The sequence below is a fragment of the Amblyomma maculatum genome, chromosome 1 (genome assembly GCF_055883805.1).
Source record: "Amblyomma maculatum isolate TAMU_Amacu chromosome 1, ASM5588380v1, whole genome shotgun sequence".
Lineage (NCBI taxonomy): Eukaryota > Metazoa > Arthropoda > Arachnida > Ixodida > Ixodidae > Amblyomma > Amblyomma maculatum.
Window position 1 is genome coordinate 127491896 of NC_139344.1, and position 144179 is coordinate 127636074.

The 144179-nt window shown below is 45.9% G+C and overlaps 1 pseudogene; it reads right to left on the bottom strand.

The window, feature by feature from the left end:
* Positions 1–102785: 102785 nt before the first annotated feature.
* Positions 102786–104299, bottom strand: LOC146203889 (uncharacterized; annotated as a pseudogene).
* Positions 104300–144179: the final 39880 nt, after the last annotated feature.

The following is a 144179-nucleotide window of genomic DNA, read 5'->3' on the forward strand; positions in this document are numbered from 1 at the left end:
TGGTAGTTGCAGTATGTCCGCTCTGTCATGCCTTGCACCCTGATGGCTTGCAGGAACTTAAAAACTGAAGCTACACCGCACCCAGAGAACAAGATGCCTGCAGCCAGGAGGAAATTACCTGCTGTCGTTCCTTCAACTAGCGGTTGGTTTTTCCAGTGGAAAGAATGCTGTAGTGAAGAGTTCTTTTTGGCCGGCACATTGCGCAGGTCTGAAGAAGCTCTCGCAGACAACCCTCGAACATTAAAAATGTTCGCTCCTTGTAGAGGGCTTCCACAATCGCTGACTGGCTTGCTTCATCTTGATGGTCGGTGATAAAGAAGTCCAATAATATCAGCGATTGGTTCCATGTGATTGTTAATATTGTCACGCACTTCCCGCGGTCCTCATTGAAGGAAGATGAGGTTTGGTGGAATAAGCAGAAGAGGACGAGGAAGCTGGGTCTGTCCGCTGTGGTGTGCTAATCTCCAGCGTATCCTACCATCTGTGTAAATAAACGTCGTAACAAGTGTGGTGGAGTTTGCGGGCTACAGATCACCACGGAACCTCTCCTACTTCGCCGGAGCAGATGAATTGCTGGGCTACCCCCCCTTCGGACGGAGATGGCGCAAGCAGATGGTTCAACGCAGCCCACACCAGCAGCTCCTCCGACCACCGCACAGCCTTATCGGGAACCCCGGCACTTTTATGGCAAGCCCGGGGAAGACGTGGATGACTGGCTCACCCACTACAATCGGGTGAGCAAATACAACCGCTGGGATGCGACTACCAAGTTGGCGAATGCGGTATTTTTTCTTGAAGAAACTGCGCTAACATGGTTTGACAATCATGAAGCATCTCTTACCACCTGGGATTGCTTCATGGAAGAAATGAGAGCGGGATTTGGTGATGCCGATGCTCGAAAAAAGAGCGCCGAACAGACTCTGGCTCAGCGAGCGCAAGTACCGGGGGAGACCTGCACAACTTACATAGAAGAAGTCCTCAAGCTGTGCAGAATAGTCGATGCTCGGATGACTGAGGAAGACAGAGTGGGTCATCTCCTGAAAGGAATAGCGCAAGACGTGTACAACTTTCTTATCTGCAGGGACGATTTGAATACCACCGCTGATGTAATACGACACTGCCGCACGTTTGAATCTTTGAAGTGACGCCGTATCATTCCGAAGTTTGGTCGGCTGCCTAATGTGACAACTGTCGCTAGTGTGGATGTGTCTGAAACGACAAGCCTGGCAGATACAATCCGCCAGATCGTCCGCGAAGAGCTTCGGAGGCATCAAGATATTGGGGGCCACGTCAGACCCGTCTACAGTGCACCTCTTCGTCAGACAGTAGCCCACCTTCTACCTGTTGTGCTCCCTCTGTTACGTCTCCTTCGGACACCCAATACTCTGCTGCTCATCGCCCGAACATCCAACCTCTTACCATCAACGCCTACAACAGCGAGCACTCTCGTTTTCCCCGTCGACCACATCCACAGCATGAAACGTTTAATACAAGCGATGATGAGCCTTATTCATCGAACGAACGTGAGCCGCAAGTGTGTTATGCCTGCGGAATGATCGGCCACATTTCCCGCTTTTGCCGCAACCGTCGTCCGTACCAGCAGTATCGCCGAGAGTGGGTGAACTCCCGTACAAGGCTTCCTGCTGACAATGATGATTCATATAGAACACCTGGCCGGAATGAGTACAGTGCAACAGCTAGCCGACAAGAACGCAGAATGGTGCTGAACCGAAACGAATCACCGGCCTCTGACCGTAGCCTGACACCACCATCTCGGCGCCTACGACGCTCCCTTTCTCCCCGACGAAGGTCGCCACCTCCGGGAAACTAGTGAGTGCGGCCGATGGAGGTGAGGTCGCAAATGATTCTAGCTTACCCATGCCTCTGCCCATTTCGATGTTAAAAAACCGAATTGAAGTGTTTGTGGACGGTGTACGTGCTATGGCGTTGTTGGACACAGGTGCAACTATTTCTATTATAAGTCTCGCTTTTAGAAACTGCCTTGGTAGTAAAATTATGTTTGCTTGGGATAGTGCGACAACATTATGTGGTGTTGGTGGCGAACCGCTTAACCCACTTGGAGTCTGTTCGGTGAAGCTTGTTATCGCCGGCCACACATTCCGAACTGAATTCGCAGTACTTACTCGATCAACGCATGACGTAATTCTTGGACTCGATTTTCTGGAGCAATGTGGGGCCACTCTCAACTTTCGCAATGGCGACATTTCTGTGAGCACTCGAATTGAATCTGCTTTGCGTGAAAATTCGCGGACCCATCCTAGCACGCTTTCGGTTTCGGAAGACATAGTCATTCCTGCAATGTCAGCAGAGTTTATACGAGTTGTTAGTTCCAGCTGTGCCAGTGATGCGTTCGACGCTGTGGTTGAACCACTTCCCCTCAACTGCGCGAAGAAAAGTATTCTGATTCCCCGCTGCATCATCTCAGTCATGAATGGCCATTCTTCTTTGTGGACGACTAACTGCTCTAACGAACCTGTTGTATTACCACGTGGTCTAAAACTTGCCAACTTTGACGAAGACACTTTTAAATCAGTGGCCGTGCTCAGCACAGACAATTCCCAGCCTACCGCATGCTCAGAAGAAGATGAGACAAACTTTCTTGCCATGATTAACAAATCCCTGCCAACAAGTGACCGTTACAGTTTAGTGGAAGTTCTGGCGAAACATACTGCGGCTTTCGATTTCTCTCGAGACTCGCCACCACGGATTCCCATTTCCCATACTCAGCACCGAATCAATACAGGAACTGCTGATCCAATCCGCCAGAAGCCTTATCGTGTATCCCCATCAGAGCGCCAAACAATCGAAGAACAAGTTCGTGACATGCTGCATGAGGGCATCATTCAGGAATCGTCCAGTCCGTGGGCTGCCCCTGTGATTCTAGTCAAAAAGAAAGATGGCACATGGCGATTTTGTGTTGATTATCGACGTCTGAATACTGTTACCAAGAAGGACGTGTATCCCCTGCCACGTATTGATGACGCCATTGATTGCTTACATTCCGCCTCCTATTTTTCCTCAGTCGACCTACGGTCAGGCTATTGGCAGATCCCCATGCACCCGGAAGATAAAGAAAAGACGGCATTCATCACCCCAGACGGGCTGTATGAATTTAATGTGATGCCGTTTGGATTATGTAACGCTCCAGCCACGTTCGAAAGATTCATGGATACAATTTTGCGCGGGCTGAAGTGGCACATTTGTATGTGTTATTTGGACGATGTAGTGATATTCGGGACAACTTTTCATGAACACAACAGTCGATCAGAGATTGTCTTGGAGTTATTGAGAAAGCTGGTCTGGTACTCAATTCCAAGAAATGTCGTTTTGGGGAACGCCAGACTGTGGTACTTGGACATCTGATAGACAAGGATGGAATCAGGCCTGATCCGAAAAAGATCGAAGCTGTCACTTGTTTTAAACCGCCGAAATCGTTAAAACAGCTCAGGAGTTTTTTGGGGCTTTGCTCCTATTTTCGACGTTTTGTTCCGAAGTTTGCTGATCTAGCATATCCCCTTACTTGTCTTCTGCAAAAAGATGTGCCTTTCAAGTGGACTGCCGATTGTGACTCCGCCTTTCGTCAGTTAAAGTTTATTTTGACATCAGGACCAGTACTACGCCACTTCTGTCCATCAGCTCCAACAGAACTTCACACTGACGCCAGCGCAGTTGGAATTGGTGCTGTGCTCATACAGCGCCACAATGGCGATGAACATGTCGTTGCATATGCAAGCCGTTCTTTGAGCAAGGCTGAGCGTAATTACACTGTAACTGAACAGGAATGCTTAGCTGTTGTATTCGGTGTGCAACGGTTTAGGTCATATCTTTATGGATGTGCATTTAAAATTGTGACGGCCCATCATTCCTTATGTTGGCTTGTAAACCTTCGTGACCCCTGTGGACGCCTTGCGCGGTGGGCTTTGCGCCTTCAAGAATTCAATTTTACTGTGTCTTTTAAGAGTGGTCGTAAGCACGGTGATGCTGACTGCTTGTCACGGTTGCCACTTGAAACTACTGATTGCGACAATGAGGTCCTGGATGAATATATAGCTGCTATCTCTACAAGTTTCCCTGATGTTGGCGAATTCAAGATTGCGCAGCGGCACGACAACCAGTTGGCGCCGCTTTTTGAGGCAGCAAGTTCCCGGAACCCTAAGACCTCATTCTGCATTCGTGACGGTGTACTATACAGGAAGAACTATTCGTCAGTAGGTGCGCGGCTTCTTCTGGTAGTTCCTACAAGTCTTAGGTGTCAGGTTCTTCGGGTAATGCACGACGATGCCACAGCTGGACACTTGGGTTTCGCGAGGACATTGCACAGGACTAAGGAACGTTTTTATTGGCCGAAGATGCGTCAAACTACTCAACGTTATGTGGCCAGCTGCCTCCAGTGCCAGCGTTTCAAGCACCCAACCTGCTCACCGCCGGGTCATCTTCAGCCTATAACGCCACCACGAACCCCATTCGAACAGGCAGGAATTGATCTTCTAGGACCGTTTCCCCGTTCCTCCAACGGAAACCGCTGGGTCATAGTGTGCGTAGACTACCTTACTCGGTACTGTGAAACTGCTGCTATACCGTCAGCCACTGCTTCTGATGTCTCGGCGTTCCTACTACGGTCCATCATTCTTCGACATGGGCCTCCTCGTGTGTTAATAAGCGATCGTGGCCGACAGTTTACGGCAGAAGTTGTAGAAGAACTTCTTCGCCTCTGCTCATCCCGATTTCGCCATTCAACTCCTTACCACCCACAAACAAATGGTCTTACCGAATGCACCAATCGGACGCTTAGCAATATGCTCGCACTGTATGTCGACTCCCGCCACAAAAACTGGGATGAAGTCCTTCCGTTTATAACATACGCATTTAACACTGCTAAGCACGAAACGACAGGCTACAGTCCGTTTTTTCTTCTCTATGCACGACCTCCACGAAGCACTTTGGACACGTTTCTGCCTTTCTCACTCCCTGCTGAAACTTCACTAGCGCATACTCTCTCTTTGGCTGAAGAAGCTCGTCGACTCGCTAGACTTCGCACTCTAGCCTCCCAGGAACGCTACAAGCAACGCTACGACAAGCGTCATCAAGATGTTAATTATGTCCCTGGTGACTTGGTGTGGCTTTGGATGCCGTTGCGTAAGCGCGGCTTGTGCCAGAAACTGTTGCACCACTATACTGGCCCTTTTGTTGTATTGGAACGCATCAGCGGAGTAAACTTTGTAGTCTCTCGCGTGACCACCCAAGGGCGTTGTTCTCGGAAGACTCATGTAGTCCACGTGGCCCGCATGAAGCCCTTCTATCAACGTGATGAACCTTGACTCGCCCGGCGGGCATCGTCTGCGAAGGGGGCAGTGTCACGCACTTCCCGCGGTCCTTATTGAAGGAAGATGAGGTTTGGTGGAATAAGCAGAAGAGGACGAGGAAGCTGGGTCTGTCCGCTGTGGTGTGCTAATCTCCAGCGTATTCTACCATCTGTGTAAATAAACGTCGTAACAATATTAATAACTAATATGTGGGCTCTTCACTGCCCATCCCCGACAAGAGGGAATCCCTGATACGAGTGACATGTACACCGACGCTTCGATTACAAGCGAATTTGCATCTGTGGGCTGGATATGCGATGACAACCCTTCAGGCGCTTATGCTTGCCACCTACCTGTAAGGTACCCCTCTTCACGCTGAATTCCTCACGATTTAGGGAGCCTTGCCAGGAGTGCCTTGCACCAGAACTCATTCAATACGTGTTCTTACGGATTCCTATGAAGCTTACAACGAAATCGCTACTCCGGGTTCGCCTGATGCAACTGCTACGACCAGAGAGCGCCTCCTTGAGCACCACCAACCTGAGACCAGAACTGTCATTATTCAGTGAACCCCTGGTTACTCGAACGAATCAGGGGGCAATGCGGCGGCACATGTCACGGATGTCCACATTTACTTCCCCACCTCCCTTGCTTCATCCTTACTCGACCTTGGACGGGCAACACACCCCTTCTCTTGCCCTTATGCACTATACACGGACAAGTCTTCGTAGCCTCAGTCAGCATCGCATGCAGGTGGCCACACCAGACTCACATTTTAAGCGAAAAACCCACCTCACCCGAAGTCAGGAAGTCTTCTTGAATAAGCTTGTTGCCCATGCGGCTTACACACCACGTATTGTGGCCCGTTGGCGTCAGTGTACAGAGAAAATGACTACGTGCCCCCACTCTACGATCCTAATGCGCGGCGGCATATCTCATTTTCTCTGTTATTGCCCTGCTTTTTCTACCGGAAGCTTCAAGATCGAACCCTACCGTACACTTCTAGAAACTGATGCCAATACACAGATGATATTTGCCAAGTATGGCTCTCTTAGTGGTCTGGTCAGACCAATATGATTTGAGTGACGACCTGTGCAAACAATGAAGATTGTGCCTATTACCCTTTACCTCCATTCATGGCCTTGAGCCTTACTATTCAATAAAGGATGGTCAATCAATGTGGCCGCCGTGGGTGTTCATCTCAGAATGTGTTGGCTGTAGAATGTGCTAAATAAAGCTGCTGTTAAAGTTCAAAGTAGGTATGCGTTTTTTTCTGTTCGTTCTATCATCAGGATAAAAAAGTACCATGGCAAATTAGGTAGAATTTAGGGCTAGAGAACTTATATTTTTTTTCAAAACAGATTCAAATATTTGCTCAGATGTGATTTGCTCAAATGTTTGTGCAAAATGAAACAGCAAAGTGCAAGTGATGGCTCCATGTTAGCTCTGAAGACAGCACTATGTACACTAGGCAGACACAACTTGACCCTATTATGTAAGGAAAAATTGCCCTTTTGCTACCTGAATCAACTGTGCATATCCTAACACCACGTCCAAGATGAGTGGTGTGCAAGGTATGTATGAGCCATGGCCTCTAAAGACTCATGAAGGCAATATTTATCGACCCATTGCGAGCATTACCACATCCCTAATAATGTCAAGTCATGCATGATAGTTATGGATGCTGTCACCTGAATGAACTGTGTCTTGGAGAGGGTACTTTTGCAGGTTGTGAACGAGTAAACATGGGACACATCGGTGATGTAGCATATATGTCGCGTCTATGTATCTTGTCGTTCTTTTTTCTCTTTTTGCCCAATCAACACAGTTGTAATTTTAAATTGCCTTGCCTGGCATAGCCAGCAAATGCACAAACGTGGCTGAAAGAAGTTTTGTTCTAACGTGTGGGCAGTGACAGCAGGAAATACCAGACCACAGGATAGTGTACCGAGCCCTTCCCAATGAAGCTACCATAGCCCGGTATAGGCTCCTTTCTAATCAAGCTCCCAGCTTCGCATTTTGTTCGCTTATTTAGATGATGAGTGTGTAATGGAATAATTCAGATGTATTTCAACTCCCTCTTCTGCTTCTTGGCCCTACCAATAACGTCCCGCTCACTACAGAGAAGCAGACTTTATGGCTCCTTCTGCCATCTCGCATTTGTTCTTCGCATCCCAACATGCACACTCCCAAGAACCGGGAAGGAGGCTATGATAGAGATGCTACGTCACCACCGTGTTATGTGCTTATTTGTTCACAACGTGCAAAACTACATTTCCCATATTGCGGCCGAGCCCTCCATTCCATCCACTGTGGGTCATTGCAGTCTTGACCCTGTCTTTGAAACACTCCAAGAAGGTAGCTAGCGAGGGTTTTAGATGAGCTTTGTAACTTTATTTCTGCAATTGCTTGATATTTTAAAGCTTAAGTCTGCATCTGATTTGGCTGAAATAATTGTGAACATGCACTACTTGACCCTGTTGCAGTAGATAGAAAGTTGGGTGACATCCATTTCAAAGGAGAAACAACACAGACGGACAAGTTAGTTGAAATAAACACTGAAACTGTACTATGCTTCTCTTGATTCGTTTGAGAGCTGCTTTTATACTGTTTTGCATTAAACATGAACTAAACTAGGAAATTTTGAATACTTGTATGCTCCCGGGCCACTAGACATACTATTTGGTACGTCATTGAGCTAGCTTGAATAAGTGCAACCTATCTACTTTTTCACTGTAATACACAATATCATGGCTTTCCGTAGCTGGGGCTTTTGGTTTTAAAAAATGGACTCTGGTGAAGCGCTACCTACAGAAGCTGGCATCACACAGCAGCACATAACTGATGTCCCTATCTGCAGTTAGCAGCTTGTAGCCGTCTTCAGTGCACAGAGAGTCATCCACTTCCATTTGGATGGGTGGTACCACGAGGAGGTGTAAAGTGCCGTGGTGCAGGTGGTTGCGGATCAAGTACCGCTGCAGCTAGGTTAATTTTTCCTAGCTGTACAGGCTCCCTGGTCGGCCTCTGTTCGTTACTCAATGAACTTAGGGAGAACTTTACATCAACAACAACATAACCTTTAATAGCCCAAACTACACTCATTATGACACTGGTCGGAGAGCGTCTCAATGAACAATGGCACTGCTCCGGAAACGCTGTCTCTATCTTCCACTTGAAGGGAGCACGAGCACGAGTGTCCTTCTAGCGCGCCACCCACCGACCGCACACCATAAACGCACGCACACAGCCGTACCCCGCGGGGAAGAATGGGCGATTCCAGTCCATATCGTCCATCCCCTATGTCAGTGGGATGGCCCAGATGTCGTGCCGTGAAGACTGCAGTAGCGGAGGCGGCATACGGAATATTCAACAGCCACTACCCTGGCTTTTTTGGTGGCAGGCTTCTCTGAACCTTCGTGCTGACAAAAGATTTCAGTCCAATAGACACCTGTGTACCTGGAAAAATTTCATACATATAGAATTGTTGGAAAGTAACCCATGTACGTTTAATGTAATCAATCACATAGCTCTCTTTATTGCATTTTCGCAACACTACCACAGCTTTATCAATAATGACTTACCAACCGAACAGTGCTCCTACCTTGTCTGTGTTGCCACAGTATGCGTGCGAGTAGCTGAAGGCCGCGCTTGCGATGATTCCTACAGACAGATATTTAAATATATTGATAATTAGAGATTTCACATTTATCATGCTTACATTTTCTGGTGCAGTATAGAGTGAACTGCCCGTAACAAAATGCAAACATTATAAACCTGCTACACACGCACAAATGTTCTCAAAGTGGAGAAATGATATATTTAAAAATTTGCACAAAATATTTGCTGAGATTCAAGATAACAGCAAAATTTCTAGGCGCATTAGCAGCACAAACATAAAGACACAATGCAGGGTAGTAGACTACTACACTGTTTCATGAACCAATCCAGCCGCTCACTATTTTTGAACGTCGGGTCGCCCATGTTAATCCAGTTAATATTCGTGCTCGAGTTTCTTTTCTTAGTGCGCCAGTGTACACCAAAGCCTTGCATCATCCACTGAACAAAATGAACAATTTGAACTCAAAAATAATCTCACCTCTGCAGGAAGAGCCACAACATTTGAATTTCTTCCAGAAGGTTCTTCAAGTGATGGTTGAACATGTGCATGGAAGCACATGAAGACGTAAGAGTTGTACTAATTTGCATAGCTTACGTATTCGGGCAATAGAGCCATCATATGCAATATAATGCAAAGCTGTTTCGTACAGTTGAACATTTAACATGTACATACTCGTATGTGAAAAGACTTGCATCATCAGAATGAACCATCCAAAATATTCTCACCTCTACAGGGAGACCTGTGGTATTTGGATCACTTCCAGTAGGTGCCTCAAGCGATAGTGAACACATAAGTGCATGAAAGCACAAAGGCGTAGCTACAGTTGTACTAGTCTATATCGCTTTAAGCAATAGATCTATCTGATATGTGTGCAACATGTTGCAAAGCTATATATTCAGCCCAAATTTAGGTGTATGCATGTGTTAATAATTTTGCGATCACAGTGCTAACCTGTCCAGTGGAAACTTGTATAGTGCTGAGGCCTTTCAGGCTTCCTGGCAAAGGAAAGAAAGGAAACTTGTGCGTAATCAACACAGCGTTAATGCAGTTTCATTATTCTGCACATGAATGAGAATAAAACGAGCCAACAGGCTGCAAGTCCAAGGTAAATATAGGGGATATATATATTTTTTTTAAATCTGTGTACCGCATGTTATTTTTCCTTCTACTTTGTATTGCAGGTGAATCCTCTGCCCGAGGAAGAAGACGCACACACAGCGGGCCTTCGAAGAAAAATCTTTTATGTCACAATATTGGTCCGTCCATGCCAAGGCAGGAGGTCTGGGTGTCCTGGCCGGGAGGGCAGCCAGGCAGTGGCCAGCGGGAGATCCAGGATTCAAGAGAGAGAGACGACGGCGTGCGCCGCTCTTTATATATGGTCTGAGCGGGGACTGGTTTCCCCCGTAGGTGGGAGAGGAGAGGGGCAAAAAGGCAGCGCACAAGAACTGCTTGGATGTGGTGCGGCCTTCAGGAGCGGTTGGTGCGCCCTCAGTATTTAATTATCTTTCTCCCTAAAATCATTACAGGACTACTTTTGATCAATATACACAACAAAAGTGAAAAAGAAAAACTATATACCTTGGACTCCCGAGTTTTGGCTCCTTTCATTGTATCATAACGATTCCCTCATTTACTAAGTGTGCTGTATTATTTTTTATTACAAGCCCAGTTTGGTTCATGGAGTTCAAGGCCCCAAATTCGACTCAGGCGAGACGCAGCTCAGCACTGACTAGCATCGCACAGCACATGCAGTACGCGGGCGCCTCGCTTGCGGTTCCGTCGAAACGCGGCCGCTGTGCCTTGGGAACCGCAGTCCAAGTCGACAGTGGGTTACATTACACCACCCAAACAGATTATATAATGCGATAGTTCTGATCGCCGACGTTAGTGTATGTAATTCGCCGTTGAATGTGTGCAGCGCTATCATCTTATTTTTCTATCGTTATGCGCTATCAGAATTAACGCGCCAAAAAGCAAGAACTAGAGCTGACGACTGCGCACAGAAGTGGAAAATCCGCGCTCGTACCGCGCGCAGGACACGAGCTCCCTTTCATGCATTTTCAGCTCTTTAACTTGTAGTTGTGGTCCTCCCGCAAGCGCGGCCGAAATCTCATCCTATAGGCTACAATGTTTTTCCCGCATAAAACGCGGAAGGTATCTGCGCCTGGAAAACTTGCGTTAGGCTTCATGCACTTCCATGCGAGACTCCGAGCCGTGTAATGCGTGTTTTCTCAATAACTCGCAACCAGAAAACATAACACTCCAGGGAGAAACTGCGTCGGCAAAGCGTCGGATTTCAGGCGTTGACGTCTCACTTTGAGGCAAGTTAGCTTCGTCGAAATGGAATTGTACTCGTATGCGTCAAGGGAAAAGTGGCGGCCACAAACTCTGAGCTCCCGGCGCTTGCCCGAAGATGACAGCCCGATGCGTTGTAGCCAGATTTCCAGCTTGGCACCTTGTTTTGTTGGGACAAGATGTCGCATTTCGAACTCTTTTCTGTCCTTGGCTTAAAGCGAACTACACAGCAACGGTGGTCCATTCAGAACCAGAAACAAAGCAGCACCAGTTGGTATCCCGAGATTTCAAAACGGACAACCGGACAACACGTGCTTTGGCGAGCTGACGGATCTCTCTCGGCCAAGAGTGTTTTGTTTATATCAAGATGAGCGCAGAATTCTTACCATTTTTTTTATTATATAATAATAACCAACGAATAAAATATTACTTCAAGAAGCAATAGTGCGCATTTTAAAATCTATAATTACAAAAATTGGAATTGACGCCATACGGCCATGGCCAATGATAACGCCGGCCCCAATGACGTCGCATGGGCTGGGCGGCTGAAAACTAACGGTGGTGAGTCGCTCTAGTCAGCTGCGAGAGGCAATTTTCAAAACTTATTTGTAAATTATAGCTAACACGTAGAGCGTTTCCAATATCATCTCAATGCTCACTAAGACCCCCTCTAAACACCTGTAGTATCCACATACGACCGTAAATGGCGTTTCAGGGCCCTTTAAACTTAGGCAAATCTGCGAACCCAAACGCAAGCTGCGCTGCGTTCCAAAGCCAGGTCTGTATTCTCACAGTGGTTGTCAAATATATGCAGCCAAAGTGATTTGCTTCTATAGAAGTAAACATATAATCCAACGGAGCTGGTTGGGCATCTCCAGCGTTCGCTGTCTCGAAGATTACGAGTTCTCCTGCTTCTCGAGCTAAGGTAATCTTTTAACGCTTGTACTGGCGCCCTTAGAATGCTTCGAAGCACATTCATTAGGCTTCATATTATTGAGACATTTTATCCCTCAGTGCATCGTTACCTAAAGGCGTTCTGTGCTCTTTTTTTGTGGCGCTTCCTTTTTCATCCCATTCTGAAGTTTTGTTTGTGTATTTTACGTGAAGCGTATGCATAAACGGTTCCTTTGTCCGAAAAGTCGTGTCGCCGTTGCCGTATCCGAAACTGAGAAGAGCGCTGTCGGAGAAAATGCGCGCGTAATTTCACACTAAAATTGTGACGCAACCGTCCATTGCGCAGCTTTCAAGGTGGTTTCATATCATTCTGATTACTATTTAGTATCCGCCTTCTGGTCAAGCTGGAGGTTAATTTGGGATTGGGATTCGAACCGACGACATTTGCAAATCTGAGAAGTGTCCACTGAGAAGTGAAAAACTGCGCCTTCCGTTCCCCAAAAAGTCAACTTAAGCAAAACAGAAATAAAAGTATTGGCGGAACGAAAATTCTTACCTCTGAGCTGTGGAGTTCGTTTTGTCCTTGTTTCTTGTCTCATCATTCGGGAGGATTGCATTTCTTCCTTCGATGTATCTGACTGGAGAATCAAATGAAGAGGCGACAGGAGAAGCTGAGCACGCACAGCGATACACAAAGCCTACGTGCGATACTTGGCTGCAGTCTCAATGTGGACATTGCACGCGGGAAACTGCTCCAGCCTCACAGTCCATGCGGAAATGCCGGTGTGGTCATGTTATATATAGGGGTTAGAGATTTTCAAAAACACCTTTCGGGTTTCTTCGGTTAATATTAGTTTATTTGGTGAGATAACAGGCACACGTGTACAGTTAAAAGTGACGTAGTGTTCATTTTGGCTTTTTTTCTTGCATGTTGTTTTAAGCAGTTTTATTTATTGTACAGTTGGCCATATATACAGCTAGGCTCGTGGAAGAAAATGCTTTTGCCATGCTGAAAATTAGCGTTATGACAAAAAGTATATGTAAAATATAAAATCCCGCGTTAGAGAAAGGAGTAACTGAAATATTATTTATTACGATCAAATTTTTGCAAAAGCAAATCCCTTTAAAAAATAATGTGTTTCTCTGGCCTAATATCTGGGAAGTGTCAAGTGGCAAAATGCTGGCGGGCTTTAGTCTTCGCGATCTCCTGGAAGCACTTGCGCTGCAAATGCTCTGGTCGGTCCTTCGCCCATCGAAGTGGCTGCCTTGTCGCAGGTACAGCTCCTCTGACTCTTGACAGTGTTATGAGGGTTGGGAACCACGGCTGCCAATCTTTACCCATTCGTGAGGCCATGAACAATCACTCAAAACCTTCAACCGCTGGACTTAAACCAACGATCCCTCTGCCTCACAATATGTCGATAGATTGAACACTTGTAATTTTCTCCTGCCATTGAGAGTTCGCGGTGTGCATGAAATGTACTGAGCTTTTTCGGTTTAAACCAAACCTTTTAAAATGCTTTCTCCGTGACTTCAAAGGTGTTGTTGGGTTTAAACCAAAACATCCACCCCTAGGTAGATATAACGTGTTTTCTGCCCACTCCTGAGACATCATCCAAGCACGAGGGTTCGCCCGCGTTTTGTGTGGTATACGACTGTCGGTAAATATTTGCACATGCGTCTTCCAGCGGCGCTTCCACACATTGAAATGAAGCCATGTAGGACGCAACTTCGCACTGGCAGTTCAACGCAGTCTTCTTGTTCTCATCTGTATCTCCGCCACAATATTTGCGCCTTGAATTAAAGTTGCAACTAGAAACCGCCTACGCCTACCCGCTACTCCTTTCTCTAAAACAAAATATAGCAAATGAGACCTCACATGACATTTTTAATAGCTGTTTAGTTCTATCTATTAAAGATGCTCTAAGCCAGTGTATAAGTCATACGCACTCGTGTGATGTGTATACATAAGTTTTTAGTTTATTTTTTTATGAGTTTTGATGTTACTTTTATTGGTCTTTTTGCAAACGCTTAGACGGAGCTTGACACGAAAACAGGAATTTGTGCGAAACGTTAACAGGGCAGAGACACAGAGTCAATAGTCGCAGCTAGAAGATGACATGCACGATTGTAACTTCTTCGTCGCTCAGCGCCTCCTGAAGGCATTGCGTACGTGACATCAGTGTTCTACTGCATGCGTTTTGAATCCTCCTTTTTATTTTGGCTTTTCATAGTTTACGTACATTCTCTTTTCTCTAAGACTCATTATTTAATTTATTTTTGTGAAGTACTTATACATTTCCAAAACAAATATCTCCCCACCCCAATTTTTGGCCGATCCCCCTCTGCGGGAATGTGCCATCAGTTTAGAGGAGAACAAGGACAACAACGTATGTGACGCCTCTTTTCAACGAGGTTTCCCGCAGCCTTCGGACGTACCACTTAAGAGTATGTTTGGAAATGAGTGCGCGCCAAAGGCGACTAATAACATGGCCTCAACCCTGCAATCATCTTACACCTTGGCCTGCTTCAAGCAGACCAACTCTTCGTGCCCGACGGAATACAAGCGGCCCCTTCTGGAGCTGGTTCGCTGTAAGTACAGCCTTCTCCTCTGCGCCGTTGGGTTTGTTCTCGGAGCCGAGTCTGAGCGCATAGCGGAAGCCTTCGAGTTAGTCTCATGGCAACCACAGCTTCCGGCGACAGTCGAGAGCTTCGGGTCCTTGAGCAAAGTAGAAGCTGAGAAGATTGCTGAAGACTCGCGCCTCGTTCGGGACAAGCTCTGGAAGCTTGCGGGAATTGTGAAGGGTGAACGTGTCTGCAACGAACTACCGACAGACGATAATGATGAAGCCAGTGGCAGTAAGTTGGTACAGCTTTACCAACTTGGTGCCTACCCATTGACATACATACGCTCGTTCCTCAAGATCAGCGATATTTTGGACAAGAAAGCTGACTTGAGCGACCTGGATGACGAAGACAGCGAGGAGCTGCTAACCTCGGAGGACGAAGCCAGTGGGGAGCTGCTACCTTTGGACGATGCATGCAGGAGAGAGCTCTCTACTTCGGATGCCGAACACAATGAAGAGACGACCTTGGGCGAAGAAGAAATTGAAGAGCTAATTGTCTATGAAGAAGACACGCACGTGTGTGTAACTTTTCCGCCGCTTGGCCTTTCATGTTTCCCATCGACTTATCTTATTACATTTTAACAGGTGGTTGTCTATGCATTCTTATGGCTGTTTCCATTGGACACATTATTCGCCCTTGGGCATGGGCGTAATCACTCTTTGCACATAAGTCCACCTGCAGCAACAAAAGCAATAAAAGCCAGAGAAAAGGGATGAATCGTGATGTCACAAGAATCAACCGATTTCGCTTTCTGGAGGGCCTCCATTGAAGCGTGTTCACCGCTACTTGCTTGAGTAGTATTTGGTTAAAGCATGCCTTAAATCTTTTTCCACTCTTAGCTGTTAAGAAGACGAAATGCATGAATGGTAAGTGTCAAAAATTCACCTTGCCGATTTGCTTACACCCCACAAATCCACTAGATAGCCGTGAAATAATCAATGACAGAAGCAAGATTATGCTTTAATGTAGCCTGCCCCTCGAGTGCTAATCCTGCCATTTCATGCCGACGCGTTTTTGCTCTTTTATATATTTATAGAGATAAAGGTTGTGGCCGCACAACTTCCCTTGCGTCGCGGGTCTCGGATGCTGAAAAATGGAAAGAGTGCGCAAGCAAGAGCGGCCAGTCGGTCATAACTAAAAAATGGAGCAGAAAATGCCTCTCAGAAATATTCCTTCTGCTATTACGTCATCAGAATTAACTGCCTTTCACGTGGTAGTATTTCTTCCTTAATCGGCAGCGGTAATCAGGAACCAAAAATAAACCAATCAGTGCTGTTTACTTGTGTGCAGATAAACCTTAAATTTGAAAGATGACAAAAATAATTTTTTGCCTTTATGTGCAATCATATATAGAGGGGGCTAAATAAACGCGCGCTTTACAATATTGAGGCACAAGTGGAGATACATTCATACTGTAAGGTAAGCCAATTAGAAAACGTACCGCTTCAAATGAGCTATAATGCAAGATATTGAACTAACCTGACTAACATCACGGCACACTGACACATCATGAGAACAGCACTTCCTAGGAAAAACAATTTAGCCTGCAATTTCTTTTTTTTATTATTATTATTTCTGTTTCCTGAACATACTTGATACTAAGTTCGCTATGCCTAAGACTTCTGCTCAGCCAAAAGCCTTTGTCAGTCAACAGTTAGTTGGTTTTGTGCAGTATCTCTTACCTTGACAGAAATAAAAACATTACTTCAACGATTGCGCCATGGGCTGGTTTCCGTCCTACAGTGGCGCAAACATTGGCTTTGCTGGCCAGTGCACTGGAAAACTACCGCATAATAGCATATTTTTAAAAGCGGTATTCAAGGAATGGTGCATGTCCATGATTTATTTAGATGGCTTTCAGTGGGTGCTATTCAAGTCATCACAATACGACCGAACATCACCAGACTGTCACTCCCCCGCAGTGCACTAGCTCAAGCGCAGTTTTTATTTTCTAACACTGCAAGAGACCTCCACTCATGGTACAGAAATGTAGCTGTGAGGGCATTTATTAGCCTCTTTATCCGCATAAGATTAGCTCTCAAGATTCTTCGATCGGCGACAAAAAGAGGAGCTCGGGGCTGACTGATCTTGAAGGGGTCGGTCTGCACAATGGTTGCTCGCCGTTCGCGATTGGGAGCTGCACTCTTCGCAGCAGCGTCGAATGTCCCCAAAAGTCCCCATTGTGGCATGCCTGCTATGAACGACTCCCCTGCTGTGGCGCAGCCAAGAGTGATGCAATTTCCTATTCAAAAGCTGTTGCCTGCCATAACCTCAGCCTGTCACTAAAAAACCGCCATTCACGACCACAGAAGGGGCTTGGCCAGTTGCGGGAACCCTGAATTTGTGCCGTGGGAAGAGCGTGGGAGTCATAAGGTATTCGTTCAAATTGTACAAAAACTCCACGACAGATCGCGGGATGACCTTGCAGTACCCAGACAGGTCCTGCATTTGTGTTTGACCCTTGGACCCAGCCTGATGCCGAGTTACTAAAGCAGTTCCAAATTTGCTTTTGAATCTGCGGCCTTCCAGTTTAATTAGATCAGCCGTCTTCATCTTCTGCTTCCCCACTGGTGCTAGCAGCTTCATTTTATAGTTTGTTGAAGTTCTGTAGCATTTTAGAGATGTACCACTGGACTTGAAGTTCTGGAACCGAATGGCCGATGAGTCCGTTCGCCCTGGCTTCCGCCTCATACTTCACATTAGCTACACATATCTGCGTCTGCTAAAGCCCCTGGAATGAAGAGGGATTCGTAGCAACTTTGCTCAGGGATGACAGGAAATCCTTCCTTTCTGCCTTAGCAATTCTGCGAAGAACATTACTAGAAAAATAAAAACAACAATACTATGCAACCCTCCTGCTATCGATGAATGAAGTTAATGAAATTCATTGTTCGAATAGGGGGCGCTCTCCACGCTCGCTCTCCTCCCCTCTCTCCACCCTTCCCAAGAATGGCCCATGATATCACCCCTGCCAATGACTTCTGGGTATTTTTGAGCATACCGAAATATCTCTTCTCAGGTAGCTTTCCTTCCTTCAAGAATCCAGCTCTCCTACCGATTGTTACTGGCGTCTACCAGAGAAACCATCAGGCTACCTTCGCGATCTCTAAACCGTAGTACCACTGAAAAATGATTCTTTTCGTCATCGATTTATGGATGGATAATATTTCAGTCAAATTTAAAAAAATAAGACACAGTCGTACCACTACAGACCTTCTACATCCATCGAACGTGTTACACATTGCACATTCTTGATAATTCTTGCATTTTTATCTGCGTCGATCCTCTAGAGCACCCTGATCGCGATTCAATTGCATGGTAAACGTTTCTGGAATCAACATAACGTGGTTGAAAAGGGCTGTTTGTTCACACAGTTGGTGCGTGATGTCAAGTCGCGGTAGCAGCTTTAAAGACAACAGAGGTAGAGGCGCTGATGTTGTGTATACTCTCGTTACGTCGATGTATTTAGGGTTGTAACCTTCCTATAACACAAAGCGTTTTCTTTATCCTTCCCTTCTGGGCTTTTAATATAGGTATATAGCCAGCTTGTTTCTCACATAAATACCCCATTAACATCATCAGTTTCGTTTACCGCGTGTCAATGGCTCTTTATTGTCGAGTTATCATTATCTTTACGCTTACTGGTTAGTTTTCAGTCGTTCCACCGAATTGCATACCTCAAGCTCCATTCTCTGCCAGTCAACGCTCTTTCTGTGCTAGTATTTAGATACCTTAACCGTTGGTATTGGATTCCATGCAACATTGTAGAGCGGTTATCATCCAAGTTTTTTCTTAACGCTTGAAACGATGTCCCCAACCGTCTCCTTCATAATATTCCCTCGTTTTCGATTTTGCCATGAGCACCTTGTTATGATCTTCCAACGGCTTTTTGGTTGGCAGTATATAGCTCCAATCTCACTTCAACCTTAGGGGGAAATTTGCTAACCCAAAAGTAAGCTCCGCTTCATTCCAAAGCCAGGTTTTATCCTCACTGTGGTCTTCAAATATATGAAACCAGAGTGCTTTGCTTCTATAAGTAAACATATAATCCAGCGTTCGCTGTCTCGCAGATTACGAGTTCTCCTTCTTCTCGAGCTAAGGTATTCCCTTAACGCTTCTATTGGCGCCCTTTGAGTGCATTGAAGCGTATTCATTGGGCTGCATATTTTTCAGGAGCTTTATCCCTCAGTGCTTCGTTACCAAAAGGAACTCCGTGTTCTATTTTTGTGGCGCTCCTTTCTCATCCCATTTTAATCCATTTCTATATTTTACGTGAAGCGTATAAATAAAAAGCTCCTTCTTCCGAAAAGCCGTGTAACCATTCCCTTATCGCAAATTGATAAAATTGTCGCAGATAATGCGCGCGTAATTTCACACCAAAATTTTGACGCAAGCGTCCATTGTGCAGCTTTCAAGTCGGTATCATACCATTTCAATTAACATTCTGAGGTAGGTGTCCACAGAGAAGTGAGTGCGAATTCCGTTCCTCAAAAACCAGCGTAAGCAAAACAGAAATAAAAGCCTTCGCGGAATGAAAATTCGGTGTTAAAAGGCGCTGAGACTGACACTGCTACTTCCATTTCCCAACAGCCAACTTAAACAATAACTATAAAAGTAATCGCAGATTTAATAGGTGGTGTTAAAGGCATTTACCGTAAGGGCGAAGCTTCAGCGCGCACCTAAATTTTTGCCTCTATTTTGCATTCATCTCTATATTGCGAATGTTAGTTATCTAGACTTCTCATATGCGGTAGCCTCGTCTCCCGAGTGCCTGACCGTTATCGTGGTTGAGTGCTGTCAACGTCGTCTATTTTCGCAAAACGCAATGCCTATGAAGGACCTTCATTGTCTCGACAAATATTTTCAGTGTCATTCCAAAACAGCCAGTACGGCAGGCACTCTAGAAGTGAGCTCGACATTCTGAGGCGTAAGCCCGAGACTCAAAGCTCGAGTGCAGTCCCGAAATCGCGGCGTCACCGGTCTACAGATTGCAGGTCCCCGTTTCTCACGGTAACAATAATTAAGTCCGCAGAATTTCCATGGACAGGCTACTTACTTTTTCTTTTGTAATTAGTTTTAAATACGCACTCTTTTTGATTTCTGTCGTTAATGAACACCTTATGACCTCCACGCAGTTTCCACGGCACAAATTCAGGGTTCCCGCTACCGGCCAAGCCGCTTCCACGGTCGAGAAGGGCGTCTTTTTACTGACAGGCGAGGGTACCGTAGGTAACAGCTTTTTAATAGTAAGTGGCATCATTCTTGGCTCTGCCATAGCAGGGGAGTCATTCATAGCAGGCATGCCACAAAAGGGACTTTCAGGGACATTCGACGCTGCTGCGACGACTGCAGCTCGCATGCGCCGGTGTGAGCAACCATTGTTCAGAGCGACCCCCTCAAGAAGATCACTTAGCCCCGAGCTCCTCTGTGTGTCGCCGATCGAGGAAATTTGAGAGGTTGACAGCTAAATTTATGCGGATGAAGAGGCTAATATATGCCCTCACAGCTGCATTTCTGTACCACGAGTGGAGATCTTTTGCAGTGTTAAAAAATAAAAACTGCGGCCTGAGTAGTGCACTGCGCGAGAGTGACAGTTAAACTCGCGTGGTGCTCGGTCGTATTGTGATGACTTGAACAGCACCCAGTGAAAGCTCTCTAAATAAATCACACGCATAGACCATTCTTTAAATACATAATTAAAAATGTGCTGTTATAACGTAGTTCTACAATGCAGCGGCGAGCAAAGCCAATCTGTTCGCGCCACTGTAGGATGCAAGGCTTCCCGTGGAAGAGCACCGGAAGCGATATTCGGAGGTCGTGGGTACAGTCCCCATAATCGGCACGTTGTTTTTAAATTGTACTTTGTGTTTAATTATTTTTCCCCTAAACAGATTAGATTACTAGTTTGTGTGATTACCGAAGTAAAACTAAAACAAAAGACAAAGTACAATCCCCAATGCTTTTCTTGGCCTCGCCGAATGTTGGCTTCTTTCCTTCATGTATTATAACGAGCACCCCCATTCCCCTTCATTTACCTTCTAATCGCGGAACTAGTTATTTTAGTTTTGAAACGTTCAGAGAGACCGCACAAACCGACTGACTGTTGAGTGAAGAGGCTGTTTGGTTAAGCGGGAGACTTAGACATACAGAATGTACTATCAGTAGGTTCAGGAAACATAAAAAAAAAATAGGAAGGCGAAATTATTTTTCACAGTAAGGGCTGTTCTCAGGATGTGTCCTTCTGTGGTGACCTTAATGAAGTTTGTTTCATATATTGAATTATAGCTGATTTGAACCAATGTGTTTTCTAATGGGCTTACCTGGTAGTATGAATGTATATCGACTTGTGTCTCATTATTATAATGCATGTGTCAGGTGACTAGTGGATTTAGCCGCCTCTGTAAATATTTGCTCTTAAAAGCGAAAAATTATTTTTGTCATTTACATATATGGAAGGTGGGTCCGCAGAACTTTAAACAGCGATAATTCATTTATTATTTGTTGTTAATTATTGCTGGTGACAAAGGTATAAATAATGACACGTGAAAGGCAGTTGATTCCGACGAAAAAAGAATATGAAAAGGAATATTTCTAAAAGGCATTTTTCGCTCCATTATTAAGTTATGTCCGAATGACCGCTGTTGCTTGCACTATCTTCCAATTTTTCAGCACCCGAGTCCCGCGACTAAAGGGATGTTGTGCGGCCACAACCTTTATCTCTATAGGTATATATAAGAGCAAAAAACGCGTCGGCACGAAATGGCAGTATTATCTTTCGAAGCGCCTGCGGCAAATAATACGGATGTTGCTTCCCTCATTGATTCTTTCACGGCTGTCTTAATGGATTAATTCGGTCAAAGCACATCGGCAGGGTGAATTTTGGACACTTGCTTTTTCATGCATATCGTCTTTATAACAGTTCAGAGTGGAAAACAATTGAAGGGATGCATTAGCCAGATACTACTCAAGAAATTAGCGGCAAAGACCCCTCAGTGGAGGCCCTCCAGAAAGCGGCGTCGGTTGATTGTTGTGACATTATGGTTGATCCAATTTCCATCATTTTCTTTTGCTCTCGATGCTGCAGGTAGAAATAAGTGCAAGTACAGCTAACGCCCATGACAAAGAGCGAGTAATGTGTCCATTTGAGACAAGCACAAGACTGTGTGGGCTACCACCTGATAAAATTTAAGTAATTACAAAAATGAATGAGAAACATGCAAAACTTTTTATTTTGCCCCCTAGTAGTTTATATAGCGCCGAGCGATGGAGAAGTTAGACACACTCGGTCGTGCCTTAATAGAAAATTGGCTCTTCAATTTCTTCTTAGTCCGATGTCGTCTCTTCATTGTGTTCATCTTCCGAAGTAGTTAGCTCTCCACTCCACAGTCTTCATCGTCCGAGAGTAGCGGCGCCCAACTCCCTTCCTCGTCCAGGTCGCTCAAGTCATCTTCCTAACCCAAAATATCACTGATCTTGAGGAACAAGCGTATATATGCCAGCGGGAAGGCACCAAGTTGATCAAGCTGTATAGACCTGCTGCCACTGGCTTCATCATGATCGTCTCTCAGTAGTTTGTTGAACAAAAGTTTATCGTTCACAATTCCCGAAAGCGGCCAGAGCTTGTCCCGAATGAGGCGCGAGGCTTCAGCAATCTTCTTCCCAGCTTCTACTTTGCTCAAGGACCCGATGCTCTCGACTGTCGCCGGAAGCTGCGGATGCCACGAGACAAACTCGGAGGCTGCCGCCATGAGCTTGGACTCGGCTCTGAGAATGAACCCGGTGGCGCAGTGGAGAAGGCTGTACTTACGGCGAACCAGCTCGAGAAGGGGCAGCTCGAAATCTACCGGGCACGAAGAGTTGGTCTGCTTGAAGCACGTCAACGTGTAAGATTTTTGCAGGGATTAAGCCATGTTATTAATCCCCTCTTTGTGCGCGCACATTTCTAAACATACACTGAACAGGTACGTAGACGGCTACCGGCAACCCAGTTCTTCTTGTTCTTCTTCTTCTTCTGCCTTGATATGTCGCACTTGCCCACGAAGGGGGATTGGCCAGGGTTCAGGGTGGACTGCCAAATGTCCTACATAAACTGACTTAGTGCAATAAAGTATTTGTCAACTAAACGAAATCAGAAGATTTAAGATACAAAAATAATTGAAAGAAAAAATACGAAGCAAAAATTTGAAAGTTTGTAATTCTGGAATACAACTCAGTTAAAAAGAAGCGTCACATAAGTTGTGTTTGCTCTGCTCTAAATTGATGACACATTAGCACACAGGGGGATCGGCCGAGAATTTGGGTGCAGAGATATTTGTTTTTGAAATGTATAATTACTTCACAAAAAAAAAAAAAATTAACGAGCGCTAGGGAAAAGAGAAGGGACGCAAAATATGAAAAGATAAAATAAAATGAGAATTCATAAGGCATGCAGTAGAACACTGATGTTATGTACGTGGTGGTTTCAGTTGGCGCTGAGCGACGAAGAACTTACTCTCGTGCGTGTCTTCTATCTGAGACTCTTGACTCTGTGTCTCTGCCCTATTATCGTTTCATATAAATTCCTGTTTTCGTGTCATAAGCAGTCTAAGCGCTTGTGAAGGACTAATAAAAAGAACTTCAAAACTAATAAAAATATTAGCTAGAAAGGTATGACTAGATATGACACACGAGTGCGAGGGACCTATACATTGCTTTGAGCATTCTGAATAGGTAGAGCTAAATAGCTAATAAATAATTTCATGTGAGGCCTCATTTGCTATTTCCCATATTTTGTTTAGGGAAAGGAGAAGGGGGAGGCGGTTTCTAGTTGCAACTTTAATTCTATGTGCAAATATTGTTGCGGAGATGCAGAAAAGAACATGAAAACAGTGTTCAACGGCCAGTTGAAATCAGCGTCCAACCTGGTTTCATTTCAATATGTGCAAATATTTACCGACCACTCTTGCTGCAATAACTTTCACCGTACACGGGCACACGGCCTGAGTCGCCTCCAAACTAACCGATGTTGTCCCGAACCTAGAGAAGGCAGAAGTGCTCGTCCCATAAGGCTTAGTAGCAGCTGGACGACACTAGACCAGTGTAGAGAAAGCCAAGAGCACAACTCAAAAGTTTATGATGACCACGACAGCATACCTATGCGCCAACGTTTTGCTATCGTAGACAGTGAACCTGTACCCGCCACCATAGGTAGACATAATCTCCTTTTATTTCGTCTCTATTTATAACCATGGTGTTAAAGATGGTGTTAAAGGGTGTTAAAGATTCGTGGGCTTTGGAGCGAGGGCTTGCAAAGTTCAACTCGTACAGCGTCTCATAATCTGACCGGCACTGGCTTACGCAAGTGCAAGACATCGATCAACGCTTCAGCATGTTGAATGCAAAGGAACGTAGCCAGGTGACGCCCACTCACGTACTCGATGACTCTCCTGACGCGGCCGTTCAGCGTTTCTATCGTTATGCCCATTTCCCTCAATACAGCGGCAGTAGCAACGCAGACCATAAGTCCCGCTGACCGTACCGAGGCTATGAATTAGTGCCGCGTTCTCAGCAGCGAAGTCTCGATGCAATTTTCACAGGATATCTATATGGTGACTCTCCGGTGTTTTTTTTTTTTTTTTTTTTATCCCGCGAAACAGTCGCAATGCGGGGCAGGTGGGAGCTTTAAGGCTTTTATCTCACAAAACAACTATTCAGGCCCTTTCATTTTTTTTATTTGGCTTCCAGCGCAATGACGTTTGCATCATCACTTCTTTCACAAAATTACATTCGCCGACGACTGGCCACCAGAAAAGGAAGCTATTAATCAGCGACAAAGAATTGCCGTTGCGTCCATTATTTTGCGATATAAAGCACTTAATGACCTAGCCCTCTACATTGTTTCTGCAAAGTTGTATTTCAGAATACCTTAGTATTTCTTGAATAGTTCACTTTAAAATTGCATTACGAAGGTATTGAAATGGCGGAAATAGAAAGAAAGAGCCTGCCTATGCCCTTCAGTGGAAACTCAATAACCAACCGTTTCGACCGGTTGTGATGATGTCGTGCTTAATACCGTCACTCAAGCTAGCGCGGTACTGTGAGCAGTTCAGTTAAAAAGCTGTTAGTCAAAGGTTGTGCGACTTAACCAAGACGACACCACAACCTCCCGACGGCATTGTTTGGTGGGTCCCCCCTAAGTGGCATTTGCCGCTTTGTGATTGAGCTCTGTCTGAATACAGGAAATTATCGAAACTATAATCGTATGGTAGCTCAAGAACAAACGCTCGAACGACCCTGTAAGGGTACCCTATAGTAAAAAAAAAAAAAAAAAAAAAAAAAAAAAGCTAATATATAAAAAACAATAAAATTGCGGCAAGAAATGATTACGACGAAGAAAAGTGAGAAATATGCGAAGGCCCAACCGTGAATGATCGCACTACAGGAAGACAAGTGGCGTTATTCGCAGCATCGTTTTGTTCCGCTACCAGTGGCGGTGGAAGCACCTGCTTGCGCCCGGTTCGCTTGAATAGGGTGATAACAGTCTGCGGGAGAGAAAAACCGAAATCAGCGTCTCATTTAACGTAGTAAATGTGAACACAGCTGAGCTGTGGAGTTCGTTCTGTCCTTGTTTCTTGTCTCAAAATTCGGGCTGATTCCATTTCTTCCTTCTATGTATCTTACTGGAGAAGGAAATAAAGAGGTGACAGAAGACTCCGAGAACCGATACGCAAAGCTATCCTGCGATACGTGGCCGCAGTCTCGATGTGGACAGTACATGCGGGGAACAGCTCCGGCCTCATTATCCACGCGAGAATGCCGGTGTGAACGTGCTATATATAGGGGTTAGAGTTTTCGGTTTTTATTTCCTGAGAATTCGGCTGCCTTTTTTTCGGTGTTTATTTTCAAATACAACTTTCGATTCTTGTCGGTTAATAATAGTTTCTTCTGGAGAAATATCGTTTTTATTTCCGGTGAGAAAGCAGGCATGCGCGTACAGTTGAAAGTGACGTAAGTAAAGCCTTCTCCTCTGCGCCGTTGTGTTTATTCTCGGAGCCGAGTCCGAGAGCATGGCTGTAGCCTTCGAGATGGTCTCATTGCATCCACAGCTTCCTGCGACAGTCGAGAGCATCGGGTCCTTGAGTAAAGTAGAAGTTGAGAAGAAGATTGCTGACGCCTCGCGCCTCGTTGGGACAAGTACTGGCAGCTGGCGGGAATTGTGAAGGGTGAACTTGTCTGCAACGGACTACCAACAGATGATAACGATGAAGCCAGTGGCAGTAGGTTGTTACAGATTTATCAACTTGGTGCCTTTGGGCAAGAAAGATGACTTGAGCGACCTGGATGACGAAGAGAGTGGGGAGCTGCTTACCTCGGACGACGAAGGCAGTGGGGAGCTGCTACCTTTGGACGATGTAGACAGAGGAGAGCTCTCTACTTCGGACGGCGAACACAATGAAGAGGCAACCTTGGACGAAAAACAAATTGAAGAGCTAATTGTCTATGAAGAAGACACGCACGAGTATGTAACTTTTCCGTTGCTTGGCGCTTCGTGAAACTATCAAGGGGAAAGTAAAACGTTTTTTACGTTTCCCATCGACTTATCTAATTATTTACCTTTTAACAGGTGGTTGCCTATGCATTCTTATGGATTTTTCTATCGGACACATTATTCGCCGTTGGACATGGGCGTAAGCAGTCTTTGTACATAAGTGCATCTGCAGCAACAAAAGCAATAAAAAACGAAAGAAAAGGGATGAACCGTGATGTCACAAGAATCAACCGATTCAGCTTTCGGGAGGGTCTCCAAAAAGGGGTGTTCACCGCTACTTGTTTGAGTAGTATTTGGTTAAAGCATGCCTTAAATCGTTTTACACTTTTAGCTGTTATGAAGACGAAATGCATGAATGGCAAGTGTCCAAAATTCACCTTGCCGATATGCTTACACCCCACAAATCCACTAGACAGCCGTGAAATACTCAATGACAGAATCAAGATTATCCTTTATTGTAGCATGCACCTCGAGTGCTAATCCTGCTATTTCGTGCCGATGCGTTTTTGCTCCTATATATATTTATAGAGACAAAGGTTGTGGCCGCACAACTTCCATTTAGTCGCGGATCTCGGATGCTAAAAAATGGAAAGAGGGCACAAGCAAGAGCGGCCAGTCGGTCATAACTAAAAAAATGGAGTAGAAAATGCTTCTCAGAAATATTCCTTCTGCTATTATGTCATCGGAATTAACTTCCTTTCACGTCCTAGTATTTCTTCCTTAATCGGCTACAGTAATCAGGAACCAATAATAAACCAATCAGTACTGTTTACTGGTGTGCAGATGAATCTTAAATTTGATAGATAACAAAAATAATTTATCGCCTTTAAGTCCAATCGTATATAGAGTAGGCTAAATAAACGCGCGCATTACAATATTGAGGCACCAAGTGGAGATACATTCATACTATAAGGTAAGCCAATTAGAGAACGTATCGCTTCAAATTAGCTATAATGCAAGATATTGAACTAACCTGACTAACATCACGGCACACTGACACATCATGAGAACAACACTTCCTGGGAAAAACAGTTTAGCCTTCCAATTTCTTTCTTTATCGGAAACTATCGAAACTATAATTGGATGCAGCTCAAGAACAAAGCCTCGAACGGCTCTGTAAGGTTACCCTCTAATATAAAAAAGATAATATATACGAAAAGGAAGAAAATTGCGGCAAGAAATGATTACGAGGAAGAAAAGTGAGAAATATGCGAAGGCCCAACCGTGAGTGTTCGCACTACAGGAAGACGAGTGGCGTTATTTGCAGCAGCGTTTTGCTCCGTTACTAGCGGCGGTGGAAGCGTCTGCTTGCGACCTGGTTGGCTTGAATAGGGTGACAACAGTCTGCGGGAGAGAAAAACCGAAATCAGCGTCTTATTTAACGTAGTAAATGCGAACACAGCTGAGCTGTGGAGTTCGTTCTGTCCTTGTTTCTTGTCTCAAAATTCGGGCTGATTCCATTTCTTCCTTCTATGTATATCTTACTGGAGAAGGAAATAAAGAGGTGACAGAAGACTCCGAGAACCGATACGCAAAGCTATCCTGCGATACGTGGCCACAGTCTCGATGTGGACAGTGCATGCGGGGAACAGCTCCGGCCTCATTATCCACGCGAGAATGCCGGTGTGAACGTGCTATATATAGGGGTTAGAGTTTTCGCTTTTTATTTCCTGAGAATTCGGCTGCCTTTTTTACGCGTTTATTTTCAAAGACAACTCTCGATTCTTGTCGGTTAATAATAGTTTCTTCTGGAGAAATATCGTTTTTATTTCCGGTGAGAAAGCAGGCATGCGCGTACAGTTAAAAGTGCCGTAGTGTTCATTCTGGCTTTTTTTCTTGCATGTTGTTTTACGCAATATTATTTAATGTACATGTGGTCAGATATACAGCTACGCTCCTTGAAAAAATGCTATTGCTATGATGAAAATTAGCGTTGTGACAAAACCCATATGTATAACATAAATTCACGCGTTAGACAAAGGAGTAACTGAAATATTGTTTATTACAATCAAGATTTTGCATAAACCAAATCCCTTTGAAAATAATGCGCATCTAGGGGCTTATGTCTGGGAAGTTTCAAGTGGCAAGAAGCTGGCGGGCTTTGGTACCTTCGTGATCTCCTGGAAGCACATGCGCAGCAAATGCTGTGGTCTATCCTTCGCCCATTGAAGTGGCTGCCTTGTCGCAGGCGCCCCTCCTCTGACTCTTGACATGTTTATGAAGGTTGCCAACCACGGCTGCCATTCTTTCCCCATTCGTGAGGCCATGAGCAATCGCTCAAAACCTTCAATCGCGGTACTTAAACCAAAGATCTCTCTGTCTCACATTATGTCGATAGATTGAACACTTGTAATTTTCTCCCGTCATCGAGAGTTCGGGGTGTGCATGAAATGTACGGACCTTTTTCGGTTTAAACCAAACCTTTTAAAATACTTTCGGCGTGACTTCAAAGGTCTTGTTCTGTTTAAACCAGAAAATCCACCCCTAGGTAGATATAACGCGTCTTCTGACTATTCCTAAGACATCATCCAAGCACGAGGGTTCGCCCGCGTTTTTTGTGGTATAGGGTTGTCCGTAAATATTGGCACATACGTCGTCCGGCGGCGCTTGCACACGTTGAAATGAAGCCATGTAGGACGCAACGTCGCACTTGCAGTTCAACGCAGTCTTCTTGTTCTTTTCTGAATCTCCGCCACAATATTTACGCCTTGAATTAAAGTTTCTACTAGAAACCGCAGCCCGCTTCTCCTTTCTCTAAATACAAAATATAGCAAATGAGGCCTCACAACAAATTTTTAATAGGTATTTCGTTCTACTTTTTCAGGAAGCTCTAAGCGAGTGTATAAGTCATACGCACTCGTGTGATGTGTATTCATAAGCTTCTAGTTTATATTTTTGTGAGTTTTGACGTTCCTTTTATTCGTCTTTTTGCAAACGTTGAGACGGATCTTGACACGAAAAAAAGAATCTATGTGAAATAGTAACAGGGCAGAGACACAGAGTCAAGAGCCCCAGCTAGAAGAAGACACGCACGGGAGTAACTTCTTCGTCGCTCAGCGCCACCTGAAGGCAATGCGTACGTGACATCAGTGTTGTATGCATGCGTTTTGAATTCCCTTTTTTATTATGGCTTTTCATATTTTACGCCCCTTCTCTTTTCCCTAGCACTCATTAATTTATTTATTTTTGTGAAGTAATTATACATTTCCAAAACAAGTATCTCTCCACCCCAATTCTCGGCCGATCCCCCTGTGCGGGAATATGCCATCAGCTTAGAGGAGAACAAGGACGGCAACGTATGTGACGCTTCTTTTCAACTAGGTTTCCCGCAGCCGTCAGACGTACCACTAAAGTGTATGTTTGGAAATGTGCCCGCTCCAAAGGCGCATAATAACATGGCCTCAACCCTGCAATCATCTTACACGTTGGCCTGCTTCAAGCAGACCAACTCTTCGTGCCCGATGGAATACAAGCTGCCCCTTCTGGAGCTTGTTCGCTGTAAGTACAGCCTTCTCCTCTGCGCCGTTGGGTTTATTTATTCGAGTTCGAGGGCATGGCTGCAATCTTCGAGTTGATCTCGTGGCATCCATAGCTTCCGGCGACAGTCGAGCGCTTCGGGTCCTTGATCATAATAGAAGCTGAGAAGAAGATTGCTGAAGCCTCGCGCCTCTTTCGGGACACGTTCTGGCCGCTTGTGGGAATTGTGAAGGATGAAAGTTTGTGCAACGATCTACCGACAGACGATCATGATGAAGACAGTGACAGTAGGTCGATACAGCTTGATCAACTTGGTGCCTACCCTGTGGCATATATACGCTCGTTCCTCAAAATCAGTGATATTTTGGATGAGGAAGATGACTTGAGCACCTGGATGACGAAGACAGTGGGAAGCTGCTAACCTCAGACGACGAAGCCTGTGGAGGGCTGCTACCCTTGGACGATGTAGACAGAGGAGAGCTCTCTATTTCGCACAGCGAACGCAACGAAGAGACGACCTTGGACGAAGAAGAAATTGAAGAGCTATCTATCTATGAAGAAGACACGCACGAGTATGTCTAACTTTTCCGCCGCTTGGCGCTACGTGAATCTACCAAAGGGGCAAAATAAAATGCTTTTTATGTTTCCCATCTACTTATCTAATTGCTTACATTTTAACACGGTGTTGCCTACGCAGTCTTATGGATGTTTCCATTGGACACATTATTCGCCCTTGGGCATGAGCGTAAGCAGTCTTTGTACATAGTTCCACCTGCAGCATCAAAAGCAATAAAATACAAAACAAAATGGAATCCCACCGGGATGTCACAAAAATGAACCGATTCCGCTTTCGGGTGGGCCTCCATTGAGGGGTGTTCACAAAATAATGACAGAACCAAGATTGTACTTTAATGTAGCATGCACCTCGAGTGCTAATCCTGCCATTCGTGCCGACGCGTTTTTGCTCTTATATATATTTATAGAGATAAAGGCTGTGGCCGTACAACTTTCCTTTAGTCGCGGGTCTCGGATGCTGAAAAATGGAAAGAGGGCGCAAGCAAGAGCGACCAGTTGGTCATAACTCAAAAATGGAGTAGAAAATGCCACTCAAAAATATTCCCTCTGCTATTATGTCGTCAGAATTACCTGCCTTTCACATCCTAGTATTTCTTCCACGCTAGCGGTCGCATTCTACATGCGTTCCGCGTTCTTCCAGCAATTTCGCCCGTTTTTTGCCACCGACTACCCCCGAATTAGCGCCAGACCCTTCGCTACCTATCCGGCGTGCACTGTGCAAATTTCAACGACTTTAGGTGAGATTTGTTGTCTCTACGATCAATGTCCTGCGGCCAAACCTGACCAAGGGAGGTAGGCCTAATGGCTGCGCACGCTTACGGCGTGCCCGCTCCCAGCTGTGGCGGCTGCGGCCGCCTCACTTCGACTCGCCTCCACACCCTCAAGCTCAGAGATGCCGTATTTCGTCACCGGCACGGACATTTCGCCTGCGGACCTAGCCGACGGCACATGGACCGCGCTTGAAATGCAACACCGATACCGCCGACCGACACCAGCGGATACGCCGCCGGCCAACGCTCCAGCGTCTGATGCCACTACAGCTCACTCAAGCCAGCGTCTCCGCAGCCGCCCACGGCCGCCTGCGAAGAAACGACCACTCCCTCGCCTGCCGACGGATGAGTACAAAATCGTCCTTCGCCCCTCAAGGTACATATATATATATATATATATATATATATATATATATATATATATATATATATATATATATATATATATATATATATAATATGGTGAGGCAACCAAAAAGAGAATAAAATAATATGCCTCTGCCCGTGCCACTCTAGGTATAACAGGCTCAATCCAATCGAATATAAAAGAATTGGTCCCGAAGGACAAGCTTGGTCTGTGTTTGCACCCGTAGGCGAAAGAACCCGAAGGTTCCAAAAAAATGCGGGAATCTCTACGCAGCGGCCCACAGCCGGGAGCGGGCCCGGGGAGATCCCCCGTGATCTCCCCTGGGACATAGAGGGAAGGGATGGGACAAAGGAAAGGGAAATGGGATATAGGGAAAGGGTTATGGGACTATAGGAGGGAACGGGGCAGCTTGGGGAATTTCTCAAATGATCCTGATTTGATTCGAGCTCCAATTCCTTGGCCTCAGTTGAGGGTGAGCACTCGCTTTAGCCAATGCACGGCCTTCGGCCTTCAAGCGCATTCACATCCACATCACGTTAGCCGGGTCTCCGCCACATGAGACAGGCTGCTGGGCCACATTGGGGTTCCCCGTCCCCCAAGCCAGGCTCCCTCGCCCCGACTGTGCTAGGGCTACTGGAGGGGCGCATTTCGCCGTACTAAGATTCTTTCAGCCCTACTCCAAGGTACTAAGAGAGGTGCCCAGAATCACCTGTTGTAGACAACCCTCCATTCACCATTTTCTCTCCAACATAGTATGTTGACGGCTAGTTTCTGGTTGGCAAATCCAGGTTCACCGTCTGATAGTGTCCGCAAAGATACTCGTGCACGCACCTACAGAGGTACGGCACTGAGGGGTCCCACTCCCCTTTTTGGCCCTGAGTCAGCGAGCCGCGGTTCCCTTAGTACTTCGCGAGCAGCGCCACCGGGCCCTTGGCAGCGGGCTGGGCTTTCCCTCGGCCAGCACTACCGCCCAGGACCAAGGGGTCTCGAACCCCCTGCTTCTTCCGCGGTTAGCAAGCCGCGGTTCCTTGCGTACTACGCGGGCAAAGCCACCTTTAGGTGGCCGGCTGGGCTTATCCATGGCCCGCCTACTAACCTCGGTTCTGCGGGGCGTTGCCCCCTGGAGGAGGTCCATGTCAGCGAGCCGCGGTTCCTCTCGTACTACGCGAGCAGCGCCATTGTTCCCTTGATGGCCGGCTGAGCTTTCCCTCGGTCAGTCGTACCGACTCGGTTCCTCGCAAGGGGTCTTTACTTCCCCTTGAATGCAAGCATATGAACCAGCCAGCCGCGGTTCCTCTCGTACTACGCGGCTGAGCCATTGTTCCCTTAACAGCCGGCTGGGCTTTCCCTCGGCCAGCCAACTGACTCATATCATTGCGGGGTCTGGCTCCCCTGAGTAGTTCTGCGTGTTCGTTGAAGATACTGACAGTGAGGGACACATGTGCTTTAGCACATTGTGCGACCACCCTCTTTTCCCAAGTTTCTTGCTTACTCGAAACCATGTAGGCTACTTTGACACCGTCTTTTTCGCCTTTTCGAGCCTAAAGGCAAGTTCCCCAGAACCTGGACTTGGTTCGCCCCAGCCGCGGCCCCGCGAGGACCCGCTCTCCCTGGCAGCGGAAACCAACGGTCTGCGGCTGGGAGATGCGCTCTCTCGCACCGAGGGGTAATTTTGATCCAACATACGGAGTCAGCTAACTGCATTTCCTTTAGTACTCTGCAGCTACGCCACCGTTCCCTAGGCGGCGGGTGGGGCTTTCCCTCGGCCTACCGACCGCCCCGTACATTGGAAATTATGTTCTGCTTTTAAAACATACGGAGTCAGCTAACTGCATTTCCTTTAGTACTCTGCAGCTACGCCACCGTTCCCTAGGCGGCGGGTGGGGCTTTCCCTCGGCCTACCGACCACCCCGTACATTGTAAATTTTGTTCTGCTTTTAACCGGATTCCACGTGCCCAGTCCGAACCCCTTCAGACTCGCCCCCGTGTTAGGCATCGGGCTACGTGGGCGCGGTACGCTCACAATGCCGCAGGGAGTAAGCTGACAACCTCCCCGGGGATTCGCAACCCCTCAGTATGGGTTCCGGCTGCACCCATACTGACCGCTGGCCGTTGCAACTGGACAAAGCCTAGCAGCCTTAACCGCTCTGGCCCATCCAGCTGGCGGGGGGGACCACGTGCAAGTCGCCAGATCGGATTCGCCCCCCCCCCCTCAAGGTACAGTCGACCTGAACGCCGTCGGCCCCGCCAAACTGGCCATATCTGTTTATGACGCTGCTCAGATCGACGGCCGCGTGGCCATCACCGCCGACCAAGTCAGGATCCACCCGAGCAACAACACCGTCACGGTCAGTACTCCGGCCAAGGATCGCGCTCTCTACGCCAAGGTCCAAACAATCACCCTAGACAAGGTCGCCATCCCGGTCGCCACGTACGCCCCAGCCCCCGACAACTCGGTAAAGGGGATAATCTACAGAGCCCACAGCCACGAGACCGACGCAGAGATTCAGGCTGAGCTCAAAGCCATAAACCCGGACCTCACAGTTGTAGCCACGCGCGCATGGGCCGCACACGCCACTTCGTGATCACAATCGCCGGTGCCAAGTTACCTCGATACATGCGGTACCTTGGCTTTACTTTCGAAAATTTTCCGTACAAAAGCCGCCCGGAGGCGTGCTTTAACTGCCGAAAGCTGGGCCACAGAGCGGATGTATGCCCCCATCCAAGAAAGCCAATCTGCCGCCGCTGCGGCACTGCGCACGATCCTCCCCCGGACGGCCAACCACCGACATGCCAGGCATCATGTATTGTCTGTAAGGGAGGCCACCCTACAGGCAGCAGAAGCAGTAAATACCGCTTCATACAAACCACTCCAGCCAAGTCCTCTTCACCAACCACCGACACTGACAGCGACGCGGACGAGACAAACCCTGGACGCCAGTCTTGGCCCCGCAACCGTACCCAGAGTCGCCACCAGCCTCCTCGGGATCAATCCTTCCCCCCCACTCGGCAGCAGTGACAGCCGTTCCAGCCGGAGCCATTCCGTCTCCGACTCAGGAAGCCCCCGGACCAGACTCCATACTGAACAGGCCAAGACAGCGAAGCAGGTCGCCTGGAAACCCCCCACACAACTCACCGCCACGTCTCCCGACTCGCAGGTAAGGGAGCTGGCAGACATGGTAAAGAAACTACAACTCCAACTAGCTCAAGCGAATGCGAAAATTCAAACATTAGAATCTGCGCAAATGAACCCTAAGTTGCAACCGCAGCAGGTGGCTCGCGCTCCTACTTCTGACGCAGTCAGTGATCCAAACATGGATACCAACAAACCTAAGCGCCCAAAACGTAAAGCTTCTCTCCCCTCTTCATTAGCAGACATCGACGCCAATTTTGCGGCCTCCGCTGTGCGTATGTCCAAATTTGAGGACACCCTACTGCAACTCACTCCCATGATCGACCGGCTCGCAGAGAGCTACGCTACAATGGCAGCAAATATTCAAGCCCTTACGGCCCGCCTCGATGCCATCACCAGCCCACTACAGCCCACCACCCCTCCGAAATCTGCAATCCCTCCAAATCCCGCTACCTATCCACCATCCGTTATAGTCGCCACGTCGGAAAGTGCAGCCTCGTGCACCAGTGCAGGAGGTATTTTAAAATCACCTATGGCGCTCTCGCAGCGCCCCGAACCATACTCCAAACGCGATGGCTAATTCTCCCATCATAGTCTGGCAATGGAACTGCAGGAGCTTCAAGGCAAAGCGGCGGGCCTGGGAGCACTCCCTGCAGGCCCAGCCGCGTACCCCTCACATAGTAGCACTCCAAGAAACATACACAGACACTAAACTTGTCAGTTACGCCGCATACAACCAACAAAAAAAACCGAAGCCAAAGACCCAACACCGCGATACTGGTCCATAGAAATCTAACCGCTAATCAACTGGATTTGAAATACGCTGAAGCCCCGCACACCTTCATACAGGTCCTCCGAATACCCGATCACAAGCCCCTATTCATATCCTAAATGTCTACAGCACCCGCAGCGACAAGACCACACGAGTAGCCACCCTTATCCACAAGGCCTGCATGGTCGCAAGCACAGGACGGCTCCCATACTTGGTGACTTTAACGCGCCGCACGAGCAGTGGGGCTGTCCCCACAGAACATGCGGCCGAAAGGGAACTAAAGTATGGGAAACCGCCCAGACCTTGGGACTTACACTACTCACCGACCCCGACAGACCCACCCGCATAGGTAACAGCATCACACGGGACAGCTGTCCTGACCTCACTTTTGCTCGAAACATCACAGATGCGCGATGGGAAAATCTCGGCATGAACATAGGCAGCGACCATTATGTTCTCAGCACGACATTCACAGCCACACACAGCAAAGCCCCTCGCCGCACAGTCAAGCACACCAACTGGGACGCGCTCAGATACGTACGTACTAAACGTGCACCCATCCCCATTGAGGACGTGGACACCTGGACAGCGCCACTACTCCTGGATGCCGAAAATACCACCTCCACGACTGCACAAGAGGAGGATGGCCCCAACCCTGATGCCAAACTCATCCACATGTGGGAAGCACAGCGTAGCCTTCATGCTCGCTGGCTCCGACGCAAACATAACCGCCCTCTCAAACTTCGCTTCGCACGCCTTGAGCGAGAAATCGAAACTTACGCCACCAAGCTTAGCCGGGAACAATGGCATCAAACATGCGACCGCCTGAATGGACAGCTAGGCTGTAAAAACTCATGGTATCTGCTTAGACATCTCCTTGGTCCGACCCACACTAAGGCCACATCCCACAAGAACCTCGCCCAAGTAATACACGCTTTTCAGGGCACAAATGAGGAACTGCCCGACGCTCTGACAGACAAGTACATTAACGCCTCGAAAGAAATCCCCATCCCCGCGGCATACACGGGACTTCCAAACACCGAAATGGACAGGGACATCACAACAGCCGAAGTTCATGCAGCCCTCAATCCCATCAAGACCACCGACGCCGCAGGTAACGATCATATAACTAACAAAACGCTCCGTAACCTCGATGACCAGTCCATCGAAGCACTCACGGAACTTTTCACAACCAGTTGGCATGATGGTCGCCTTCCGGATACCTGGAAGCATGCCAAAGTGATCTTGATACCTAAACCGGGCAAAAAAAAACTTGAGCTGGGCAATCTCCGACCTATTTCCCTTACATCTTGTCCCGGTAAGGTGACGGAACACGTTATCCTTAACAGGCCTACAAACCACACAGACAAAGAAGATCTCCTTCCGCCTACTATGATTGTGTTCAGAGCCGGACTCTCCACTCAAGACATCATGTGACAAATACAACATGACATACTCGACCTAGGTCCCATCCGGGCCACACGGACGATTCTCGGCCTCGATATTAGCAAGGCGTTTGACAACGTATCACACGCCTCCATTTTGACAAATCTCGCTCAGATGAACGTAGGCACCCGTACCTACAATTACATCGCAAACTTCCTACACAACCGCACCGCAGAACTCCACATTGGCGAAATCATCAGTGGCAAGATTACCCGGGCACCAGAGGAACCCCACAAGTGCAGTCCTCTCACTTTTCCTCTTTAATGTCACCATGAGGGGCCTTCCCCCAATTTTAAACGCCATACCTCACGTAAAACTCTCCCTATACGCCGACGATATCACCCTCTGGACCAACTCTGGTTCAGACGGGGACATCCAGAGTTCCCTCCAGACAGCCGTTGACACTGTCCACACCTATGTACAGGCGAACGGCCTCACATGCTCCCCAACAAAATCGGAGCTGCTCATCCGCGACAGGAGAGTGCGCAGACCCTGCTCCCGCAGTGCTTGAGCTCATCACGCTCCACATCGACACACACCCTATACCTTCCGTCCAGACCATTCGTGTCCTGGGCATGATAATACAGAACAATACACAGAACTCCGAAGCAATACAACGCCTCCGCACTACAGCTCACCAAATAATAGGCCTTATTCGCCGCATTTCCACACGTGGTAGAGGCATGATGGAGGATGACCTCTGCCGGCTAACACAGGCATTCCTCGTAAGAAGGATAGTATACTCCTATCCCTACTATCACCTTCGCCGAAAAGATGAGGCAGTTAACAGCATCATACGCTCGGTGTACAAGGCTGCCCTAGGGTTGCCATAATACGCTAGCACACGACACCTCCTCCAAATGGGGATTTACAACACTCTTTCCGAACTTATAGAGGCACACAAGACAGCCCAAATTCATCGCCTCTCCAGGACAAATCACGGCCGTCTCATCCTTGACCGGTTAAACGTCAACGCAATAGGCGATCCCCATCCCACAGCCCCCCTCCCGACATGTGTACACAGCCGCCTCGTTGTCAAACCACTACCAAAAAACATGCTCCCTGGCCGACATGACGAGCGCCGTCAACACAAAGCCAGGGCACTCGATGAAACCTACCATACCGACGAACACGCAACATACGGGGACGCGACAAGGCAAGATGAAACAACATATGTGGCCTGTGCTACCACGCCGCAATCTACACTTATCTCCGCCGCCACGGTGCGTGCCTCCTTCCCCACCGCAGCGGAAGAAACAGCTATAGCGCTGGCCATCGCTGACCCGCGTACGCGTACAGTCCTTAGTGACTCAAAAAGAGCAATTCTAAATTTCTCGGCAGGCTACATCTGCCTTCCTGCTGCACGCATGCTGCGCGGCTGCACTCCCGACCACAAAATTAATCTAGTCTGGGTACCCGCCCACGCGGGCAACTCTGGAAACGATGGGGCCAACCAACTTGCCCGAGGATTAACAATCCGGCCGGTCGGTCTCACGCATCTAGACGCACTCGCTGAAGCACCCCAGACTTTCGCCGAAATTACCAATTTACACAAAGAGACGCAACGCCTTTTCCCGCCTCCCCACGCCGACCTCGATTGAGCACAAGCCATCCTGCTGCGCAGATTACAGACACACTCATTTCTTAGTCACTCCAGGCTATCACTAATTATTAACGGGGAATACGACCCCGCATGTCCAAATTGTCCAAAATGTCCAAACCCGCCACTCAGGCGCACATCCTCTGGGGATGCGTAAATAACCCGCCCCCAAGGGCCCTCCTGCCAGCTCCTTCTGCGGAAAGCTGGCACCAACTCCTTACCAAGCCAGACAGGAACACACAACTTTCACTCATGTCATGGGCCCAGGATGTCCCCCCACCTGGGGGCCACACAGGACCCATCTGCCCTAATTCACGACATTTGGGGCAAATAAAGTTGTTTCTCTCTCTCTCTCTCCTTAATCGGCTGCAGCAATCAGCAACGATTAATAAACCAATCAGTACTGTTTACTGGTGCGCAGATAAACCTTAAATTTGAAAGATGACAAAAATAATTTATCTCCTTTAAGTGCAATCATATAGAAAGGGGGCTAAATAAACGCGTGCATTACAATATTGAGGCATCAAGTGGAGATGCATTCATACTATAAGGTAAGCCAATTAGAAAACGTATCGCTTCAAATGAGCTATAATGCAAGATATTGAACAAACCTGACTAACATCACGGCACACTGACACATTATGAGAACAGCACTTTCTGGGAAAAACAATTTAGCCTTCCGACTTCTTTTTTTTTTTTCATGTCTGTTTCTTGAGCATACTTAATACTATGTTCGCTATACCTAACGCTTCTACTCAGCCAAAAGCCTTTGTCAGTCAACAGTCAGTCGGTTTTTTGCAGTATCTCTTACCTTGACAGAAATAAAATATTACTTCCGCGATTGCGCCATGGGTTGGTTTCCGTCCTACAGTGGCGCGAACAGATTAGCTTTGCTGGCCACTGCAGTAGAAAACAACCGCATAGCAGCATAATTTTCAACACGGTAAGATGGTCCATGTGCGTGATTTATTTAGATAGATTTCAGTGGGCGCTGTTCAAGTCATCACAATAGGACCGAACACCACCCAAGTTTAACTGTTATCTACCGCAGCGCACTAACTCAAGCGCAGTTTTTATTTTATAACACTGAAAGGGACCTCCACTCATGGTATAGAAATGTAGCTGTGAGGGCATTTATTAGCGTCTTTATCCGCATAAGATTAGCTCTCAAACTTCCTCGATCGGCGACCAAAAGACGAGCTCGAGCCTGACTGATATTGAAGGGGTTGCTCTTCACAATGGTTGCTCGCCGTTGGCGCATTGGAGCTGCAGTCTTCGCAGCAGCGTCGTATGTCCCCGAAAATCCCCATTGTGGCATGCCTGCTATGAACGACTCCCCTGCTGTGGCGCAGCCAAGAGTGATGCAATTTCGTATTCAAAAGCTGTTGCCTGCCATAGCGTCGCCTGCCAGTAAAAAGCCGCCATTCACGAGCATAGAAGGGACTTGGCCAGGTGCGGGAACCCTACATTTGTGCCGTGGGAACTGCGTGTGAGTAATAAGGTATTCGTTCAGGCTTTACAAAAACCCCACGGCAGATCCCGGGATGACCTTGCAGTGCCCAGACAGGTCCTGCGTTTGCGTTTAACCCTTGGACGCAGCCTGATTCCGAGTTACTAAAGCAGTTCTTGATTTGTTTTTGAATCTGCGGCCCTCCAGTTTAATTAGGTCAGCCATCTTCATCTTCTGCTGACCCACTGGTGCTGGCAGCCTCATTTTATAGTTTGTTATAGTCCTGTAAGATTTTAGAGATGTACCACTGGACTTGAAGTTCTGGAACCGAATGGCCGATGAGTCCGCTCGCTCTGGCTTCCGCGGTTACTCTTCTGAGTGCTTACTCCAGGCTTATGTGCTACACATGTTGTGCCTTCCTCAACAATGATGTCGGTCAGTATATTCGCAGCGCATACTGACTGGAACGAGGAAACCTGTGCAGCGGCACTTGAAACAATGATCAAGTATCTGGAGAGGTTACTTCACATTAGCTACACATATCTGCGTCTGCTAAAGCCCCTGGAATGAAGAGGGATTAGTAGCAACTTTGCTCAGGGATGACAGGAAATCCGTCCTGCCTTCCTTAGCAACTCTGCGGAGAACATTACTAGAAAAATAAAAACAACATGACTATGCGACCCTCCTGCTGCCGATGAATGAAGTTAAAGAAATTCATTGTTCAAATAGGGGTACGCTCTCCACGCTCGCTCTCCTCCCCCTCTCTCCACCCTTTCTAAGAATGGCCCATGAATTCACTCCTGTCAATGACTTCTGGGTATCTTTGAGCATACCGAAATATCTCCTCTCAGGTAGCTTTCCTTTCACCAAGAATCCAGCTCTACAGGCGTTGTTACTGGTGTATAGCAGAGAAACCATCAGGCTACCTTCGTGATCTCTAAACCGTAGTATGACTGAAAAATGATTCTTTTCATCATCGATTTATGGTTGGATATTATTTCAATCAGATTTACCAAATTAGACTCAGGGGTACCACTACAGACATTCTACATCCGTCGAACGTATTACATATTGCACATTCTTGATCATTCTTGCATTTTTATCTGCGTCGATCCTCTGGAGGACCCTGACCGTGATACAATTGCCAGGTAAAATCTTCTGGAATCAACACAACGTGGTTGAAAAGGGCAGTTTGTTCACACAGTTGGTGCGTGATGTCAAGTCGCGGTAGCAGCTTTAAAGACAACAGAGGTAGAGGCACTGATGTTGTGTATACTCTCGTTACGTCGATGTATTTAGGGTTGTAACCTTCCTATAACACAAAGCGTTTTCTTTATCGTTCCCTTCTGGGCTTTTAATATAAGTATATAGCCAGCTTGTTTCTCACATAAATACCCCATTAACATCATCAGTTTCGTTTACCGCGTGTCAATGGCTCTTTATTGTCCTGTTATCATTATCTTTACGCTTACTGGTTAGTTTTCAGTCGTTCCGCCGAATTGCATACCTCAAGCTCCATTCTCTACGAGTCAACGTTCTTTCTGTGCTAGTATTTAGATACCTTAACCATTGTTATTTTATTCCATGCAAAGTTGTAGAGCGGTTATTATCCAAGGTTTTTCTTAACGCTTGAAACGATGTCCCCAACCGCCCCCTTAATAATATTCCTCATTTTCGATTTGCCGTGAGGACCTTGTTCTGATCTTCCAACGGCGTTTTGGCTAGCAGTATATAGCTCCGATCTCACTTTAACCTTAGAGGGAAATCTGCTAACCCAAAAGTAAGCTCCGCTTCGTTCCAAAGCCAGGTCTGTATCCTCACTGTGGTCGTCAAATATATGGAGCCAGGGTGCTTTGCTTTTATAGAAGTAAACATATAATCCAACGGAGCTGGTTGGGCATCTCTAGCGTTCGCTGTCTCGAAGATTACGAGATCTCCTGCTTCTTGAGATACGGATTTTTGAGGAGCTTTCTCCCTCAGAACTGCGTTACCAAAAGGCATTCCGTGCTCTGTTTTTGTGGCGCTCCTTTCTCATCCCATTTTCATTCCATTTCTGTATTTTACATGAAGCGTATAAATGAAAAGCTCCCTCTTTCGAAAAGCCGTGTCGCCATTCCCTTATCTCAAATTGATAAAAATACAAGAGTTGCAGAAAATGCGCGCGTAATTTCACACCAAAACTGTGACGCAGCCGTCCATTGTGCAGCTTTCAAGGCGGTATCATACCATTTCAATTAACATTCTGAGAAATGTAGGTGTCCACAGAGAAGTGAGTGCGAATTCCGTTCCTCAAAAGCCAGCTTAAGCAAAACAGAAATAAAAGCATTCGAGGAATTAAAATTCGGTGTTAAAAGGCGCTGAGACTGATACTCCTACTTCCATTGCCCAACAGCCCACTTAAACAATAACTATAAAAGTAATCGCAGATTTCATAGGTGGTGGTAAAGGCATTTAACCTAAGGGCGAAGCTTCAGCGTGCTCCTAATTTTTCGCCTCTATCTTGCACTCATCTCTACATTGTGCAGTGTTAGTTATCTACACTTCTCACATGTGGTAGCCTCGTCTCCTGAGTGCTGACCGTTAGCGTCGTTGTGCGCTGTCAACGTCATCTATTTTCGCAAAACGCAATGCCTATGAAGGACCTTCATTGTCTCGACAAATATTTTCAGTGTCATTCCAAAACAGCCAGTACGGCAGGCACTCTAGAAGTGAGCTCGACATTCTGAAGTGAGCTCGACATTCTGAGGCGCAAGCCCGAGACTCAAAGCTCGAGTGCAGTCCCGAAATCGCGGCGTCACCTGTCTACAGATTGCAGGCCCCCGTTTTTCACGGTAACAATAATTAAGTCCGCAGAATTTCCATGGACAGGCTACTTACTTTTTCTTTTGTTATTAGTTTTAAATACGCACTTTTTTAGATTTCTGTCGTGAACGAAAACCTTATGACCTCCACGCGGTTTCCACGGCACAAATTCAGGGTTCCCGCAACCGGCCAAGCCGCTTCCATGGTCGTGAAGGGCGTCTTTTTGCTGACAGGCGAGGGTACGGCATGCAACAGCTTTTGAATAGGAAGTGGCATCATTCTTGGCTCCGCCATAGCAGGGGAGTCACTCATAGCAGGCATGCCACAAAAGGGACTTTCGGGGACATTCGACGCTGCTGCGACGACTGTAGCTTCCATGCGCCAGTGGCGAGCAACCATTGTACAGAGCGACCCCCTCAAGAAGATCAGTTAGCCCCGAGCTCTTCTGTGTGTCGCCGATCGAGGCAATTTGAGAGCTTGACAGCTAACTTTATACGGATGAAGAGAATAATATATATCCTCACAGCTGCATTACTGTACCACGAGGGGAGGTCTTTTGCAGTGTTATAAAATAAAAACTGCGGCCTCAGTAGTGAACTGCGCGAGAGTGACAGTTAAACTCGCTTGGTGCTCGGTCGTATTGTGATGACTTGAATAGCACCCAGTGAAAGCTCTCTGAATAAATCACACGCATAGACCATTCTTTTAATACCATGATTAAAAATGTGCTGTTATAGAGTAGTTCTACAATGTAGCGGCGAGCAAAGCCAATCTGTTCGCGCCACTGTAGGATGCAAGGCTTTCCGTGGAAGAGCACCGGAAGCGATGTTTGGAAGTCGTGGGTTCAGTTCTCACCATCGGCATGTTGTTTCTCCTTCTACTTTGTGTTTAATTATCTTTCTCCTAAACAGATTACATTACTAATGTATGTGAATACCAAAGCAAAACGTAAAAAAAAAGGCATAAAGTACAATCCCCAATGCTTTCCTTGGCCTTGCCGACTGTTCGCTTGTTTTCTTCATGTATTATAACGAGCACCCTCATTCCCCTTCATTTACCTGCTAATCGCGGAACTAGTTATTTTATTTTTTTCAAGATCGGAGAGACCGCACAAACCGACGGACTGTTGAGTGAAAAGGCTGTTTGGTTAAGCGGGAGACTCAGACATGCAGAACGCAGTATCAGTAGGTTCAGAAAAAAAAAAAGAAAATAAGAAGGCAAAATTATTTTTCACAGTAAGGGCTGTTCTCAGGATGTGTCCTTCTGCGGTGACCTTAATGAAGTTTGTTTCATATCTTGAATAATAGCTAATTTGAAACAATGAGTTTTCTAATGGGCTTACCTGGTAGTATGAATGCATATCTACTTGTCTCATTATTATAATGCATGTGTCAGGTGACTAGTTGGTTTAGCAGCCTCTGTAAATATTTGCTCTTAAAGGTGAAAAATTATTTTTGTCATTTTACATATATGGAAAGTGGGTCTGCACAACTTTAAACAGCAATTATTCGTTTATTTTTTGATGTTGTTTACAGAAGGTGACGAAGGTATATATATTAGCACGTGAAAACCTGTTGATTGCGACGGCAAGAGAATATCACAAGGAATATTTCTAAGAGTCGTTATTCACTCCATTATTAAGTTATGTCCGACTGGCCGCTGTTGCTTGCACCCTCTTTCCATTTTTCAGCACCCGAGTCCCGCGACTAAAGGGAAGTTGTGCGGCCACAACCTTTATCTCTATAAATATATTTAAGAGAAAAACACGTCGGCATGCGGCATGCGGCATCATGCGACATCAAATACGTATGTTGGTTCTATCATTGATTCTTTCACGGCTGTCTTAATGGATTAGTGCGGTCAAAGCGCATCGGCTGGGTGAATTTTGGACACTTGCCTTTTCATGCATATCGTCTTTATAACAGCTCAGAGTGAGAAACAATTGAAGGGATGCTTTAACCAGATACTACTCAAGAAATCAGCGGCAAACACCCCTCAATGGAGTCCCTCCACAAAGCGGAGTCGGTTGATTGTTGTGACATTATGGTTGAACCAATTTCCTTCATTTTTTATTGCTCTCGTTGCTGCAGGTAGAAATAAGTGCAAGCACAGCTAACGCCCATGACAAAGGGCGAGTAATGTGCCAATTGAGAGAAGCACAAGACTGTGTAGGCTACCACCTGATAAAACGTAATTACATAAGTAGATGAGAAACATAAAAAAACGTTTTATTTTTCCCCCTAGTATTTTCGCATAGCGGCGAGTGATGGAGAAGTTCGACACACTCGGTCGTGCCTTCATAGAAAATTGGCTCTTCAGTTTCTTCTTCGTCCGTGGTCGTCACTTCATTGTGTTCTTCTTCCGAAGTAGTTAGCTCTCCAATGTCTTCATCGTCCGAGAGAAGCGGCGCGAACTGTCTTCTTCGTCCAGGTCGCTCAAGTCATCTTCCTCATCCAAAATATCACTGATCTTGAGGAACGAGCGTATATATGCCATCGGGTAGGCACCATGTTTATCAAGCTGTATCGACCTACTGCCACTTTCTTCATCATGATCGTCTGTCGGTAGTTCGTTGCAAAAAAGTTGATCCTTCACAATTCCCGCAAGCGACCAGAACTTGTCCCGAACGAGGCGCGAGGCTTCAGCAATCTTCTTCTGAGCTTCTACTTTGCTCAAGGCCCCGAAGCTCTCGACTGTCGCCGGAAGCTGTGGATGCCACGAGACAAACTCGGAGGCTGCCGCCATGAGCTTGGACTCGGCTCTGAGAATGAACCCGGTGGCGCAGTGGAGAAGGCTGTACTTACGGTGAACCAGCTCGAGAAGGGGCAGCTCGAAATCTACCGGGCACGAAGAGTTGGTCTGCTTGAAGCACGTCAACGTGTAAAACGTTTGCAGGGTTTAAGCCATTCTAATTATCACCTCCCGGGGCGCGCACATTTCTAAACATACACTGAACTGGTACGTCCGACGGCTACCGGCAACCCAGTTCTTCTTCTCCTTCTTCTGCCTTGATATATGGCACATACCCACGAAGGGGGATTAGCCAGGGTTCAGGGTGGACTGCCAAATGTCCTACACAAACTGACATTGTGCATCAAAGTAATTTTCAACTAAACAAAACTATAAAATTTAAGATCAGAAAAATGATTTAAATAAAATACGAAGCAAAGATTTACAAGTTTGTAAATTTGGAATACAACCAGTTGAAAAGAAGCATCACATACGTTGTTCTCGTTCTCCTTCAAATTGATTACACATTCCCACACATGGGGGGGGGGGGGGATCGGCCCAGAGTTTGGGTGCAGAGATATTTGTTTTTGAAATATATAACTACTTCACAAAAAAATTTATTTGTTCTGGGGAAAAGAGAAGGGACCCAAATTATGAAAAGATAAAATAAAATGAGAATTCATAAGGCAGAACACTGATGTACGGTGGCTAACTGATGTCATGTACGTGGTGGTTTCAGGTGGCGCTGAGCGACGAAGAACTTACTCTCGTGCGTGTCTTCTTCTAGCAGAGATTCTTACTCTGTGTCTCTGCCCTATTACCGTTTCATATAAATTCCTGTTTTCGTGTCATAAGCAGTCTAAGTGTTTAGGAAGGACCAATAAAAAGAACATCAAAACTAATAAAAATATAGCTAGAATGTTATGATTAGATATGACACACGAGTGCGAGGGACTTATACACTGCTTAGAGCACCCTGAATAGGTAGAGCTAAGTAGCTAATAAATAATTTCAATCGATGCCTCATTTGATATTTCCCATATTTTGTTTAGGGAAAGGAGAAGCGGGGAGGCGGTTTCTATCTACAACTTTAATTCTAGGTAAAAATATTGTTGCGGAGATGCAGAAAAGAACATGAAAACAGTGTTGAACGGCCACAAGAAAGCAGCGTACAACCCGGTTTCATTTCAATATGTGCGAGCACCGCGGGACAAAGTATGTGCAAATATTTACCTACCACTGTTGCTGCAATAACTTTCACCGTACACGGCCACACGGCCTGACTCGCATCCCAACTGACTGATGTTGTCCCGAACCTAGAGAAGGCAGAAGTGCTGGTCCCATAAGGCGTAGTAGCAGCTGGACGACACTGCACCAGTGTAGAGAAAGCCACGAGCACCAACTCTAAAGTTTATGATGACCACGACAGTATACCTATGCGCTGACGTTTTGCTATCGTAGACAGTGAACCTGTACCCTCCACCATAGGTAGACACAATCTCCTTGTATTTCGTCTCTATTTAAAACCGTGGTGTTAAAGATGGTGTTGAAGGGGTGTTAAAGATCCGTTGGCTTTGGAGCGAGGGCTTGAAAAGTTCAACTCATAATTAGATCGGCACTGGCTTACGGAAGTGCAAGCTTACGGAAGTGCAAGACATCGATCGGTGGTTCAGCATGTTGAATGCCCAGGAACGTAGCCATGTGAAGCCCACTCACGTACGCGATGACTCTCCTGACGCGGCCGTTGAGCGTTTCTGTCGTTATGTCCATTTCCTTCAATGCAGCGGCAGTAGCAATGCAGACCATAAGTCCTGCTGACCGTACCGAGGCCGTAAGTGAGTGCCGCGCTCTCAGCAGCAAAGTGTGATGAAATTTTCACCGGATGTCTATATGGTGACTCTCCGGTGTTTTCTTTATCCCGCGAAACAGTCGTAATGCGGGGCAGGTGGGAGCTTGACAGCTTTTATGTCAAAAAAGTACTATTCAGGCCCTTTCAACTTTTTGTTTGGCTTCCAGGGCATTGATGTTTGCGTCATTACTTCATCAACAAAATTACATTCGCCGACGACTGGCCACCAGAAACGTAAGTTATAATGATAATGTTTTTTACACCCAATGTGTACATAGGATGAGGGAGCACAGCAGAAAAAGTTGTCGTAATGACAACTTGACAAGGCCGCAGGCCCCCAAAACAATAACAATGACAGCTTCACATCGGCAGTGCAAAAAAGATACAATCACAAAGTATACACACTAAAATTAACATAACGTTGCAACAGACAACATTCTTCACACGATGGGGGGGGGGGGGGATGGAATGAGAGAAAAAAAAACTAATACAACACTAGTGCAGACTTCTAGCATAGGAAAACAATAATGCACACCTCTAAACGGACAAAAAATGTTTTCTAAGCTCTTTATAAGTGACATTCTTATAAGTGATTATAAGTTATTAATCAGTGACAAAGAATTCCCGTTGTCGCCATTATTTTGCGATAAAAAGCACTTAATGACCTAGCCCTCTACACAGTTTCTGCAAAGTTTGTTCAAAATACCTGAGCATTTCTTTAATAGTTCTCCTTAGAATTTAATTAGGAAGGTATTGAAATGGCGGAAATAGAAAGAAAGAGCCTGCCTATGTCCTTCAGTGGAAACTCAATAACCAATCGTTTCGACCGGTTGTGATGACGTCGTGCTTAACATCGTCACTCAAGCTAGCGCGATACTGTGAGAAGTTCAGTTAAAAAGGTGTTAGCCACTCGTTGTGCGAATTAACCAAGACTTCACGAAAACCTCCCGACGGCATTGTTTGGCGAGTCACCCCTAAGTGGCATTTGTCGCTTTGTGATTGAGCTCTGTCTGTGTTGTAGCCGCGGCGAGCGAAGCAGAGGCAGAGCGACTAGGCAACATGTTTATTCGGCATGCTGGGCCGTACAGATTAAGAGACCCGCACGAGCGATCTGCGCGCTCACTTCTTAACAAGTCCCCGCTCCCCCTCTCGGCGTTGCCATTCACACACGTCACAGCATCACGTGACACTACATACCAATCGCGCACAATGCGATCACATGATACTTCATTCCCTTTCCCCCTAACTGTTTTACACCAGCTCTATGGGGTATACCGATCAGGAGGCTTCCGAGAACGAGCACTGCGCCGAAGAGGTGGCGTGTCCGGAGGTGGCGCCTGCTCCCGGAGCGGTGGTGCAGGCAGCGTGGACCTTGCAGGCGAACTGGCGTTCTGTCCCCGCAACGTAGATGCTTGGGCAGGCTGTGATGCTGAGGAATCCTGTGGCTCAGACGTATCTAAGGAAGGGGTCTTAGTAGACGACTCTTCCGGTACAGAATCAGGCATTGAACTAGGCACAGAAGGATACACAGTTGGCCCGGATTCCACACTTTGAAACGAACACGGACGTAGGTTGTCAGCATGCACAAACCTCTGTTCCTGCCCTATTCTAACATTGTAGGTGGATGCACTGCACCGCTGTTCTATAACGCCTCGCAACCACTTCGATTCCCCAGGACGTAGTCATTGGACGAGCACATGGTCGCCTTCCTCAAATGATCTCCATGACCGCCCTCTCTCGTTAGCCTTCTCTTTCGTCTGGTAGAACCTGTCGTTCATACGTTTTTCCAAGTTCGGTTGGAGAAAGGTCAGGCGTGTGCGCGGCTTCCATGACAGAAACAATTCCGCGGGTGTCAGCCCCGTGGTTGCGGTTGGTGTGTTTTGGTACGTGAACAGAAATTGGTCAACCCGATGTTGCAAGGTTTTCTTGATCCCAGTTCTTCTCTCGTCGAGAACCTGTCGCAAAAGGTCCCGCTTAAAGGTCTGTACGTACCGCTCTGCGCTTCCATTTGATGCGGGGTGGTACGGTGGCGTCCTGGTATGCCGCACCCCATTCCTGCGGAGAAAGTCTGCGAAATTCTTGGCACAGAACTGTGGACCATTGTCCGTAACTACTTCTTCTGGCAGGCCGTAGGACGCAAAGACACTCCGCAGCTTTTCAATGGTCTTCTCGGTAGAGGAGGATGGCATGACAACACTTCTGTCCACTTGGAATGCACATCCACTAGGACTATGAGCCACTGGTTATCGGTAAAAGCAAAGTCCAGATGGATTCTTTGCCATCTGCGAGTTGGCCAACCCCAAGTTATCAGTGGAATACGCGGCGGAGCATTTTGTGTTAACTGACACGTGTCACAGCTTTTCACAATCTGCTCAATGTCCTCCGTGAGCTGAGGCCACCACACAAAGCTACGGGCTAGCATTTTCATGCGCGTCATCCCGGGGTGTCCTTCGTGCAAGAGATGCAACACCCGTTTGCGCAACCCACGAGGTATAATCACTCGATTTCCCCATGTAACACACCGCTGATCTATAGATAGCTCATGTCGACGAATTAAATAAGGCATTAACTCATCATCTTTAACATGCGGCGGCCAACCACTCATAGTATAACACAGCACTTTCGACAATACTCTGTCAGTTCGAGTGCACTTCTGAATTTCAACAGCAGAGAATGGCACTTCATCAACAACTGAAAAGAAATGTGCCTAATCCGAGACATCATTGCGATTTGCAAGTGGTAACCTTGAAAAACCGTCAGCATTTCCAACCTCTCGACCTTTGCGGTAAACCCAACGATAATCGTACGCTGCAAGCAGTAAAGCCCAGCGCTGCATGCGGGCTGCTGTCATCACTGGTACGGGCTTACCATGAGCGAGCAAGCCTACCAATGGCTGATGGTCGGAGTAAATCTCAAAGCGATGCCCGAACAGATATTTGTGGAACTTTTTCAGCCCAAAAACAACAGCCAAGGCTTCTTTTTCGATGTGAGCATACCCCTGCTCTGCTTTACTTAACGTTCTGGAAGCATAGGCAATTGGCCTTTCGTCGCTTCCAATCTTATGAAAAAGAATGGCTCCTACGCCGTAAGCCGAAGCGTCGCACACTAGTCCTATCGGCTTTTTCTGGTCGTAGTATGTCAGCACATTGCTTTGTGTCAACCAGCTCTTACTTTCTTGAAACGCTTGCTCAGCTTCCTGTGACCACTGAAATCCCTTTTCTTTTTTTAGAGCATTATACAGAGGCTTAAGCTTAGCTGACATGTTCGGTACAAACTTCCCGTAGAAGTTAATCAAGCCCAGGTAAGCTCGCAACTGTGCCGCATCTTTTGGACTTGGTGCCTCTTTTATCGCTTTCACCTTTTCATCTGATGGCCGAACGCCCTTGTCGTCCAGAATGTGGCCTAGGTAAGAGACAGATGTCTGAAAGAATTTACACTTTTCCTTTTGCAATCGCATGCCTCTTTCTAGAAAACGTGCCAACACCCTTTCCACTCGATGAAAACATTCGTCAAATGTTGAACCGGCGATAAGCACATCATCCAAGTTGCCGCTTACCCGCTCAAGCCCTTTTAACACATCATCCATGACAGACTGGAAAATAGCAGGTGCACTTGTGATGCCATAGGGCAAGCGCGTGTACTTGAAAAGCAACAGGTGTGTATTGACAACCACCATTGATTGTGCCTCCGGATGCAGTTCCAGCTGTTGGTACGCTGTCGACAAATCAAGCACTGCGACATACTTGCATCCTGACAACTTTGCAAACAAATCTTCCATCACGGGAAGTGGATAATGGTCAGTTCGCAGGCACGGATTCAATGTAACCTTGAAGTCCCCACACACTCTGACTTTGTTGTTCGCCTTAGGCACAACAACTAGGGGCGTCGCCCAGTCGCTTTTCTGTACAGGGACTAACACTCCCCTGTTCACAAGAGACTGCAATTCAAGCGACACGGTTTCCCTCAAAGAAAATGGCACCTGTCGCGCTTTGCAAAATACGGGGTTGCTCCCCTCCTTCAAAACCAGCCTGACTTGACTACCTTTGATCAGCCCCAGAGTGGGCTCGAACACCTTTGCGTACTTCTCAAGTAGCGCCGCAACTTTGTCTAAACACACGCCATGCACACTTGACCAGTCTAGCTTAAGAGCCTCCAGCCAGTCACGCCCTAGCAACGCAATGTCGCTATTGTTGTCGGTTTTAACGACAATGAGCGGAAGTTGCTTGCACTGACCATTATGTTCGACTGGAACCGTCAACTTCCCTGTGACTGTTAGCGGCGACCCACCGTATGTCCTCAGCTTTATGTGGCAAGGCTCTTTAGGTAGACTGGGCCACAATTTCCTGTATAGCGTTTCTGGCACAATGGAAACAGACGCACCCGTGTCTATTTGCATGTTAACATCCTTCTTGGCTACCTTGAGACAGATTTCATAATGCCCTGGGCGTTCTGCACAAGAATAGACATTGTACAACAACACTTGGTCACAATCCGCGTCCTCCACAGCTACCGAATTAGCCGCGTCTCTAGACTTGAACGTGCACATTTTCGCCAAGTGTCCGTAACGCTTGCATCCACGACAACGATACTTGCGAAATTTTCAGTTCGATGCTTCGTGCGCTGAGCCACACCGAAAACAGACCGGCGATTCAGACACTCGGTCCCTTGCTAGTCCTGCACCGGTTGAACGCTGCTGCTGGCGTTTCCCACCGCCTGGCTTATGACGTACGGCGTCGACTGTACCTTGCGTCCCGGTCGGTTGAAATTCCCGACTTTCCTTCCGCGCTAGCTCGATGCTTTTCGCAACGTCGCAGGCGTCCGAAAACGTCAACTTGCTTCTCTTCAGCAACTCTGCTTGCGTTGCGCTGTCGCAGAGGCCCACTACAAAACGGTCTCGAAGAGCCTCATCGAGGAACTCCCCGAATTCGCATGAAGCTGCCAAACGCCTCAACTCCACTGCATATGCTGCTATGGACTCTCCCTGATGCTGGTACCGCCGATTAAACTTGAATCGTTCTGCGATGACCATGGGCTTTGGGGTGAAATGACTTCCCAGCACTTCTACGAGTTCCGCATAAGTCTTGTCCTCTGGCGTTTTAGGCTCTAGCAAAGTCTTCAGCGTCTTGTAAGCCCTCTTGCCTATTGCCGTAATAAACATCGAGACCTTGAGGTCGTCGCTCACCTGGGAGGCCTTCAGGAAGTGCTCGAACCTTTCCACGTAGGACCCAAAATCCTCGTCTCCGTCCTCGACGAACTGGTCGAAACTTCCAAGCGTTGCCATCCCTGTGCCTCGCCCACACGCTCTCCACGAACGCCGGTGCTTCCACGCACGCAGCGATGAGTTTCACGCAGTACAGCAGGATCACGAACGCCGCGATGCGTTTTACGTAGTCCAGCGGGATCACGAACGCCGCGATGCGTTTTACGTAGTCCAGCGGGATCACGAACGCCGCGATACGTTTTACGTATTCCAGCGGGATCCCATCCTCGTCGCCAATTATGTTGTAGCCGCGGCGAGCGAAGCAGAGGCAGAGCGACTAAGCAACATGTTTATTCGGCATGCTGGGCCGTACAGATTAAGAGACCCGCACGAGCGATCTGCGCGCTCACTTCTAACAAGTCCCCGCTCCCCCTCTCGGCGTTGCTATTCACACACGTCACAGCATCACGTGACACTACATACCAATCGCGCACAATGCGATCACATGATACTTCAGTCTGAGTATAGGAAAGTATCGAAACTATAATAGTATGGTAGCTCAAGAACAGATGCTCGAAAGACCCTGTAAGGTTACCCTATAGTAAGAAAGCTAATATATAAAAAAACAATAAAATTGCGGCAAGAAATGATTACGACGAAGAAAAGTGAGAAATATGCGAAGGCCCAACCGTGAGTGTTCGCACTACAGGAAGACGAGTGGCGTTATTCGCAGCAGCGTATTGCCCCGGTACCAGCGGCGGTGGAAGCGTCTGCTTGCGACCCGGTTGGCTTGAATAAGGTGATAACAGTCCGTGGGAGAGAAAAACCGAAAACACCGTCTCATTTAACGTAGAAAATGCGAACACATCTGAGCTGTGGAGTTCGTTCTGTACTTGTTTCTTGTCTCAAAATTCGGGCTGATTCCATTTCTTCCTTCTATGTATCTTACTGGAGAAGGAAATAAAGAGGTGACAGAAGACTCCGAGAACCGATACGCAAAGCTATCCTGCGATACGTGGCCGCAGTCTCGATGTGGACTGTGCATGCGAGGAACAGCTCCGGCCTCATTATCCACGCTAGAATGCCGGTGTGAACGTGTTATATATAGGGGTTAGAGTTTTCGGTTTTTATTTCCTGAGAATTCGGCTGCCTTTTTTCCGCGTTTATTTTCAAAGACAACTTTGGATTTTTTTCAGTTAATATTAGTTTCTTCTGGAGAAATATCGTTTTTATTTCCGGTGAGGTAAGAGCCATGCGTGTACAGTTGAAAGTGACGTAGTGTTCATTCTGCACAAGAATGCTAAATTGGGCGAGTTGGTGCATTCGCATTTTAGGAAAACGTAGCGCAAAGAAGACAAGGACAAAAAGAGAAGGAAACACACACGAGCGCTCGTGTGTGTTTCCTTCTCTTTTTGTCCTTGTCTTCTTTGCGCTACGTTTTCCTAAAATGTTCATTCTGGCTTTTTTTCTTGCATGTTGTTTTACGCAGTTTTTTTTAATTTACAGGTGGTCAGATATACAGCTACGCTCCTTGAAAAAAAAAATGCTATTGCCATCATGAAAATTAGCGTTATTTCAAAACGCATATCTATAACATAAATTCACGCGTTAGACAAAGGTGTAACTGAAATATTATTTATTACGATCACCATTTTCCATAAACGAAAGCAAGTGTTTATCATCGCATTCTTTACTAATTTGGAATGTCCTGAATTGGAGCCTAGCAACGGCTTCATCGATCTCGAATGAGAATGGGATGATAAACACTTGCTTATTAAATGCGTTGACGAAATCTTGTTACCACGGCATGGGCAAGAGTTTTGAAAGACAAGTGAAGAGAATTGCAAAGGCAGGTTATCGGGAGTCAATCATTATTGAGGCCAGTTGCCGGATACTGAAGAACCTTAAAAGAACGCACAGACTGAAATCCCTGCCCAGCATGGGTGAGAGGAAGAGGAAGGTTGCCGTGGTACCGTATGTGCACAGGATTTCGCATGGCCTCAAAAATGTAGGCAAGAGGTATAATGAGGACGTCGCACTGACCGCCCCGCTCAAGATGAAGAGGATCTGCGCGGCTGTTCAAAGGGAAGAGAAAAGAAGAAGCAAGAATGTGGGGTGAAACATAGAAACCCCTATGTTGGATGCAAAACAGGTGTTGTGTATGGGCTTCCACTCTCTTGTGGAGCCAGTTATATAGGACAAACCGGACGGTGTATAAATAAGAGACTACAGGAACACTGTAACAACTTGGAAATTGGAAAGGACAAAACGTTTCTAGTATCCCATTGCCAGTCATGTGAAATAATGAAGAAGGAGAAGAAGTGCACTCCTAAGTTTGACAGTGTCAAGATTTTATATCGCCACAAAGAGAAGATAACGAGAGAGATAGTGGAAGCGTATTTTATTTCAACGGACAATAAGTATCAGCAAGATGTCTCTGGCTCTTTCAAGCAAAGAGGTGTCTTTTTTAAGTGATTTTTTAAAGTAATTTTTATGCAGCAGGTGAACCCAGGGGTTTTTTCACGTGACTGTTTCGTTTTCTTCATGTTTGTTTTTTCTGGGCCTTGGAGTAAACGGCTTAGGCTTAGTTGTGAGTCAGCGCATGTACTGTGGTTTCTTGTCCGTTGTTTTCGTGTTCGCGCTGTTTATATTAATAATGAATAAGTACCAACTCGCCCAACAAAGTATCTTGGTAAGTGGCAAGAAGCTGGCGAGCTTTGGTCTTCGCGATCTACTGGAAGCACTTGTGCAGCAAATGCTCTGGTCTGTCCTTCGCCCATCGAAGTGGCTGCCTTGTCGCAGGCGCCCCTCCTCGGACTCTTGACATATAAATAAATAAATAAATAAATAAATAAATAAATAAATAAATAAATAAATAAATAAATAAATAAATAAATAAATAAATAAATAAATAAATAAATAAATAAATAAAAAAATAAATAAATAAATAAATAAATAAATAAATAAATATGTTTATGAATTAAAGTTGCAACTAGAAACCGCCTGCCCACTTCTACTTTCTCTAAAAACAAAATATAGCAAATGAAGGCTCACAATAATTTTTTAATATGTATTTAGTTCTACTTATTCAGGACGCTCTAAGCCAGTGTATAAGTCATACGCACTCGTGTGATGTGTATTCATAAGTTTCTAGTTTATATTTTTGTGAGTTTTGATGTTCCTTTTATTCGTCTTTTTGCGAACGCTTAGACGGATCTTGACACGAAAACAGGAATTTATGTGAAGAGGTAGCAGGGCAGAAACACAGAGTCAGGAGTCCCAGCTAGAAGAAGACACGCACGAAAGAAACTTCGTCTCTCTGCGCCACCTGAAGGCATTGCGTACGTGACATCAGTGTCCTACTGCATGCGTTTTGAATTCTCCTTTTTGTTTTGGCTTTTCATATTTTACTTCCCTTCTTTTTTCCCTAGCTCTCATTAATTAATTTATTTTTGTGAAGTAATAATACATCTAAAAAACAAATACCTCTCCGCCCCAATTCTCGGCCGATCCCCCTGTGTGGGAATGTGCCATCAGTTTAGAGGAGAACAAGGACGGCAACGTATGTGACGCTTCTTTTCAACCAGGTTTTCCGCAGCCGTCAGACGTACCACGTAAGAGTATGTTTGGAAATGTGCACGCACCAAAGGCGTATAATAACATGGTCTCAACCCTGCAATCATCTTACATGTTGTCCAGCTTCAAGCAGACCAATTCTTCGTGCCCGATGGAATACAAGCTGCCCCTTCTGGAGCTGGTTCGCTGTAAGTACAGCCTTCTCCTCTGCGCCGCTGGGTTTGTTCTCGGAGCCGAGTCCGAGCGCATGGCGGCAGCCTTCGAGTTGGTCTCATGGCATCCACAGCTTCCGGCGACAGTCGAGAGCTTCGGGTCCTTGGGCAAAGTAGAAGCTGAGAAGAAGATTGCTGAAGCCTCGCGCCTCGTTCGAGACAAGTTCTGGCAGCATGCGGGAATTGTGAAGGGTGAACTTGTCTGCAACGAACTATAAATAGAGGATAATGATGAAGCCAGTGGAAGTAGGTTGTTACAGCTTTATCAACTTGGTGCCTGCCCGTTGGCATACATACGCTCGTTCCTCAAGATCAGCGATATTTCGGACAAGAAAGATGACTTGAGCGACCTGGATGACGAAGACAACGGGGAGCTGCTAACCTCGGAGGATGAAGCCAGTGGGGAGCAGCTACCTTTGGACGATGTAGACAGAGGAGTGCTCTCTGCTTCGGACGATGACCACAACGTAGAGGCGACCTTGGGCGAAGAACAAATTGAAGAGCTAATTGTCTATGATGAAGACACGCAAGAGTATGTCTAACTTTTCCGTCACTTTGCGCTGCGTGAAACTACCAAGGGGAAAGTAAAACTTTTTTATGCTTCCCATCGACTTATCTCATTACTTACATTTTAACAGGTGGTTGCCTATGCATTCTTATGGCTCTTGCCATTGGACACATTATTCCCCCTTGATCATGGGCATAAGCAGGCGTAAGCAAGTCCACCTGCAGCAACAAAAGCAATAAAAAAAAAGAAAATTGATGAACCGTGATGTCACAAGAATCAGCCGATTTCGTTTTCTGGAGGGCCTCCATTGAGGCGTCTTCACCGCTAATTGCTTGAGTAATATTTGGTCAAAGCATGCCTTAAATCTTTTTCCACTCTTAACTGTTATGAAGACGAAAATCATGAATGGCAAGTGTCCAAAATTCACCCAGCCGATGTGCATCGACCGTACTAGTCCACTAGACAGCCGTGAAATAATGACAGAACCAAGATTATGCTTTAATGTAGCTTGCACCTCGAGTGCTAATCCTGCCATTTCATGTCGACGCGTTTTTGCTCTTATATACATTTATAAAGATAAAGGTTGTGGCCGCACAACTTCCCTTTAGTCGCGGGTCTCGGATGCTGAAAAATGGAAAGAGGGCACAAGCAAGAGCGGCCAGTCGGTCATAACTCAAAAATGGAGTAGAAAATTCATCTCAGAAATATTCCTTCTGCTATTATGTCATCAGAATTAGCTGCCCTTCACGTCCTAGCATTTCTTCCTTAATCGGCGGCACTAATCAGGAACCAATAATTAAATCAATCTGTGCTGTTTACTGGCGTGCAGACAAGCCTTAAATTTGAAAGATGACAAAAATAATTAATCGCATTTAAGTGAAATCATATTTAGAGGGGGCTAAATAAACACGCACATTACAGTATTGAGGCACAAGTGGAGATACATTCATAATATAAGGCAAGCCAATTAGAAAACGTATCGCTTCAAATGGGCTATAATGCAAGATATTGAACTAACCTGACTATCATCACGGCACACTGACACATCATGAGAACAGCACTCTCTGGGAAAAACATTTTAGCCTTCCGATTTCTTTTTTCTTTTTTTCATTTAAGTTTCCTGAACATACTTGATACCAAGTTCGCTATACCTAAGGCTTCTATTCAAGCAAAATCCTCTGTAAGGCAGCAGTCAGTCGGTTTTGCGCAGTATCTTTTACCTTGACAGAAATAAAAAAATTACTTCTGCGATTGCGCCATGGGTTGGTTTCAGTCCTATAGTGGCGCAAACAGATTAGCTTTGCTGGCCACTGCACTGGAAAACTACCGCATGACAGCATATTTTTAAACAGGGTATGTAAGGAATGGTGCATGTACATGATTTATTTAAATGGCTTCCAGTGGGGGCTATAGAAGTCATCACAAAACGACCGAACACCCCCCGAGTTTAACTGTCACTCTCCCGCAGTTTTCATTTGCCAAGCGCAGTTTTTATTTTACAGCACTGCAAGAGACCTCCACTCATGGTATAGTAATGTAGCTGAGAGAGAATTTATTAGTTTCTTTATCCGCATAAGATTACCTCTCAAGTTTCCTCTATCGGCGACAAAAAGAGGAGCTCGGGGCTGACTGATCTTGAAGGGGTCGCTCTGCACAATGGTAGCTCGCCGTTCGCGCGTGGGAGCCGCAGTCTTCGCAGCATCGTCTAATGTCCCCGAAAGTCCCCATTGCGGCATGCCTGCTATGATCGACTTCCCTGCTGTGGCGCAGCCAAGAATGATGCAATTTCCTATTCAAAAGCTGTTGCCTGCCATAACCTCAGCCTGTCACTAAAAAGCCGGCATTCACGGTCATAGAAGGTGCTTGGCCTTGTGCGGGAACAATGAATTTGTGCCGTAGGAGGTGCGTGGGAGGCATAAGGTATTCGTTCAGGCTGTACAAAAACTCCACAGCAAATCCCGCGATGACCTTGCAGGGCCGAGACAGGTCCTCATTTGCGTTTGACCCTTGGACCCAGCCTGATGTCGAGATACTAAAGCAGTTCTTGATTTGTTTTTGAATCTGCGGCCTTCCAGTTTAATTAGATCAGCCGTCTTTATCTTCTGCTAACCCACTGGTGCTGGCAGCTTCATTTTATAGTTTGTTGTAGTTCTGTAGCATTTTAGAGATGTACCACTGGACTTGAAGTTCTGGAACCGAATGGCCAATGCGTCCGCTCGCCCTGTCTTCCGCGGTTACTCTTCTGAGCACTTACTCAGGGCTTATGTGCAAAACGTGTGGTGATTTCCTCAACAATGTTGTCCGCCACATGGATCAACCAGTATATTTGCACACATACTGACTGGAACGAGGAAACCTGTGCAGCGGTGCTTGAAACAATGACCAAGCATCTGGAGAGGTTACTTCATATTAGCTACACATATCTGCGTCTGCTAGAGCCCCCGGAATGAAGAGGGATTCATAGCAACTTTGCTCAGGGACGGCAGGAAATCCGCCCTCCCTCCCTTAGCAACACGGCGAAGAACCATTACTAGAAAAATAAAAACATTACTATGCATCCCTCCTGCTATCGAAGAATGAAGTTAAAGAAATAGGGGGCGCTATCTACGATCGCGTTCTTCCTCCTATCTCCACCCTTTCCAGGAATTATCCATGAATCCACCCCTGCCGAGGACATCTGGGTATTTTGAGCATACCGAAATATTGCTTTCCTTTCATCAAGACGGTATCTCTCCAGCCAATACAGCGAAGCGCTCAAGATCACAAAGGACGAGGAGGGAACAGGACGACGCCCTTTGTGATTTTGAGCGCTTCGCTGTATTGACGATGAACCAACACGCCCAAACATTTTCCCTTCTGAAGTGCATCTCTCCAGCCGACGGTTACTGGCTCCTACTAAAGAAATCATCAGGCTACTTTTGTGATCTCTAAACCGCAGTACCACTAAAAAATGATTTTTGTTTGGCATCGGTTTATGGATGGATATTTATTTCAATCAGATTTACCAAATTACACTCAGGCGTACCACTAAAGACATTCTACATCCATCGAACGTATTACATGTTGCACATTCTTGATCATTCTTGCATTTTTATCTGCGTCGATCCTCTAGAGCACCCTGACCGTGATTAAGATGCTAGGTAAAAGCTTCTGGAATCAACGCAACATGGTTGGAAAGAACAGTTTGTTTTTACAGTTGGTGCGTGATGTCAAGTAGCGGTAGCAGCTTTAAAGACAACAGAGGTAGAGGCGCTGATGTTTTGTATGCTCTTGTTACGTCGTTGTATTTAGGTTTGTAGCCTTCATATAACGCAAACCGTTTTCTTTATCCTTCCCTTCTGGGCTTTGAATATAAATATATAACCAGCTTGTGTCTCACATAAAATACCCCATTAATATCATTGGTCTCGTTTACCGCTTGTCAAATTCTCTTTATTGTCCTGTTATCATTATCTTTAAGCTTACTGGTTAGTTTTTTGTCGTTCCGCTGAATTGCATTCCTCAAGCTCCATTCTTTGCGAGTCAATGCTCTTTCTGTGTTAGTATTTAGATACCTTAGCCGTTCGTATTTGATTACATTCAACGTTGTATAGCGGTTATCCTCCAAGGTTTTTCTTCGAGCTTGAAACGATGTCCCCAACCGTCGCCTTCATATTATTCCCTCATTTTCGATTTCGCCGTGAGCACTTTGTCGTGATCTACCAACGGCTTTTTGGTTGGCAGTATATAGCTCCACTATCACTTTAACCTTAGAGGGAAATCTGCTGATCCAAAAGTAAGCTTCGCTTCGTTCCAAAGCCAGGTCTGTATCCTCACTGTGGTCGTCAAATATATGGAGCCAGGGTGCTTTGCTTCCATAGAAGTAAACATATAATCCAACGGAGCTGGTTGGGCATCTCTAGCGTTCGCTGTCTCGAAGATTACGAGATCTCCTGCTTCTTGAGATACGGATTTTTGAGGAGCTTTTTCGCTCAGTGCTGCGTTACCAAAAGGCATTCCGTGCTCCATTTTTGTGGCGCTCCTTTCTCATCCCATTTTCATTCCATTTCTGTATTTTACATGAAGCGTATAAATGAAAAGCTCCTTCTTTCGAAAAGCCGTGTCGCCATTCCCTTATCTCAAATTGACAAAAATACAACAGTCGCAGAAAATGCGCGCGTAATTTCACACCAAAATTGTGACGCAACCGTCCATTGTGCAGCTTTCAAGGCGGTATCATACCATTTCAATTAACATTCTGAGAAATGTAGGTGTCCGCATAGAAGTGAGTGCGAATTCCGTTCCTCAAAAGCCAGCTTAAGCAAAATAGAAATAAAAGCATTCGAGGAATTAAAATTCGGTGTTAAAAGGCGCTGAGACTGATACTCCTACTTCCATTGCCCAACAGCCCACTTAAACAATAACTATAAAAGTAATCGCAGATTTCATAGGTGGTGTTAAAGGCATTTAACCTAAGGGCGAAGCTTCAGCGTGCACCTAATTTTTCGCCTCTATCTTGCACTCATCTCTACATCGTGCAGTGTTAGTTATCTATACTTCTCACATGTGGTAGCCTCGTCTCCTGAGGGCTGACCGTTAGCGTCGTTGTGCGCTGTCAACGTCATCTATTTTCGCAAAACGCAATGCCTATGAAGGACCTTCATTGTCTCGACAAATATTTTCAGTGTCATTCCAAAACAGCCAGTACGGCAGGCACTCTAGAAGTGAGCTCGACATTCTGAGGCGTAAGCCCGAGACTCAAAGCTCGAGTGCAGTCCCGAAATCGCGGCGTCACCGGTCTACAGATTGCAGGTCCCCGTTTTTCACGGTAACAATAATTAAGTCCGCAGAATTTCCATGGACAGGCTACTTACTTTTTCTTTTGTTATTAGTTTTAAATACGCACTTTTTTAGATTTCTGTCGTGAACGAAAACCCTATGACCTCCACGCGGTTTCCACGGCACAAATTCAGGGTTCCCGCAACCGGCCAAGCCGCTTCCATGGTCGTGAAGGGCGTCTTTTTACTGACAGGCGAGGGTACGGCGGGCAACAGCTTTTGAATAGGAAGTGGCATCATTCTTGGCTCCGCCATAGCAGGGGAGTCACTCATAGCAGGCATGCCACAAAAGGGACTTTCGGGGACATTCGACGCTGCTGCGACGACTGTAGCTGCCATGCGCCAGCGGCGAGCAACCATTGTACAGAGCGACCCCCTCAAGAAGATCAGTTAGCCCCGAGCTCTTCTGTGTGTCGCCGATCGAGGCAATTTGAGAGCTTGACAGCTAACTTTATACGGATGAAGAGAATAATATATATCCTCACAGCTGCATTACTGTACCACGAGGGGAGGTCTTTTGCAGTGCTATAAAAAAAAAACTGCGGCCTGAGTAGTGCACTGCGCGAGAGTGACAGTTAAACTCGCTTGGTGCTCGGTCGTATTGTGACGACTTGAATAGCACCCAGTGAAAGCTCTCTAAATAAATCACACGCATAGACCATTCTTTTAATACCATGATTAAAAATGTGCTGTTATAGCGTAGTTCTACAATGTAGCGGCGAGCAAAGCCAATCTGTTCGCGCCACTGTAGGATGCAAGGCTTTCCGTGAAAGAGCACCGGAAGCGATGTTTGGAAGTCGTGGGTTCAGTTCTCACCATCGGCATGTTGTTTCTCCTTCTACTTTGTGTTTACTTATATTTCCCCTAAACAGATTACATTACTAATTTATGTGAATACCAAAGAAAACGTAAAAAAAAAAAAGGCATAAAGTACAATCCCCAATGCTTTCCTTGGCCTTGCCGACTGTTCGCTTCTTTTCTTCATGTATTATAACGAGCACCCTCATTCCCCTTCATTTACCTGCTAATCGCGGAACTAGTTATTTTATTTTTGTCAAGATCGGAGAGACCGCACAAACCGACTGACTGTTGAGTGAAGAGGCTGTTTGATTAAGCGGGAGACTCAGACATGCAGAACGCAGTATCAGTAGGTTCAGAAAAAAAAAAAAAAAATAAGAAGGCAAAAGTATTTTTCACAGTAAGGGCTGTTCTCAGGATGTGTCCTTCTGCGGTGACCTTAATAAAGTTTGTTTCATATCTTGAATAATGGCTAATTTGAAACAATGTGTTTTCTAATGGGCTTACCTGGTAGTATGAAGGCATATCTACTTGTCTCATTATTATAACGCATGTGTCAGGTGACTAGTTGATTTAGCTGCCTCTGAAAATATTTGCTCTTAAAGGCGAAAAATCATTTTTGTCATTTTACATATATGGAAGGTGGGTCTGCACAACTTTAAACAGCAATTATTCGTTTATTTTTTGTGGTTGTTTACAGCAGGTGACGAAGGTATAAATATTAGCACGTGAAAAGCTGTTGATTCCGACGGCAAGAGAATATCACAAGGAATATTTCTAAGAGTCGTTATTCACTCCATTATTAAGTCATGTCCGACTAGCCGCTGTTGTTTGCACCCTCTTTCCATTTTTCAGCACCCGAGTCCCGCGACTAAAGGGAAGTTGTGCGACCACAACCTTTATCTCTATAAATATATTTAAGAGCAAAAACACGTCGGCATGCGGCATGCGGCATCATGCGGCATCAAATACGTATGTTGGTTCTATCATTGATTCTTTCACGGCTGTCTTAATGGATTAGTGCGGTCAAAGCGCATCGGCTGGGTGAATTTTGGACACTTGCCTTTTCATGCATATCGTCTTTATAACAGCTCAGAGTGAGAAACAATTGAAGGGATGCTTTAACCAGATACTACTCAAAAATTTGCGGCAAACACCCCTCAATGGAGTCCCTCCACAAAGCGGAGTCGGTTGATTGTTGTGACATTATGGTTAAACCAATTTCCTTCATTTTTTATTGCTCTCGTTGCTGCCGGTAGAAATAAGTGCAAGCACAGCTAACGCCCATCACCAAGGGCGAGTAATGTGTCCAATTGAGACAAGCACAAGACTGTGTAGGCTACCACCTGATAAAATGTAATTGCATAAGTAGATGAGAAACATAAAAAACGTTTTATTTTTCCCCCTAGTATTTTCACATAGCGCCGAGTGATGAAGAAGTTCGACACACTCGGTCGGGCCTTCATAGAAAATTGGCTCTTCAGTTTCTTCTTCGTCCGTGGTCGTCACTTCATTGTGTTCATCTTCCGAAGTAGTTAGCTCTCCAATGTCTTCATCGTCCGAGAGAAGCGGCGCGAACTGTCTTCTTCGTCCAGGTCGCTCAAGTCATCTTCCTCATCCAAAATATCACTGATCTTGAGGAACGAGCGTATATATGCCATCGGGTAGGCACCAAGTTTATCAAGCGGTATCGACCTACTGCCACTTTCTTCATCATGATCGTCTGTCGGTAGTTCGTTGCAAAAAAGTTCATCCTTCACAATTCCCGCAAGCGACCAGAACTTGTCCCGAACGAGGCGCGAGGCTTCAGCAATCTTCTTCTGAGCTTCTACATTGCTCAAGGCCCCGAAGCTCTCGACTGTCGCCGGAAGCTGTGGATGCCACGAGACAAACTCGGAGGCTGCCGCCATGAGCTTGGACTCGTCTCTGAGAATGAAACCGGTGGCGCAGTGGAGAAGGCTGTACTTACGGCGAACCAGCTCGTGAAGGGGCAGCTCGAAATCTACCCGGCACGAAGAGTTGGTCTGCTTGAAGCACGTCAACGTGTAAAACGTTTGCAGGGTTTAAGCCATTCTAATTATCACCTCCCGGGGCGCGCACATTTCTAAACATACACTGAACTGGTACATCCGACGGCTACCGGCAACCCAGTTCTTCTTCTCCTTCTTCTGCCTTGATATATGGCACATACCCACGACGGGGGATTAGCCAGGGTTCAGGGTGGACTGCCAAATGTCCTACACAAACTGACATTGTGCATGAAAGTAATTTTCAACTAAAGAAAACCATAAAATTTAAGATCAGAAAAATGATTTAAAAAAAAAAAAAACGAAGCAAAAATTTACAAGTTTGTAAATTTGGAATACAACCCAGTTAAAAAGAAGCGTCACATACGTTGTTCTCGTTCTCCTTCAAATTGATTACACATTACCACACATGGGGCGGGGGGGGGGGGGGGGGGGGCGATCGGCCCAGAATTTGGGTGCAGAGATATTTGTTTTTGAAATATATAATTACTTCACAAAAAAAATTAGACCCAAATTATGAAAAGATAAAATAAAATGAGAATTCATAAGGCATGCAGCAGAACACTGATGTACGGTGGCTAACTGATGTCATGTACGTGGTGGTTTCAGGTGGCGCTGAGCGATGAGGAACTTACTCTCGTGCGTGTCTTCTTCTAGCAGAGATTCTTACTCTGTGTCTCTGCCCTATTACCGTTTCATATACATTCCTGTTTTCGTGTCATAAGCAGTCTAAGCGTTTAGGAAGGACCAATAAAAAGAACATCAAAACTAATAAAAATATAGCTAGAATGCTAAGATTAGATATGACACACGAGTGCGAGGGACTTATACACTGCTTAGAGCACCCTGAATAGGTAGAGCTAAGTAGCTAATAAATAATTTCAATCGATGCCTCATTTGATATTTCCCATATTTTGTTTAGGGAAAGGAGAAGCGGGGAGGCGGTTTCTATCTGCAACTTTAATTCTAGGTAAAAATATTGTTGCGGAGATGCAGAAAAGAACATGAAAACAGTGTTGAACGGCCACAAGGAAGCAGCGTACAACCCGGTTTCATTTCAATATGTGTAAGCACCGCGGGACAAAGTATGTGCAAATACTTACCTACCACTGTTGCTGCAATAACTTTCACCGTACACGGCCACACGGCCTGACTCGCATCCCAACTGACTGATGTTCTCCCGAACCTAGAGAAGGCAGAAGTGCTGGTCCCATAAGGCGTAGTAGCAGCTGGACGACACTGCATTAGTGTAGAGAAAGCCAAGAGCACCAACACTAAAGTTTATGATGACCACGACAGTATACCTATGCGGTAACGTTTTGCTATCGTAGACAGTGAACCTGTACCCTCCACCATAGGTAGACACAATCTCCTTGTATTTCGTCTCTATTTAAAACCGTGGTGTTAAAGATGGTGTTGAAGGGTGTTAAAGATCCGTTGGCTTTGGAGCGAGGGCTTGAAAAGTTCAACTCGTATAGCGTCTCATAATTAGATCGGCACTGGCTTACGGAAGTGCAAGCTTACGGAAGTGCAAGACATCGATCGGTGGTTCAGCATGTTGAATGCCCAGGAACGTAGCCATGTGAAGCCCACTCACGTACGCGATGACTCTCCTGACGCGGCCGTTGAGCGTTTCTGTCGTTATGTCCATTTCCTTCAACGCAGCGGCAGTAGCAATGCAGACCATAAGTCCTGCTAACTATACCGAGGCCGTAAGTGAGTGTCGCGTTCTCAGCAGCAAAGTCTGATGAAATTTTCACCGGATATCTATATGGTGACTCTCCGGTGTTTTCTTTATCCCGCGAAACAGTCGTAATGCGGGGCAGATGAGAGCTTGACAGCTTTTATCTCAAAAAAGTACTATTCAGGCCCTTTCAACTTTTTGTTTGGCTTCCAGGGCATTGATGTTTCCGTCATTACTTCATCAACAAAATTACATTCGCCGATGACTGGCCACCAGAAACGTAAATTATAATGATAATGTTTTTTACACCCAATGTGTACATAGGATGAGGGAGCACAGCAGAAAAAGTTGTCGTAATGACAACTTGACAAGGCCGCAGGCCCCCAAAACAATAACAATGACAGCTTCACATCGGCAGTGCAAAAAAGATACAATCACAAAGTATACACACTAAAATTAACATAACGTTGCAACAGACAACATTCTTCACACGATGGGGGGGGGGGGATGGAATGAGAGAAAAAAAAAAACTAATACAACACTAGTGCAGACTTCTAGCATAGGAAAACAATAACGCACACCTCTAAACGGACAAAAAATGTTTTCTAAGCTCTTTATAAGTGACATTCTTATAAGTGATTATAAGTTATTAATCAGTGACAAAGAATTCCCGTTGTCGCCATTATTTTGCGATAAAAAGCACTTAATGACCTAGCCCTCTACACAGTTTCTGCAAAGTTTGTTCAAAATACCTGAGCATTTCTTTAATAGTTCTCCTTAGAATTTAATTAGGAAGGTATTGAAATGGCGGAAATAGAAAGAAAGAGCCTGCCTATGTCCTTCAGTGGAAACTCAATAACCAATCGTTTCGACCGGTTGTGATGACGTCGTGCTTAATATCGTCACTCAAGCTAGCGCGACACTGTGAGAAGTTCAGTTAAAAAGGTGTTAGCCACACGTTGTGCGAATTAACCAAGACTTCACGAAAACCTCCCGACGGCATTGTTTGGCGAGTCACCCCTAAGTGGCATATGCCGCTTTGTGATTGAGCTCTGTCTGAGTATAGGAAAGTATCGAAACTATATTCGTATGGTAGCTCAAGAACAGATGCTCGAAAGACCCTGTAAGGTCACCCTATAGTAAGAAAGCTAATATATAAAAAAACAATAAAATTGCGGTAAGAAATGATTACGACGAAGAAAAGTGAGAAATATGCGAAGGCCCAACCGTGAGTGTTCGCACTACAGGAAGACGAGTGGCGTTATTCGCAGCAGCGTTTTGCCCCGGTACCAGCGGCGGTGGAAGCGTCTGCTTGCGACCCGGTTGGCTTGAATAAGGTGATAACAGTCCGTGGGAGAGAAAAACCGAAAAAACCGTCTCATTTAACGTAGAAAATGCGAACACATCTGAGCTGTGGAGTTCGTTCTGTACTTGTTTCTTGTCTCAAAATTCGGGCTGATTCCATTTCTTCCTTCTATCTATCTTACTGGAGAAGGAAATAAAGAGGTGACAGAAGACTCCGAGAACCGATACGCAAAGCTATCCTGCGATACGTGGCCACAGTCTCGATGTGGACAGTGCATGCGGGGAACAGCTCCGGCCTCATTATCCACGCGAGAATGCCGGTGTGAACGTGCTATATATAGGGGTTAGAGTTTCCGGTTTTTATTTCCTGAGAATTCGGCAGCCTTTTTTCCGCGTTTATTTTCAAAGACAACTTTCGATTTTTTTCAGTTAATATTAGTTTCTTCTGGAGAAATATCGTTTTTATTTCCGGTGAGGTAAGAGCCATGCGTGTACAGTTGAAAGTGACGTAGTGTTCATTCTGGCTTTTTTTCTTGCATGTTGTTTTACGCAGTTTTATTTAATTTACAGGTGGTCAGATATACAGCTACGCTCCTTGAAAAAAAAAAAAATGCTATTGCCATCATGAAAATTAGCGTTATTTCAAAACGCATATCTATAACATAAATTCACGCGTTAGACAAAGGTGTAACTGAAATATTATTTATTACGATCACCATTTTGCATAAACGAAATCCCTTTAAAAAATGCGCTTCTAAGGGCTTATGTCTGGAAAGTGTCAAGTGGCAAGAAGCTGGCGAGCTTTGGTCTTCGCGATCGACTGGAAGCACTTGTGCAGCAAATGCTCTGGTCTGTCCTTCGCCCATCGAAGTGGCTGCCTTGTCGCAGGCGCCCCTCCTCGGACTCTTGACATATAAATAAATAAATAAATAAATAAATAAATAAATAAATAAATAAATAAATAAATAAATAAATAAATAAATAAATAAATAAATAAATAAATAAATAAATAAATAAATAAATAAATAAATAAATAAATAAATAAATAAATAAATATGTTTATGAATTAAAGTTGCAACTAGAAACCACCTGCCCACTTCTACTTTCTCTAAAAACAAAATATAGCAAATGAAGGCTGACATTAATTTTTTAATATGTATTTAGTTCTACTTATTCAGGACGCTCTAAGCCAGTGTATAAGTCATACGCACTCGTGTGATGTGTATTCATAAGTTTCTAGTTTATATTTTTGTGAGTTTTGATGTTCCTTTTATTCGTCTTTTTGCGAACGCTTAGACGGATCTTGACACGAAAACAGGAATTTATGTGAAGAGGTAGCAAGGCAGAGACACAGAATCAGGAGTCCCAGCTAGAAGAAGACACGCACGAAAGAAACTTGGTCTCTCAGCGCCACCTGAAGGCATTGCGTACGTGACATCAGTGTCCTACTGCATGCGTTTTGAATTCTCCTTTTTGTTTTGGCTTTTCATATTTTACTTCCCTTCTTTTTTCCCTAGCTCTCATTAATTAATTTATTTTTGTGAAGTAATAATACATCTCAAAAACAAATACCTCTCCGCCCCAATTCTCGGTCGATCCCCCTGTGTGGGAATGTGCCATCAGTTTAGAGGAGAACAAGGACGGCAACGTATGTGACGCTTCTTTTCAACTAGGTTTTCCGCAGCCGTCAGAGGTACCACGTAAGAGTATGTTTGGAAATGTGCATGCACCAAAGGCGTATAATAACATGGTCTCAACCCTGCAATCATCTTACATGTTGTCCAGCTTCAAGCAGACCAATTCTTCGTGCCCGATGGAATACAAGCTGCCCCTTCTGGAGCTGGTTCGCTGTAAGTACAGCCTTCTCCTCTGCGCCGTTGGGTTTGTTCTCGGAGCCGAGTCCGAGCGCATGGCGGCAGCCTTCGAGTTGGTCTCATGGCATCCACAGCTTCCGGCGACTGTCGAGAGCTTCGGGTCCTTGGGCAAAGTAGAAGCTGAGAAGAAGATTGCTGAAGCCTCGCGCCTCGTTCGGGACAAGTTCTGGCAGCATGCGGGAAATGTGAAGGGTGAACTTGTCTGCAACGAACTACCAATAGACGATAATGATGAAGCCAGTGGAAGTAGGTTGTTACAGCTTTATCAACTTGGTGCCTACCCGTTGGCATACATACGCTCGTTCCTCAAGATCAGCGATATTTTGGACAAGAAAGATGACTTGAGCGACCTGGATGACGAAGACAGCGGGGAGCTGCTAACCTCGGAGGATGAAGCCAGTGGGGAGCAGCTACCTTTGGACGATGGAGACGAGGAGAGCTCTCTACTTCGGACGATGACCACAACGTAGAGGCGACCTTGGGCGAAGAACAAATTGAAGAGCTAATTGTCTATGATGAAGACACGCAAGAGTATGTCTAACTTTTCCGTCACTTTGCGCTGCGTGAAACTACCAAGGGGAAAGTAAAACATTTTTATGTTTCCCATCGACTTATCTCATTACTTACATTTTAACAGGTGGTTGCCTATGCATTCTTATGGCTCTTGCCATTGGACACATTATTCCCCCTTGATCATGGGCACAAGCAGGCGTAAGCAAGTCCACCTGCAGCAACAAAAGCAATAAAAAAAAGAAAATTGATGAACCGTGATGTCACATGAATCAGCCGATTTCGCTTTCTGGAGGGCCTCCATTGAGGCGTCTTCACCGCTAATTGCTTGAGTAATATTTGGTCAAAGCATGCCTTAAATCTTTTTCCACTCTTAACTGTTATGAAGACGAAAATCATGAATGGCAAGTGTCCAAAATTCACCCAGCCGATGTGCATCGACCGTACTAGTCCACTAGACAGCCGTGAAATAATGAGAGAACCAAGATTATGCTTTAATGTAGCATGCATCTCGAGTGCTAATTCTGCCATTTCATGTCGACGCGTTTTTGCTCTTATATACATTTATAAAGATAAAGGTCGTGGCCGCACAACTTCCCTTTAGTCGCGGGTCTCGGATGCTGAAAAATGGAAAGAGGGCACAAGCAAGAGCGGCCAGTCGGTCATAACTCAAAAATGGAGTAGAAAATTCCTCTCAGAAATATTCCTTCTGCTATTATGTCATCAGAATTAGCTGCCCTTCACGTCCTAGCATTTCTTCCTTAATCGGCGGCACTAATCAGGAACCAATAATTAAATCAATCTGTGCTGTTTACTGGCGTGCAGACAAGCCTTAAATTTGAAAGATGACAAAAATAATTAATCGCATTTAAGTGAAATCATATTTAGAGGGGGCTAAATAAACACGCGCAATACAATATTGAGGCACAAGTGGAGATACATTCATAATATAAGGCAAGCCAATTAGAAAACGTATCGCTTCAAATGGGCTATAATGCAAGATATTGAACTAACCTGACTAACATCACGGCACACTGACACATCATGAGAACAGCACTCTCTGGGAAAAACATTTTAGCCTTCCGATTTCTTTTTTTTTTTTTTTCATTTAAGTTTCCTGAACATACTTGATACCAAGTTCGCTATACCTAAGGCTTCTATTCAAGCTAAATCCTCAGTAAGGCAGCAGTCAGTCGGTTTTGCGCAGTATCCTTTACCTTGACAGAAATAAAAATTTACTTCTGCGATTGCGCCATGGGTTGGTTTCAGTCCTATAGTGGCGCAAACAGATTAGCTTTGCAGGCCACTGCACTGGAAAACTACCGCATAACAGCATATTTTTAAACAGGGTATGTAAGGAATGGTGCATGTCCATGATTTATTTAGATAGCTTTCAGTGGGGGCTATAGAAGTCATCACAAAACGACCGAACACCACCCGAGTTTAACTGTCACTCTCCGCAGTTTTCATTTGCCAAGCACAGTTTTTATTTTATAGCACTGCAAGAGACCTCCACTCATGGTATAGTAATGTAGCTGAGAGAGAATTTATTAGTCTCTTTATCCGCATAAGATTACCTCTCAAGTTTCCTCTATTGGCGACAAAGAGAGGAGCTCGGGGCTGACTGATCTTGAAGGGGTCGCTCTGCACAATGTTCGCGCATGGGAGCCGCCGTCTTCGCAGCATCGTCTAATCCCCGAAGGTCCCCATTGTGGCAAGCCTGCTATGAACGACTTCCCTGCTGTGGCGCAGCCAAGAATGATGCAATTTCCTATTCAAAAGCTGTTGCCTGCCATAAGCTCAGCCTGTCACTAAAAAGCCGGCATTCACGGCCATAGAAGGGGCTTGGCCATGTGCGGGAACAATGAATTTGTGCCGTAGGAGGTGCGTGGGAGGCATAAGGTATTCGTTCAGGCTGTACAAAAACTCCACAGCAGATCCCGCGATGACCTTGCAGGGCCGAGACAGGTCCTCATTTGCGTTTGACCCTTGGACCCAGCCTGATGTCGAGATACTAAAGCAGTTCTTGATTTGTTTTTGAATCTGCGGCCTTCCAGTTTAATTAGATCAGCCGTCTTTATCTTCTGCTAACCCACTGGTGCTGGCAGCTTCATTTTATAGTTTGTTGTAGTTCTGTAGCATTTTAGAGATGTACCACTGGACTTGAAGTTCTGGAACCGAATGGCCAATGCGTCCGCTCGCCCTGTCTTCCGCGGTTACTCTTCTGAGCGCTTACTCAGGGCTTATGTGCAAAACGTGTGGTGCCTTCCTCAACAATGTTGTCCGCCACATGGATCAACCAGTATATTTGCACACATACTGACTGGAACGAGGAAACCTGTGCAGCGGTGCTTGAAACAATGACAAGCATCTGGAGAGGTTACTTCATATTAGCTACACATATCTGCGTCTGCTAGAGCCCCCGGAATGAAGAGGGATTCATAGCAACTTTGCTCAGGGACGGCAGGAAATCCGCCCTCCCTCCCTTAGCAACACGGCGAAGAACCATTACTAGAAAAATAAAAACATTACTATGCCTCCCTCCTGCTATCGATGAATGAAGTTAAACAAATAGGGGGCGCTATCTACGCTCGCGTTCTTCCTCCTATCTCCAAACTTTCCAGGAATTATCCATGAATCCACCCCTCGCGAGGACTTCTGGGTATTTTGAGCATACCGAAATATTGCTTTCCTTTCATCAAGACGGTATCTCTCCAGCCAATACAGCGAAGCGCTCAAAATCACAAAGGACGAGGAGGGAACAGGACGACGTCCTTTGTGATTTTGAGCGCTTCGCTGTATTGACGATGAACCAACACGCCCAAACATTTTCCCTTCTGAAGTGCATCTCTCCAGCCGACGGTTACTGGCTCCTACTAAAGAAATCATCAGGCTTCTTTTGTGATCTCTAAACCGCAGTACCACTAAAAAATGATTTTTGTTTGGCAACGGTTTATGGATGGATATTTATTTCAATCAGATTTACCAAATTAGACTCAGGCGTACCACTAAAGACATTCTACATCCATCGAACGTATTACATATTGCACATTCTTGATCATTCTTGCATTTTTATCTGCGTCGTTCCTCTAGAGCACCCTGACCGTGATTAAGATGCTAGGTAAAAGCTTCTGGAATCAACGCAACGTGGTTGAAAAGAACAGTTTGTTTTTACAGTTGGTGCGTGATGTCAAGTAGCGGTAGCAGCTTTAAAGGCAACAGAGGTAGAGGCGCTGATGTTTTGTATGCTCTTGTTACGTCGTTGTATTTAGGTTTGTAACCTTCATATAACGCAAAGCGTTTTCTTTATCCTTCCCTTCTGGGCTTTGAATATAAATATATAACCAGCTTGTGTCTCACATAAATTACCCCATTAATATCATTGGTCTCGTTTACCGCTTGTCAAATTCTCTTTATTGTCCTGTTATCATTATCTTTACGCTTACTGGTTAGTTTTTTTGTCATTCCGCCGGATTGCATTCCTCAAGCTCCATTCTTTGCGAGTCAATGCTCTTTCTGTGCTAGTATTTAGATACCTTATCCGTTCGTATTGGATTACATTCAACGTTGTATAGCGGTTATCCTCCAAGGTTTTTCTTCGCGCTTGAAACGATGTCCCCAACCGTCCTTCATATTATTCCCTAATTTTCGATTTTGCCGTGAGCACTTTGTCGTGATCTACCAACGGCTTTTTGGTTGTCAGTATATAGCTCCACTATCACTTTAACCTTAGAGGGAAATCTGCTGATCCAAAAGTAAGCTCCGCTTCGTTCCAAAGCCAGGTCTGTATCCTCACTGTGGTCGTCAAATATATGGAGCCAGGGTGCTTTGCTTCCATAGAAGTAAACATATAATCCAACGGAGCTGGTTGGGCATCTCTTGCGTTCGCTGTCTCGAAGATTACGAGATCTCCTGCTTCTTGAGATACGGATTTTTGAGGAGCTTTTTCCCTCAGTGCTGCGTTACCAAAAGGCATTCCGTGCTCTATTTTTGTGGCGCTCTTTTCTCATCCCATTTTCATTCCATTTCTCTATTTTACATGAAGCGTATAAATGAAAAGCTCCTTCTTTCGAAAAGCCGTGTCGCCATTCCCTTATCTCAAATTGACAAAAATACAACAGTCGCAGAAAATGCGCGCGTAATTTCACACCAAAATTGTGACGCAACCGTCCATTGTGCAGCTTTCAAGGCGGTATCATACCATTTCAATTAACATTCTGAGAAATGTAGGTGTCCACAGAGAAGTGAGTGCGAATTCCGTTCCTCAAAAGCCAGCTTAAGCAAAACAGAAATAAAAGCATTCGAGGAATTAAAATTCGGTGTTAAAAGGCGCTGAGACTGATACTCCTACTTCCATTGCCCAACAGCCCACTTAAACAATAACTATAAAAGTAATCGCAGATTTCATAGGTGGTGTTAAAGGCATTTAACCTAAGGGCGAAGCTTCAGCGTGCACCTAATTTTTCGCCTCTATCTTGCACTCATCTCTACATCGTGCAGTGTTAGTTATCTATACTTCTCACATGTGGTAGCCTCGCCTCCTGAGGGCTGACCGTTAGCGTCGTTGTGCGCTGTCAACGTCATCTATTTTCGCAAAACGCAATGCCTATGAAGGACCTTCATTGTCTCGACAAATATTTTCAGTGTCATTCCAAAACAGCCAGTACGGCAGGCACTCTAGAAGTGAGCTCGACATTCTGAGGCGTAAGCCCGAGACTCAAAGCTCGAGTGCAGTCCCGAAATCGCGGCGTCACCGGTCTACAGATTGCAGGTCCCCGTTTTTCACGGTAACAATAATTAAGTCCGCAGATTTTCCATGGACAGGCTACTTACTTTTTCTTTTGTTATTAGTTTTAAATACGCACTTTTTTAGATTTCTGTCGTGAACGAAAACCTTATGACCTCCACGCGGTTTCCACGGCACAAATTCAGGGTTCCCGCAACCGGCCAAGCCGCTTCCATGGTCGTGAAGGGCGTCTTTTTACTGACAGGCGAGGGTACGGCAGGCAACAGCTTTAGAATAGGAAGTGGCATCATTCTTGGCTCCGCCATAGCAGGGGAGTCACTCATAGCAGGCATGCCACAAAAGGGACTTTCGGGGACATTCGACGCTGCTGCGACGACTGTAGCTGCCAAGCGCCAGCGGCGAGCAACCATTGTACAGAGCGACCCCCTCAAGAAGATCAGTTAGCCCCGAGCTCTTCTGTGTGTCGCCGATCGAGGCAATTTGAGAGCTTGACAGCTAACTTTATACGGATGAAGAGAATAATATATATCCTCACAGCTGCATTACTGTACCACGAGGGGAGGTCTTTTGCAGTGTTATAAAATAAAAACTGCGGCCTCAGTAGTGAACTGCGCGAGAGTGACAGTTAAACTCGCTTGGTGCTCGGTCGTATTGTGATGACTTGAATAGCACCCAGTGAAAGCTCTCTAAATAAATCACACGCATAGACCATTCTTTTAATACCATGATTAAAAATGTGCTGTTATAGAGTAGTTCTACAATGTAGCGGCGAGCAAAGCCAATCTGTTCGCGCCACTGTAGGATGCAAGGCTTTCCGTGAAAGAGCACCGGAAGCGATGTCTGGAAGTCGTGGGTTCAGTTCTCACCATCGGCATGCTGTTTCTCCTTCTACTTTGTGTTTAATTATCTTTCCCCTAAACAGATTACATTACTAATGTATGCGAATACCAAAGCAAAACGTAAAAAAAAGGCATAAAGTACAATCCCCAATGCTTTCCTTGGCCTTGCCGACTGTTCGCTTGTTTTCTTCATGTATTATAACGAGCACCCTCATTCCCCTTCATTTACCTGCTAATCGCGGAACTAGTTATTATATTTTTGTCAAGATCGCAGAGACCGCACAAACCGACGGACTGTTGAGTGAAGAGGCTGTTTGGTTAAGCGGGAGACTCAGACATGCAGAATGCAGTATCAGCAGGTTCAGAAAACAAAAAAAAAAAAAAATAAGAAGGCAAAATTATTTTTCACAGTAAGGGCTGTTCTCAGGATGTGTCCTTCTGCGGTGACCTTAATGAAGTTTGTTTCATATCTTGAATAATAGCTAATTTGAAACAATGAGTTTTCTAATGGGCTTACCTGGTAGTATGAATGCATATCTACTTGTCTCATTATTATAATGCATGTGTCAGGTGACTAGTTGATTTAGCAGCCTCTGTAAATATTTGCTCTTAAAGGTGAAAAATTATTTTTGTCATTTTACATATATGGAAGGTGGGTCTGCACAACTTTAAACAGCAATTATTCGTTTATTTTTGTTGTTGTTTACAGAAGGTGACGAAGGTATATATATTAGCACGAGAAAAGCTGTTGATTCCGACGGCAAGAGAATATCACAAGGAATATTTCTAATAGTCGTTATTCACTCCATTATTAAGTAATGTCCGACTGGCCGGTGTTGCTTGCACCCTCTTTCCATTTTTCAGCACCCGAGTCCCGCGACTAAAGGGAAGTTGTGCGGCCACAACCTTTATCTCTATAAATATATTTAAGAGCAAAAACACGTCGGCATGCGGCATGCTGCATCATGCGACATCAAATACGTATGTTGGTTCTATCATTGATTCTTTCACGGCTGTCTTAATGGATTAGTGCGGTCAAAGCGCATCGGCTGGGTGAATTTTGGACACTTGCCTTTTCATGCATATCGTCTTTATAACAGCTCAGAGTGAGAAACAATTGAAGGGATGCTTTAACCAGATACTACTCAAGAAATCAGCGGCAAACACCCCTCAATGGAGTCCATCCACAAAGCGGAGTCGGTTGATTGTTGTGGCATTATGGTTGAACCAATTTCCTTCATTTTTTATTGCTCTCGTTGCTGCAGGTAGAAATAAGTGCAAGCACAGCTAACGCCCATGACAAAGGGCGAGTAATGTGCCAATTGAGAGAAGCACAAGACTGTGTAGGCTACCACCTGATAAAACGTAATTACATAAGTAGATGAGAAACATAAAAAACGTTTTATTTTTCCCCCTAGTATTTTCACATAGCGGCGAGTGATGGAGAAGTTCGACACACTCGGTCGTGCCTTCATAGAAAATTGGCTCTTCAGTTTCTTCTTCGTCCGTGGTCGTCACTTCATTGTGTTCATCTTCCGAAGTAGTTAGCTCTCCAATGTCTTCATCGTCCGAGAGAAGCGGCGCGAACTGTCTTCTTCGTCCAGGTCGCTCAAGTCATCTTCCTCATCCAAAATATCACTGATCTTGAGGAACGAGCGTATATATGCCATCGGGTAGGCACCAAGTTTATCAAGCTGTATCGACCTACTGCCACTTTCTTCATCATGATCGTCTGTCGGTAGTTCGTTGCAAAACAGTTGATCCTTCACAATTCCCGCAAGCGACCAGAACTTGTCCCGAACGAGGCGCGAGGCTTCAGCAATCTTCTTCTGAGCTTCTACTTTGCTCAAGGCCCCGAAGCTCTCGACTGTCGCCGGAAGCTGTGGATGCCACGAGACAAACTCGGAGGCTGCCGCCATGAGCTTGGACTCGGCTCTGAGAATGAACCCGGTGGCGCAGTGGAGAAGGCTGTACTTACGGTGAACCGGCTCGAGAAGGGGCAGCTCGAAATCTACCGGGCACGAAGAGTTGGTCTGCTTGAAGCACGTCAACGTGTAAAACGTTTGCAGGGCTTAAGCCATTCTAATTATCACCTCCCGGGGCGCTAACATTTCTAAACATACACTGAACTGGTACGTCCGACGGCTACCGGCAACCCAGTTCTTCTTCTTCTACTTCTGCCTTGATATATGGCACATACCCACGAAGGGGGATTAGCCAGGGTTCAGGGTGGACTGCCAAATGTCCTACACAAACTGACATTGTGCATCAAAGTAATTTTCAACTAAACAAAACTATAAAATTTAAGATCAGAAAAATGATTTAAATAAAATACGAAGCAAAGATTTACAAGTTTGTAAATTTGGAATACAACCAGTTGAAAAGAAGCGTCACATACGTTGTTCTCGTTCTCCTTCAAATTGATTACACATTCCCACACATGGGAGGGGGGGGGATCGGCCCAGAGTTTGGGTGCAGAGATATTTGTTTTTGAAATATATAACTACTTCACAAAAAAAATTAATTTGTGCTGGGGAAAAGAGAAGGGACCCAAATTATGAAAAGATAAAAAATAAAATGAGAATTCATAAGGCATGCAGCAGAACACTGATGTACGGTGGCTAACTGATGTCATGTACGTAGTGGTTTCAGGTGGCGCTGAGCGACGAAGAACTTACTCTCGTGCGTGTCTTCTTCTAGCAGAGATTCTTACTCTGTGTCTCTGCCCTAATACCGTTTCATATAAATTCCTGTTTTCGTGTCATAAGCAGTCTAAGTGTTTAGGAAGGACCAATAAAAAGAACATCAAAACTAATAAAAATATAGCTAGAATGTTATGATTAGATATGACGCACGAGTGCGAGGGACTTATACACTGCTTAGAGCACCCTGAATAGGTAGAGCTAAGTAGCTAATAAATAATTTCAATCGATGCCTCATTTGATATTTCCCATATTTTGTTTAGGGAAAGGAGAAGCGGGGAGGCGGTTTCTATCTGCAACTTTAATTCTAGGTAAAAATATTATTGCGGAGATGCAGAAAAGGACATGAAAACTGTGTTGAACGGCCACAAGGAAGCAGCGTACAACCTGGTTTCATTTCAATATGTGCGAGCACCGCGGGACAAAGTATGTGCAAATATTTACCTACCACTGTTGCTGCAATAACTTTCACTGTACACGGCCACACGGCCTGACTCGCATCCCAACTGACTGATGTTGTCCCGAACCTAGAGAAGGCAGAAGTGCTGGTCCCATAAGGCGTAGTAGCATCTGGACGACACTGCACCAGTGCAGAGAAAGCCACGAGCACCAACTCTAAAGTTTATGATGACCACGACAGTATACCTATGCGCTAACGTTTTGCTATCGTAGACAGTGAACCTGTACCCTCCACCATAGGTAGACACAATCTCCTTGTATTTCGTCTCTATTTAAAACCGTGGTGTTAAAGATGGTGTTGAAGGGGTGTTAAAGATCCGTTGGCTTTGGAGCGAGGGCTTGAAAAGTTCAACTCATAATTAGATCGGCACTGGCTTACGGAAGTGCAAGCTTACGGAAGTGCAAGACATCGATCGGTGGTTCAGCATGTTGAATGCCCAGGAACGTAGCCATGTGAAGCTCACTCACGTACGCGATGACTCTCCTGACGCGGCCGTTGAGCGTTTCTGTCGTTATGTCCATTTCCTTCAATGCAGCGGCAGTAGCAATGCGGACCATAAGTCCTGATGACCGTACCGAGGCCGTAAGTGAGTGCCGCGCTCTCAGCAGCAAAGTGTGATGAAATTTTCACCGGATGTCTATATGGTGACTCTCCGGTGTTTTCTTTATCCCGCGAAACAGTCGTAATGCGGGGCAGGTGGGAGCTTGACAGCTTTTATGTCAAAAAAGTACTATTCAGGCCCTTTCAACTTTTTGTTTGGCTTCCAGGGCATTGATGTTTGCGTCATTACTTCATCAACAAAATTACATTCGCCGACGACTGGCCACCAGAAACGTAAGTTATAATGATAATGTTTTTTACACCCAATGTGTACATAGGATGAGGGAGCACAGCAGAAAAAGTTGTCGTAATGACAACTTGACAAGGCCGCAGGCCCCCAAAACAATAACAATGACAGCTTCACATCGGCAGTGCAAAAAAGATACAATCACCAAGTATACACACTAAAATTAACATAACGTTGCAACAGACAACATTCTTCACACGATGGGGGGGGGGGGGGGGGATGGAATGAGAGAAAAAAAAAACTAATACAACACTAGTGCAGACTTCTAGCATAGGAAAACAATAATGCACACCTCTAAACGGACAAAAAATGTTTTCTAAGCTCTTTATAAGTCACATTCTTATAAGTGATTATAAGTTATTAATCAGTGACAAAGAATTCCCGTTGTCGCCATTATTTTGCGATAAAAAGCACTTAATGACCTAGCCCTCTACACAGTTTTTGCAAAGTTTGTTCAAAATACCTGAGCATTTCTTTAATAGTTCTCCTTAGAATTTAATTAGGAAGGTATTGAAATGGCGGAAATAGAAAGAAACAGCCTGCCTATGTCCTTCAGTGGAAACTCAATAACCAATCGTTTCGACCGGTTGTGATGACGTCGTGCTTAATATCGTCACTCAAGCTAGCGCGATACTATGAGAAGTTCGGTTAAAAAGGTGTTAGCCACACGTTGTGCGAATTAACCAAGACTTCACGAAAACCTCCCGACGGCATTGTTTGGCGAGTCACCCCTAAGTGGCATTTGCCGCTTTGTGATTGAGCTCTGTCTGTGTTGTAGCCGCGGCGAGCGAAGCAGAGGCAGAGCGACTAAGCAACATGTTTATCCGGCATGCTGGGCCGTACAGATTAAGAGACCCGCACGAGCGATCTGCGCGCTGACTTCTTAACAAGTCCCCGCTCCCCCTCTCGGCTTTGCCATTCACACACGTCACAGCATCACGTGACACTACATACCAATCGCGCACAATGCGATCACATGATACTTCATTCCCTTTCCCCCTAACTGTTTTACACCAGCGCTATGGGGTATAAAGATCAGGAGGCTTCCGAGAACGAGCACTGCGCCAAAGAGGTGGCGTGTCCGGAGGTGGCGCCTGCTCCCGGAGCGGTGGTGCAGGCAGCGTGGACCTTGCAGGCGAACTGGCGTTCTGTCCCCGCAACGTAGATGCTTGGGCAGGCTGTGGTGCTGAGGAATCCTGTGGCTCAGACGTATCTAAGGAAGGGGTCTTAGTAGACGACTCTTCCGGTACAGAATCAGGCATTGAACTAGGCACAGAAGGATACACAGTTGGCCCGGATTCCACACTTTGAAACGAACACGGACGTAGGTTGTCAGCATGCACAAACCTCTGTTCCTGCCCTATTCTAACATTGTAGGTGGATGCACTGCACCGCTGTTCTATAACGCCTCGCAACCACTTCGATTCCCCAGGACGTAGTCCTTGGACGAGCACATGGTCGCCTTCCTCAAATGATCTCCATGACCGCCCTCTCTCGTTAGCCTTCTCTTTCGTCTGGTAGAACCTGTCGTCCATACGTTTTTCCAAGTTCGGTTGGAGAAAGGTCAGGCGTGTGCGCGGCTTCCATGACAGAAACAATTCCGCGGGTGTCAGCCCCGTGGTTGCGGTTGGTGTGTTTCGGTACGTGAACAGAAATTGGTCAACCCGATGTTGCAAGGTTTTCTTGATCCCTGTTCTTCTCTCGTCGAGAACCTGTCGCAAAAGGTACCGCTTAATGGTCTGTACGTACCGCTCTGCGCTTCCATTTGATGCGGGGTGGTACGGTGGCGTCCTGGTATGCCGCACCCCATTCCTGCGGAGAAAGTCTGCGAAATTCTTGGCACAGAACTATGGACCATTGTCCGTAACTACTTCTTCTGGCAGGCCGTAGGACGCAAAGACACTCCGCAGCTTTTCAATGGTCTTCTCGGTAGAGGAGGATGGCATGACGAACACTTCTGTCCACTTGGAATGCACATCCACTAGGACTATGAGCCACTGGTTATCGGTAAAAGCAAAGTCCAGATGGATTCTTTGCCATCTGCGAGTTGGCCAACCCCAAGTTATCAGTGGAGTACGTGGCGGAGCATTTTCTGTTAACTGACACGTGTCACAGCTTTTCACAATCTGCTCAATGTCCTCCGTGAGCTGAGGCCACCACACAAAGCTACGGGCTAGCATTTTCATGCGCGTCATCCCGGGGTGTCTTTCGTGCAAAAGACGCAACACCCGTTTGCGCAACCCACGAGGTATAATCACTCGATTTCCCCATGTAACACACTGCTGATCTACAGATAGCTCATGTCGACGAATTAAATAAGGCATTAACTCATCATCTTAACCATGCGGCGGCCAACCACTCATAGTATAACACAGCACTTTCGACAATACTCTGTCAGTTCGAGTGCACTTCTGAATTTCAACAGCAGACAATGGCACTTCATCAACAACTGGAAAGAAATGTGCATAATCCGAGACATCATTGCGATTTGCAAGTGGTAACCTTGAAAAACCGTCAGCATTTCCAACCTCTCGACCTTTGCGGTAAACCCAACGATGATCGTACGCTGCAAGCAGTAAAGCCCAGCGCTGCATGCGGGCTGCTGTCATCACTGGTACGGGCTTACCATGAGCGAGCAAGCCTACCAATGGCTGATGGTCGGAGTAAATCTCAAAGCGATGTCCGAACAGATATTTGTGGAACTTTTTCAGCCCAAAAACAACAGCCAAGGCTCCTTTTTCGATGTGAGCATACCCCTACTCTGCTTTACTTAACGTTCTGGAAGCATAGGCAATTGGCCTTTCGTCGCTTCCAATCTTATGAAAAAGAATGGCTCCTACGCCGTAAGCCGAAGCGTCGCACACTAGTCCTATCGGCTTTTTCTGGTCGTAGTATGTCAGCACATTGCTTTGTGTCAACCAGCTCTTACTTTCTTGAAACGCTTGCTCAGCTTCCTGTGACCACTGAAATCCCTTTTCTTTTTTTAGAGCATTATACAGAGGCTTAAGCTTAGCTGACATGTTCGGTACAAACTTCCCGTAGAAGTTAATCAAGCCGAGGTAAGCTCGCAACTGTGCCGCATCTTTTGGACTTGGTGCCTCTTTTATCGCTTTCACCTTTTCATCTGATGGCCGAACGCCCTTGTCGTCCAGAATGTGGCCTAGGTAAGAGACAGATGTCTGAAAGAATTTACACTTTTCCTTTTGCAATCGCATGCCTCTTTCTAGAAAACGTGCCAACACCCTTTCCACTCGATGAAAACATTCGTCAAATGTTGAACCTGCGATAAGCACATCATCCAAGTAGCAGCTTACCCGCTCAAGCCCTTTTAACACATCATCCATGACAGACTGGAAAATAGCAGGTGCACTTGTGATGCCATAGGGCAAGCGCGTGTACTTGAAAAGCAACAGGTGTGTATTGACAACCACCATTGATTGTGCCTCCGGATGCAGTTCCAGCTGTTGGTACGCTGTGGACAAATCAAGCACTGTGACATACTTGCATCCTGACAACTTTGCAAACAAATCTTCCATCACGGGAAGTGGATAATGGTCAGTTCGCAGGCACGGATTCAATGTAACCTTGAAGTCCCCACACACTCTGACTTTGTTGTTCGCCTTAGGCACAACAACTAGGGGCGTCGCCCAGTCGCTTTTCTGTACAGGGACTAACACTCCCCTGTTCACAAGAGACTGCAATTCAAGCGACACGGTTTCCCTCAAAGAAAATGGCACCTGTCGCGCTTTGCAAAATACGGGGTTGCTCCCCTCCTTCAAAACCAGCCTGACTTGACTACCTTTGATCAGCCCCAGAGTGGGCTCGAACACCTTTGCGTACTTCTCAAGTAGCGCCGCAACTTTGTCTAAACACACGCCATGCACACTTGACCAGTCTAGCTTAAGAGCCTCCAGCCAGTCACGCCCTAGCAACGCAATGTCGCTATTGTTGTCGGTTTTAACGACAATGAGCGGAAGTTGCTTGCACTGACCATTATGTTCGACTGGAACCGTCAACTTCCCTGTGACTGTTAGCGGCGACCCACCGTATGTCCTCAGCTTTATGTGGCAAGGCTCTTTAGGTAGACTGGGCCACAATTTCCTGTATAGCGTTTCTGGCACAATGGAAACAGACGCACCCGTGTCTATTTGCATGTTAACATCCTTCTTGGCTACCTTGAGACAGATTTCATAATGCCCTGGGCGTTCTGCACAAGAATAGACATTGTACAACAACACTTGGTCACAATCCGCGTCCTCCACAGCTACCGAATTAGCCGCGTCTCTAGACTTGAACTTGCACATTTTCGCCAAGTGTCCGTAACGCTTGCATCCACGACAACGATACTTGCGAAATTTTCAGTTCGATGCTTCGTGCGCTGAGCCACACCGAAAACAGACCGGCGATTCAGACACTCGGTCCCTTGCTAGTCCTGCACCGGTTGAACGCTGCTGCTGGCGTTTCCCACCGCCTGGCTTATGACGTACGGCGTCGACTGTACCTTGCGTCCCGGTCGGTTGAAATTCCCGACTTTCCTTCCGCGCTAGCTCGATGCTTTTCGCAACGTCGCAGGCGTCCGAAAACGTCAACTTGCTTCTCTTCAGCAACTCTGCTTGCGTTGCGCTGTCGCAGAGGCCCACTACAAAACGGTCTCGAAGAGCCTCATCGAGGAACTCCCCGAATTCGCATGAAGCTGCCAAACGCCTCAACTCCACTGCATATGCTGCTATGGACTCTCCCTGATGCTGGTACCGCCGATTAAACTTGAATCGTTCTGCGATGACCATGGGCTTTGGGGTGAAATGACTTCCCAGCACTTCTACGAGTTCCGCATAAGTCTTGTCCTCTGGCGTTTTAGGCTCTAGCAAAGTCTTCAGCGTCTTGTAAGCCCTCTTGCCTATTGCCGTAATAAACATCGAGACCTTGAGGTCGTCGCTCACCTGGGAGGCCTTCAGGAAGTGCTCGAACCTTTCCACGTAGGACCCAAAATCCTCGTCTCCGTCCTCGACGAACTGGTCGAAACTTCCAAGCGTTGCCATCCCTGTGCCTCGCCCACACGCTCTCCACGAACGCCGGTGCTTCCACGCACGCAGCGATGAGTTTCACGCAGTACAGCAGGATCACGAACGCCGCGATGCGTTTTACGTAGTCCAGCGGGATCACGAACGCCGCGATGCGTTTTACGTAGTCCAGCGGGATCACGAACGCCGCGATACGTTTTACGTATTCCAGCGGGATCCCATCCTCGTCGCCAATTATGTTGTAGCCGCGGCGAGCGAAGCAGAGGCAGAGCGACTAAGCAACATGTTTATTCGGCATGCTGGGCCGTACAGATTAAGAGACCCGCACGAGCGATCTGCGCGCTCACTTCTAACAAGTCCCCGCTCCCCCTCTCGGCGTTGCTATTCACACACGTCACAGCATCACGTGACACTACATACCAATCGCGCACAATGCGATCACATGATACTTCAGTCTGAGTATAGGAAAGTATCGAAACTATAATAGTATGGTAGCTCAAGAACAGATGCTCGAAAGACCCTGTAAGGTTACCCTATAGTAAGAAAGCTAATATATAAAAAAACAATAAAATTGCGGCAAGAAATGATTACGACGAAGAAAAGTGAGAAATATGCGAAGGCCCAACCGAGAGTGTTCGCACTACAGGAAGACGAGTGGCGTTATTCGCAGCAGCGTATTGCCCCGGTACCAGCGGCGGTGGAAGCGTCTGCTTGCGACCCGGTTGGCTTGAATAAGGTGATAACAGTCCGTGGGAGAGAAAAACCGAAAACACCGTCTCATTTAACGTAGAAAATGCGAACACATCTGAGCTGTGCAGTTCGTTCTGTACTTGTTTCTTGTCTCAAAATTCGGGCTGATTCCATTTCTTCCTTCTATGTATCTTACTGGAGAAGGAAATAAAGAGGTGACAGAAGACTCCGAGAACCGATACGCAAAGCTATCCTGCGATACGTGGCCGCAGTCTCGATGTGGACAGTGCATGCGGGGAACAGCTCCGGCCTCATTATCCACGCTAGAATGCCGGTGTGAACGTGTTATATATAGGGGTTAGAGTTTTCGGTTTTTATTTCCTGAGAATTCGGCTGCCTTTTTTCCGCGTTTATTTTCAAAGACAACTTTCGATTTTTTTCAGTTAATATTAGTTTCTTCTGGAGAAATATCGTTTTTATTTCCGGTGAGGTAAGAGCCATGCGTGTACAGTTGAAAGTGACGTAGTGTTCATTCTGGCTTTTTTTCTTGCATGTTGTTTTACGCAGTTTTATTTAATTTACAGGTGGTCAGATATACAGCTACGCTCCTTGAAAAAAAAAAATGCTATTGCCATCATGAAAATTAGCGTTATTTCAAAACGCATATCTATAACATAAATTCACGCGTTAGACAAAGGTGTAACTGAAATATTATTTATTACGATCACCATTTTGCATAAACGAAATCCCTTTAAAAAATGCGCTTCTAAGGGCTTATGTCTGGAAAGTGTCAAGTGGCAAGAATTCATTATTAATATAAACAGCGCGAACACGAAAACAAGGGACAAGAAACAAGAAAGCCACAGTACATGCGCTGACTCACAACTAAGCCTAAGCCGTTTACTCCAAGGCCCAGAAAAAACAAACATGAAGAAAACGAAACAGTCACGTGAAAAAACCCCTGGGTTCACCTGCTGCATAAAAATTACTTTAAAAAATCACTTAAAAAAGACACCTCTTTGCTTGAAAGAGCCAGAGACGTCTTGCTGACACACTTATTGTCCGTTGAAATAAAATACGCTTCCACTATCTCTCTCGTTATCTTCTCTTTGTGGCGATATAAAATCTTAACACTGTCAAACTTAGGAGTGCACTTCTTCTTCTCCTTCTTCATTATTTCACATGACTGGCAATGGGATACCAGAAACGTTTTGTCCTTTCCAATTTCCAAGTTGTTACAGTGTTCCTGTAGTCTCTTATTTATACACCGTCCGGTTTGTCCTATATAACTGGCTCCACAAGAGAGTGGAAGCCTATACACAACACCTGTTTTGCATCCAACATAGGGGTTTCTATGTTTCACCCCACATTCTTGCTTCTTCTTTTCTCTTTCCCTTTGAACAGCCGGGCAGATCCTCTTCATCTTGAGCGGGGCGGTCAGTGCGACGTCCACATTATACCTCTTGCCTACATTTTTGAGGCCATGCGAAATCCTGTGCACATACGGTACCACGGCAACCTTCCTCTTCCTCTCACCCATGCTGGGCAGGGATTTCAGTCTGTGCGTTCTTTTAAGGTTGTTCAGTATCCGGCAACTGGCCTCAATAATGATTGACTCCCGATAACCTGGCTTTGCAATTCTCTTCACTTGTATTTCAAAACTGTTGCCCATGCCGTGGTAACAAGATTTCGTCAACGCATTTAATAAGCAAGTGTTTATCATCCCATTCTTTACTAATTTGGAATGTCCTGAATTGGAGCCTAGCAACGGCTTCATCGATCTCGAATGAGAATGGGATGATAAACACTTGCTTATTAAATGCGTTGACGAAATCTTGTTACCACGGCATGGGCAAGAGTTTTGAAAGACAAGTGAAGAGAATTGCAAAGGCAGGTTATCGGGAGTCAATCATTATTGAGGCCAGTTGCCGGATACTGAAGAACCTTAAAAGAACGCACAGACTGAAATCCCTGCCCAGCATGGGTGAGAGGAAGAGGAAGGTTGCCGTGGTACCGTATGTGCACAGGATTTCGCATGGCCTCAAAAATGTAGGCAAGAGGTATAATGAGGACGTCGCACTGACCGCCCCGCTCAAGATGAAGAGGATCTGCGCGGCTGTTCAAAGGGAAGAGAAAAGAAGAAGCAAGAATGTGGGGTGAAACATAGAAACCCCTATATTGGATGCAAAACAGGTGTTGTGTATGGGCTTCCACTCTCTTGTGGAGCCAGTTATATAGGACAAACCGGACGGTGTATAAATAAGAGACTACAGGAACACTGTAACAACTTGGAAATTGGAAAGGACAAAACGTTTCTTGTATCCCATTGCCAGTCATGTGAAATAATGAAGAAGGAGAAGAAGTGCACTCCTAAGTTTGACAGTGTCAAGATTTTATATCGCCACAAAGAGAAGATAACGAGAGAGATAGTGGAAGCGTATTTTATTTCAACGGACAATAAGTATCAGCAAGATGTCTCTGGCTCTTTCAAACAAAGAGGTGTCTTTTTTAAGTGATTTTTTAAAGTAATTTTTATGCAGCAGGTGAACCCAGGGGTTTTTTCACGTGACTGTTTCGTTTTCTTCATGTTTGTTTTTTCTGGGCCTTGGAGTAAACGGCTTAGGCTTAGTTGTGAGTCAGCGCATGTACTGTGGTTTCTTGTCCGTTGTTTTCGTGTTCGCGCTGTTTATATTAATAATGAATAAGTACCAACTCGCCCAACAAAGTATCTTGGTAAGTGGCAAGAAGCTGGCGAGCTTTGGTCTTCGCGATCTACTGGAAGCACTTGTGCAGCAAATGCTCTGGTCTGTCCTTCGCCCATCGAAGTGGCTGCCTTGTCGCAGGCGCCCCTCCTCGGACTCTTGACATATAAATAAATAAATAAATAAATAAATAAATAAATAAATAAATAAATAAATAAATAAATAAATAAATAAATAAATAAATAAATAAATAAATAAATAAATAAATAAATAAATAAATAAATAAATAAATAAATAAATAAATATGTTTATGAATTAAAGTTGCAACTAGAAACCGCCTGCCCACTTCTACTTTCTCTAAAAACAAAATATAGCAAATGAAGGCTCACAATAATTTTTTAATATGTATTTAGTTCTACTTATTTAGGACGCTCTAAGCCAGTGTATAAGTCATACGCACTCGTGTGATGTGTATTCATAAGTTTCTAGTTTATATTTTTGTGAGTTTTGATGTTCCTTTTATTCGTCTTTTTGCGAACGCTTAGACGGATCTTGACACGAAAACAGGAATTTATGTGAAGAGGTAGCAGGGCAGAAACACAGAGTCAGGAGTCCCAGCTAGAAGAAGACACGCACGAAAGAAACTTCGTCTCTCTGCGCCACCTGAAGGCATTGCGTACGTGACATCAGTGTCCTACTGCATGCGTTTTGAATTCTCCTTTTTGTTTTGGCTTTTCATATTTTACTTCCCTTCTTTTTTCCCTAGCTCTCATTAATTAATTTATTTTTGTGAAGTAATAATACATCTAAAAAACAAATACCTCTCCGCCCCAATTCTCGGCCGATCCCCCTGTGTGGGAATGTGCCATCAGTTTAGAGGAGAACAAGGACGGCAACGTATGTGACGCTTCTTTTCAACCAGGTTTTCCGCAGCCGTCAGACGTACCACGTAAGAGTATGTTTGGAAATGTGCACGCACCAAAGGCGTATAATAACATGGTCTCAACCCTGCAATCATCTTACATGTTGTCCAGCTTCAAGCAGACCAATTCTTCGTGCCCGATGGAATACAAGCTGCCCCTTCTGGAGCTGGTTCGCTGTAAGTACAGCCTTCTCCTCTGCGCCGCTGGGTTTGTTCTCGGAGCCGAGTCCGAGCGCATGGCGGCAGCCTTCGAGTTGGTCTCATGGCATCCACAGCTTCCGGCGACAGTCGAGAGGTTCGGGTCCTTGGGCAAAGTAGAAGCTGAGAAGAAGATTGCTGAAGCCTCGCGCCTCGTTCGGGACAAGTTCTGGCAGCATGCGGGAATTGTGAAGGGTGAACTTGTCTGCAACGAACTATAAATAGAGGATAATGATGAAGCCAGTGGAAGTAGGTTGTTACAGCTTTATCAACTTGGTGCCTACCCGTTGGCATACATACGCTCGTTCCTCAAGATCAGCGATATTTCGGACAAGAAAGATGACTTGAGCGACCTGGATGACGAAGACAACGGGGAGCTGCTAACCTCGGAGGATGAAGCCAGTGGGGAGCAGCTACCTTTGGACGATGTAGACAGAGGAGAGCTCTCTGCTTCGGACGATGACCACAACGTAGAGGCGACCTTGGGCGAAGAACAAATTGAAGAGCTAATTGTCTATGATGAAGACACGCAAGAGTATGTCTAACTTTTCCGTCACTTTGCGCTGCGTGAAACTACCAAGGGGAAAGTAAAACTTTTTTATGCTTCCCATCGACTTATCTCATTACTTACATTTTAACAGGTGGTTGCCTATGCATTCTTATGGCTCTTGCCATTGGACACATTATTCCCCCTTGATCATGGGCATAAGCAGGCGTAAGCAAGTCCACCTGCAGCAACAAAAGCAATAAAAAAAAAGAAAATTGATGAACCGTGATGTCACAAGAATCAGCCGATTTCGTTTTCTGGAGGGCCTCCATTGAGGCGTCTTCACCGCTAATTGCTTGAGTAATATTTGGTCAAAGCATTCCTTAAATCTTTTTCCACTCTTAACTGTTATGAAGACGAAAATCATGAATGGCAAGTGTCCAAAATTCACCCAGCCGATGTGCATCGACCGTACTAGTCCACTAGACAGCCGTGAAATAATGACAGAACCAAGATTATGCTTTAATGTAGCTTGCACCTCGAGTGCTAATCCTGCCATTTCATGTCGACGCGTTTTTGCTCTTATATACATTTATAAAGATAAAGGTTGTGGCCGCACAACTTCCCTTTAGTCGCGGGTCTCGGATGCTGAAAAATGGAAAGAGGGCACAAGCAAGAGCGGCCAGTCGGTCATAACTCAAAAATGGAGTAGAAAATTCCTCTCAGAAATATTCCTTCTGCTATTATGTCATCAGAATTAGCTGCCCTTCACGTCCTAGCATTTCTTCCTTAATCGGCGGCACTAATCAGGAACCAATAATTAAATCAATCTGTGCTGTTTACTGGCGTGCAGACAAGCCTTAAATTTGAACGATGACAAAAATAATTAATCGCATTTAAGTGAAATCATATTTAGAGGGGGCTAAATAAACACGCACATTACAGTATTGACGCACAAGTGGAGATACATTCATAATATAAGGCAAGCCAATTAGAAAACGTATCGCTTCAAATGGGCTATAATGCAAGATATTGAACTAACCTGACTATCATCACGGCACACTGACACATCATGAGAACAGCACTCTCTGGGAAAAACATTTTAGCCTTCCGATTTCTTTTTTCTTTTTTTCATTTAAGTTTCCTGAACATACTTGATACCAAGTTCGCTATACCTAAGGCTTCTATTCAAGCAAAATCCTCTGTAAGGCAGCAGTCAGTCGGTTTTGCGCAGTATCTTTTACCTTGACAGAAATAAAAAAATTACTTCTGCGATTGCGCCATGGGTTGGTTTCAGTCCTATAGTGGCGCAAACAGATCAGCTTTGCTGGCCACTGCACTGGAAAACTACCGCATGACAGCATATTTTTAAACAGGGTATGTAAGGAATGGTGCATGTCCATGATTTATTTAGATGGCTTCCAGTGGGGGCTATAGAAGTCATCACAAAACGACCGAACACCCCCCGAGTTTAACTGTCACTCTCCCGCAGTTTTCATTTGCCAAGCGCAGTTTTTATTTTACAGCACTGCAAGAGACCTCCACTCATGGTATAGTAATGTAGCTGAGAGAGAATTTATTAGTTTCTTTATCCGCATAAGATTACCTCTCAAGTTTCCTCTATCGGCGACAAAAAGAGGAGCTCGGGGCTGACTGATCTTGAAGGGGTCGCTCTGCACAATGGTAGCTCGCCGTTCGCGCATGGGAGCCGCAGTCTTCGCAGCATCGTCTAATGTCCCCGAAAGTCCCCATTGCGGCATGCCTGCTATGATCGACTTCCCTGCTGTGGCGCAGCCAAGAATGATGCAATTTCCTATTCAAAAGCTGTTGCCTGCCATAACCTCAGCCTGTCACTAAAAAGCCGGCATTCACGGCCATAGAAGGTGCTTGGCCTTGTGCGGGAACAATGAATTTGTGCCGTAGGAGGTGCGTGGGAGGCATAAGGTATTCGTTCAGGCTGTACAAAAACTCCACAGCAAATCCCGCGATGACTTTGCAGGGCCGAGACAGGTCCTCATTTGCGTTTGACCCTTGGACCCAGCCTGATGTCGAGATACTAAAGCAGTTCTTGATTTGTTTTTGAATCTGCGGCCTTCCAGTTTAATTAGATCAGCCGTCTTTATCTTCTGCTAACCCACTGGTGCTGGCAGCTTCATTTTATAGTTTGTTGTAGTTCTGTAGCATTTTAGAGATGTACCACTGGACTTGAAGTTCTGGAACCGAATGGCCAATGCGTCCGCTCGCCCTGTCTTCCGCGGTTACTCTTCTGAGCACTTACTCAGGGCTTATGTGCAAAACGTGTGGTGATTTCCTCAACAATGTTGTCCGCCACATGGATCAACCAGTATATTTGCACACATACTGACTGGAACGAGGAAACCTGTGCAGCGGTGCTTGAAACAATGACCAAGCATCTGGAGAGGTTACTTCATATTAGCTACACATATCTGCGTCTGCTAGAGCCCCCGGAATGAAGAGGGATTCATAGCAACTTTGCTCAGGGACGGCAGGAAATCCGCCCTCCCTCCCTTAGCAACACGGCGAAGAACCATTACTAGAAAAATAAAAACATTACTATGCATCCCTCCTGCTATCGAAGAATGAAGTTAAAGAAATAGGGGGCGCTATCTACGATCGCGTTCTTCCTCCTATCTCCACCCTTTCCAGGAATTATCCATGAATCCACCCCTGCCGAGGACATCTGGGTATTTTGAGCATACCGAAATATTGCTTTCCTTTCATCAAGACGGTATCTCTCCAGCCAATACAGAGAAGCGCTCAAGATCACAAAGGACGAGGAGGGAACAGGACGACGCCCTTTGTGATTTTGAGCGCTTCGCTGTATTGACGATGAACCAACACGCCCAAACATTTTCCCTTCTGAAGTGCATCTCTCCAGCCGACGGTTACTGGCTCCTACTAAAGAAATCATCAGGCTACTTTTGTGATCTCTAAACCGCAGTACCACTAAAAAATGATTTTTGTTTGGCATCGGTTTATGGATGGATATTTATTTCAATCAGATTTACCAAATTACACTCAGGCGTACCACTAAAGACATTCTACATCCATCGAACGTATTACATGTTGCACATTCTTGATCATTCTTGCATTTTTATCTGCGTCGATCCTCTAGAGCACCCTGACCGTGATTAAGATGCTAGGTAAAAGCTTCTGGAATCAACGCAACATGGTTGGAAAGAACAGTTTGTTTTTACAGTTGGTGCGTGATGTCAAGTAGCGGTAGCAGCTTTAAAGACAACAGAGGTAGAGGCGCTGATGTTTTGTATGCTCTTGTTACGTCGTTGTATTTAGGTTTGTAGCCTTCATATAACGCAAACCGTTTTCTTTATCCTTCCCTTCTGGGCTTTGAATATAAATATATAACCAGCTTGTGTCTCACATAAAATACCCCATTAATATCATTGGTCTCGTTTACCGCTTGTCAAATTCTCTTTATTGTCCTGTTCTCATTATCTTTAAGCTTACTGGTTAGTTTTTTGTCGTTCCGCTGAATTGCATTCCTCAAGCTCCATTCCTTGCGAGTCAATGCTCTTTCTGTGTTAGTATTTAGATAACTTAGCCGTTCGTATTTGATTACATTCAACGTTGTATAGCGGTTATCCTCCAAGGTTTTTCTTCGAGCTTGAAACGATGTCCCCAGCCGTCGACTTCATATTATTCCCTCATTTTCGATTTCGCCGTGAGCACTTTGTCGTGATCTACCAACGGCTTTTTGGTTGGCAGTATATAGCTCCACTATCACTTTAACCTTAGAGGGAAATCTGCTGATCCAAAAGTAAGCTTCGCTTCGTTCCAAAGCCAGGTCTGTATCCTCACTGTGGTCGTCAAATATATGGAGCCAGGGTGCTTTGCTTCCATAGAAGTAAACATATAATCCAACGGAGCTGGTTGGGCATCTCTAGCGTTCGCTGTCTCGAAGATTACGAGATCTCCTGCTTCTTGAGATACGGATTTTTGAGGAGCTTTTTCGCTCAGTGCTGCGTTACCAAAAGGCATTCCGTGCTCTATTTTTGTGGCGCTCCTTTCTCATCCCATTTTCATTCCATTTCTGTATTTTACATGAAGCGTATAAATGAAAAGCTCCTTCTTTCGAAAAGCCGTGTCGCCATTCCCCTATCTCAAATTGACAAAAATACAACAGTCGCAGAAAATGCGCGCGTAATTTCACACCAAAATTGTGACGCAACCGTCCATTGTGCAGCTTTCAAGGCGGTATCATACCATTTCAATTAACATTCTGAGAAATGTAGGTGTCCGCATAGAAGTGAGTGCGAATTCCGTTCCTCAAAAGCCAGCTTAAGCAAAACAGAAATAAAAGCATTCGAGGAATTAAAATTCGGTGTTAAAAGGCGCTGAGACTGATACTCCTACTTCCATTGCCCAACAGCCCACTTAAACAATAACTATAAAAGTAATCGCAGATTTCATAGGTGGTGTTAAAGGCATTTAACCTAAGGGCGAAGCTTCAGCGTGCACCTAATTTTTCGCCTCTATCTTGCACTCATCTCTACATCGTGCAGTGTTAGTTATCTATACTTCTCACATGTGGTAGCCTCGTCTCCTGAGGGCTGACCGTTAGCGTCGTTGTGCGCTGTCAACGTCATCTATTTTCGCAAAACGCAATGCCTATGAAGGACCTTCATTGTCTCGACAAATATTTTCAGTGTCATTCCAAAACAGCCAGTACGGCAGGCACTCTAGAAGTGAGCTCGACATTCTGAGGCGTAAGCCCGAGACTCAAAGCTCGAGTGCAGTCCCGAAATCGCGGCGTCACCGGTCTACAGATTGCAGGCCCCCTTTTTTCACGGTAACAATAATTAAGTCCGCAGAATTTCCATGGACAGGCTACTTACTTTTTCTTTTGTTATTAGTTTTAAATACGCACTTTTTTAGATTTCTGTCGTGAACGAAAACCCTATGACCTCCACGCGGTTTCCACGGCACAAATTCAGGGTTCCCGCAACCGGCCAAGCCGCTTCCATGGTCGTGAAGGGCGTCTTTTTACTGACAGGCGAGGGTACGGCGGGCAACAGCTTTTGAATAGGAAGTGGCATCATTCTTGGCTCCGCCATAGCAGGGGAGTCACTCATAGCAGGCATGCCACAAAAGGGACTTTCGGGGACATTCGACGCTGCTGCGACGACTGTAGCTGCCATGCGCCAGCGGCGAGCAACCATTGTACAGAGCGACCCCCTCAAGAAGATCAGTTAGCCCCGAGCTCTTCTGTGTGTCGCCGATCGAGGCAATTTGAGAGCTTGACAGCTAACTTTATACGGATGAAGAGAATAATATATATCCTCACAGCTGCATTACTGTACCACGAGGGGAGGTCTTTTGCAGTGCTATAAAAAAAACACTGCGGCCTGAGTAGTGCACTGCGCGAGAGTGACAGTTAAACTCGCTTGGTGCTCGGTCGTATTGTGACGACTTGAATAGCACCCAGTGAAAGCTCTCTAAATAAATCACACGCATAGACCATTCTTTTAATACCATGATTAAAAATGTGCTGTTATAGCGTAGTTCTACAATGTAGCGGCGAGCAAAGCCAATCTGTTCGCGCCACTGTAGGATGCAAGGCTTTCCGTGAAAGAGCACCGGAAGCGATGTTTGGAAGTCGTGGGTTCAGTTCTCACCATCGGCATGTTGTTTCTCCTTCTACTTTGTGTTTACTTATATTTCCCCTAAACAGATTACATTACTAATTTATGTGAATACCAAAGAAAACGTAAAAAAAAAAGGCATAAAGTACAATCCCCAATGCTTTCCTTGGCCTTGCCGACTGTTCGCTTCTTTTCTTCATGTATTATAACGAGCACCCTCATTCCCCTTCATTTACCTGCTAATCGCGGAACTAGTTATTTTATTTTTGTCAAGATCGGAGAGACCGCACAAACCGACTGACTGTTGAGTGAAGAGGCTGTTTGATTAAGCGGGAGACTCAGACATGCAGAACGCAGTATCAGTAGGTTCAGAAAAAAAAAAAATAAGAAGGCAAAAGTATTTTTCACAGTAAGGGCTGTTCTCAGGATGTGTCCTTCTGCGGTGACCTTAATAAAGTTTGTTTCATATCTTGAATAATGGCTAATTTGAAACAATGTGTTTTCCAAAGGGCTTACCTGGTAGTATGAAGGCATATCTACTTGTCTCATTATTATAACGCATGTGTCAGGTGACTAGTTGATTTAGCCGCCTCTGAAAATATTTGCTCTTAAAGGCGAAAAATTATTTTTGTCATTTTACATATATGGAAGGTGGGTCTGCACAACTTTAAACAGCAATTATTCGTTTATTTTTTGTGGTTGTTTACAGCAGGTGACGAAGGTATAAATATTAGCACGTGAAAAGCTGTTGATTCCGACGGCAAGAGAATATCACAAGGAATATTTCTAAGAGTCGTTATTCACTCCATTATTAAGTCATGTCCGACTAGCCGCTGTTGTTTGCACCCTCTTTCCATTTTTCAGCACCCGAGTCCCGCGACTAAAGGGAAGTTGTGCGACCACAACCTTTATCTCTATAAATATATTTAAGAGCAAAAACACGTCGGCATGCGGCATGCGGCATCATGCGGCATCAAATACGTATGTTGGTTCTATCATTGATTCTTTCACGGCTGTCTTAATGGATTAGTGCGGTCAAAGCGCATCGGCTGGGTGAATTTTGGACACTTGCCTTTTCATGCATATCGTCTTTATAACAGCTCAGAGTGAGAAACAATTGAAGGGATGCTTTAACCAGATACTACTCAAAAATTTGCGGCAAACACCCCTCAATGGAGTCCCTCCACAAAGCGGAGTCGGTTGATTGTTGTGACATTATGGTTAAACCAATTTCCTTCATTTTTTATTGCTCTCGTTGCTGCCGGTAGAAATAAGTGCAAGCGCAGCTAACGCCCATCACCAAGGGCGAGTAATGTGTCCAATTGAGACAAGCACAAGACTGTGTAGGCTACCACCTGATAAAATGTAATTGCATAAGTAGATGAGAAACATAAAAAACGTTTTATTTTTCCCCCTAGTATTTTCACATAGCGCCGAGTGATGAAGAAGTTCGACACACTCGGTCGGGCCTTCATAGAAAATTGGCTCTTCAGTTTCTTCTTCGTCCGTGGTCGTCACTTCATTGTGTTCATCTTCCGAAGTAGTTAGCTCTCCAATGTCTTCATCGTCCGAGAGAAGCGGCGCGAACTGTCTTCTTCGTCCAGGTCGCTCAAGTCATCTTCCTCATCCAAAATATCACTGATCTTGAGGAACGAGCGTATATATGCCATCGGGTAGGCACCAAGTTTATCAAGCGGTATCGACCTACTGCCACTTTCTTCATCATGATCGTCTGTCGGTAGTTCGTTGCAAAAAAGTTCATCCTTCACAATTCCCGCAAGCGACCAGAACTTGTCCCGAACGAGGCGCGAGGCTTCAGCAATCTTCTTCTGAGCTTCTACTTTGCTCAAGGCCCCGAAGCTCTCGACTGTCGCCGGAAGCTGTGGATGCCACGAGACAAACTCGGAGGCTGCCGCCATGAGCTTGGACTCGGCTCTGAGAATGAAACCGGTGGCGCAGTGGAGAAGGCTGTACTTACGGCGAACCAGCTCGAGAAGGGGCAGCTCGAAATCTACCGGGCACGAAGAGTTGGTCTGCTTGAAGCACGTCAACGTGTAAAACGTTTGCAGGGCTTAAGCCATTCTAATTATCACCTCCCGGGGCGCGCACATTTCTAAACATACACTGAACTGGTACATCCGACGGCTACCGGCAACCCAGTTCTTCTTCTCCTTCTTCTGCCTTGATATATGGCACATACCCACAACGGGGGATTAGCCAGGGTTCAGGGTGGACTGCCAAATCTCCTACACAAACTGACATTGTGCATGAAAGTAATTTTCAACTAAAGAAAACCATAAAATTTAAGATCAGAAAAATGATTTAAAAAAAAAACGAAGCAAAAATTTACAAGTTTGTAAATTTGGAATACAACCAGTTGAAAAGAAGCGTCACATACGTTGTTCTCGTTCTCCTTCAAATTGATTACACATTCCCACACATGGGGCGGGGGGGGGGGGGGGGGGGCGATCGGCCCAGAATTTGGGTGCAGAGATATTTGTTTTTGAAATATATAACTACTTCACAAAAAAAATTAGACCCAAATTATGAAAAGATAAAATAAAATGAGAATTTATAAGGCATGCAGCAGAACACTGATGTACGGTGGCTAACTGATGTCATGTACGTGGTGGTTTCAGGTGGCGCTGAGCGACGAAGAACTTACTCTCGTGCGTGTCTTCTTCTAGCAGAGATTCTTACTCTGTGTCTCTGCCCTATTACCGTTTCATATACATTCCTGTTTTCGTGTCATAAGCAGTCTAAGCGTTTAGGAAGGACCAATAAAAAGAACATCAAAACTAATAAAAATATAGCTAGAATGTTAAGATTAGATATGACACACGAGTGCGAGGTACTTATACACTGCTTAGAGCACCCTGAATAGGTAGAGCTAAGTAGCTAATAATTTCAATCGATGCCTCATTTGATATTTCCCATATTTTGTTTAGGGAAAGGAGAAGCGGGGAGGCGGTTTCTATCTGCAACTTTAATTCTAGGTAAAAATATTGTTGCGGAGATGCAGAAAAGAACATGAAAACAGTGTTGAACGGCCACAAGGAAGCAGCGTACAACCCGGTTTCATTTCAATATGTGCAAGCACCGCGGGACAAAGTACGTGCAAATATTTACCTACCACTGTTGCTGCAATAACTTTCACCGTACACGGCCACACGGCCTGACTCGCATCCCAACTGACTGATGTCCCGAACCTAGAGAAGGCAGAAGTGCTGGTCCCATAAGGCGTAGTAGCAGCTGGACGACACTGCATTAGTGTAGAGAAAGCCAAGAGCACCAACTCTAAAGTTTATGATGACCACGACAGTATACCTATGCGCTAACGTTTTGCTATCGTAGACAGTGAACCTGTACCCTCCACCATAGGTACACAATCTCCTTGTATTTCGTCTTTATTTAAAACCGTGGTGTTAAAGATGATGTTGAAGGGTGTTAAAGATCCGTTGGCTTTGGAGCGAGGGCTTGAAAAGTTCAACTCATAATTAGATCGGCACTGGCTTACGGAAGTGCAAGCTTACGGAAGTGCAAGACATCGATCGGTGGTTCAGCATGTTGAATGCCCAGGAACGTAGCCATGTGAAGCCCACTCACGTACGCGATGACTCTCCTGACGCGGCCGTTGAGCGTTTCTGTCGTTATGTCCATTTCCTTCAATGCAGCGGCAGTAGCAATGCAGACCATAAGTCCTGATGACCGTACCGAGGCCGTAAGTGAGTGCCGCGCTCTCAGCAGCAAAGTGTGATGAAATTTTCACCGGATGTCTATATGGTGACTCTCCGGTGTTTTCTTTATCCCGCGAAACAGTCGTAATGCGGGGCAGGTGGGAGCTTGACAGCTTTTATGTCAAAAAAGTACTATTCAGGCCCTTTCAACTTTTTGTTTGGCTTCCAGGGCATTGATGTTTGCGTCATTACTTCATCAACAAAATTACATTCGCCGACGACTGGCCACCAGAAATGTAAGTTATAATGATAATGTTTTTTACACCCAATGTGTACATAGGATGAGGGAGCACAGCAGAAAAAGTTGTCGTAATGACAACTTGACAAGGCCGCAGGCCCCCAAAACAATAACAATGACAGCTTCACATCGGCAGTGCAAAAAAGATACAATCACAAAGTATACACACTAAAATTAACATAACGTTGCAACAGACAACATTCTTCACACGATGGGGGGATGGAATGAGAGAAAAAAAAAACTAATACAACACTAGTGCAGACTTCTAGCATAGGAAAACAATAATGCACACCTCTAAACGGACAAAAAATGTTTTCGAAGCTCTTTATAAGTGACATTCTTATAAGTGATTATAAGTTATTAATCAGTGACAAAGAATTCCCGTTGTCGCCATTATTTTGCGATAAAAAGCACTTAATGACCTAGCCCTCTACACAGTTTCTGCAAAGTTTGTTCAAAATACCTGAGCATTTCTTTAATAGTTCTCCTTAGAATTTAATTAGGAAGGTATTGAAATGGCGGAAATAGAAAGAAAGAGCCTGCCTATGTCCTTCAGTAGAAACTCAATAACCAATCGTTTCGACCGGTTGTGATGATGTCGTGCTTAACATCGTCACTCAAGCTAGCGCGATACTGTGAGAAGTTCAGTTAAAAAGGTGTTAGCCACACGTTGTGCGAATTAACCAAGACTTCACGAAAACCTCCCGACGGCATTGTTTGGCGAGTCACCCCTAAGTGGCATTTGACGCTTTGTGATTGAGCTCTGTCTGTGTTGTAGCCGCGGCGAGCGAAGCAGAGGCAGAGCGACTAGGCAACATGTTTATTCGGCATGCTGGGCCGTACAGATTATGAGACCCGCACGAGCGATCTGCGCGCTCACTTCTTAACAAGTCCCCGCTCCCCCTCTCGGCGTTGCCATTCACACACGTCACAGCATCACGTGACACTACATACCAATCGCGCACAATGCGATCACATGATACTTCATTCCCTTTCCCCCTGTTTTACACCAGCTCTATGGGGTATACCGATCAGGAGGCTTCCGAGAACGAGCACTGCGCCGAAGAGGTGGCGTGTCCGGAGGTGGCGCCTGCTCCCGGAGCGGTGGTGCAGGCAGCGTGGACCTTGCAGGCGAACTGGCGTTTTGTCCCCGCAACGTAGATGCTTGGGCAGGCTGTGATGCTGAGGAATCCTGTGGCTCAGACGTATCTAAGGAAGGGGTCTTAGTAGACGACTCTTCCGGTACAGAATCAGGCATTGAACTAGGCACAGAAGGATACACAGTTGGCCCGGATTCCACACTTTGAAACGAACACGGACGTAGGTTGTCAGCATGCACAAACCTCTGTTCCTGCCCTATTCTAACATTGTAGGTGGATGCACTGCACCGCTGTTCTATAACGCCTCGCAACCACTTCGATTCCCCAGGACGTAGTCATTGGACGAGCACATGGTCGCCTTCCTCAAATGATCTCCATGACCGCCCTCTCTCGTTAGCCTTCTCTTTCGTCTGGTAGAACCTGTCGTTCATACGTTTTTCCAAGTTCGGTTGGAGAAAGGTCAGGCGTGTGCGCGGCTTCCATGACAGAAACAATTCCGCGGGTGTCAGCCCCGTGGTTGCGGTTGGTGTGTTTCGGTACGTGAACAGAAATTGGTCAACCCGATGTTGCAAGGATTTCTTGATCCCAGTTCTTCTCTCGTCGAGAACCTGTCGCAAAAGGTCCCGCTTAATGGTCTGTACGTACCGCTCTGCGCTTCCATTTGATGCGGGGTGGTACGGTGGCGTCCTGGTATGCCGCACCCCATTCCTGCGGAGAAAGTCTGCGAAATTCTTGGCACAGAACTGTGGACCATTGTCCGTAACTACTTCTTCTGGCAGGCCGTAGGACGCAAAGACACTCCGCAGCTTTTCAATGGTCTTCTCGGTAGAGGAGGATGGCATGACGAACACTTCTGTCCACTTGGAATGCACATCCACTAGGACTAGGAGCCACTGGTTATCGGTAAAAGCAAAGTCCAGATGGATTCTTTGCCATCTGCGAGTTGGCCAACCCCAAGTTATCAGTGGAATACGCGGCGGAGCATTTTGTGTTAACTGACACGTGTCACAGCTTTTCACAATCTGCTCAATGTCCTCCGTGAGCTGAGGCCACCACACAAAGCTACGGGCTAGCATTTTCATGCGCGTCATCCCGGGGTGTCCTTCGTGCAAGAGATGCAACACCCGTTTGCGCAACCCACGAGGTATAATCACTCGATTTCCCCATGTAACACACCGCTGATCTATAGATAGCTCATGTCGACGAATTAAATAAGGCATTAACTCATCATCTTTAACATGCGGCGGCCAACCACTCATAGTATAACACAGCACTTTCGACAATACTCTGTCAGTTCGAGTGCACTTCTGAATTTCAACAGCAGAGAATGGCACTTCATCAACAACTGAAAAGAAATGTGCATAATCCGAGACATCATTGCGATTTGCAAGTGGTAACCTTGAAAAACCGTCAGCATTTCCAACCTCTCGACCTTTGCGGTAAACCCAACGATAATCGTACGCTGCAAGCAGTAAAGCCCAGCGCTGCATGCGGGCTGCTGTCATCACTGGTACGGGCTTACCATGAGCGAGCAAGCGTACCAATGGCTGATGGTCGGAGTAAATCTCAAAGCGATGCCCGAACAGATATTTGTGGAACTTTTTCAGCCCAAAAACAACAGCCAACGCTTCTTTTTCGATGTGAGCATACCCCTGCTCTGCTTTACTTAACGTTCTGGAAGCATAGGCAATTGGCCTTTCGTCGCTTCCAATCTTATGAAAAAGAATGGCTCCTACGCCGTAAGCCGAAGCGTCGCACACTAGTCCTATCGGCTTTTTCTGGTCGTAGTATGTCATTACATTGCTTTGTGTCAACCAGCTCTTACTTTCTTGAAACGCTTGCTCAGCTTCCTGTGACCACTGAAATCCCTTTTCTTTTTTTAGAGCATTATACAGAGGCTTAAGCTTAGCTGACATGTTCGGTACAAACTTCCCGGAGAAGTTAATCAAGCCCAGGTAAGCTCGCAACTGTGCCGCATCTTTTGGACTTGGTGCCTCTTTTATCGCTTTCACCTTTTCATCTGATGGCCGAACGCCCTTGTCGTCCAGAATGTGGCCTAGGTAAGAGACAGATGTCTGAAAGAATTTACACTTTTCCTTTTGCAATCGCATGCCTCTTTCTAGAAAACGTGCCAACACCCTTTCCACTCGATGAAAACATTCGTCAAATGTTGAACCGGCGATAAGCACATCATCCAAGTTGCAGCTTACCCGCTCAAGCCCTTTTAACACATCATCCATGACAGACTGGAAAATAGCAGGTGCACTTGTGATGCCATAGGGCAAGCGCGTGTACTTGAAAAGCAACAGGTGTGTATTGACAACCACCATTGATTGTGCCTCCGGATGCAGTTCCAGCTGTTGGTACGCTGTCGACAAATCAAGCACTGTGAAATACTTGCATCCTGACAACTTTGCAAACAAATCTTCCATCACGGGAAGTGGATAATGGTCAGTTCGCAGGCACGGATTCAATGTAACCTTGAAGTCCCCACACACTCTGACTTTGTTGTTCGCCTTAGGCACAACAACTAGGGGCGTCGCCCAGTCGCTTTTCTGTACAGGGACTAACACTCCCCTGTTCACAAGAGACTGCAATTCAAGCGACACGGTTTCCCTCAAAGAAAATGGCACCTGTCGCGCTTTGCAAAATACGGGGTTGCTCCCCTCCTTCAAAACCAGCCTGACTTGACTACCTTTGATCAGCCCCAGAGTGGGCTCGAACACCTTTGCGTACTTCTCAAGTAGCGCCACAACTTTGTCTAAACACACGCCATGCACACTTGACCAGTCTAGCTTAAGAGCCTCCAGCCAGTCACGCCCTAGCAACGCAATGTCGCTATTGTTGTCGGTTTTAACGACAATGAGCGGAAGTTGCTTGCACTGACCATTATGTTCGACTGGAACCGTCAACTTCCCTGTGACTGTTAGCGGCGACCCACCGTATGTCCTCAGCTTTATGTGGCAAGGCTCTTTAGGTAGACTGGGCCACAATTTCCTGTATAGCGTTTCTGGCACAATGGAAACAGACGCACCCGTGTCTATTTGCATGTTAACATCCTTCTTGGCTACCTTGAGACAGATTTCATAATGCCCTGGGCGTTCTGCACAAGAATAGACATTGTACAACAACACTTGGTCACAATCCGCGTCCTCCACAGCTACCGAATTAGCCGCGTCTCTAGACTTGAACTTGCACATTTTCGCCAAGTGTCCGTAACGCTTGCATCCACGACAACGATACTTGCGAAATTTTCAGTTCGATGCTTCGTGCGCTGAGCCACACCGAAAACAGACCGGCGATTCAGACACTCGGTCCCTTGCTAGTCCTGCACCGGTTGAACGCTGCTGCTGGCGTGTCCCACCGCCTGGCTTGTGACGTACGGCGTCGACTGTACCTTGCGTCCCGGTCGGTTGAAATTCCCGACTTTCCTTCCGCGCTAGCTCGATGCTTTTCGCAACGTCGCAGGCGTCCGAAAACGTCAACTTGCTTCTCTTCAGCAACTCTGCTTGCGTTGCGCTGTCGCAGAGGCCCACTACAAAACGGTCTCGAAGAGCCTCATCGAGGAACTCCCCGAATTCGCATGAAGCTGCCAAACGCCTCAACTCCACTGCATATGCTGCTATGGACTCTCCCTGATGCTGGTACCGCCGATTAAACTTGAATCGTTCTGCGATGACCATGGGCTTTGGGGTGAAATGACTTCCCAGCACTTCTACGAGTTCCGCATAAGTCTTGTCCTCTGGCGTTTTAGGCTCTAGCAAAGTCTTCAGCGTCTTGTAAGCCCTCTTGCCTATTGCCGTAATAAACATCGAGACCTTGAGGTCGTCGCTCACCTGGGAGGCCTTCAGGAAGTGCTCGAACCTTTCCACGTAGGACCCAAAATCCTCGTCTCCGTCCTCGACGAACTGGTCGAAACTTCCAAGCGTTGCCATCCCTGTGCCTCGCCCACACGCTCTCCACGAACGCCGGTGCTTCCACGCACGCCGCGATGAGTTTCACGCAGTACAGCAGGATCACGAACGCCGCGATGCGTTTTACGTAGTCCAGCGGGATCACGAACGCCGCGATGCGTTTTACGTAGTCCAGCGGGATCACGAACGCCGCGATACGTTTTACGTATTCCAGCGGGATCCCATCCTCGTCGCCAATTATGTTGTAGCCGCGGCGAGCGAAGCAGAGGCAGAGCGACTAAGCAACATGTTTATTCGGCATGCTGGGCCGTACAGATCAAGAGACCCGCACGAGCGATCTGCGCGCTCACTTCTAACAAGTCCCCGCTCCCCCTCTCGGCGTTGCTATTCACACACGTCACAGCATCACGTGACACTACATACCAATCGCGCACAATGCGATCACATGATACTTCAGTCTGAGTATAGGAAAGTATCGAAACTATAATAGTATGGTAGCTCAAGAACAGATGCTCGAAAGACCCTGTAAGGTTACCCTATAGTAAGAAAGCTAATATATAAAAAAAACAATAAAACTGCGGCAAGAAATGATTACGACGAAGAAAAGTGAGAAATATGCGAAGGCCCAACCGTGAGTGTTCGCACTACAGGAAGACGAGTGGCGTTATTCGCAGCAGCGTATTGCCCCGGTACCAGCGGCGGTGGAAGCGTCTGCTTGCGACCCGGTTGGCTTGAATAAGGTGATAACAGTCCGTGGGAGAGAAAAACCGAAAACACCGTCTCATTTAACGTAGAAAATGCGAACACATCTGAGCTGTGGAGTTCGTTCTGTACTTGTTTCTTGTCTCAAAATTCGGGCTGATTCCATTTCTTCCTTCTATGTATCTTACTGGAGAAGGAAATAAAGAGGTGACAGAAGACTCCGAGAACCGATACGCAAAGCTATCCTGCGATACGTGGCCACAGTCTCGATGTGGACAGTGCATGCGGGGAACAGCTCCGGCCTCATTATTCACGCTAGAATGCCGGTGTGAACGTGTTATATATAGGGGTTAGAGTTTTCGGTTTTTATTTCCTCAGAATTCGGCTGCCTTCTTTCCGCGTTTATTTTCAAAGACAACTTTCGATTTTTTTCAGTTAATATTAGTTTCTTCTGGAGAAATATCGTTTTTATTTCCGGTGAGGTAAGAGCCATGCGTGTACAGTTGAAAGTGACGTAGTGTTCATTCTGGCTTTTTTTCTTGCATGTTGTTTTACGCAGTTTTTTTTAATTTACAGGTGGTCAGATATACAGCTACGCTCCTTGAAAAAAAAAAATGCTATTGCCATCATGAAAATTAGCGTTATTTCAAAACGCATATCTATAACATAAATTCACGCGTTAGACAAAGGTGTAACTGAAATATTATTTATTACGATCACCATTTTCCATAAACGAAATCCCTTTAAAAAAATGCGCTTCTAAGGGCTTATGTCTGGAAAGTGTCAAGTGGCAAGAATTCATTATTAATATAAACAGCGCGAACACGAAAACAAGGGACAAGAAACAAGAAAGCCACAGTACATGCGCTGACTCACAACTAAGCCTAAGCCGTTTACTCCAAGGCCCAGAAAAAACAAACATGAAGAAAACGAAACAGTCACGTGAAAAAACCCCTGGGTTCACCTGCTGCATAAAAATTACTTTAAAAAATCACTTAAAAAAGACACCTCTTTGCTTGAAAGAGCCAGAGACGTCTTGCTGACATACTTATTGTCCGTTGAAATAAAATACGCTTCCACTATCTCTCTCGTTATCTTCTCTTTGTGGCGATATAAAATCTTAACACTGTCAAACTTAGGAGTGCACTTCTTCTTCTCCTTCTTCATTATTTCACATGACTGGCAATGGGATACCAGAAACGTTTTGTCCTTTCCAATTTCCAAGTTGTTACAGTGTTCCTGTAGTCTCTTATTTATACACCGTCCGGTTTGTCCTATATAACTGGCTCCACAAGAGAGTGGAAGCCTATACACAACACCTGTTTTGCATCCAACATAGGGGTTTCTATGTTTCACCCCACATTCTTGCTTCTTCTTTTCTCTTTCCCTTTGAACAGCCGGGCAGATCCTCTTCATCTTGAGCGGAGCGGTCAGTGCGACGTCCACATTATACCTCTTGCCTACATTTTTGAGGCCATGCGAAATCCTGTGCACATACGGTACCACGGCAACCTTTCTCTTCCTCTCACCCATGCTGGGCAGGGATTTCAGTCTGTGCGTTCTTTTAAGGTTCTTCAGTATCCGGCAACTGGCCTCAATAATGATTGACTCCCGATAACCTGCCTTTGCAATTCTCTTCACTTGTATTTCAAAACTGTTGCCCATGCCGTGGTAACAAGATTTCGTCAACGCATTTAATAAGCAAGTGTTTATCATCCCATTCTTTACTAATTTGGAATGTCCTGAATTGGAGCCTAGCAACGGCTTCATCGATCTCGAATGAGAATGGGATGATAAACACTTGCTTATTAAATGCGTTGACGAAATCTTGTTACCACGGCATGGGCAAGAGTTTTGAAAGACAAGTGAAGAGAATTGCAAAGGCAGGTTATCGGGAGTCAATCATTATTGAGGCCAGTTGCCGGATACTGAAGAACCTTAAAAGAACGCACAGACTGAAATCCCTGCCCAGCATGGGTGAGAGGAAGAGGAAGGTTGCCGTGGTACCGTATGTGCACAGGATTTCGCATGGCCTCAAAAATGTAGGCAAGAGGTATAATGAGGACGTCGCACTGACCGCCCCGCTCAAGATGAAGAGGATCTGCGCGGCTGTTCAAAGGGAAGAGAAAAGAAGAAGCAAGAATGTGGGGTGAAACATAGAAACCCCTATGTTGGATGCAAAACAGGTGTTGTGTATGGGCTTCCACTCTCTTGTGGAGCCAGTTATATAGGACAAACCGGACGGTGTATAAATAAGAGACTACAGGAACACTGTAACAACTTGGAAATTGGAAAGGACAAACCGTTTCTAGTATCCCATTGCCAGTCATGTGAAATAATGAAGAAGGAGAAGAAGAAGTGCACTCCTAAGTTTGACAGTGTCAAGATTTTATATCGCCACAAAGAGAAGATAACGAGAGAGATAGTGGAAGCGTATTTTATTTCAACGGACAATAAGTGTATCAGCAAGATGTCTCTGGCTCTTTCAAGCAAACAGGTGTCTTTTTTAAGTGATTTTTTAAAGTAATTTTTATGCAGCAGGTGAACCCAGGGGTTTTTTCACGTGACTGTTTCGTTTTCTTCATGTTTGTTTTTTCTGGGCCTTGGAGTAAACGGCTTAGGCTTAGTTGTGAGTCAGCGCATGTACTGTGGTTTCTTGTTTCTTGTCCGTTGTTTTCGTGTTCGCGCTGTTTATATTAATAATGAATAAGTACCAACTCGCCCAACAAAGTATCTTGGTAAGTGGCAAGAAGCTGGCGAGCTTTGGTCTTCGCGATCTACTGGAAGCACTTGTGCAGCAAATGCTCTGGTCTGTCCTTCGCCCATCGAAGTGGCTGCCTTGTCGCAGGCGCCCCTCCTCGGACTCTTGACATATAAATAAATAAATAAATAAATAAATAAATAAATAAATAAATAAATAAATAAATAAATAAATAAATAAATAAATAAATAAATAAATAAATAAATAAATAAATAACTAAATAAATAAATAAATAAATAAATAAATAAATAAATAAATAAATAAATAAATAAATATGTTTATGAATTAAAGTTGCAACTAGAAACCGCCTGCCCACTTCTACTTTCTCTAAAAACAAAATATAGCAAATGAAGGCTCACAATAATTTTTTAATATGTATTTAGTTCTACTTATTCAGGACGCTCTAAGCCAGTGTATAAGTCATACGCACTCGTGTGATGTGTATTCATAAGTTTCTAGTTTATATTTTTGTGAGTTTTGATGTTCCTTTTATTCGTCTTTTTGCGAACGCTTAGACGGATCTTGACACGAAAACAGGAATTTATGTGAAGAGGTAGCAGGGCAGAAACACAGAGTCAGGAGTCCCAGCTAGAAGAAGACACGCACGAAAGAAACTTCGTCTCTCAGCGCCACCTGAAGGCATTGCGTACGTGACATCAGTGTCCTACTGCATGCGTTTTGAATTCTCCTTTTTGTTTTGGCTTTTCATATTTTACTTCCCTTCTTTTTTCCCTAGCTCTCATTAATTAATTTATTTTTGTGAAGTAATAATACATCTAAAAAACAAATACCTCTCCGCCCCAATTCTCGGCCGATCCCCCTGTGTGGGAATGTGCCATCAGTTTAGAGGAGAACAAGGACGGCAACGTATGTGACGCTTCTTTTCAACTAGGTTTTCCGCAGCCGTCAGACGTACCACGTAAGAGTATGTTTGGAAATGTGCACGCACCAATGGCGTATAATAACATGGTCTCAACCCTGCAATCATCTTACATGTTGTCCAGCTTCAAGCAGACCAATTCTTCGTGCCCGATGGAATACAAGCTGCCCCTTCTGGAGCTGGTTCGCTGTAAGTACAGCCTTCTCCTCTGCGCCGCTGGGTTTGTTCTCGGAGCCGAGTCCGAGCGCATGGCGGCAGCCTTCGAGTTGGTCTCATGGCATCCACAGCTTCCGGCGACAGTCGAGAGCTTCGGGTCCTTGGGCAAAGTAGAAGCTGAGAAGAAGATTGCTGAAGCCTCGCGCCTCGTTCGGGACAAGTTCTGGCAGCATGCGGGAATTGTGAAGGGTGAACTTGTCTGCAACGAACTATAAATAGAGGATAATGATGAAGCCAGTGGAAGTAGGTTGTTACAGCTTTATCAACTTGGTGCCTACCCGTTGGCATACATACGCTCGTTCCTCAAGATCAGCGATATTTCGGACAAGAAAGATGACTTGAGCGACCTGGATGACGAAGACAACGGGGAGCTGCTAACCTCGGAGGATGAAGCCAGTGGGGAGCAGCTACCTTTGGACGATGTAGACAGAGGAGAGCTCTCTGCTTCGGACGATTACCACAACGTAGAGGCGACCTTGGGCGAAGAACAAATTGAAGAGCTAATTGTCTATGATGAAGACACGCAAGAGTATGTCTAACTTTTCCGTCACTTTGCGCTGCGTGAAACTACCAAGGGGAAAGTAAAACTTTTTTATGTTTCCCATCGACTTATCTCATTACTTAGATTCTAACAGGTGGTTGCCTATGCATTCTTATGGCTCTTGCCATTGGACACATTATTCCCCCTTGATCATGGGCATAAGCAGGCGTAAGCAAGTCCACCTGCAGCAACAAAAGCAATAAAAAAAAAGAAAATTGATGAACCGTGATGTCACAAGAATCAGCCGATTTCGTTTTCTGGAGGGCCTCCATTGAGGCGTCTTCACCGCTAATTGCTTGAGTAATATTTGGTCAAAGCATGCCTTAAATCTTTTTCCACTCTTAACTGTTATGAAGACGAAAATCATGAATGGCAAGTGTCCAAAATTCACCCAGCCGATGTGCATCGACCGTACTAGTCCACTAGACAGCCGTGAAATAATGACAGAACCAAGATTATGCTTTAATGTAGCTTGCACCTCGAGTGCTAATCCTGCCATTTCATGTCGACGCGTTTTTGCTCTTATATACATTTATAAAGATAAAGGTTGTGGCCGCACAACTTCCCTTTAGTCGCGGGTCTCGGACGCTGAAAAATGGAAAGAGGGCACAAGCAAGAGCGGCCAGTCGGTCATAACTCAAAAATGGAGTAGAAAATTCCTCTCAGAAATATTCCTTCTGCTATTATGTCATCAGAATTAGCTGCCCTTCACGTCCTAGCATTTCTTCCTTAATCGGCGGCACTAATCAGGAACCAATAATTAAATCAATCTGTGCTGTTTACTGGCGTGCAGAGAAGCCTTAAATTTGAAAGATGACAAAAATAATTAATCGCATTTAAGTGAAATCATATTTAGAGGGGGCTAAATAAACACGCACATTACAGTATTCAGGCACAAGTGGAGATACATTCATAATATAAGGCAAGCCAATTAGAAAACGTATCGCTTCAAATGGGCTATAATGCAAGATATTGAACTAACCTGACTATCATCACGGCACACTGACACATCATGAGAACAGCACTCTCTGGGAAAAACATTTTAGCCTTCCGATTTCTTTTTTCTTTTTTTCATTTAAGTTTCCTGAACATACTTGATAACAAGTTCGCTATACCTAAGGCTTCTATTCAAGCAAAATCCTCTGTAAGGCAGCAGTCAGTCGGTTTTGCGCAGTATCTTTTACCTTGACAGAAATAAAAAAATTACTTCTGCGATTGCGCCATGGGTTGGTTTCAGTCCTATAGTGGCGCAAACAGATTAGCTTTGCTGGCCACTGCACTGGAAAACTACCGCATGACAGCATATTTTTAAACAGGGTATGTAAGGAATGGTGCATGTCCATGATTTATTTAGATGGCTTCCAGTGGGGGCTATAGAAGTCATCACAAAACGACCGAACACCCCCCGAGTTTAACTGTCACTCTCCCGCAGTTTTCATTTGCCAAGCGCAGTTTTTATTTTATAGCACTGCAAGAGACCTCCACTCATGGTATAGTAATGTAGCTGAGAGAGAATTTATTAGTTTCTTTATCCGCATAAGATTACCTCTCAAGTTTCCTCTATCGGCGACAAAAAGAGGAGCTCGGGGCTGACTGATCTTGAAGGGGTCGCTCTGCAAAATGGTAGCTCGCCGTTCGCGCATGGGAGCCGCAGTCTTCGCAGCATCGTCTAATGTCCCCGAAAGTCCCCATTGCGGCATGCCTGCTATGATCGACTTCCCTGCTGTGGCGCAGCCAAGAATGATGCAATTTCCTATTCAAAAGCTGTTGCCTGCCATAACCTCAGCCTGTCACTAAAAAGCCGGCATTCACGGCCATAGAAGGTGCTTGGCCTTGTGCGGGAACAATGAATTTGTGCCGTAGGAGGTGCGTGGGAGGCATAAGGTATTCGTTCAGGCTGTACAAAAACTCTCAGCAGATCCCGCGATGACCTTGCAGGGCCGAGACAGGTCCTCATTTGCGTTTGACCCTTGGACCCAGCCTGATGTCGAGATACTAAAGCAGTTCTTGATTTGTTTTTGAATCTGCGGCCTTCCAGTTTAATTAGATCAGCCGTCTTTATCTTCTGCTAACCCACTGGTGCTGGCAGCTTCATTTTATAGTTTGTTGTAGTTCTGTAGCATTTTAGAGATGTACCACTGGACTTGAAGTTCTGGAACCGAATGGCCAATGCGTCCGCTCGCCCTGTCTTCCGCGGTTACTCTTCTGAGCACTTACTCAGGGCTTATGTGCAAAACGTGTGCTGATTTCCTCAACAATGTTGTCCGCCACATGGATCAACCAGTATATTTGCACACACACTGACTGGAACGAGGAAACCTGTGCAGCGGTGCTTGAAACAATGACCAAGCATCTGGAGAGGTTACTTCATATTAGCTACACATATCTGCGTCTGCTAGAGCCCCCGGAATGAAGAGGGATTCATAGCAACTTTGCTCAGGGACGGCAGGAAATCCGCCCTCCCTCCCTTAGCAACACGGCGAAGAACCATTACTAGAAAAATAAAAACATTACTATGCATCCCTCCTGCTATCGATGAATGAAGTTAAAGAAATAGGGGGCGCTATCTACGATCGCGTTCTTCCTCCTATCTCCACCCTTTCCAGGAATTATCCATGAATCCACCCCTGCCGAGGACATCTGGGTATTTTGAGCATACCGAAATATTGCTTTCCTTTCATCAAGACGGTATCTCTCCAGCCAATACAGCGAAGCGCTCAAGATCACAAAGGACGAGGAGGGAACAGGACGACGCCCTTTGTGATTTTGAGCGCTTCGCTGTATTGACGATGAACCAACACGCCCAAACATTTTCCCTTCTGAAGTGCATCTCTCCAGCCGACGGTTACTGGCTCCTACTAAAGAAATCATCAGGCTACTTTTGTGATCTCTAAACCGCACTACCACTAAAAAATGATTTTTGTTTGGCATCGGTTTATGGATGGATATTTATTTCAATCAGATTTACCAAATTACACTCAGGCGTACCACTAAAGACATTCTACATCCATCGAACGTATTACATGTTGCACATTCTTGATCATTCTTGCATTTTTATCTGCGTCGATCCTCTAGAGCACCCTGACCGTGATTAAGATGCTAGGTAAAAGCTTCTGGAATCAACGCAACATGGTTGGAAAGAACAGTTTGTTTTTACAGTTGGTGCGTGATGTCAAGTAGCGGTAGCAGCTTTAAAGACAACAGAGGTAGAGGCGCTGATGTTTTGTATGCTCTTGTTACGTCGTTGTATTTAGGTTTGTAGCCTTCATATAACGCAAACCGTTTTCTTTATCCTTCCCTTCTGGGCTTTGAATATAAATATATAACCAGCTTGTGTCTCACATAAAATACCCCATTAATATCATTGGTCTCGTTTACCGCTTGTCAAATTCTCTTTATTGTCCTGTTATCATTATCTTTAAGCTTACTGGTTAGTTTTTTGTCGTTCCGCTGAATTGCATTCCTCAAGCTCCATTCTTTGCGAGTCAATGCTCTTTCTGTGTTAGTATTTAGATACCTTAGCCGTTCGTATTTGATTACATTCAACGTTGTATAGCGGTTATCCTCCAAGGTTTTTCTTCGAGCTTGAAACGATGTCCCCAACCGTCGCCTTCATATTATTCCCTCATTTTCGATTTTGCCGTGAGCACTTTGTCGTGATCTACCAACGGCTTTTTGGTTGGCAGTATATAGCTCCACTATCACTTTAACCTTAGAGGGAAATCTGCTGATCCAAAAGTAAGCTTCGCTTCGTTCCAAAGCCAGGTCTGTATCCTCACTGTGGTCGTCAAATATATGGAGCCAGGGTGCTTTGCTTCCATAGAAGTAAACATATAATCCAAAGGAGCTGGTTGGGCATCTCTAGCGTTCGCTGTCTCGAAGATTACGAGATCTCCTGCTTCTTGAGATACGGATTTTTGAGGAGCTTTTTCGCTCAGTGCTGCGTTACCAAAAGGCATTCCGTGCTCTATTTTTGTGGCGCTCTTTTCTCATCTATTTTCATTTCATTTCTCTATTTTACATGAAGCGTATAAATGAAAAGCTCCTTCTTTCGAAAAGCCGTGTCGCCATTCCCTTATCTCAAATTGACAAAAATACAACAGTCGCAGAAAATGCGCGCGTAATTTCACACCAAAATTGTGACGCAACCGTCCATTGTGCAGCTTTCAAGGCGGTATCATACCATTTCAATTAACATTCTGAGAAATGTAGGTGTCCGCATAGAAGTGAGTGCGAATTCCGTTCCTCAAAAGCCAGCTTAAGCAAAACAGAAATAAAAACATTCGAGGAATTAAAATTCGGTGTTAAAAGGCGCTGAGACTGATACTCCTACTTCCATTGCCCAACAGCCCACTTAAACAATAACTATAAAAGTAATCGCAGATTTCATAGGTGGTGTTAAAGGCATTTAACCTAAGGGCGAAGCTTCAGCGTGCACCTAATTTTTCGCCTCTATCTTGCACTCATCTCTACATCGTGCAGTGTTAGTTATCTATACTTCTCACATGTGGTAGCCTCGTCTCCTGAGTGCTGACCGTTAGCGTCGTTGTGCGCTGTCAACGTCATCTATTTTCGCAACACGCAATGCCTATGAAGGACCTTCATTGTCTCGACCAATATTTTCAGTGTCATTCCAAAACAGCCAGTACGGCAGGCACTCTAGAAGTGAGCTCGACATTCTGAGGCGTAAGCCCGAGACTCAAAGCTCGAGTGCAGTCCCGAAATCGCGGCGTCACCGGTCTACAGATTGCAGGTCCCCGTTTTTCACGGTAACAATAATTAAGTCCGCAGAATTTTCATGGACAGGCTACTTACTTTTTCTTTTGTTATTAGTTTTAAATACGCACTTTTTTAGATTTCTGTCGTGAACGAAAACCTTATGACCTCCACGCGGTTTCCACGGCACAAATTCAGGGTTCCCGCAACCGGCCAAGCCGCTTCCATGGTCGTGAAGGGCGTCTTTTTACTGACAGGCGAGGGTACGGCGGGCAACAGCTTTTGAATAGGAAGTGGCATCATTCTTGGCTCCGCCATAGCAGGGGAGTCATTCATAGCAGGCATGCCACAAAAGGGATTTTCGGGGACATTCGACGCTGCTGCGACGACTGTAGCTGCCATGCGCCAGCGGCGAGCAACCATTGTACAGAGCGACCCCCTCAAGAAAATCAGTTAGCCCCGAGCTCTTCTGTGTGTCGCCGATCGAGGCAATTTGAGAGCTTGACAGCTAACTTTATACGGATGAAGAGAATAATATATATCCTCACAGCTGCATTACTGTGCCACGAGGGGAGGTCTTTTGCAGTGTTATAAAAAAAAAACTGCGCCTGAGTAGTGCACTGCGCGAGAGTGACAGTTAAACTCGCTTGGTGCTCGGTCGTATTGTGACGACTTGAATAGCACCCAGTGAAAGCTCTCTAAATAAATCACACGCATAGACCATTCTTTTAATACCATGATTAAAAATGTGCTGTTATAGCGTAGTTCTACAATGTAGCAGCGAGCAAAGCCAATCTGTTCGCGCCACTGTAGGATGCAAGGCTTTCCGTGAAAGAGCACCGGAAGCGATGTTTGGAAGTCGTGGGTTCAGTTCTCACCATCGGCATGTTGTTTCTCCTTCTACTTTGTGTTTACTTATATTTCCCCTAAACAGATTACATTACTAATTTATGTGAATACCAAAGAAAACGTAAAAAAAAAAAAGGCATAAAGTACAATCCCCAATGCTTTCCTTGGCCTTGCCGAGTGTTCGCTTCTTTTCTTCATGTATTATAACGAGCACCCTCATTCCCCTTCATTTACCTGCTAATCGCGGAACTAGTTATTTTTTTTTGTCAAGATCGGAGAGACCGCACAAACCGACTGACTGTTGAGTGAAGAGGCTGTTTGATTAAGCGGGAGACTCAGACATGCAGAACGCAGTATCAGTAGGTTCAGAAAAAAAAAAAAATAAGAAGGCAAAAGTATTTTTCACAGTAAGGGCTGTTCTCAGGATGTGTCCTTCTGCGGTGACCTTAATAAAGTTTGTTTCATATCTTGAATAATAGCTAATTTGAAACAATGTGTTTTCTAATGGGCTTACCTGGTAGTATGAAGGCATATCTACTTGTCTCATTATTATAACGCATGTGTCAGGTGACTAGTTGATTTAGCCGCCTCTGAAAATATTTGCTCTTAAAGGCGAAAAATTATTTTTGTCATTTTACATATATGGAAGGTGGGTCTGCACAACTTTAAACAGCAATTATTCGTTTATTTTTTGTTGTTGTTTACAGCAGGTGACGAAGGTATAAATATTAGCACGTGAAAAGCTGTTGATTCCGACGGCAAGAGAATATCACAAGGAATATTTCTAAGAGTCGTTATTCACTCCATTATTAAGTCATGTCCGACTAGCCGCTGTTGTTTGCACCCTCTTTCCATTTTTCAGCACCCGAGTCCCGCGACTAAAGGGAAGTTGTGCGACCACAACCTTTATCTCTATAAATATATTTAAGAGCAAAAACACGTCGGCATGCGGCATGCGGCATCATGCGGCATCAAATACGTATGTTGGTTCTATCATTGATTCTTTCACGGCTGTCTTAATGGATTAGAGCGGTCAAAGCGCATCGGCTGGGTGAATTTTGGACACTTGCCTTTTCATGCATATCGTCTTTATAACAGCTCAGAGTGAGAAACAATTGAAGGGATGCTTTAACCAGATACTACTCAAAAATTTGCGGCAAACACCCCTCAATGGAGTCCCTCCACAAAGCGGAGTCGGTTGATTGTTGTGACATTATGGTTAAACCAATTTCCTTCATTTTTTATTGCTCTCGTTGCTGCCGGTAGAAATAAGTGCAAGCACAGCTAACGCCCATCACCAAGGGCGAGTAATGTGTCCAATTGAGACAAGCACAAGACTGTGTAGGCTACCACCTGATAAAATGTAATTGCATAAGTAGATGAGAAACATAAAAAACGTTTTATTTTTCCCCCTAGTATTTTCACATAGCGCCGAGTGATGAAGAAGTTCGACACACTCGGTCGGGCCTTCATAGAAAATTGGCTCTTCAGTTTCTTCTTCGTCCGTGGTCGTCACTTCATTGTGTTCATCTTCCGAAGTAGTTAGCTCTCCAATGTCTTCATCGTCCGAGAGAACCGGCGCGAACTGTCTTCTTCGTCCAGGTCGCTCAAGTCATCTTCCTCATCCAAAATATCACTGATCTTGAGGAACGAGCGTCTATATGCCATCGGGTAGGCACCAAGTTTATCAAGCGGTATCGACCTACTGCCACTTTCTTCATCATGATCGTCTGTCGGTAGTTCGTTGCAAAAAAGTTCATCCTTCACAATTCCCGCAAGCGACCAGAACTTGTCCCGAACGAGGCGCGAGGCTTCAGCAATCTTCTTCTGAGCTTCTACTTTGCTCAAGGCCCCGAAGCTCTCGACTGTCGCCGGAAGCTGTGGATGCCACGAGACAAACTCGGAGGCTGCCGCCATGAGCTTGGACTCGGCTCTGAGAATGAAACCGGTGGCGCAGTGGAGAAGGCTGTACTTACGGCGAACCAGCTCGAGAAGGGGCAGCTCGAAATCTACCGGGCACGAAGAGTTGGTCTGCTTGAAGCACGTCAACGTGTAAAACGTTTGCAGGGCTTAAGCCATTCTAATTATCACCTCCCGGGGCGCGCACATTTCTAAACATACACTGAACTGGTACATCCGACGGCTACCGGCAACCCAGTTCTTCTTCTCCTTCTTCTGCCTTGATATATGGCACATACCCACGACGGGGGATTAGCCAGGGTTCAGGGTGGACTGCCAAATGTCTTACACAAACTGACATTGTGCATGAAAGTAATTTTCAACTAAAGAAAACCATAAAATTTAAGATCAGAAAAATGATTAAAAAAAAAAACGAAGCAAAAATTTACAAGTTTGTAAATTTGGAATACAACCCAGTTAAAAAGAAGCGTCACATACGTTGTTCTCGTTCTCCTTCAAATTGATTACACATTCCCACACATGGGGCGGGGGGGGGGGGGGGGGGCGATCGGCCCAGAATTTGGGTGCAGAGTTATTTGTTTTTGAAATATATAACTACTTCACAAAAAAAAAATTAGACCCAAATTATGAAAAGATAAAATAAAATGATAATTCATAAGGCATGCAGCAGAACACTGTTGTACGGTGGCTAACTGATGTCATGTACGTGGTGGTTTCAGGTGGCGCTGAGCGACGAAGAACTTACTCTCGTGCGTGTCTTCTTCTAGCAGAGATTCTTACTCTGTGTCTCTGCCCTATTACCGTTTCATATACATTCCTGTTTTCGTGTCATAAGCAGTCTAAGCGTTTAGGAAGGACCAATAAAAAGAACATCAACACTAATAAAAATATAGCTAGAATGTTAAGATTAGATATGACACACGAGTGCGAGGGACTTATACACTGCTTAGAGCACCCTGAATAGTAGAGCTAAGTAGCTAATAAATAATTTCAATCGATGCCTCATTTGATATTTCCCATATTTTGTTTAGGGAAAGGAGAAGCGGGGAGGCGGTTTCTATCTGCAACTTTAATTCTAGGTAAAAATATTGTTGCGGAGATGCAGAAAAGAACATGAAAACAGTGTTGAACGGCCACAAGGAAGCAGCGTACAACCCGGTTTCATTTCAATATGTGTAAGCACCGCGGGACAAAGTATGTGCAAATACTTACCTACCACTGTTGCTGCAATAACTTTCACCGTACACGGCCACACGGCCTGACTCGCATCCCAACTGACTGATGTTGTCCCGAACCTAGAGAAGGCAGAAGTGCTGGTCCCATAAGGCGTAGTAGCAGCTGGACGACACTGCATTAGTGTAGAGAAAGCCAAGAGCACCAACACTAAAGTTTATGATGACCACGACAGTATACCTATGCGGTAACGTTTTGCTATCGTAGACAGTGAACCTGTACCCTCCACCATAGGTACACAATCTCCTTGTATTTCGTCTCTATTTAAAACCGTGGTGTTAAAGATGGTGTTGAAGGGTGTTAAAGATCCGTTGGCTTTGGAGCGAGGGCTTGAAAAGTTCAACTCGTATAGCGTCTCATAATTAGATCGGCACTGGCTTACGGAAGTGCAAGCTTACGGAAGTGCAAGACATCGATCGGTGGTTCAGCATGTTGAATGCCCAGGAACGTAGCCATGTGAAGCCCACTCACGTACGCGATGACTCTCCTGACGCGGCCGTTGAGCGTTTCTGTCGTTATGTCCATTTCCTTCAATGCAGCGGCAGTAGCAATGCAGACCATAAGTCCTGATGACCGTACCGAGGCCGTAAGTGAGTGCCGCGCTCTCAGCAGCAAAGTGTGATGAAATTTTCACCGGATGTCTATATGGTGACTCTCCGGTGTTTTCTTTATCCCGCGAAACAGTCGTAATGCGGGGCAGGTGGGAGCTTGACAGCTTTTATGTCAAAAAAGTACTATTCAGGCCCTTTCAACTTTTTGTTTGGCTTCCAGGGCATTGATGTTTGCGTCATTACTTCATCAACAAAATTACATTCGCCGACGACTGGCCACCAGAAACGTAAGTTATAATGATAATGTTTTTTACACCCAATGTGTACATAGGATGAGGGAGCACAGCAGAAAAAGTTGTCGTAATGACAACTTGACAAGGCCGCAGGCCCCCAAAACAATAACAATGACAGCTTCACATCGGCAGTGCAGAAAGATACAATCACAAAGTATACACACTAAAATTAACATAACGTTGCAACAGACAACATTCTTCACACGATGGTGGGGGGGGGTGGGGGGATGGAATGAGAGAAAAAAAAAAACTAATACAACACTAGTGCAGACTTCTAGCATAGGAAAACAATAATGCACACCTCTAAACGGTCAAAAAATGTTTTCTAAGCTCTTTATAAGTGACATTCTTATAAGTGATTATAAGTTATTAATCAGTGACAAAGAATTCCCGTTGTCGCCATTATTTTGCGATAAAAAGCACTTAATGACCTAGCCCTCTACACAGTTTCTGCAAAGTTTGTTCAAAATACCTGAGCATTTCTTTAATAGTTCTCCTTAGAATTTAATTAGGAAGGTATTGAAATGGCGGAAATAGAAAGAAACAGCCTGCCTATGTCCTTCAGTGGAAACTCAATAACCAATCGTTTCGACCGGTTGTGATGACGTCGTGCTTAATATCGTCACTCAAGCTAGCGCGATACTGTGAGAAGTTCGGTTAAAAAGGTGTTAGCCACACATTGTGCGAATTAACCAAGACTTCACGAAAACCTCCCGACGGCATTGTTTGGCGAGTCACCCCTAAGTGGCATTTGCCGCTTTGTGAGAAGTTCGGTTAAAAAGGTGTTAGCCACACGTTGTGCGAATTAACCAAGACTTCACGAAAACCTCCCGACGGCATTGTTTGGCGAGTCACCCATAAGTGGCATTTGCCGCTTTGTGATTGAGCTCTGTGTGAGTATAGGAAAGTATCGAAACTATATTCGTATGGTAGCTCAAGAACAGATGCTCGAAAGACCCTGCAAGGTCACCCTATAGTAAGAAAGCTAATATATAAAAAAACAATAAAATTGCGGTAAGAAATGATTACGACGAAGAAAAGTGAGAAATATGCGAAGGCCCAACCGTGAGTGTTCGCACTACAGGAAGACGAGTGGCGTTATTCGCAGCAGCGTTTTGCCCCGGTACCAGCGGCGGTGGAAGCGTCTGCTTGCGACCCGGTTGGCTTGAATAAGGTGATAACAGTCCGTGGGAGAGAAAAACCGAAAAAACCGTCTCATTTAACGTAGAAAATGCGAACACATCTGAGCTGTGGAGTTCGTTCTGTACTTGTTTCTTGTCTCAAAATTCGGGCTGATTCCATTTCTTCCTTCTATGTATCTTACTGGAGAAGGAAATAAAGAGGTGACAGAAGACTCCGAGAACCGATACGCAAAGCTATCCTGCGATACGTGGCCACAGTCTCGATGTGGACAGTGCATGCGGGGAACAGCTCCGGCCTCATTATCCACGCGAGAATGCCGGTGTGAACGTGCTATATATAGGGGTTAGAGTTTCCGGTTTTTATTTCCTGAGAATTCGGCTGCCTTTTTTCCGCGTTTATTTTCAAAGACAACTTTCGATTTTTTTCAGTTAATATTAGTTTCTTCTGGAGAAATATCGTTTTTATTTCCGGTGAGGTAAGAGCCATGCGTGTACAGTTGAAAGTGACGTAGTGTTCATTCTGGCTTTTTTTCTTGCATGTTGTTTTACGCAGTTTTATTTAATTTACAGGTGGTCAGATATACAGCTACGCTCCTTGAAAAAAAAAATGCTATTGCCATCATGAAAATTAGCGTTATTTCAAAACGCATATCTATAACATAAATTCACGCGTTAGACAAAGGTGTAACTGAAATATTATTTATTACGATCACCATTTTGCATAAACGAAATCCCTTTAAAAAATGCGCTTCTAAGGGCTTATGTCTGGAAAGTGTCAAGTGGCAAGAAGCTGGCGAGCTTTGGTCTTCGCGATCTACTGGAAGCACTTGTGCAGCAAATGCTCTGGTCTGTCCTTCGCCCATCGAACTGGCTGCCTTGTCGCAGGCGCCCCTCCTCGGACTCTTGACATATAAATAAATAAATAAATAAATAAATAAATAAATAAATAAATAAATAAATAAATAAATAAATAAATAAATAAATAAATAAATAAATAAATAAATAAATAAATAAATAAATAAATAAATAAATAAATAAATAAATAAATATGTTTATGAATTAAAGTTGCAACTAGAAACCGCCTGCCCACTTCTACTTTCTCTAAAAACAAAATATAGCAAATGAAGGCTCACATTAATTTTTTAATATGTATTTAGTTCTACTTATTCAGGACGCTCTAAGCCAGTGTATAAGTCATACGCACTCGTGTGATGTGTATTCATAAGTTTCTAGTTTATATTTTTGTGAGTTTTGATGTTCCTTTTATTCGTCTTTTTGCGAACGCTTAGACGGATCTTGACACGAAAACAGGAATTTATGTGAAGAGGTAGCAGGGCAGAGACACAGAGTCAGGAGTCCCAGCTAGAAGAAGACACGCACGAAAGAAACTTCGTCTCTCAGCGCCACCTGAAGGCATTGCGTACGTGACATCAGTGTCCTACTGCATGCGTTTTGAATTCTCCTTTTTGTTTTGGCTTTTCATATTTTACTTCCCTTCTTTTTTCCCTAGCTCTCATTAATTAATTTATTTTTGTGAAGTAATAATACATCTCAAAAACAAATACCTCTCCGCCCCAATTCTCGGTCGATCCCCCTGTGTGGGAATGTGCCATCAGTTTAGAGGAGAACAAGGACGGCAACGTATGTGACGCTTCTTTTCAACTAGGTTTTCCGCAGCCGTCAGACGTACCACGTAAGAGTATGTTTGGAAATGTGCACGCACCAAAGGCGTATAATAACATGGTCTCAACCCTGCAATCATCTTACATGTTGTCCAGCTTCAAGCAGACCAACTCTTCGTGCCCGATGGAATACAAGCTGCCCCTTCTGGAGCTGGTTCGCTGTAAGTACAGCCTTCTCCTCTGCGCCGTTGGGTTTGTTCTCGGAGCCGAGTCCGAGCGCATGGCGGCAGCCTTCGAGTTGGTCTCATGGCATCCACTGCTTCCGGCGACAGTCGAGAGCTTCGGGTCCTTGGGCAAAGTAGAAGCTGAGAAGAAGATTGCTGAAGCCTCGCGCCTCGTTCGGGACAAGTTCTGGCAGCATGCGGGAATTGTGAAGGGTGAACTTGTCTGCAACGAACTACCAATAGACGATAATGATGAAGCCAGGGGAAGTAGGTTGTTACAGCTTTATCAACTTGGTGCCTACCCGTTGGCATACATACGCTCGTTCCTCAAGATCAGCGATATTTTGGACAAGAAAGATGACTTGAGCGACCTGGATGACGAAGACAACGGGGAGCTGCTAACCTCGGAGGATGAAGCCAGTGGGGAGCAGCTACCTTTGGACGATGTAGACACAGGAGAGCTCTCTACTTCGGACGATGACCACAACGTAGAGGCGACCTTGGGCGAAGAACAAATTGAAGAGCTAATTGTCTATGATGAAGACACGCAAGAGTATGTCTAACTTTTCCCTCACTTTGCGCTGCGTGAAACTACCAAGGGGAAAGTAAAACTTTTTTATGTTTCCCATCGACTTATCTCATTACTTACATTTTAACAGGTGGTTGCCTATGCATTCTTATGGCTCTTGCCATTGGACACATTATTCCCCCTTGATCATGGGCATAAGCAGGCGTAAGCAAGTCCACCTGCAGCAACAAAAGCAATAAAAAAAAGAAAATTGATTAACCGTGATGTCACAAGAATCAGCCGATTTCGCTTTCTGGAGGGCCTCCATTGAGGCGTCTTCACCGCTAATTGCTTGAGTAATATCTGGTCAAAGCATGCCTTAAATCTTTTTCTACTCTTAACTGTTATGAAGACGAAAATCATGAATGGCAAGTGTCCAAAATTCACCCAGCCGATGTGCATCGACCGTACTAGTCCACTAGACAGCCGTGAAATAATGACAGAACCAAGATTATGCTTTAATGTAGCATGCACCTCGAGTGCTAATCCTGCCATTTCATGTCGACGCGTTTTTGCTCTTATATACATTTATAAAGATAAAGGTTGTGGCCGCGCAACTTCCCTTTAGTCGCGGGTCTCGGATGCTGAAAAATGGAAAGAGGGCACAAGCAAGAGCGGCCAGTCGGTCATAACTCAAAAATGGAATAGAAAATTCCTCTCAGAAATATTCCTTCTGCTATTATGTCATCAGAATTAGCTGCCCTTCACGTCCTAGCATTTCTTCCTTAATCGGCGGCACTAATCAGGAACCAATAATAAATCAATCTGTGCTGTTTACTGGCGTGCACACAAGCCTTAAATTTGAAAGATGACAAAAATAATTAATTGCATTTAAGTGCAATCATATTTAGAGGGGGCTAAATAAACACGCACATTACAGTATTGAGGCACAAGTGGAGATACATTCATAATATAAGGCAAGCCAATTAGAAAACGTATCGCTTCAAATGGGCTATAATGCAAGATATTGAACTAACCTGACTAACATCACGGCACACTGGCACATCATGAGAACAGCACTCTCTGGGAAAAACATTTTAGCCTTCCGATTTCTTTTTTCTTTTTTTCATTTAAGTTTCCTGAACATACTTGATGCCAAGTTCGCTATACCTAAGGCTTCTATTCAAGCAAAATCCTCTGTAAGGCAGCAGTCAGTCGGTTTTGCGCAGTATCTTTTACCTTGACAGAAATAAAAAAATTACTTCTGCGATTGCGCCATGGGTTGGTTTCAGTCCTATAGTGGCGCAAACAGATTAGCTTTGCAGGCCACTGCACTGGAAAACTACCCCATAACAGCATATCTTTAAACAGGGTATGTAAGGAATGGTGCATGTCCATGATTTATTTAGATAGCTTTCAGTGGGGGCTATAGAAGTCATCACAAAACGACCGAACACCACCCGAGTTTAACTGTCACTCTCCCGCAGTTTTCATTTGCCAAGCGCAGTTTTTATTTTATAGCACTGCAAGAGACCTCCACTCATGGTATAGTAATGTAGCTGAGAGAGAATTTATTAGTCTCTTTATCCGCATAAGATTACCTCTCAAGTTTCCTCTATCGGCGACAAAAAGAGGAGCTCGGGGCTGACTGATCTTGAAGGGGTCGCTCTGCACAATGGTAGCTCGCCGTTCGCGCATGGGAGCCGCAGTCTTCGGAGCATCGTCTAATGTCCCCGAAAGTCCCCATTGTGGCATGCCTGCTATGAACGACTTCCCTGCTGTGGCGCAGCCAAGAATGATGCAATTTCCTATTCAAAAGCTGTTGCCTGCCATAACCTCAGCCTGTCACTAAAAAGCCGGCATTCACTGCCATAGAAGGTGCTTGGCCTTGTGCGGGAACAATGAATTTGTGCCGTAGGAGGTGCGTGGGAGGCATAAGGTATTCGTTCAGGCTGTACAAAAACTCCACAGCAGATCCCGCGATGACCTTGCAGGGCCGAGACAGGTCCTCATTTGCGTTTGACCCTTGGTCCCAGCCTGATGTCGAGATACTAAAGCAGTTCTTGATTTGTTTTTGAATCTGCGGCCTTCCAGTTTAATTAGATCAGCCGTCTTTATCTTCTGCTAACCCACTGGTGCTGGCAGCTTCATTTTATAGTTTGTTGTAGTTCTGTAGCATTTTAGAGATGTACCACTGGACCTGAAGTTCTGGAACCGAATGGCCAATGCGTCCGCTCGCCCTGTCTTCCGCGGTTACTGTTCTGAGCGCTTACTCAGGGCTTATGTGCAAAACGTGTGGTGCCTTCCTCAACAATGTTGTCCGCCACATGGATCAACCAGTATATTTGCACACATACTGACTGGAACGAGGAAACCTGTGCAGCGGTGCTTGAAACAATGACCAAGCATCTGGAGAGGTTACTTCATATTAGCTACACATATCTGCGTCTGCTAGAACCCCCGGAATGAAGAGGGATTCATAGCAACTTTGCTCAGGGACGGCAGGAAATCCGCCCTCCCTCCCTTAGCAACACGGCGAAGAACCATTACTAGAAAAATAAAAACATTACTATGCATCCCTCCTGCTATCGATGAATGAAGTTAAAGAAATAGGGGGCGCTATCTACGATCGCGTTCTTCCTCCTATCTCCACCCTTTCCAGGAATTATCCATGAATCCACCCCTGGCGAGGACTTCTGGGTATTTTGAGCATACCGAAATATTGCTTTCCTTTCATCAAGACGGTATCTCTCCAGCCAATACAGCGAAGCGCTCAAGATCACAAAGGACGAGGAGGGAACAGGACGACGTCCTTTGTGATTTTGAGCGCTTCGCTGTATTGACGATGAACCAACACGCCCAAACATTTTCCCTTCTGAAGTGCATCTCTCCAGCCGACGGTTACTGGCTCCTACTAAAGAAATCATCAGGCTACTTTTGTGATCTCTAAACCGCACTACCACTAAAAAATGATCTTTGTTTGGCATCGGTTTATGGATGGATATTTATTTCAATCAGATTTACCAAATTACACTCAGGCGTACCACTAAAGACATTCTACATCCATCGAACGTATTACATGTCGCACATTCTTGATCATTCTTGCATTTTTATCTGCGTCGATCCTCTAGAGCACCCTGACCGTGATTAAGATGCTAGGTAAAAGCTTCTGGAATCAACGCAACATGGCTGGAAAGAACAGTTTGTTTTTACAGTTGGTGCGTGATGTCAAGTAGCGGTAGCAGCTTTAAAGACAACAGAGGTAGAGGCGCTGATGTTTTGTATGCTCTTGTTACGTCGTTGTATTTAGGTTTGTAACCTTCATATAACGCAAAGCGTTTTCTTTATCCTTCCCTTCTGGGCTTTGAATATAAATATATAACCAGGTTGTGTCTCACATAAAATACCCCATTAATATCATTGGTCTCGTTTACCGCTTGTCAAATTCTCTTTATTGTCCTGTTATCATTATCTTTAAGCTTACTGGTTAGTTTTTTGTCGTTCCGCTGAATTGCATTCCTCAAGCTCCATTCTTTGCGAGTCAATGCTCTTTCTGTGCTAGTATTTAGATACCTTAGCCGTTCGTATTGGATTACATTCAACGTTGTATAGCGGTTATCCTCCAAGGTTTTTCTTCGCGCTTGAAACGATGTCCCCAACCGTCCTTCATATTATTCCCTCATTTTCGATTTTGCCGTGAGCACTTTGTCGTGATCTACCAACGGCTTTTTGGTTTGGCAGTATATAGCTCCACTATCACTTTAACCTTAGAGGGAAATCTGCTGATCCAAAAGTAAGCTTCGCTTCGTTCCAAAGCCAGGTCTGTATCCTCACTGTGGTCGTCAAATATATGGAGCCAGGGTGCTTTGCTTCCATAGAAGTAAACATATAATCCAACGGAGCTGGTTGGGCATCTCTAGCGTTCGCTGTCTCGAAGATTACGAGATCTCCTGCTTCTTGAGATACGGATTTTTGAGGAGCTTTCTCCCTCAGCACTGCGTTACCAAAAGGCATTCCGTGCTCTATTTTTGTGGCGCTCCTTTCTCATCCCATTTTCATTCCATTTCTGTATTTTACATGAAGCGTATAAATGAAAAGCTCCTTCTTTCGAAAAGCCGTGTCGCCATTCCCTTATCTCAAATTGACAAAAATACAACAGTCGCAGAAAATGCGCGCGTAATTTCACACCAAAATTGTGACGCAACCGTCCATTGTGCAGCTTTCAAGGCGGTATCATACCATTTCAATTAACATTCTGAGAAATGTAGGTGTCCACAGAGAAGTGAGTGCGAATTCCGTTCCTCAAAAGCCAGCTTAAGCAAAACAGAAATAAAAGCATTCGACGAATTAAAATTCGGTGTTAAAAGGCGCTGAGACTGATACTCCTACTTCCATTGCCCAACAGCCCACTTAAACAATAACTATAAAAGTAATCGCAGATTTTATAGGTGGTGTTAAAGGCATTTACCGTAAGGGCGAAGCTTCAGCGCGCACCTAATTTTTCGCCTCTATCTTGCACTCATCTCTACATCGTGCAGTGTTAGTTATCTATACTTCTCACATGTGGTAGCCTCGTCTCCTGAGTGCTGACCGTTAGCGTCGTTGTGCGCTGTCAACGTCATCTATTTTCGCAAAACGCAATGCCTATGAAGGACCTTCATTGTCTTCACAAATATTTTCAGTGTCATTCCAAAACAGCCAGTACGGCAGGCACTCTAGAAGTGAGCTCGACATTCTGAGGCGTAAGCCCGAGACTCAAAGCTCGAGTGCAGTCCCGAAATCGCGGCGTCACCGGTCTACAGATTGCAGGCCCCCTTTTTTCACGGTAACAATAATTAAGTCCGCAGAATTTCCATGGACAGGCTACTTACTTTTTCTTTTGTTATTAGTTTTAAATACGAACTTTTTTAGATTTCTGTCGTGAACGAAAACCTTATGACCTCCACGCAGTTTCCACGGCACAAATTCAGGGTTCCCGGAACCGGCCAAGCCGCTTCCATGGTCGTGAAGGGCGTCTTTTTACTGACAGGCGAGGGTACGGCAGGCAACAGCTTTTGAATAGGAAGTGGCATCATTCTTGGCTCCGCCATAGCAGGGGAGTCACTGATAGCAGGCATGCCACAAAAGGGACTTTCGGGGACATTCGACGCTGCTGCGACGACTGCAGCTCCCATGCGCCGGTGTGAGCAACCATTGTCCAGAGCGACCCCCTCAAGAAGATCAGTTAGCCCCAAGCTCCTCTGTGTGTCGCCGATCGAGGAAATTTGAGAGGTTGACAGCTAACTTTATGCGGATGAAGAGGCTAATATATGCCCTCACAGCTGCATTTCTGTACCACGAGTGGAGATCTTTTGCAGTGTTATAAAATAAAAACTGCGGCCTGAGTAGTGCACTGCGCGAGAGTGACAGTTAAACTCGCCTGGTGCTCGGTCGTATTGTGATGACTTGAATAGCACCCAGTGAAAGCTCTCTAAATAAATCACACCCATAGACCATCCTTTAAATACCATGATTAAAAATGTGCTGTTATAGCGTAGTTCTACAACGGAGCGACGAGCAAAGCCAATCTATTCGCGCCACTGTAGGATGCAAGGCTTCCCGTGGAAGAGCACCGGAAGCGATATTCGGAGGTCGTGGGTTCAGTCCCCACCATCGGCACGTTGTTTTTCGTTGTACTTTGTGTGCAATTATTTTTCCCCTAAACAGATTAGATTACTAGTTTATGTGATTACCGAAGTAAAACTAAAACAAAAGACAAAGTACAATCCCCAATGCTTTTCTTGGCCTCGCCGAATGTTGGATTCTTTCCTTCATGTATTATAACGAGCAACCCCATTCCCCTTCATTTACCTTCTAATCGCGGAACTAGTTATTTTAGTTTTGAAACGTTCAGAGAGACCGCACAAACCGACTGACTGTTGAGTGAAGAGGCTGTTTGGTTAAGCGGGAGACAGACATACAGAACGTACTATCAGTAGGTTCAGGAAACATAAAAAAAAAAAAATAGGAAGGCGAAATTATTTTTCACAGTAAGGGCTGTTCTCAGGATGTGTCCTTCTGTGGTGACCTTAATGAAGTTTGTTTCATATATTGAATTATAGCTGATTTGAATCAATGTGTTTTCTAATGGGCTTACCTGGTAGTATGAATGTATATCGACTTGTGTCTCATTATTATAATGCATGTGTCAGGTGACTAGTGGATTTAGCCGCCTCTGTAAATATTTGCTCTTAAAAGCGAAAAATTATTTTTGTCATTTACATATATGGAAGGTGGGTCCGCAGAACTTTAAACAGCGATAATTCATTTATTATTTGTTGTTAATTATTGCAGGTGACTAAGGTATAAATAATGACACGTGAAAGGCAGTTGATTCCGACGAAAAAAGAATATGAAAAGGAATATTTCTAAAAGGCATTTTTCGCTCCATTATTAAGTTATGTCCGACTGACCGCTGTTGCTTGCACCATCTTCCAATTTTTCAGCACCCGAGTCCCGCGACTAAAGGGATGTTGTGCGGCCACAACCTTTATCTCTATAAGTATATATAAGAGCAAAAAACGCGTCGGCACGAAATGGCAGTATTATCTTTCGAAGCGCCTGCGGCAAATAATACGGATGTTGCTTCCCTCATTGATTCTTTCACGGCTGTCTTAATGGATTAGTGCGGTCAAAGCACATCGGCAGGGTGAATTTTGGACACTTGCTTTTTCATGCATATCGTCTTTATAACAGTTCAGAGTGGAAAACAATTTAAGGGATGCATTAGCCAGATACTACTCAAGAAATTAGCGGCAAACACTCCTCAGTGGAGGCCCTCCAGAAAGCGGCGTCGGTTGATTGTTGTGACATTATGGTTGATCCAATTTCCATCATTTTCTATTGCTCTCGATGCTGCAGGTAGAAATAAGTGCAAGTACAGCTAACGCCCATGACAAAGAGCGAGTAATGTGTCCATTTGAGACAAGCACAAGACTGTGTGGGCTACCACCTGATAAAATGTAAGTAATTACAAAAATGAATGAGAAACATGCAAAACTTTTTATTTTGCCCCCTGGTAGTTTATATAGCGCCGAGCGATGGAGAAGTTAGACACACTCGGTCGTGCCTTCATAGAAAATTGGCTCTTCAATTTCTTCTTAGTCCGAAGTGGTCTCTTCATTGTGTCCATCTTCCGAAGTAGATAGCTCTCCACTCTACTGGCTTCATCGTCCGAGAGTGGCGGCGCCCAACTCCCTTCCTCGTCCAGGTCGCTCAAGTCATCTTCCTAACCCAAAATATCACTGATCTTGAGAAACGAGCGTATATATGCCAGCGGGAAGGCACCAAGTTGATCAAGCTGTATAGACCTGCTGCCACTGGCTTCATCATGATCGTCTCTCAGTAGTTTGTTGAACAAAAGTTTATCGTTCACAATTCCCGAAAGCGGCCAGAGCTTGTCCCGAACGAGGCGCGAGGCTTCAGCAATCTTCTTCCCAGTTTCTACTTTGCTCAAGGACCCGAAGCTCTCGACTGTCGCCGGAAGCTGCGGATGCCACGAGACAAACTCGGAGGCTGCCGCCATGAGCTTGGACTCGGCTCTGAGAATGAACCCGGTGGCGCAGTGGAGAAGGCTGTACTTACGGCGAACCAGCTCGAGAAGGGGCAGCTCGAAATCTATCGGGTACGAAGAGTTGGTCTGCTTGAAGCACGTCAACGTGTAAGATTTTTGCAGGGCTTAAGCCATGTTATTAATCCCCTCTTGGTGCGAGCACATTTCTAAACATACACTGAACAGGTAAGTAGACGGCTACCGGCAACCCAGTTCTTCTTGTTCTTCTTCTTCTTCTGCCTTGATATGTCGCACTTGCCCACGAAGGGGGATTGGCCAGGGTTCAGGGTGGACTGCCAAATGTCCTACATAAACTGACTTAGTGCAATAAAGTATTTGTCAACTAAACGAAATCAGAAGATTTAAGATCACAAAAATAATTGAAAGAAAAAATACGAAGGAAAAATTTGAAAGTTTGTAATTTTGGAATACAACTCAGTTGAAAAGAAGCGTCACATAAGTTGTGTTTGCTCTGCTCTAAATTGATGACACATTAGCACACAGGGGGATCGGCCGAGAATTAGGGTGCAGAGATATTTGTTTTTGAAATGTATAATTACTTCACAAAAAAAAAATAAATTAACGAGCGCTAGGGAAGAGAGAAGGGACGCAAAATATGAAAAGATAAAATAAAATGAGAATTCATAAGGCATGCAGTGGAACACTGATGTTATGTACGTGGTGGTTTCAGGTGGCGCTGAGCGACGAAGAACTTACTCTCGTGCGTGTCTTGTATCTGAGACTCTTGACTCTGTGTCTCTGCCCTATTATCGTTTCATATAAATTCCTGTTTTCGTGTCATAAGCAGTTTAAGCGCTTGTGAAGGACTAATAAAAAGAACTTCAAAACTAATAAAAATATTAGCTAGAAAGGTATGACTAGATATGACACACGAGTGCGAGGGACCTATACATTGCTTTGAGCATTCTGAATAGGTAGAGCTAAATAGCTAATAAATAATTTCATGTGAGGCCTCATTTGCTATTTCCCATATATTGTTTAGGGAAAGGAGAAGGGGGAGGCGGTTTCTAGTTGCAACTTTAATTCTATGTGCAAATATTGCTGCGGAGATGCAGAAAAGAACATGAAAACAGTGTTCAACGGCCAGTTGAAATCAGCGTCCAACCTGGTTTCATTTCAATATGTGCAAATATTTACCGACCACTGTTGCTGCAATAACTTTCACCGTACACGGGCACACGGCCTGAGTCGCCTCCAAACTAACTGATGTTGTCCTGAACCTAGAGAAGGCAGAAGTGCTCGTCCCATAAGGCGTAGTAGCAGCTGGACGACACTAGACCAGTGTAGAGAAAGCCAAGAGCACCAACTCAAAAGTTTATGATGACCACGACAGCATACCTATGCGCCAACGTTTTGCTATCGTAGACAGTGAACCTGTACCCGCCACCATAGGTAGACAAAATCTCCTTTTATTTCGTCTCTATTTATAACCATGGTGTTAAAGATGGTGTTAAAGGGTGTTAAAGATTCGTGGGCTTTGGAGCGAGGGCTTGCAAAGTTCAACTCGTACAGCGTCTGATAATCTGACCGGCACTGGCTTACGCAAGTGCAAGACATCGATCAACGCTTCAGCATGTTGAATGCAAAGGAACGTAGCCAGGTGAAGCCCACTCACGTACTCGATGACTCTCCTGACGCGGCCGTTCAGCGTTTCTATCGTTATGCCCATTTCCCTCAATACAGCGGCAGTAGCAACGCAGACCATAAGTCCCGCTGACCGTACCGAGGCTATGAATTAGTGCCGCGCTCTCAGCAGCGAAGTCTCGATGCAATTTTCACAGGATATCTATATGGTGACTCTCCGGTGTTTTTTTTTATCCCGCGAAACAGTCGCAATGCGGGGCAGGTGGGAGCTTTAAGGCTTTTATCTCACAAAACAACTATTCAGGCCCTTTCATTTTTTTTATTTGGCTTCCAGCGCAATGACGTTTGCATCATCACTTCTTTCACAAAATTACATTCGCCGACGACTGGCCACCAGAAAAGGAAGCTATTAATCAGCGACAAAGAATTGCCGTTGCGTCCATTATTTTGCGATATAAAGCACTTAATGACCTAGCCCTCTACATTGTTTCTGCAAAGTTGTATTTCAGAACACCTTAGTATTTCTTGAATAGTTCACTTTAAAATTGCATTACGAAGGTATTGAAATGGCGTAAATAGAAAGAAAGAGCCTGCCTATGCCCTTCAGTGGAAACTCAATAACCAACCGTTTCGACCGGTTGTGATGACGTCGTGCTTAATACCGTCACTCAAGCTAGCGCGGTACTGTGAGCAGTTCAGGTAAAAAGCTGTTAGTCAAAGGTTGTGCGAATTAACCAAGACGACACCACAACCTCCCGACGGCATTGTTTGGTGGGTCCCCCCTAAGTGGCATTTGCCGCTTTGTGATTGAGCTCTGTCTGAATACAGGAAAGTATCGAAACTATAATCGTATGGTAGCTCAAGAACAAACGCTCGAACGACCCTGTAAGGGTACCCTATATTAAAAAAACAAAAGCTAATATATAAAAAAACAATACAATTGCGGCAAGAAATGATTACGACGAAGAAAAGTGAGAAATATGCGAAGGCCCAACCGTGAATGTTCGCACTACAGGAAGTCGAGTGGCGTTATTGGCAGCAGCGTTTTGCCCCGCAACCTGCGGCGGTGAAACCGTCTGCTTGCGACCCGGTTGGCTTGAATAGGGTGATAAGAGTCTGCGGGAGAGAAAAACCGAAATCAGCGTCTTATTTAACGTAGTAAATGCGAACACATCTTAGCTGTGGAGTTCGTTCTGTCCTTGTTTCTTGTCTCAAAATTCGGGCTGATTCCATTTCTTCCTTCTATGTATATCTTACTGGAGAAGGAAATAAAGAGGTGACAGAAGACTCCGAGAACCGATACGCAAAGCTATCCTGCGATACGTGGCCACAGTCTCGATGTGGACAGTGCATGCGGGGAACAGCTCGGGCCTCACAGCCATGCGGGAATGCCGGAGTGGACGTGTTATATATAGGGGTTAGAGTTTCCGCTTTTTATTTTCTGAGAATTCGGCTGCCTTTTTTCCGCGTTTATTTTCAAAGACAACTTTCGATTTTTTTTCGGTTAATGTTAGCTTCTTCTGGAGAAATATTGTTTTTATTTCCGGTGAGGTAAGAGGCATGCGCGTACAGTTGAAAGTGACGTAAGTAAAGCCTTCTCCTCTGCGCCGTTGTGTTTATTCTCGGAGCCGAGTCCGAGAGCATGGCTGTAGCCTTCGAGATGGTCTCATTGCATCCACAGCTCCCTGCGACAGTCGAGAGCATCGGGTCCTTGAGTAAAGTAGAAGTTGAGAAGAAGATTGCTGACGCCTCGCGCCTCGTTGGGACAAGTACTGGCAGCTGGCGGGAATTGTGAAGGGTGAACTTGTCTGCAACGGACTACCGACAGATGATAACGATGAAGCCAGTGGCAGTAGGTTGTTACAGATTTATCAACTTGGTGCCTTTGGGCAAGAAAGATGACTTGAGCGACCTGGATGACGAAGAGAGTGGGGAGCTGCTTACCTCGGACGACGAAGGCAGTGGGGAGCTGCTACCTTTGGACGATGTAGACAGAGGAGAGCTCTCTACTTCGGACGGCGAACACAATGAAGAGGCAACCTTGGACGAAAAACAAATTGAAGAGCTAATTGTCTATGAAGAAGACACGCACGAGTATGTAACTTTTCCGTTGCTTGGCGCTTCGTGAAACTATCAAGGGGAAAGTAAAACATTTTTTACGTTTCCCATCGACTTATCTAATTATTTACCTTTTAACAGGTGGTTGCCTATGCATTCTTATGGATTTTTCTATCGGACACATTATTCGCCGTTGGACATGGGCGTAAGCAGTCTTTGTACATAAGTCCATCTGCAGCAACAAAAGCAATAAAAAACGAAAGAAAAGGGATGAACCGTGATGTCACAAGAATCAACCGATTCAGCTTTCGGGAGGGTCTCCAAAAAGGGGTGTTCACCGCTACTTGTTTGAGTAGTATTTGGTTAAAGCATGCCTTAAATCGTTTTACACTTTTAGCTGTTATGAAGACGAAATGCATGAATGGCAAGTGTCCAAAATTCACCTTGCCGATATGCTTACACCCCACAAATCCACTAGATAGCCGTGAAATACTCAATGACAGAACCAAGATTATGCTTTAATGTAGCATGCACCTCGAGTGCTAATCCTGCTATTTCGTGCCGACGCGTTTTTGCTCCTATATATATTTATAGAGACAAAGGCTGTGGCCGCACAACGTCCATTTAGTCGCGGATTTCGGATGCTAAAAAATGGAAACAGGGCACAAGCAAGAGCGGCCAGTCCGTCATAACTAAAAAAATTGAGAAGAAAATGCCTCTCAGAAATATTCCTTCTTCTATTGTCGTGTCGTCAGAATTACCTGCTTTTCACGTACTTGTATTTGTTCATTAATCGGCTACAGTAATCAGGAACCAATAATAAACCAATCAGTGCTGTTTACTGGTGTGGAGATGAACCTTAAATTTGATAGATAACAAAAATAATTTATCGCCTTTAAGTCCAATCATATATAGAGGAGGCTAAATAAACGCGCGCCTTACAATATTGAGGCACAAGTGCAGATATATTCATACTTTAAGGTAAGCCAATTAGAGAACGTATCGCTTCAAATTAGCTATAATGCAAGATATTGAACTAACCTGACTAACATCACGGCACACTGACACATCATGAGAACAACACTTCCTGGGGAAAACAGTTTAGCCTTCCAATTTCTTTCTTTATCGGAAACTATCGAAACTATAATCGGATGGAGCTCAAGAACAAAGCCTCGAACGACTCTGTAAGGTTACCCTCTAATATAAAAAAGATAATATATACGAAAAGGAAGAAAATTGCGGCAAGAAATGATTACGAGGAAGAAAAGTGAGAAATATGCGAAGGCCCAACCGTGGGTGTTCGCACTACAGGAAGACGAGTGGCGTTATTTGCAGAAGCGTTATGCTCCGTTACTAGCGGCGGTGGAAGCGTCTGCTTGCGACCTGGTTGGCTTTTATAGGGTGATAGCAGTCTGCGGGAGAGAAAAACCGAAATCAGCGTCTTATTTAACGTAGTAAATGCGAACACAGCTGAGCTGTGGAGTTCGTTCTGTCCTTGTTTCTTGTCTCAAAATTCGGGCTGATTCCATTTCTTCCTTCTATGTATATCTTACTGGAGAAGGAAATAAAGAGGTGACAGAAGACGCCGAGAACCGATACGCAAAGCTATCCTGCGATACGTGGCCACAGTCTCGATGTGGACAGTGCATGCGAGGAACTTCTCAGGCCTCATTATCCATGCGGGAATGCCGGTGTGGACGTGTGATATATAGGGGTTAGAGTTTTCGGTTTTTATTTCCTGAGAATTCGGCTGCCTTTTTTTCGGTGTTTATTTTCAAATACAACTTTCGATACTTGTCGGTTAATAATAGTTTCTTCTGGAGAAATATCGTTTTTATTTCCGGTGAGAAAGCAGGCATGTGTGTACAGTTAAAAGTGCCGTAGTGTTCATTCTGGCTTTTTTTCTTGCATGTTGTTTTACGCAATATTATTTAATGTACATGTGGTCAGATATACAGCTACGCTCCTTGAAAAAATGCTATTGCTATGATGAAATTTAGCGTTGTGACAAAACGCATATGTATAACATAAATTCACGCGTTAGACAAAGGAGTAACTGAAATATTGTTTATTACAATCAAGATTTTGCATAAACCAAATCCCTTTGAAAATAATGCGCATCTAGGGGCTTATGTCTGGGAAGTGTCAAGTGGCAAGAAGCTGGCGGGCTTTGGTACCTTCGTGATCTCCTGGAAGCACATGCGCAGCAAATGCTGTGGTCTATCCTTCGCCCATTGAAGTGGCTGCCTTGTCGTAGGCGCCCCTCCTCTGACTGTTGACATGTTTATGAAGGTTGCCAACCACGGCTGCCATTCTTTCCCCATTCGTGAGGCCATGAGCAATCGCTCAAAACCTTCAACCGCGGTACTTAAACCAAAGATCTCGCTGTCTCACATTATGTCGATAGATTGAACACTTGTAATTTTCTCCCGTCATCGAGAGTTCGGGGTGTGCATGAAATGTACGGACCTTTTTCGGTTTAAACCAAACCTTTTAAAATACTTTCGGCGTGACTTCAAAGGTCTTGTTCTGTTTAAACCAGAAAATCCACCCCTAGGTAGATATAACGCGTCTTCTGCCCACTCCTAAGACATCATCCAAGCACGAGGGTTCGCCCGCGTTTTTTGTGGTATAGGGTTGTCCGTAAATATTGGCACATACGTCGTCCGGCGGCGCTTGCACACGTTGAAATGAAGCCATGTAGGACGCAACGTCGCACTTGCAGTTCAACGCAGTCTTCTTGTTCTTTTCTGAATCTCCGCCACAATATTTACGCCTTGAATTAAAGTTTCTACTAGAAACCGCCGCCCGCTTCTCCTTTCTCTAAATACAAAATATAGCAAATGAGGCCTCACAACAAATTTTTAATAGGTATTTCGTTCTACTTTCTCAGGAAGCTCTAAGCGAGTGTATAAGTCATACGCACTCGTGTGATGTGTATTCATAAGTTTCTAGTTTATATTTTTGTGAGTTTTGACGTTCCTTTTATTCGTCTTTTTGCAAACGTTCAGACGGATCTTGACACGAAAAAAGGAATCTATGTGAAATAGTAACAGGGCAGAGACAGAGTCAAGAGCCCCAGCTAGAAGAAGACACGCACGGGAGTAACTTCTTCGTCGCTCAGCGCCACCTGAAGGCAATGCGTACGTGACATCAGTGTTGTATGCATGCGTTTTGAATTCCCCTTTTTATTATGGCTTTTCATATTTTACGCCCCTTCTCTTTTCCCTAGCACTCATTAATTTATTTATTTTTGTGAAGTAATTATACATTTCCAAAACAAGTATCTCTCCACCCCAATTCTCGGCCGATCCCCCTGTGCGGGAATATGCCATCAGCTTAGAGGAGAACAAGGACGGCAACGTATGTGACGCTTCTTGTCAACTAGGTTTCCCGCAGCCGTCAGACGTACCACTTAAGTGTATGTTTGGAAATCTGCCCGCACCAAAGGCGCATAATAACATGGCCTCAACCCTGCAATCATCTTACACGTTGGCCTGCTTCAAGCAGACCAACTCTTCGTGTCCGATGGAATACAAGCTGCCCCTTCTGGAGCTTGTTCGCTGTGAGTACAGCCTTCTCCTCTGCGCCGTTGGGTTTATTTATTCGAGTTCGAGCGCATGGCTGCAATCTTCGATTTGATCTCGTGGCATCCATAGCTTCCGGCGACAGTCGAGCGCTTCGGGTCCTTGATCATAATAGAAGCTGAGAAGAAGATTGCTGAAGCCTCGCGCCTCTTTCGGGACACGTTCTGGCCGCTTGTGGGAATTGTGAAGGATGAAAGTTTGTGGAACGATCTACCGACAGACGATCATTATGAAGACAGTGACAGTAGGTCGATACAGCTTGATCAACTTGGTGCCTACCCTGTGGCATATATACGCTCGTTCCTCAAAATCAGTGATATTTTGGATGAGGAAGATGACTTGAGCACCTGGATGACGAAGACAGTGGGAAGCTGCTAACCTCAGACGACGAAGCCTGTGGAGAGCTGCCACCCTTGGACGATGTATACAGAGGAGAGCTCTCTATTTCGCACAGCGAACGCAACGAAGAGGCGACCTTGGACGAAGAAGAAATTGAAGAGCTAATTATCTATGAAGAAGACACGCACGAGTATGTCTAACTTTTCCGCCGCTTGGCGCTACGTGAATCTACCAAAGGGGCGAAATAAAACGCTTTTTATGTTTCCCATCTACTTATCTAATTGCTTACATTTTAACACGGTGTTGCCTACGCAGTCTTATGGATGTTTCCATTGGACACATTATTCGCCCTTGGGCATGAGCGTAAGCAGTCTTTGTACATAGTTCCACCTTGAGGTTTCCACGTGGACATAGGCCACGAACCACCGCGGGTTCGAGCGTCGCGCGAGCCGAAGCCCCGATCAGCCGTCACCGCGCGCGCACTGAAACACTGCAGCGCGCACTCAACCTCCACCGGGAGGAGAGCACTTCGCTGCAAGGACACCAACCTCCAAGTTCACAAAGGAGACGTTTATTGAAACGCCATCCTCCAGCGGCACACACACACGCACACACATACACATATTTACAAACGCACATACGCATATTTACAAACGCACATACACACACACGCAGTCACCGTGTCAAGGGAGCGCGCGAGGAGCAAGGCTCCCCTGCGCGCACGAAGTGACACGGAGTGCAAGCCGCAAGCACGCAAGGGCGTGCTGTGATCTCTCTCGCAGTAACCAAAGGGTTCCTTTGAGAGAGATTGGGCAACCACCGCAAGGTACGCCTGTCGCGGATCGTTGGATCACGATCGACAGGCTCGAGCTTCGCTCTCAGGTAAGACCCGGAGCAGACGAACTCGAGTACACACTGGTCTGCGCGGACAAAGGCCGGCAGACAAGAACAGTTGCGTACGCACCTTGCGATGTCTCGGAGGGGTCTCTCTCTGGGCTCCGCTCGGACAGTCGCGCGAGCGCGGCTGTCGAAGCGGTGCCGTGTTCCCGCCAAAAGGCGCCAATGAGAACAACCACTGGGACGCCAGGGCGGAGCTGTGGCCCGAACGACAGTGACAAGTCGCTCGAGCCCCTCTCCGCCGCCTCAGGCGGGAGAAAGGGAACGGGGAGAACTGGGAAGCGGGCGGCGGCCGCGCAAAAGGCAGCCGCAGCAAGCCCGAATCCCACATCCTCCTCTCCTTAATTGCCCTCCTACCCATCAGTGAAAGCACGCGGCAGGTCCCCAGCATGAAGAAAAGAATGCTATCCTCACGCAACAAGTCAACTACACTTCAGTTCCAGCAAGGAAAGATCTCGAGAAGACAGGCACTCCAGAAAGACAAACATTAGCAAGGCGCAAAAAAAAAAAATGAACAAGATGACATGAAGAATAATGTACAAAGTTCCGGAGGCTAAGTAACAACGACTATGTACAGAGCACAACCATGTACAGAACACAACTATATACAGAATAACTATGTACAAACACAACTATGTACAGAAGTTCCAAAGTTCGTCGGTGCAGCTCAGGGAGCTTGCGGTGACTCACCGCTCGTTGACTTCTGGGTGGCCAACATTCATTTATGGCCGCAAACGATCTCGATCGGTGGTGGTACAGGTTAGGTGCAGGGACAGTGAACACGCCGAAGGAGCCCCAGGTGTGGAAAGTTCGTGATTCCGTGGCGATCCAGGGCGCACATGGGAAGACCGCGCGGGGCTTCCTTTCCACCGCGCTCCGCACACGCCGGCAAACACACATGGCGCGATGTCGTCGCCTCCACGCCCAAGCACGCACACGCACAGCCACTCACACACCAAAGGGTGATGCCGACCTTCCGCGGCGAACCTGTCCCGAGCACCTTCGCAACCGCCGCGGCGGCCTTGGGTGAAAGGGGCATCGTCCATGCTCCCCGTCCCCAAACGGCCCCAACTTCCTTTCCGCACGCACCAGGAAAACCGCGCGTCGGGACTGCTAATGAGCAACCCTCGCAATTTCAAGAAGAAAGAGGAGAGAAGACGCGCTGTACAAAAGAAGGCACTCACTGTGCAATATTTACAAGTTAAGAAGCAAGAATGGAAACAGAAGAAAGCGAAAAATGGGAACAGAGGCACACAAAACAAAACAAAAAAAATAATAAAGCACACAGGCTGGAACTGAGCGAGCCAGAAAAGGGAGAGGCCAACCTTGCTTCCGGGTAGGGTTGAACGAGCAAGCTCGCTCGGTGAAGCGGTATGCCTTCGGTTGCGGAAAAGGCCCGCCGTCCGGCATCAATCACACAGGTGAACGTCGCCTCACCTTGTACCGGTGCGGGGCACGGCTGCGTTCCACCGCATCGGGTGTGCCTTGGCGCTTGCCTGTGGTGACAATGGGCACCAGCGCAAGCTCGTCAGACCGTTACGCATAGGCCTTCAGGTCTGCAATGTAGGCACGGCTGGCTTTCCCCATAGGGGGATTCTCCAGCAATGAGCCCCTGCTTGTTACTGGGGAAATGCCCCATGAAATCGCAGGTGGCCATCTGCCACGGACGCACACTGTCAGTTGGTTTCGTCATGCCCGGTGGCTTGCCACCCCTCGACTTCTCCATTTGACAGACATGGCAGGAACGGCAACAGCGGAAAATGTCGCGCTTCATGCCGGGCTGCAGTCACCGATTGACTCAGTTTCTTGAACCTTGGAGCCACTCAGATGACCAGCCAATGGTTTGTCGTGAGAGAAACGCAGCAGAGCGCCGCTCAGACATTGGGGAATAGCCACTTCAAATGGTTCAAGGACTCATCATCCGTGGCTATGTATTTCAGCGCGAGCCCGTCATGGCCCAGCAAACATGAATCCCCGGGGCACGCCGCGACACACGCTGGCTCGTGCCCCCCTGCGCCCGCTCAATACAAGTAGCGTAACGGCGCTGCGCCCGCTGCAATACAAGCAGCGTAACGGCGCTTCGTCTCCCAGAGACCGTCGCTGACATCGCGACAAAAGGGTCATTTTGCTGGCCCGTCGTAGCTCTTCATGGCTGAAAACGATCCCAGTCATCCCAAAGGAGAGCCTGGTTTCGTCCCCCCGCAGGTTCGCAGCAAAACTTCCGCTGGCATCGGCGTCTCAGATGTGCTCACAAAGAGCTTTCACCCTCGCCTGCTTTGCGAAGCGCTGCTTACCCGGATAGCGGAATGGGGAACCCGTCTGCGGGCGTCCCCTCCGTGCCGCTCTGCGGCTCGTCCGCTGTTTCGCCCCCTTCGCCCGCCGTCCGTAAAGACGCCGCCGCGGGCGAGTGGGGCACGGGATAGCGCGTCAGCTACCACGTTCGTTCTCCCCTGTAGATACTGCACCGAAAAGTCGAAATGCTGTACCAAGAGAGAATGGCGCGCCAGCCGGCTCGCAAGTTCAAGGAGCCGCATCAGCCAACTGAGCGCGCTTTCGGCGCGGTTTCCAGAGGGAGCCCGGCCGACGCCTCGCCGTTCCCCGAACAGAAATGACTGCTAGCGGGGTACGGGTGCTGTTGTGCGGAGATGCCGTCAGCGGCGGCGTCGCGCACATTGCTTCCGCAACGGCGTAAAGCTGAAACAGCGGAGGCATATGGTCAACGTTCGCACCGCACAGGGGTCCGAAGAACCATGTAGCGTGTTTCAGTGCCTTTGCCGAGTGCCGCGCAGGGGGCGGCAGGCATGGCGCATGAGCTTGATCGTCAAGGCGACCGGCTCGGCCGATGTGCTGTCCAACGACTCATGGAGCCAGGGACAATTCACGTTGGGCGCCAGTTGTGGTTTCCACGTGGACATAGGCCACGAACCACCGCGGGTTCGAGCGTCGCGCGAGCCGAAGCCCCGATCAGCCGTCACCGCGCGCGCACTGAAACACTGCAGCGCCCACTCAACCTCCACCGGGAGGAGAGCACTTCGCTGCAAGGACACCAACCTCCAAGTTCACAAAGGAGACGTTTATTGAAACGCCATCCTCCAGCGGCACACACACACGCACACACATACACATATTTACAAACGCACATACGCATATTTACAAACGCACATACACACACACGCAGTCACCGTGTCAAGGGAGCGCGCGAGGAGCAAGGCTCCCCTGCGCGCACGAAGTGACACGGAGTGCAAGCCGCAAGCACGCAAGGGCGTGCTGTGATCTCTCTCTCGCAGTAACCAAAGGGTTCCTTTGAGAGAGATTGGGCAACCACCGCAAGGTACGCCTGTCGCGGATCGTTGGATCACGATCGACAGGCTCGAGCTTCGCTCTCAGGTAAGACCCGGAGCAGACAAACTCGAGTACAAACTGGTCTGCGCGGACAAAGGCCGGCAGACAAGAACAGTTGCGTACGCACCTTACGATGTCTCGGAGGAGTCTCTCTCTCAGCTCCGCTCGGACAGTCGCGCGAGCGCGGCTGTCGAAGCGGTGCCGTGTTCCCGCCAAAAGGCGCCAATGAGAACAACCACTGGGACGCCAGGGCGGAGCTGTGGCCCGAACGACAGTGACAAGTCGCTCGAGCCCCTCTCCGCCGCCTCAGGCGGGAGAAAGGGAACGGGGAGAACTGGGAAGCGGGCGGCGGCCGCGCAAAAGGCAGCCGCAGCAAGCCCGAATCCCACAACCTGCAGCATCAAAAGCAATAAAATACAAAACAAAATGGAATCCCACCGGGATGTCACAAAAATGAACCGATTCCGCTTTCGGGTGGGCCTCCATTGAGGGGTGTTCACAAAATAATGACAGAACCAAGATTGTACTTTAATGTAGCATGCACTTTGAGTGCTAATCCTGCCATTTCGTGCCGACGCATTTTTGCTCTTATATATATTTATAGAGATAAAGGCTGTGGCCGTACAACTTTCCTTTAGTCGCGGGTCTCGGATGCTGAAAAATGGAAAGAGGGCGCAAGCAAGAGGGACCAGTTGGTCATAACTCAAAAATGGAGTAGAAAATGCCACTCAAAAATATTCCCTCTGCTATTATGTCGTCAGAATTACCTGCCTTTCACATCCTAGTATTTCTTCCACGCTAGCGGTCGCATTCTACATGCGTTCCGCGTTCTTCCAGCAATTTCGCCCGTTTTTTGCCACTGACTACCCCCGAATTAGCGCCAGACCCTTCGCTACCTATCCGGCGTGCACTGTGCAAATTTCAACGATTTTAGGTGAGATTTGTTGTCTCTACGATCAATGTCCTGCGGCCAAACCTGACCGAGGGAGGTAGGCCTAATGGCTGCGCACGCTTACGGCGTGCCCGCTCCCAGCTGTGGCGGCTGCGGCCGCCTCACTTCGACTCGCCTCCACACCCTCAAGCTCAGAGATGCCGTATTTCGTCACCGGCACGGACATTTCGCCTGCGGACCTAGCCGACGGCACATGGACCGCGCTTGAAATGCAACACCGATACCACCGACCGACACCAGCGGATACGCCGCCGGCCAACGCTCCAGCGTCGATGCCACTTCAGCTCACTCAAGCCAGCGTCTCCGCAGCCGCCCACGGCCACCTGCGAAGAAACGACCACTCCCTCGCCTGCCGACGGATGAGTACAAAATCGTCCTTCGCCCCTCAAGGTACAGTCGACCTGAACGCCGTTGGCCCCGCCAAACTGGCCATATCTGTTTATGACGCTGCTCAGATCGACGGCCGCGTGGCCATCACCGCCGACCAAGTTAGAATCCACCCGAGCAACAACACCGTCACGGTCAGTACTCCGGCCAAGGATCGCGCTCTCTACGCCAAGGTCCAAACAATCACCCTAGACAAGGTCGCCATCCCGATCGCCACGTACGCCCCAGCCCCCGACAACTCGGTAAAGGGGATAATCTACAGAGCCCACAGCCACGAGACCGACGCAGAGATTCAGGCTGAGCTCAAAGCCAGAAACCCGGACCTCACAGTGGTAGCCACGCGCCGCATGGGCCGCACACGCCACTTCGTGATCACAATCGCCGGTGCCAAGTTACCTCGATACATGCGGTACCTTGGCTTTAATTTCGAAATTTTTCCGTACAAAAGCCGCCCGGAGGCGTGCTTTAACTGCCGAAAGCTGGGCCACAGAGCGGATGTATGTCGCCATCCAAGAAAGCCAATCTGCCGCCGCTGCAGCACTGCGCACGATCCTCCCCCGGACGGCCAACCACCGACATGCCAGGCGTCATGTATTGTCTGTAAGGGAGGCCACCCTACAGGCAGCAGAAGCAGTACATACCGCTTCATACAAACCACTCCAGCCAAGTCCTCTTCACCAACCACCGACACTGACAGCGACGCGGACGAGACAAACCCTGGACGCCAGTCTTGGCCCCGCGACCGTACCCAGAGTCGCCACCAGCCTCCTCGGGATCAATCCTTCCCTCCACTCGGCAGCAGTGACAGCCGTTCCAGCCGGAGCCATTCCGTCTCCGGCTCAGGAAGCCCCCGGACCAGACTCCATACTGAACAGGCCAAGATAGCGAAGCAGGTCGCCTGGAAACCCCCCACACAACTCACCGCCACGTCTCCCGACTCGCAGGTAAGGGAGCTGGCAGACATGGTAAAGAAACTACAACTCCAACTAGCTCAAGCGAATGCGAAAATTCAAACATTAGAATCTGCGCAAATGAACCCTAAGTTGCAACCGCAGCAGGTGGCTCGCGCTCCTACTTCTGACGTAGTCAGTGATCCAAACATGGATACCAACGAACCTAAGCGCCCAAAACGTAAAGCTTCTCTCCCCTCTTCATTAGCAGACATCGACGCCAATTTTGCGGCCTCCGCTGTGCGTATGTCCAAATTTGAGGACACCCTACTGCAACTCACTCCCATGATCGACCGGCTCGCAGAGAGCTACGCT